General features: G+C 40.6%; 3 protein-coding genes across 6 annotated transcripts; all 3 read right to left on the reverse strand.

Annotated features, from left to right (window-relative positions):
• Positions 1–965: 965 nt before the first annotated feature.
• lrrc24 (leucine rich repeat containing 24) lies at positions 966–17,437 on the reverse strand. 2 transcript variants are annotated; one of them, XM_087831775.1, is made up of 5 exons: positions 17,056–17,437; positions 7,279–7,473; positions 5,476–5,754; positions 4,158–4,326; positions 966–3,057 (listed from the first exon to the last, which is right to left on the reverse strand). In XM_087831775.1, the coding sequence occupies exons 2-5, from the start codon at positions 7,438–7,440 to the stop codon at positions 1,811–1,813; spliced, it is 1,857 nt and encodes a 618-aa protein (XP_087687901.1). In that variant the 5' UTR covers positions 7,441–7,473; positions 17,056–17,437; the 3' UTR covers positions 966–1,810. The 2 variants fall into 2 exon arrangements, with proteins under 2 accessions (XP_087687901.1, XP_006802800.2); XM_006802737.2 differs by lacking the exon at positions 17,056–17,437 and having other exon boundaries at positions 7,279–12,322.
• Positions 17,438–34,929: 17,492 nt separating this feature from the next.
• On the reverse strand, positions 34,930–111,166 carry slc6a9 (solute carrier family 6 member 9). 3 transcript variants are annotated; one of them, XM_087831265.1, is made up of 14 exons: positions 111,040–111,166; positions 97,050–97,351; positions 57,227–57,383; positions 51,886–52,017; positions 51,454–51,730; positions 49,221–49,353; positions 48,976–49,110; positions 48,753–48,856; positions 47,296–47,533; positions 43,553–43,687; positions 43,339–43,438; positions 42,244–42,344; positions 41,540–41,710; positions 34,930–40,185 (listed from the first exon to the last, which is right to left on the reverse strand). In XM_087831265.1, the coding sequence occupies exons 2-14, from the start codon at positions 97,077–97,079 to the stop codon at positions 39,919–39,921; spliced, it is 1,980 nt and encodes a 659-aa protein (XP_087687391.1). In that variant the 5' UTR covers positions 97,080–97,351; positions 111,040–111,166; the 3' UTR covers positions 34,930–39,918. The 3 variants fall into 3 exon arrangements, with proteins under 3 accessions (XP_087687391.1, XP_087687390.1, XP_087687392.1); XM_087831264.1 differs by lacking the exons at positions 97,050–97,351; positions 111,040–111,166 and adding an exon at positions 80,498–80,667; XM_087831266.1 differs by lacking the exons at positions 97,050–97,351; positions 111,040–111,166 and adding an exon at positions 68,515–68,662.
• Positions 111,167–126,759: 15,593 nt separating this feature from the next.
• On the reverse strand, positions 126,760–129,251 carry klf17 (Kruppel like factor 17). The gene is made up of 3 exons (XM_006802740.3): positions 129,103–129,251; positions 127,824–128,949; positions 126,760–127,710 (listed from the first exon to the last, which is right to left on the reverse strand). Exons 1-3 carry the CDS (start codon positions 129,166–129,168, stop codon positions 127,535–127,537), a joined length of 1,368 nt encoding a protein of 455 aa, XP_006802803.2. The 5' UTR covers positions 129,169–129,251; the 3' UTR covers positions 126,760–127,534.
• Positions 129,252–144,179: the final 14,928 nt, after the last annotated feature.

Consider the following 144,179-nt stretch of genomic DNA (forward strand, 5'->3'; position numbering starts at 1 on the left):
CTTGCCTAAGGACACAACAACCAAGACTGTCCAAGCTGGGGCTCGAACCGGCAACCTTCCGGTTACAAGGCGAACTCCCAACTCTTGAGCCACGATGCCACCCCATAATAATCATAAATATGGCACTGCATGTCCGTGTTTTATGCACTAAAAGTTAGTTAGTATGTTGATACCTGAAGCCTGTGCCATCTTCTCTATTTTCAACCCAAAACAGAGCTGCTTGTTTGTTTTTTGTTTCAAAAATGGCTCTTGTCTAGAAAGTTCATGAAACCAAAATTATTTTGAAGCAATTTTGCTTGTTTTATCATATAGCTATATAGAAACCACCTTCAGCAAACACATACTGCAACAAAAATTTACTACATGCACAGGATGGTTCACTTGTGCATATACCAGTTCTGGACTATGAGAGCATTCTCAGACTATACAATACTTTTGTTTATTTGGCTCCGTGGCATTGTGCTGATACTTTCAGTGTTAGTGGCAGACAGAAGCTTTACATTTTTAAAACATGTCCTTTGGTTGTAATCCTTATTAAGCTGCATAGCATAACCATGACATTTAATACTCAGTAATAAACAGCTTTAAAATACCTACAGAGAGGCCAGTTTAAAAAGAATATTGACATGTTTTTGAACAAGAATCAATACAGCTCTGGGTCTTGGTGTAAAGCAGCAGAGATTATTTGGGTTTTCAACACATTTTCAGTTGCAACCATCTATCTTAGTCCACAAGTAGCTGTGAAAGGACACTTGATATCTGCAGTGTTTAGCGGCAAAGGGAAAGAATAAATGGTTTATGAACCATTGACCTCTCACAGACTGGCCTCTACACTGTGACTCAGATCTACAGTCTCTCTATAAAGCCCTTTTCACATCTCATAGAATGAAGGGAAGACCACAGGGAAAAAGTACACACTTCAAATATGGACTATAGAGTCAGAAAAAGAGGGAAAAGGGAAAAACTTTCTCTTTTAAAATACATTTTATTATGTAGAAACCAAAGACAAAATGTACATTATTAACATCATAATGGTAATTACAGACTGACGTTAATGAAGCTTGAGTTCTTTCAGAGAGTCGACTTCACACATTAGAAATGCTAATATCTTGTTCTAGTGTTGCAGTCAGCAGGTATAAAACAACACAACATGTTAACATCAAGAAAAACAATGCTATGATACAAACATAAAAAAGACTAGATTTCTGCATTCAGAATGAACCTCTATAAACAAATCCATCTACCCACACCCACTCGCACATATGGGTAATGTTAATGTAGTTTCAGTAAGAGGATTGCTTTAGGCCTAATTCTAATGGGATGTGTAGCAGGATTCACAAAACAACTGTACTTCACTCTGAGAATTAACTTTGTAATATATTACACAAAACATAGACGAAACACGAAAAGTAAAGCGTAACGAACGAAATTGGAATAAAGTAGACACTGTGTGCTGCATCGTTTCAGCCTCTTTTTAGTGTAACTAAACATTTCTGACGAGGTTAGCCACCTAGAGTTATCCTTAAAGGGTTGATTTTGAGACAGAAAGCTGTGGTTCATGTGTTATTTCCCTTTCAATCGTCAGTCTTCTTAACCCATCACGAGTGTCATACAATCAATCAAGAAGCTCTCTCAGAGGCCACTTGTGAACCAGGTTCCCCCAGAAATTACTGACTGACAATCTCCCCTCTTTAAAAGGCCAGATAATAATCTGATGCTTCAAATCACTGCACCAAGGTGATTTCCATTATTGTCTTTAATTAAAAGTCCATCAACATATTGTTTCATGCCAGAGCATAATAATGACTCCTTAACAATGGATCTCATAGGCAACCTGTGATCCGAACAGGAGACTCTGACTGAGGAAGAGCTCTTCTGGGTCTGTTGTTAGGGGCCCCTCTCCCCCGTCCGCTGGGTTTCTGCGTAGTCCCAATCCCCCCGATCGTGTCAGAGTCTGAACCATTTCGTGATCGAGGAGAGCCTCCTTCATGCCCTTCTGTTGGACAAACCCGCTCATCATGGGACATGCAGACGAAGTGGAACCCAGGACCGGCTTGGCTCGGTTGAGTACGTACATCTCGTGGCCATGGTCATCGCGGTACTCCTCCAGCTGCGCAAAGGTGGTGGGTCCGTCAGAGTAGTCGTTCACATAGAGGATGCTCTCTTCCTTGCTCGTGCAATAGGAGCCAGTGTCATCTTTCTGATACTGCTGGTGACGAGTGTAGATCATAATCAAGAGGAGAACAGCAGTGAGTGCCAGCAAGGAGATGCCAACAGCAATAGCAGTCTGTGTGGCAGGGCCCAGGGCATTAAAGTCCATGCTGTCTTGCTCATACAGAGGCTCCTGGCTAACATCCACAACCTCAGGCTGGTAAAAGGAGTTGGACGAAGATGAAACATAGGAGTGAGTGTTCAAACGAGGCCAAAACTGAGATGAATAGGAGGAAGAAGACATGTTGACTGCTAGGTGGAAAGTAACCCTAGCCACACCACCAGGGTTCCAGGCCTCGCATTCGTAGCGCCCAGCATGTGCTACGGTGACATTGCTGAGAAACAGCATGCCGCTGCCCATGTCTGGATCGAAGCTGTCCCTCTCGCCACCTTCCTCAGTTCCACGTACAGGCCCGTGGATTGCTCCAACACCTCCCACCTTGATCCCTCCACTGCTTGGTAAGGCTGTCACCGCTCCACCTGTCCCAGGCCTAAACAGCTCCCCATTGGGTCCCAGCTCTTGAACCAGGCCTCGAGGTGACAACTGTGGTTTACCATGGGAGGCTTTTTTCCAAGTCACTTGAGGCTGAGGGTATCCTGAGGCCTGGCAGGAGACTCGAAGACTCTCTCCTAGGCGAACGGTCAGGTGGCTTGGCTCGAGCTGCACTACTGGAGGGATGCAGACCAGACTGTTTGGAGGTACCTCCACCAGGCTGAGGTGGGAGAGGCGAGGAGGTTCGGAGCACATTAGCCGACGCTGCTCTGCAGAACTCAAGAGACGCTGTCCGTCTTCGCTTATCCAGGTTCTCAGCCAGCCAAGAGCACAATCACAGCGCCATGGGTTCTCTATAAGGGAATGAAAGAAAGCAGTTAAGGAAACAGACATAAACGGAAAGCAGTTTTCAAGGTCAAAATGAATCTAGCATAAATCTGATAGCATGGTGGAAAGTAACCCTGGCCACCTGCATCATCTACTGAAGTGGATTTGTTAAATATATTTTTTTGTTCATGTAATATCAACTTTCTAATTCAATTCAATTAATCTATCCATCAATTCTCTTCCGCTTATCCAATCAGGGTCAAGGGGGGCTGAAACCCATCCCAGCTGCTGTAGAGTGAGAGGCGGAGTACACCCTGGACGGGTTGCCAGCCTGTCGCAGGGCTACCACAGAGAGACAGATAACCATTTGCACTCACATTTACACCTATGGGCAATTTAGATTTACCAAGATTTCAAACCCAGGACATAAGAAACGTCCAGCAGAACCAGGCTCTGCCGTGACCCGTTGAGGATAATGAGAGTGAGACAGGACGAAAAACATATTGTGGTGCTGTGGAGTTCTTTTGAGCCCACCGCAAGACCATGGGCCTTAGTAATCAAGACTAAATCATTGTTCATGTTTATAGTCACAGAGACATCATAGAGCTGTTTAAACAGTAACAAAAACAGACTGTGTACATTTTTTACACTCTTGGGGACATATAGACAGTGACAAAAATGTCAAACTTGGAGAGAAGTTCACTCTTTGAATCCATTAACGCCTCTGTCATTAAATGTAACGAGTGTGAAGTTGGGATTGTTGCTTTCTTGGAAGTTACAGTAAGGGTCAGTCCAACTTTAGAAAAGTGTGGGAGGAGGGATTACCAGATTTTATCTGAGTAAACAGGCTCCTCCACATGAGGTCCCATTAATTAGCTGTTTCGTTAATTTAGTTGGCTTTTTCCTCTAGTTTTAATTCTCGGAAGTCTGCCTGCTGTGACCCGCTGTTATAATTTCATTGGTAGAGTGTGAATTTCAGTGGTTGGAAGTACATTATTGCAGGGGTGTGAGTTATTCAGAAGTGTGGAAAGAGAGGAGTTATTCAAGGCACCTTGAATTAAAATCAGTGTTGCATTATTCTATCATATTATCGTAACACTTAATATAATCTAGGAATTCTACCTACCTGTAACACGGAGCACCTGCAGACTGACAAGCGGTTTGAGTGATGAGGCTCCCAGGGTGCGGAGGTGATTCCTGCTGAGGTCCAGCAAGGCCAGAGACGACAATCCAGACAAGGCTTGCTCAGCTAGAAGCTCAATGCTGTTTTCTTGCAAGTGGAGTTCCTGCAGACGCTGCAGACAGCAAAAATGACACAAAGCAGGGGAAGCAGAGGTAATTATAAAATGTGCAAGTTCATAAGGGATAGAATTATCCAGTATAGTGACAGGAGGCTGTCTCAGCTCCACCTGAGTCAGTCTGTACTGTATTACCAAATGCTAGGGATTAAGGAGACATCAGTCACGAATAAGACTTAGGCTACGTTCACACTGCAGGTCTTAATGCTCAATTCTGATTTTTTGATCAAATCCATTTTTTTTGTCTGCTTGTTCACACTACAAATAAAATGTTACAGCAAACGCGTTCTAGTGTGAACACTCAAAGCGGCCTGCATGCACGAAAGAAGACGTCACACACAACGCGCTCTGTTTAGACCCAGAGCAAACAGTATTGTTTGACTGATGGCCCTTAATATAAAGACTTCGGACTTTACGTTTCCCAATTTGGCTTTAAGTTATAAAGTTATTTTGTTATTTACATATGGCCTAATAATTATCCTTATTGCTGTTTTAGAGAGGAGCGGTGCTTCAAAGGATAGTCGGTAATGTCTGTCAGAATCTGCAGATTATACAGTACACAATAAAATGTTCACGTTTCTCCAACGTTGTCTTCCCAACAGTTTCACTGGATGGCCAGCAAGCGTTCGCGATGTCTTCTTGGGCGCTTCTCCGGCGCTTATAATTGGCGTCTGTCTTGTGTCAGTGACGTAAAATACGGATTTAATGCAACATGACCATTCAAACAGCAGTTGCTTTCTAAAACATCAGATATGTATCGTATTCAGTACTACATACTACATACGCACCCAGGTCGGATTTGAAAATATCAGATTTGTGCCGTTCACACTGTCATACCATGATCGGATATGGGTCGCATAGGGTCAAAAAAGTCAGATTTGATGCGCTTTCGCCTGCAGTGTGAACGTAGCTTTAGATTTGAAGACATCATTCTGTAAAATATCATGATATACAATCATATGATTGTTGGGCTTTTCTCTGTATCTATGAAGCGCCTTGAGGCGACATTTGTTGTGATTTGGCGCTATATAAATAAAATTGAATTGAATTGAATTAAAAACATTCTATATTTCTTTCCTAGAACACCTATTTCAAAGTTTGCATTAATTATTTCCAACTAATACATTCAGGCTGACACAACCTAACCTGTAGTCCTCTGAAGGTGTGGTCCTGGACTCGAGTGATCTGGTTGCCGGCGAGATACAGGATCCTTAGGTGCTCCAGACCCCGAAACATATCAGAGGTAACCAGGTGGATGAGGTTACCATTAAGGGCCAGCTCCAGCAGCTGCCCCTGCCCGAGAAAAGCCCCGGGCTCCAGGGCTGAGATGCTGTTGTTCTGCAGGTATAGATAATGGAGGCTGCCAAGGCGAGTCAGGTCTTGAAGACGGATCTGCACTATCGCGTTGTCCTGGAGGAAAATGGTCTTTATGGACGACAGGGTAAATGAAATTAGCAGAGTGATCACACATTGATTACATTAGGGAAACAGAAGATAGGATGTGAGGTTTCATCTGAGGTTTGTTTTGTACAAGAAAATGAGTGTGGCTTATAGCTGTGCTGCACTCAGCGGGTAGAAATTAACCACACAATGGATTAAACCAGAAACAGACCCACCTTGAAACACTGCCTCACTGGGCTGTGCATGTTAAATGTAGTCATGTGTGGTGTTCCATGTACTGCAGAATGAACTAGTTCACAGTTATGATAATCTTACTAATTCTAATGATGTCTGTATGCTCTAAACCTATTGTTCATCTGATCTTTCTCAAATCTGGCATATGTGTTTCTGAGAATCCAAATAACATCCAAAGTATGTAAGCTTCAGATAGGTTTGTCTGAGTGGTTCTCATATCAGCTCACTTGTCTGCGATCCTACTCTCCCAATAGGATCCATCACTAATTTCAAGTCATAATGAATACAACATGATTTTAATTGAGTAAAATGTGTTGACTTAACAAACCGGAACTTTGACCCTGAGAGATCTGCACTCCACTGTGAGGCTGGAACAGCGACAGCCGGAGGGACAGCCCGGAGACGCCTGAGGGTATGCTTTACTATGTTACTGAAAAGTTTCAAGCCTCTGTTTCTGAACCAGATCTGCCCCTTTGCCCTTCGCGTTCAGTTTCAAAACACCGGGTGAAGACATAGACATTCAAAATCAGGCTTCATATTGAGCCTCCACAATGAGTGATGTCACAGTGACTAGGTCCATCTTTTATTTACATCTTTTAGCTGCAGCCAACAATCTGCCTGTTCTGCAGAGCCCCATTTTGAGCCGGCACAGTCACACCCACGCACATTCTGCGAGTGCAACCTTCTTGTTGTCAATATATGATTACCTGCATGTGATGTGGCCATCTGTAAATTGAGAAGGACATGGGTTATATTCTGCCTGAATGAGCACTGTGGTAGTAATGGTAGTTTCATGTGTCTTAGTCAGTGCTTTCTGCGTTGGATCTGGCGTGCACAATTTTGCAGCTTGATTGGTAATATGCATTCATCTGTGACGCTTCCTTGGAGGAAAACACGGGGGCCACGAGGTAAAGTGTGATGGACGAGATAGACCTGCTGACTGAGGTTAATGGAACAATTTATGCAGGGCATGCTTTACATTAATATTCATGAGCTGCAGTGATGTTGGGGGGGTTTGAACCCAAGAGGAAAAAAAACCACGGCATAATGTTAAACATCTTCGCAACAGATGATCAGAGCGCGTGCGAGAGTCGCGCTCTGAGCAAGAATGAATAATTACACAGCCAACAGCGCAGCCCTTCCCTCAGGCTTACATCAAAGAGGGTCACGGTGAATTGATTAACCACAATCATTTCAGGGTAATAAGAATGGATCAGAGAGGAAGTCAACTGAAAACCTCTGGTGTGCATGTGTGTGTGTTTGGATGGGGCGGGGGCACGGGCAACTAGTGCCCTAACATACAGTCCAACTGACCTCGGTGACAGACGGGATGCCCTGTGGGATTTCTTTGACCCCGAGAGATCCGCACTCCACTGTGAGGCTGTAGCAGCGACAGCCGGAGGGACAGCCCAGGGACGGCTGAGGGATGAGGACTAGGATGATCAGGATTAGTCTGGAGAACCACAAGAGGCCCATGACGGCTTTACAGTAGGTCTTCAGAGGCAGAACCTGAAAAGAGAAGATGGGAAAAAAGGGGAAAACATTTCTCTCTTCTTGGTTAATGCACTTTATTCTCAAAGCGGAGACTGACAGCAGCTCCAGATGTGCTGTTAAAGCATATAACTGTGAAATGGCAAGGGAGGATTGACAAGAAAGCAAGCAAAAACAAGCGTATCTCTTCATCCCCAGCTATTATCCATTCAACTGTGTCTATTCTGCGGGACTGCAGCAGCTTCTATTATGGGCTTCAATTAATTAAAGATGTGATAAAAGATGTTCAGGTTGCCTCAAGGACCTCTCTCTTGTCTGCTTAATGCATGCACAAACACACTCTCCCTCATTTTCGGTCTCTTTCTTTGTCTTACAATCACGCACACACACAATTGTGTAGCAAAGAGTCACAGTCTCTGTTTTGAACTCTGTAATCTCAGAAAGCACATTTACCTCCTCAAAGCAACTCTCCAGTGGTAACCAGCTCTAATCATCTGATCAAAACCATCAGCATCGGCTGCTCGCTGCACCTTACAGTAACGTCTTGCTTTGATATAAACCCATCGCAGAGCAACTCATCCATGCACTTCTTTTTTTCCACCCGTTTTCTTTTCTTTTTTCTTTCTTTTTTTTTTTTTGCATCTATACGGTCCAGAAGGGATTTATTGTTCTGCTTGGTTGTTCACATCAAAACTCAATGCTGGCCAACCATATGCAGCCCGGCAGTGTTCAAAATAGTTAATCTGCAGCAGGTCACACGAGGATACCGGAGGGCTGGAGATATAATATGCACTGAAATGTCACACTGAGCCTGTCATTCTGTCCCCGTGACAGCAGGTTGATTTACCGTGCTTTACTGTGCCACCTGCCTCGTCCTGGAGCAGCTTCTTCCAGCAGAGAAGACGATGTCTCATTGATCCAATCTAAAATCTCACATTGTTGTCCCTCTGCGGGGGGATACTCCCACTAGGTTTAAATCTGGGACTCCCCACCATTTGACCTTAGAACTGAAGAAGCTTCTCGGATGAGAGGTGAAACGTCTTCAAGCAACTTAAAGAAGTCCAGACGCTTTTCTTTGCAAGCTCCTTTGACTACAATGACCTGGATGACTGAGAACCTTCACAGACATATTGTTAGAAAACATTCGCTCGTACCCCAAGCTGAGGGTACCCCCCGTACCCTCAGCTTGTCTGACTTGTGAAAAATCCTAGTTTACTTAAAGAGTCTCCCGGACAGATAACTGATAGTATTTGCATCTTGCTCGGAACGATCTGAAGATCGTTTAGTTTATTAATCATCAGAATGCACACAGCTCTCATTAAAGCTAAATGATGAAAGGGTCCTGTGCCTGAAATAAACTGTGACTGATAAATATTTCATTTGCCGGGTGTTTGAACTCTTCTGTCGGACCGATATCAAGCCTGTCCACTCCGTATGCAGCATTATAATCCAGACGAAATGCCTAAGCGTAAAAGTACTGGGATCGCTGTTTCAGTGGCTGAGAAGTAATTCTCAGTGCGGTCACGCTGCAGTATTAAGCAAATACGAAATAAAACCGCATTTTATTTTTTTTTAACATTGTGTGTTTCATTTAGAGCGCATTTGCAAGGGTAGCCAGCTTGATTAATACAATGTGACCTACATAAGCTTTTCAATCGTCTCCTCTCACCAAAAAAACACTTATTAACAAAAGCGTGCCATTTCCTCTCTGGAGCTCGCCAAACAAGCATGCAGAGAAATTAGGTATTTCTATTGTTGGGAAGAGAAAGCACAAAAATTGAATTCTGAAATAGGCCTTGGTCTGTCATTGAGCCTTTGTTACTTCTCACAGCGAGATGACTTCTAAATAGCTTTGACTTAACTTGAAAAGTGTCAGAAGGGGAACCGGAGAGGAAGACGCCTGCCCTCGGCTAAGAATACACTCAGAACAGGGTGCACAGTCTGATATTTGTTGTTAGAACATGAGCCCAACATCAATGCAAACGACCCACTGCCAGAATACAGCTCGTGCATTTCTGTCCTTGCTTCCAAGGCTGCTCAGTTTTTTAAAAACCGCACACATACAGAGTCTGGATGGCCCACACACAAAGGGTACCCATGGAGTCATCAGGTTCCGCAAACTGAAAGGACTCAGTGACAAAAATAACACAACGGGCGGGGGCAGGCTTCTTTAAATAATGCTGCTGACACTTGTTTTGCAGTACAATGTATACTCCACTTTTTCTAGATTCAGCAGAGACTTGACTCTTATCTTTTGTTTTGCTGATGTGGGATTTTGGTGGTAAGAGGTCAATTTGTTCATTTCTGTCTCGGTAATCCCTCGCGGAACATGCGGTAATCTGCACAATCAGATGCTTGTTAGCTAAGCCTCTGTCTGTGCTGTCCACGTTTTTGTGGAGGGAGGCGCTTTGTTCGGCATTAAAAAAAAAACGAGGTCAGCAATATATCTTTATTGACCACGTGGGAAAGTGTACATAAGATGATTAAGGCTTGTTGGTTTGTAGAGCGAGCCAAGAGCCAGGGAGAGTGCGGCCGCAGAGACCTGCCAGGGCAGATGTCAGTCAACAAATGCCAAAGGAAATCTAATAAACCTGGCATCACACAAAGCCCTGCTCAGCATTCACCAGCAGCTCCTAACGTCCGCCCACGCACATCTCTGCAAACATTATTTTGCTCTGGACTTGTTTATTTGGGCATTTCTGAATTACAAATGTCTCTTTTGCTCTTGACACAGTGATCTGTTCCTGCAAACAAAATCATCATCCACTGGTGAACAGTTACATTCTGGCTGACCAAACACTCACAGCACCGACAGCCTGCTCTTGTTTTTGCCAAGAAGGGTAGGTGTTGATATGTCAGAGGTGCAGCAGACTAGCCAGAGTGCTGGAGGCGGGAATCAAAGTTCACATTCCCGCGTTGCCATCGGTGCAGGTCGGCCTCATCCGTTGTTATGGTAACTCTCGCAATCAGGGAAGGTTCTGCTTGCAGGGCCTGAAGGCCAGCCACAGTCCCTGTGAGCTGCTGTTAGGCAAACAACTCTGCAGAAATAGAAGCTGTCATTTCCAGGGGAAAATTGCTCACAGGCACTTGAGCTATGTGATGACCCAGAGCTAAATCGTAAATTCTCTCTCTCGCTCTCTTTTTTTTGGTTCTGAATCTCTTTCTCTTTTTCCAGCTTCAACTTTTCCCTCCCTCTTTCTCTCCTTGTTGCCTTCGCAGTTTCCTTGAAAAGCCGCCATCATTTTCCCTTTCCATAGTCTCTGACCTCTCTCTTTTCTCATCGCCCGTCCTTCAGCTCTGACTGACAGGTGCTAAATCATTTGTCTCCGAGCATCCTTTTGTCCACAAATAAACCGAGGGCCAAGGCTCCGGCAGTGCACTGTGGCACTAACCCAAGAGTAACACACTGACTTTGAGAGATAGTCTTGTTGGTGCGCACCAAAATGCACAAACACACACAGGAGCGCTCATGAACATGCAAAGCACGCCTACAATACAACACTCATATACAAGCACCAGCCACCAACGTTCAGGGACACACACTCTTGACTGGCAGACGCACACACACATAGAGGAAGATGCTCATATGCTTATGCGCTTGCACATCTTGTCTACAACCAGCAGCAGCTATCATCATTCACAGACACAGACAAGTCAAACACTCACATATTTTTCTGTCAGCGGTAAAGGAAGCTCTGCTCAGTTAATAAGTCTGCATTGATTTCTTTATTTTTCCACTATTACTCTGTCCAGTTGGGCTCTGCAACCATTGATTTTCACCGTGAAAGCAGTGGGGAGGGGAGCTGGCATTTGTGAATGTCTGTGTTGAGGAGAAACACAGTAAATGACTGCATGTTGCTTATTGCTGGGTTACTTGTGTGTCTGTGTGTGTGTGTGTGTGTGTGCCTGTCTGTGTGTGTCTAGCTAACTGTCAGGTTGCCTCGAGCCAAATCACCCTCTGAGCAGCAGCAGCACTCCGCCACCACTCCCAGAGGAGCATTTACTCTAAAACCTTCACTCCCTCTCCGTGTACTAAGACAAACTCGATAAATCTTTGCTATTTAAGAGTTCACATGATAAACTGCTGTGACACATCTGTCTGTGACGTGGAGGCTGTTGTTGCTAATGTAAGCTGGCAAGCAGATAGACTCTGAAGATATTGACATAAACTGCACGGAGCCTCGAATAAACCCACAAACTCTGATTTTGTTTTGAGGTTCATGCGACGCTTTATACAGGCTGCTGCTCCGGCTGAAACTGCAACCACGAGCGGAGCAATTTAGAAATATCAGAGTATGGTGTCTCCCACGGGCTCAACAAGTCTGTGTGCTGGAATCCTTGCAAGTCAGTTTGATTTGCGACTGATAATTGAGAACTAAAAGCACAGCGGCGACTGCGGCGCTGCATAATCAATATTCCATTTTCAACATAAGATTTATTTTTATGCCCTCGTGGTCCGGGAAGGGTGGCTGAAACATCACGTCATGATTGCTCACAGCTCAGGAGAAGGTTTTCGACCCGTTTTAGCCTTGCGACTTGTTTTCTGTTGCTCCATGCCTTCTTTTTCGTTTTTTTCTCCCCCAAATCTGGTTAGTATGATGAAATACAAGCAACACTGCAAAAGCAGTGTGTCAGAAAACGTCTGACATAAAAATAAGGCTGCTGCTATATCACATGTATATCTTATTATTTATGAATAGAACAAACTAATGTGGCCAAAAATGTAACAAGTTTAAATTCATAGTTTTTTAAACCTTTTTTCTAGGATGTGCTTTTTCTTCTGTTTTGCTATTTTTGACAATTAAATTGTACTCAGACAACAGGTGTAGAGTGCGACCCCAACTGACAAAGTACACACAGCTAACAATTCAAAGGAAACCAGATAAAGTAATAAATCAGCCATTGTATTTGCACCAGCATGAAGGTGCCGTACACAGTCCACTATATACTGTATACTGGATGGATATCCAGATGGATTTAATGCAAAGCAAAAACATTTCATTTTCACTAACCCAGGACCTTTTATAAAAGAATACAGAGCATGAAACTGCTGCCCACTTACTAACAGACTACATGATTATAATAAGAGGCAAACACACATACATCAGTCTGGGAACCTCACTAACTAGCCTCTGGGAGGAGGGGCCAAATTTCCAGATCTTCTGCTTTAGCCACGATATCAGTATATCCAGGTCTATGCTTGCTATTTGATGGATTGGTGAAGGATTACCTGCTCAAACATGATTGGTTAAGTCAGACTCAGACCACAAATACAATGCAGACAGTTTCAGTTAGCAAAACTTTGGCCCATTGTCTTCAGTTTCTTCAGATTCATGTGGAGACACTTGCTTGTAGACGCTGCACAAACAGTAAACACCATGTTTAAATCTCTTACAAATTTTCTAACAAGCTCCAAAGTTACAGCACTTTGTAATAACCAACATTAGTATATGTGTGTGTAAGCAGACGAATGTTATCTGGACAGCCTTAATACTTGTTTTTAAAAAACCAGGTGGGCTGTCAGTGACAAAAATCACCACACCTGAACGACATGTTTCGTGTTCTTTTTTCACTAACAGCTGAGCTTTGTTTTCACTTTGAGTTGACTAGCTTTTAGGTTAGGAGTCGGCACCTGCTTTGGTTTAAGGTACAATGATTAGACAAGTGCAGCAACTGCATCACAGCCGCCTTTATCATTTATGGCACAGATTCAACATTCCCCAGAGATTTTGGTCCACATTGATGTGATAGCATCACACAGTTGCTGCAGATTTGTCAGCTGCATATCCATTATGCAAATCCCCTGATCCACCACATCTGGGGATTGTAGAGACCATCTGACCTCATTGTCATGTTCAAGAAACCATTCGGTATAAGATGATCTGAGCTTTATGACACGATGTGTTATCCTGCTGGAAGCAGCCATCAGGAGATGAGTACACTGTGGTCAATACTCGGGTAGGTTACGGTGTTTAAATAATGTTCAAAGTGTGCCAAGAAAATATGCTCGACAGTATTACAGCAGCAGCAGCAGCCTGAATCATTAACATAAGGGAGGATCGATCCATGCTTTCACTTTGTTTATGCCCAGTTCTGACCCTACCATCTGGATGAGAAACAGACTCATCAGATCTAGCAACATTTTTCCAATCTTCTGTTATTTACTTTCAGCGGCCCCATGCGAATAGTAGCCTCAGTTTCCTGTTGTCAGCTCACAGGAGTGGCACCTGGAGTGATCCTCTACTGCTCTAGCCCATCTGCTTCAAGTTGTGGCTTCAGAGATGCTCTTCTGCCACCTTAGTTGTTACAGGTGGTTATTTGAGTTGCTGTTGCCTTCCTGTCCGCTCCAAGCAGTCTGGCCATTCTCCTCTGACCTCCGGTATCAACAAGACATTTTGGTCCAGCGAATTGCCACTCGCTGGATATTTTCTCTCTGTTCGACCGTTCTGTGTAAGCCCTAGAGATGGTTGTGCAGGAAAATCTCAGCAGTTTCTACAATACTCAGACCAGCCCCCGTGGCTTTCACAACACCACTATAATGGTCACTTAAATCACCCCTCTTCCCCACTCTGATGCTCGGCTTGAACTTCAGCAGATCGTCTTGATCATGTCTGCATGCCTAAATGTGCTGAGCGGCCAAAACTGAGTGGGTACTTAGAGCGAGCTGTTTCTTGTATCCAGCCTTTATGATAAGCCAAACTAACTTTGGCTCTAACTTCATCTTTACAGCTGCGAGCATGGTGTCAGTCTGCCTGCCTGAAGAAATTATAGTTAAGTGCAAATTTTGAGAGAACAACAAACATAAATGAGCCAATTGTGTGTTTGTGTATGCATGCCTCAATTACTCATTTAGTAAACACGCTGGCAGCAGGCTGTGTCGCCTTTTCCGAACACAACGTCACACATACGCATGTGCTCTCTCACAACTTTTTTTCCATTTTCACAGACATTTTCCTCCAGCCTCTCTCTGTCGCACACTGTCCATTCTAATTGTCAAGCTTGGTGGATGCGATCAGTCCCAGCCGTTTCTCTCACAGTAGCCGCATCTGACAGGCTGCCTAATTTGCCCCAGATTAAAATAAGCAGTTTGACTGATTGATTGATTTTAATATTTATATACATTTTGGTCCGTTTTCATCAGTCAGGCTTCAAACCTCTTGTTTTTCTGCTGTGCCCAGTACGACATGTCACACTGACAAACACCACTCACGTTTGAAGGTTTAAGGATGGATGAGATCAGACAAGTTTGAAGGCGAATGCTGGGAAGACAGATCATCCTGTATGGCAAAGCAGAACAATCCCTTCCATTTTTATATTTCCCTGGATTTGACAGAAGCATTGACTTGAATGGATTTTCTTTTTCTATGCGACTGTTTTCTTTTAAGTGGCTGCATTTCTGCCCCCCCCACCCCCCTCCCCCATTGTTCTGGATGGACGAATCTGAATTGTAAATATTGTTTATAGCAGTCGAGTTGAAAGTGCAGGTATTACTCAAGCAGCAGTGAAACTGTGTGTGAAAGCGTATGTGTCCAGAAATGAAATGAAATGCTCCGATAATGATTGCTTATCATCCGTCTATATTGCACTTCTGTAATACTTGGGTGTGCAGTGGTTGTCTGCGGTAGGAGCCACTGAATCCTCATAAATTATGTTTCTTTGTTGCCATGGAAGTGACAGCATCTGCTGACTCCAAGTAATGGATGTCAGGCGTGTGTCAAATTGCACTCTGACACCTAGCCTATACTGTGGTTATCTGTACAGTCTGGCATACAGGCAGGAATTAATGAAACTTTAACAGAATCTGCTTCTTTTTTTTTTTTCTCATGAATTTCTTATTTCAGCTGATCTTTGCCATCTGCCCGTATCAAGTCAGGCCAGAATTGAGGGTACTATACAATTACAGCCATGAGACATTTCAGTCATCATTGTCTGGCAGACAGTAGCCAATGAAAAATTAAACATCTCTGCAGCCGTAAGAAGTCAACTTGTCCGTACGGATATGTCCACGGAAGACAGATCCCCCTCCCCCGGAGTTAAACAAACGAGGTCCTATCTAGGGTGGGGGGGTTTGCTGTTTGGCTCCACACCACTTCATGTGCAGAATAGCAATTAAGCAGAGGCAAGCACATTACAACTCTTGACATTAGGGAAGGCAGATGTCTAAAATTCCGAATAAGAAAGCAGGGTGGTCTTCCTGTAGGGTTACACTACTGCATGCTAATCATATATCACTCTTGGTCCCTCACTTTAAAGTATCTCCAATAGCAGCAGCAGCTCGTCAGATAATCTGGATATGCTGCAGCTCTGTCTGCAGTGACATTAGTGTAAGTTGTCTGAAAGGTATTCTACAGTCTAAGAGAACTATTTAAGCATCGTAGCGCTGACACATGAGGACACAAAGTTCCAAATCACTGCTGTGACCTGATTGCTAATTAATCACGCCTGGAGTTCTGTGTCAAGACAAACAGCAAGAACCTTTGACAGCTGGTCAAACAGTGATGACCCAGTTTATCCGGCAGACCCCGTGCAGTGAGATACGACCGCTCTGCAGAACCCAGAATATGTGACGCTCATCATTCCTCAAGTTTTTTTCTTTTCTCTTTGACAGGTGTTGATTCTGTTCCATGGCAGCTGCCTTTTGTGCTGCTGTTGAGCTGTATAGGTCATTATTTATTTATGTGCACTCACTGGCCCATTTGTTAGGTACACCTGCAAAGTATAATGCTGTGCAATACAATAACCCTGTTATAGCAGTCATGTATACAAAGGTGAGTTTTGAGTGATGTGTGTCAATACGGACTTGCAGTATTTGTACTCGATATGTGTGTTATATGTGTTGTATACCGGGAGGTATTTACATTTTTTGTCCGTCTCATGTACATTCTAACAAAAAAGACAAACAAACAAAAATCTTTGAACTACACAAGCATACACAGCAATAACAAGTGATTTAGCATACACACAGTTAGACAGACTTTCCATGTGAGGACTTTACACTAGGCAGCTGAATTTGAAGTCTGTAGGGCGTGTTACTAACCCCCCCCCCCCCCCACACACACACACACACAAAAAAAAAATACAAAGACCAGGTTAGATACTGTAGTATTGACACTATACAGAAACGAAAGGGTCTTATTTTTTCCACTTAAAAACTTCAATTAACATATTCTAGGAACGGTTATATGTCACCTATAAGTTCAAGTAACACGTACTCACAGACACGGGGGAAAACAACAACAACAACAACAACTAAAATCCCCAAAAAGGAATAAAAATATTAAAAATGGTGTTCTGCCAGCTTCAACTATGAGATGATAATAATAACATTTCCCAAAACAAGCCACCTCTTCTGTTTTACTCCCTTTCTGGTATCTGTGTGAGTGGAGTGGGCTCCACAGTTTTCTGTTACTTCAACACAGAAAATGAAAAAACAAACAAACAAACAAAATCAACCAATCTGGATTTAAATCAAACGTCAAACGGGGTCGCTAACAACCGACAGTGTGAGATACCTCAGTCTCACTATCCCAGGCGCGCTGTGCCCCGCCGCCGCCGCCAAAAGAAAAAAAAAAGAGAAAGGAAAGCGCATTTACAACCTACCCTTTTCTTTGCCTGCACGGACTTGGTCTCGGCAGCAGCGGTCGGGCGACTTGAAAGAAAAACTATAATAAGAATTTTTAACAATAATAACAATAATTTAAAAACAAAAAGAGGAATTCCACTTGAAATCACAGCAGGGGAAAGCGTCGGAACATTGTTTCCCTCCCTCTGCCCTGCTCGCTCCTGGCTGGGCAGCACTGAGGAGTCCACACAGGCTGAGCTGCTCCGCTGTAATTGGACGCTGCGAGCTGGAGGAAACTGCTCGCGTCTGCCAGGGCTGGACTTCAGTGCTGATGATGCTCCATTAAGACTTAAGACTCTTGTCTCCTTCCTCTCATATTATTATGCGGCTTTGATTCGTATTCGCCCTTTTTCCCCTGACTTTATCGGTTGCTTTCTTCCAATAGTGACCCACTCTTCTAATTATCTCTGCTTGAACGGACTCCCTCCCCCTTCTCTCTCTCTCTCTCTCTCTCTCCTTCTCGCTCTGTGTGCATGAGTGAGAGAGCAATAGAGATGGAGATCCCTCACTCCTTTTACTCTCATTTATTCACTTTCATAACACACTAGGTGATCCTCTTGCCGCCGTCAACCTTTTGTTACAGTTATTTTTAAGTGACAGTTCCACAGCAGAAGGAAGGACGCTAAAGAAAAAGCGCCACGTTGCTGTGAAACAACACATTAGCAGGGAGGGGAGCAGAGTGGTTTCAGCACCACGGACAGCGGCCTCGTCTTTTATTGTGAAAGGTTACGGGCGTGTAAAATGTGATCATCCATGGTCTACTGCTGAGAAAGAGACGCTCATCATATATTTCCGGCTGTGACGACGACAGGAATGAGATTCTGAGTTGAAAAAGTCCTATTTCGATCTGGCCAAGGGCAAGAGAATCCAAGCTGAACCGCCAGCCTCTCAATATCCTGAAAAACCACACTACTCAGTCATACTGCAGCCACAGTTCATTACCGGCTGTGTGGCAGAGGATGATTTTGAGCACAGGTTACATTCTATTTTGCAGCATTTTGCAGTCTGCTGTCTTGTTCTGTGGCACAATGCAAACAACTTTAAAGCTACTGACAGGTAAATAATATAAATCAATTTGTTCTGCTCCTCTGACAGGTGACATCCACTCAACAGCAGCACTCGTTCCCAGCAGGAAAACGTCCCCGCTACGCTGCTATTAATGGCAATTTTCACAAACAGCTATTGTATTAGAACACCAGTAACAGCCCAAGGCCTCCAACATTCCCAGATCCCAGTCTGATCAAGTTTGTATGCGACGTGCAAGAAGAAACCAGATCCATGGAGGTCCCACTCAAAAACCCACAGGATTCAGAAGGTCAGCTGCCAACGCCCTGGTGTCAGAGGTTCTCTGTTCATATCCTGGAATGTTGGGGACCTACACAATATTAGACAGGTGATTTAAATACGGTCTGATCAGTGGACAGTTCTCATGGAATTTGGGATACCTTAAAGTTTTCTTCCCATTGCCTTTCCTTAAGAAAGGCTTATTTACAGCCACCCTGGATTGCCATGGAAACAACACTGGTCCATCCTTTGAGTTAGGTTCCATATTTATTCTTAAACAATCATAGGTCAGTGTTAGGTGACCTAAAAAAAAATTCTTTGAAAACACGAACCAGACTAAAAAATTGGTGAAAACGCAACAAATGTCCAAAGAAAAAAAATTGAAAGACATTCAGAAAGCCTACACAACTATTTCCTTAACCCTTTCACTCATAGTGGTCACTACTGTGAACAGCTATTCAAAGGGTGTTTTCTTGTATTTGTCTGAGTGTTGATGGCATACTTGCACATAAACCACTACATTGGACACTGATGTGTCGCTCCATACCCTGCCACCCACTGGTCGTTTAATGTTACTATAGGTGTTTCACTGTAATTATTGTTATTTAACCCTGTCACGCATGAATTATGACAACCTCAATCAGGATTTTTTTCTTTATTCATCTTTTCATGCCTAAAGAATAAAAATACATAAGAAAAAAAAAATCCTGATTGAGGTTGTCATAATTCATGCACGAAAGGGTTAAGACCACTTTTTAAAAATAACATGAAAGTCTGGCTTCTTGGAAGGAAACTGTAATGAATTGAGGGGTGGTTCAAAACCTTTGCACAGTACCGTATATTGGACATATTGTGTCCTACTCAATGAGCTCCCAGCTCCTGTATCAACCATAGACTGTTTATAAATGATAGACATAGCCACCGTGGAGTTCCCACTTGGTTTGGACTGTAAAGTTAGCATTTGGAAAAGAACCATGACAATATTGTTTTTTAGGAATCAGATGTGACCATATCTAGATGAAAGGTTGACATGCATATTTACCAGATGACAAGCTTCGTTAGCGATCTGACAAATATCTGCTAATGAGTGCTAATAGTCGAACCCTATACTCACCAGCTCTGTTCCATTCTGAGCAAGCCTGAATATTTTTCTTATAACGCCATTAAAAAATACCCAACAGTACAAACACAGTCAACATGTCCAGTCTGATGAGCCAAATTCGCAGGGGTGAGGCCTAACAGACAGCAATCAGCTACAGCGTCCTGTCGATTAAAGCAGCCACACTCTTAGATTTTATGTCTTACCAGTATCAATGATGCATGAGTTATTGAAAACAAATCACCCTCTGTACAGTCGTTAGACATAAACTATCCAAAACAATTAGTTTAACTAGGCTGTAAACATGCTTTATAATGCCATTTAGTTGGCCATCTTACAAAGAGAGTCTATGGGGACTGACTTGCTTCTGGAGCCAGCCTCAAATGAGCATTAGAAGAACTTGGCTTCATTTTCTATCCAAAGATGTTACAGCTTGATATCAACAGCACTCAATTTATCACATTTTAAATAGGTTTAAACAGCCTACACAATTACTGAATACAGAACAAATGTTAATGTTGATGTGCATTATACTCCTTAGATTGACAAAATATGGTCATTTAGACTCTTTATCCTCTGACACTTTAATGTACGTATACTGTGGCTCTTGTGAGAAATTTAATTGAAATAATTACAAAGAATGAAAAAAACATAGTTTGCATGTGTCAGGGGGCACACAAACAGACATGTCTGGAGGTTAATGAAAATCACTAGTATCAGTCAAATTGTAAATTGGGTTCACTTTTATCCATAACTTTCAACTTAACGATATCCACCTCTTCTAGCTAATTTTCTCTTTCATCCATTAAACTTGAACTTGAACAGATAGGATATATAAAATACAGTTAAATGGTTGACTCAGTGTTTTTGTTAATAAATAGCATAATAGCTAATTATGCAAAATGTCAAACAGGATGAAATTAACGATGTGATCACATTTTTTTTCTTCCAATAGGTCAATCGTCTCTTCACTGTAATATCATTATGTCATTATTCAAAGCCATAACTCAGAAACAGGGAGGTTGTAACTATATTTCACCTGGGGGAAGCCATTGAATCAGCTTCATCACTAAAACTGGGTGCCCTCCCTATAGCTTGAACCTGCCAGACTGATATGTGTGAGTCATCCACTAGTTAGAATTTGCAGCATCTTTGAAGCAACAGTCACGTTTCAAGCACCGTCTACACCAGCGGCCTCAGCTTGGTGTTCTGTCTGGCTGGTGGGGGCATTCAGCAGTGAGGTGGTAATTCTTAGTGATGTGCGGATCGATATTGATTGATATTGATACCAGTTATTTATGTTCTAGAATCGATTCTCATATTAAAATATCGATATTTTAGTAATTTGGGGTAAATTTGTGATTTAACATTAACAGGAACACAGTGGAAAGAAACTATACCATTTGGAAGGAACTACTTTCTCTTACAGCTGTATGAACGTGTCGCAGCCCCTTGGCATGTGCACTCACAACAACAGCTGAGCGTAAACGGAGTTGTGTGTAGACGTATATTTCCTCCACAAACAGCCAAGACGTGGTTTGCGATACATGTGGCAAGACAGTGAGGTGTTGTGGCAACACAACTAACCTTGTCAAACACCTCAGAGTAAATCATATCACAGGATATGACGATCTTATGCTGAGGTGAACTGAAGAGGAGGAGAGGAGAGGGACAGGTGCTGCTAGGGTGAGACAGACGTCTCTTGGAGTCCTTTAGTGCTGCAGGCAGGCAGCATGTTCAAATAGCTCACAACTTCAGTTTTTTTTTATTTCTATATGATGAGATGAGATGAGATGAGATAGCCTTTATTTGTCAGTTGCAGGTCTTTTGCCCACAACCGAGATGACAGACCTTGCCGACCGTACATACAATACACAAACATCACATTGGGGAGACAGGTCAGGCTAGGTAGCGAGGAAAAAAAACATCGAAATGTGTAACACAAAAGGATAATACAGGAATGCACAGATATCAACACACCATAGCACAATAAACACAGACAAGCAACATGGGAAAGAGTTCCAGTGTGTACATCTGATCTGGGACTGCTGCAATCTTTCGACTGCGCCTCCAACTGACCCGATGTCCACATCAGAGGGGAGGTAAGTGTTGGAGGTGGCGTTGGATCCGGGGTAGGGAGGGTGATGCGTCGGTGAGTGCTTATCAGTATCAGTATATGTATGTGTGTGCGTGTCGATAGTTCAGCTGAGACAGTGTCCTTCGCCCTGCCAGGCTAAGTAAACAGTCTTCCAGCCAACCCAGGTGGCCTTGCATGGAATGGGAAGGAACAGACTCAACACAGTCGTTATCAGGGTGTTTTGTTCAGCTCCGGCCTTGTAGCTGGCGCCGAGAGGGTATCCGCATGAAGTGATGTTAATTTTTTACTTTAGTGCGAACAGCTCATATGAATTTCAAAGCAGTTCTACAGTCCAACACTGGTCCCGTTGGAGAGCCGCGAGCTTCGCCATACTTGCGTTCTGTGATGTTGTCATTTCTTGTGCTCAAGGAGCCGATTTCTGAGAACTCACGGCAGTGTGCCTCCCCGAGATGTCATCCAATTTTGCGCCCAGAGATGTTATTCCGGGCTAGCCCTTCCGAGATGTATCCAGTCTGCAGTCAGAGATCTTATTCTGAGTATTCACAGCAGCCGTAGCCTCTCCAAGATCTTATCCGTGCTGCACTCAATGAGCCCATTTTGAGAAACTCACGCCTCTCCCATCGTTCCAATCCCAGCGGGCAGCCTTGTGGGGGTTTGAACAGCCGGTTCCGCTTTCTTAATTCTTCGATAAGTCAGGGCCAAGCCAGCTCCGATCCGCCAGAACCCTGTTACCATGGTTCCGAATAGTTAGATATCTTCAGCACTCAGGCTCACCCAAGCCCAAACTTCTCGTTGAGAAAGGGGTGTCGATTGCATTTAGGGACCAGTTGATCCAATCCATAATTCCTCTTTTAAGTTTTAGAGAACAGACTGTGAGAGAATGTTCCAGGGAAAATACAAAAAAAAAACCCACGAGACTAGACAAGGACATAAGCAGGGAAGATAAGGGAGAGGAGAAAAAGTGCATCCGCCTCCTCCGAGAGCCAAAGAAGACTATATGATAATGATAACTATATGATAATTCTGCATTATTAAACAATAGGAACAAGTAGTCTGATGTCCTGTAATCATAATGAAGCTATAATTTGAAATACAATAAAACATTAAGTTTTTGCACAAAGTATCGGATCCGTATCGTCGATACCACCCTGAATTTTACTTGGTATCAGATCGGAAAGGAAATCAGTGGTATCGTACATCACTGGTAATTCTAGTTATTCCAACTGTTTAATGGTTAAAAGCTAGATAAACCTGCTTTTAGCTGTTTTAGCTCAACATATTACCTACTAATTTAAGCTAGCAGTTTTAGTCATGCTAACTGTTTTAGCTATTTTTTTTTTATTACTTTTAAGTAAACTATCTTTGACACTCCGTTGTTATTGTAATTCTCTTAGTTAGTCTTTGTACATTTTTTTTCCAAAATCTTTTTATATAATTTTAAGCTAGCAGTTATATAGCAGTTAGCTAACAGTTTACATCGCTCTCTTTACTTGCTAGCCAGTTTCATACTCTTAGTTACAACAGGTGGCATGCCTTTAGGTGTTAGGGCGTGTATTTTTTTTTTTAAGTACTTATGCTGTACTGAAATGTTACCATAAAACCCACTGCCACTGCTCAAGTCCACCTGGTGTAAGCTGTAGTTTCCAAACCTGGTTGTGAATCAAAGACACACATGCATGCTCCTGTGTCTTTGATGTTGACTTGATCGCACGCTAATCACACAGTAGTTAAATCCGTGCTGACCCATATTTAGCGTTGCTTGATTGACAGCTTGTGCGTGCGTGTTCGAGCACACACGCATACGCACATACTTAAATATGCACTGATGCATAGCCATATGTGAAAAGGTTCCCATGCCTAAGCAGGTATATTAGCTGGTGCCTAATTGCGTGTCTTTGTGATGCTGAGCGCGCCGTACTGTGTGTTTGGGCTTGGATTTTAATGATCTCCTCTTTCCCCCTCTGGGCCAGGATGAGCCTATTTCGACCCACATCTGGATAATTAACATCACACTCAAATGTCTGTACGAGCACAGAGATCCTTTCACCATCTTCCTTGCTGCTCTTAACTCATCTCTCTTTTTTTTTGGCTCACAGGAGAAGCAACAAATGCTAAATTACAACCCGCTGGCTATTTGTATGCATGCAAAGTCCCATACACATTTTATTTGCACATTAATTGCTCCATAAACTTCCCCAACAAGTTGTGTTTTCCAGCCATAAAAACCAAAAGCGCCTTATTAAACAGCTTAATGTGAGACAATCTGGCTTATGTCATAGTTGCCAGCATGAATCCCCAGATCTGCAGGGAAATCACTCCACTACACCCACTCACTACATTGCTCAACTGTCTAAGTGCACTTGAACTAGTCACACTTCCATTAGTGCTGCTCTCAGTCCAGCCTTAGAAGACTGAGGTTCTCTGGACTGTCTCCAGGTATGTGGGCATGTCTGTGTGTGTGTGTGCTTGAATAAAAACCCTTCATCCCTTTGCAGCTACTCCCACAGGGATTGACTGTAATTAGGAATGTTCTCTTTTCTCAACTTGCCTTGTAAATGAAAACACCTCTATATCAAAGGAGCACGTAGGATACAACCCTGCTACAGAGGTTTTCCCACCTCTGATCTTGCAATGACGGGCCTTTGTAGCTTTTCGCTTCCTCTGTAGTCGAGAAAATTCAAGTAGAAAAATGAAAAATTGTTTTTCCCTTTCCCTCACAGCATGCGGAGGAGGCTTAAATTAAGACATGCAAACTGGCACAGAAAAAGACACAAGCTCTTTGTCACTGCAAGAAAGATAATTGTGACCGAATCATTCATCTTTTTCTTACTAAAATTGACAGGTTTGAGCAATTTTCAAAATGGCTGGCAAAGATAAAGTCTGACGAATCGACTCACAGTCCGACAGGCAGATGGAGATGGAGCGATACAGACGAAACCAAATTACCAGTGGGGCAGTATAATTTCCATTTACATATTTTACGGAGCATTATAAATGAGCGCAATTTCCATATAAATGCGGGGAAGAAAATATCCAGGTGAGGAAATCGCCTTTTTGTTTGTGGTGTGGTCTACAAAGGTTAGAATCAATAACATGCACAGAACAGATGCCGGGATAACAGCGATTTGAGGCAGACCTGCGCGCGCGCGCACACACACACACACACTCTGCTGTGTAATGAGATGATCTCCCAATGAAAAACATGCAAGACACAAGCGCTTTACAAATGGCCGGCAAAACAACAGCTGTAATACGACAGGCAGATATTTGTTCCACTAATCACTTAGGGGATTGTCGAATGCGACCGAATGGAGGCCAAGAGAGTCTTATGATATTAGGCTCTGCAGTCGGAACACCACAACACAAACATACATGCATATTGTGGACGAGTGTGCAGTCCATCATCCCATGCCTTGGCCCTCACACCTTGACAGCTGTCAGTGATTTTGACACGTGACATTACAGAATAAGGGGATTACACTGACCGGTGGAGAAAAGGAGTGCTTCAAGCAGATACATCAGAGAGCATGGGCTACACATCAAGTAAACAGTGGTGGATTGTACAAGCTTGCAGATTAAAGACTTAAACCTATTTAAATAAAATAAAAAAATAGTTATAGGGCAACAAAATCGAGTTTTCAACATCGTCAAAGGACACATTTCATATGCTATAACTTGTTTTGACCAACCCCCTAACCCATATGGCGATATGAGCCTTGAGCGTTTGTCCAGTGTGCAATTTTTATAGCTTTTTTCCAGTAAATTAGCAGAAACATTCATTACTCTATGACACGGGCATTGAATCGGTGCAGTTTCATTCCTGAAACTATGATACTGATCCTCAAAGTTGATCCTAGAAAAAATCTGTGCTGAACAAAAAACTAGAAAGCAGTTTTAGATTGTAAGACTTTAAACAAATGTCATCATCAGAGGCTGTAAATAAGACTTTGTAGTTATGGACCCCCTGACCTCCAAGTTTTTGTTAGACTCCAAGGGCTAGTAGTGCAATAAGAAGAACTTCTCCTTTTCGGTGTCCACTAAGGAGTGTCTTCTTGCCTTGAAAGCTAGGCCATCTAAAGTGCATCAGTGCATGGTTAAGTTTAAGAAGCTAAAACACACTTGGCTAAGATTTTGGTAAAGGTCAGTGTTGCAATGAGCACATTGCAACATGAGGCAATGCATGAGGTTTTGGGGTACTCAACCTCAGCTTTCTCACCATTTGGTTATATTAATAAACTTATTACAGAGCACATGTCTACCACTGACTCTGGATTAGGTTCCAAATTTTCCATTTTCCATTTGTGAATTAGAAACCATGAGTCTGGAGCTCTAAGGAGCTTTATTCAATTCAAGGCGAGCTAGAAGTGAGCACCTAATGACCGAAATATTTGCTCACGGGCCAATGGCCAAAAACAGAAAAAAATCAACAAATGATTATTGCACTAACAGAAGTCTGACTCCAACTGAAGGCTAAAGGAAACCTATTGAGTTTAAGAAGGTGATTATCTTGTCAGCACTACAAGATAGGGTTTGCTTCCAGTCTGGTAGATTTAGATTTTTCATGTTATAGAGAACTGATCCCTTAATAGGTTTATCTATGTGAGCACATTATTAGACAAAATGGTGCTGCCTGGCACGCACACATCCAAACAGATAACAAGGTGCTAACAATCATGGGAGCAGTGTCTCCCATCTTCCTCGATATCCCCTGATGCCTTTTCATTTGTGATTTCAGGAAGTTCATTACTATTGCAGACGGGTCGTGCTTCTGCACCACAATCAATACTCTTCCATTAAGGTGATGAACGGTCCGTTTCTCCAACCTTCTGCAGTCCAGAATAATTCGCAGGACCCACTGATCCGAATCAGTCAATGTGGGCATGACAGCCCAACACCTCGGCAAAGGGAAAGAGAATGACTGACCTGGGAAGTCTAAGCAAGTTCTCAGTTTCCACATGTGGCCTATGCAACCCACCCCCTCCCCCATCAACCTAAACCAGGGGTCTGCAACCTTTAACACCCAAAGAGCCATTTGGACCCGGTTTCCACGCAAAAGACAACACTGGGAGCCACAAATACTTTTTGAAATCTAAAATGAAGATAACACTGCATATATTGTTTTTTTTACCTTTATGCTTTGTGTGAACAACTAAAGTAAGTAAGTAAAGTTTATTTATTAAGCGCTTTTCACAGACAGGCAGTCACAAAGCGCTGTACACAAATATTAAAATAAACAATACAATCAATAGACATTATACACAATGTAAAAGATCAAATGTAAATAATGTAAAGAATATAAAATATGTAGATCAACAAAAGGCTTGTTTGAACAGAAAAGCTTTTAACTGCTTTTTAAAAGAATCCACAGAGCAACTAAGGTGTGTTGCTTATGAAATCCATGAAGTGCTACAGAGAAAATTACATTTTATTTATGTAATTAACACATTTTGAACTCTTAAAGAAATATAACAAAAGGAAAGACACCCAGCTGAACTAAAATGATCCAGCAAACAAAAACTGTTGTGAGCCACCACCCTTATATCACCTTTGGGCTTTTGGAGCCTTGACCTGACTTTTAAAAAGTAATTGGAAAAAAGCACTATGCTGCTAAAAAAGGAAAAATAGATATTTGCAAAATTCCGCCTAAATATGTATTTTACCTGGTTAATGTGTGGCGGGGCGTGGTCTGCAGCACCGCTGCAGTGGAGGCGGACGCACCTGAGCGGCACCCACAATCACGCCTCTCCACCTTAAAGTCTGCGCTCTCTCTGCTGTTGTGTTGTCGGGCTGTGAGCTGAAAAACTACAGCCGGCTGTATGCGTACAGCAACCGTGTGGAAAATGGTCAGTAAAGAGATGCTGAAAAGCGTGTTCATGCAAACATCGTCGGGTCTGTCGTGATATGTTTACAATAAGACTTATGGTCCCGAACCTCTGCGCACAGCATCTGCAAATCGGGGCTTTCATCTTTACGCAGGACTTTAAGCTGTCGTCTGTGAGGCGTGAGCGGTGTTTGTTTTAACATAGTTCATGGTGGAGAACAGCTGCTGACATAATGTGGATCCGAAGATCCAGAACTGGCCTACCTGGGGTCGAAAGTCTCGATAAATGCACGGCGTTTCGGCGGGTATACCGGCTTCCGCGAGTGTGACGCTTATTTTGAGCGGTGAAAAAATAATGTAATATAATTTTATTTTTATATTTCAAAATCACAATAATCTTCCAATTTAGAACTACAAGTTAAAAAAAGAACTAAACACAAATAAAATACACTTCAATACTTCTAATTTATTTTCCCAAACCACCTGGAGCTGCAGTATAAGGACAAAAGAGCCGCATGCGGCTGCCGACCCCTGACCTAAACCTTAATGCAGTTGACGTAAGCACTGTCAAGGCTTTCTCAAACTTCGGCCTGGCAAATAAGTTAATTACCTTACTAGTGGGTGTTTACCCCCCAAAAGTTGGGAGGTAACATCCACCAGACCATTGCAGTGCAGGGTTTTTGTACAACATGAATACTTTTACCCACAAACAACAATATTCAGAAGATATCAAGATGTTAAGTGGTTTAAATGTTCTTTTTGTATAAAATAATAGGTCATATCTGCAAGAAAGAAAACCCCTAGGAAGAATAATTTTCGCTCTATTCTGGCATCAGAGGTTTGGTATTATAACAGACTTGGCACATGTGGGATTTAAACACTAATGCAGTGCCAAGAAAACACATTTCCCCACATGCTCTATAAATATTTGCATCAGCACCGACAAAAACACTTGCTGTTCTTTAATTCATAAGAGATATGCTGAGTCACCCTTCAGGAAACAGGAATTAACTTTTCCTGAGATGGACATATTGTGAAAACCTTGGCAAAGACAACACTATGTTAATTCAATAAGGTCTGTGTTGTTAGCTTACTACAGAGACTGTTTTCCTTCAATTTAACAGCTGACACGTTCTACTATCTTTTGGTAATCCGAAAAGAAATACAGAGTGGCAAAGCAATTACTGGGAGACTGACAGGTTTGCGGCTGAACATTCAGCTCAGCCAACATAATGCTCACACAGTGTTCAAATCTGTCAGCAACACAGACAGATTGAAGAAGGCTACACTACATAACTGAATGAATCAGACAGAGTAAGTGCTACGTCAATTAAATCAGTAGTTTTTACCAATTATAAATACAAATCAGCTAATTAAAAAGAGGCAAACATAATGATCAAGTGCAGTCATCAGGTTGACATGTTTACTAGCCACAACTACCAAGATTATGAAAATGGACGTGTGGACATTTGTAAAAAATAACAAGAGAACAACAAAGTTTCTGAGATCGAAATATTCAGAGCCAAAGCCGGAGTGTCTTAAACTTGTATTCTTTTAACAACCATCAGGGGGCGACTCCTCTGGTTGTTAAGAAGATTTCTGATTGTATACAACAAGTCCCTGCCGTAAGAGTGCGGAGTGTCCTCGGTTTCCCAGATCTACCCCCTTACTTCTCACATGTGGTTTCAAAACACCAAGATGGAGGTAGCCAGAAAGTCAATATTGGGGATTCAAATATGGATTTCACAAGGTTGATGTCATAGTAGCCAGTACATGTTATTTTTTTTCTAATATTTTATTTATTCTAAAACTAGATTTATCTGAGGGTAGGTTTATTTTCATTTTAGCTTGTGAGAGTTCAAAAAGTTCAAGGCTTTAAATATAATGTAATTAATTTAGGAAAGATATTGCCATGTAACAAATTATGACTTAAAATCAAATGACAGATCAGCTATTTAACACGGACTTGTGAACAGCTCAATGAAAGTAACATTCTTGTATTCATAAATATAATTATGTATTAGAATCACCATCTACAGTGTTTATCCTTGAGCCACAAATCACTGATGTCATAGTCACTGATTTCTGTGTAGGTCCACAGTAATTTAGGTCATAATATTCTTAAGGGCTTGAAATGAAGGCAGCTGGACTTCTTTTTGGTCCAAAATATAATAAATGGGCCTGTCAACATTAGTAATAGGTGTAACAGGTATAGGTGTAAATAATTAAAAACTTTTCCATCTGTTAAATCTCTGAACTTGAATGGTTATTTGATACTTTCGCATCACATTTTCATTGCAGTAACAACTTGTTTTTGTTGCAGTTGTCTGTAAGACTTACTCACTTTTACTACAGGAGAATATATAGAATCCCTTACATCAGTAATGTCTTCTTGTCCACCACTTTCTCCACAGCAGGATCTTCTCAGCATATTCTGATCTCTGGTAACATGTTGTCATAGACAACATCACAGAACTACAGCAAATTTGTCTTTTTCAATAAATTATTAAGTGAATAAATGAGCAAACATTGTGCATTCCCATACTAGGTAACACAGTGATGCAGCAGTTAGCACTCTTTCCTCACAACAACAGACTCTTACCTCACAACAACAGACAATCTAGCTGTGTGGAGTTTGCATGTTCTCTAGGTTTCTCTCCCAGTCCAGAGACGTACATGTTTCACGATAGCTAGGCTTAAGCCCAGCAGGGATAAATGGCATTTCCATACTCATTTCCACCTGGCTTTTTGTCAAAGCCACTTTTTTGTACATAAAGAGTCGTGTCCCACTCTGGAACGCTCGATTCTAGACCCCTGAACTTTTGTAACCAACAAAAAGTTACAAAATTGGGCCAAAATGTGGTGTGAGCTTCATGCTAACTTCAATCTAGCATTCAATACTTCAGCACTCAGTGCTTTTTAAGTTCCTACATCAAGCTGTAAAACATCAGCTAAACTAGTATAAATAAGCTTTCTATGTTCCTCCCATATGCCCTATTTGTGGAACTTATTCTGAGGTCAGCAACTGTATATATAACTATGCTAATTAGCCAAGGTTAGCCAAGGTTTTTGAAATAAAAAAGGCTCATAAAAGATTTCTCTTTTAAAAAAGAAGAAAAAAGTTGCATGCTTTTATTTGACAAATGATTTAAAGAATGGATCCATTATACAAAATATAGTGTAGGTTAACACTTAAGGCTGAACTTACTCATGTGGCCCGTAGTATTATAAAGGTGTCACAGCAGTGGGTATGTCATATATTACTCCTGACAAAGGTGAAGGACCAATAGCTTGCTTGCCTGTGACCCTGGATGAAGGCTGTTTTTCTTTTCTCCTAAGATGGATTCCCAGAACTAAAGTCACCTTTCAAACAACAAGCAACAATAGACCCACAAGCAGCAAAATTACTTTCTGTCAAAAATGAAAACCTCAGTCTGGGAAATGTCCTTCAGCCACCCCTCAACACAAAGGCTGCAACACTCCACTGCTGTTCTCAGTAGAATATGGTAAGTATTCGTGGATAACAATCAGCAGTTACGCCTCCACAGTTGTCCTCTGTCTGTTACTGTCCAGAAAGGTACTTAGAATTCAGCAGCTATGAGGCACTTCATTGCATCATGTAGTTTCCGAACAAAACTGCTGTAACTGATGGGATTCTGAAACTTATAAGTAGACCTGATAGTTCACCAGCAAAGAGAATAACAAGCCTTGTGTGTGTGTGTGTGTGTGTGTGTGTGTGTGTGTGTGTGTGTGTGTGTGTGTGTGTGTGTGTTAGTGGCTAACAAGCCACTGACATCTAGCTGTGTTCATTATGTAGCTTAATCCTGTAGTCTGGTGGTACCCATGATGGATGTTATGACCCAGTGATAAAATAGCTTGGCTGCAGTTGCTGTGCCTGTAAAAGAGTCTGTTGGGTCTTACAGTCACACTCTCACTGCCCTTTTCTGATTACACTTGATGAAGGACCTCACTGAACATTTTAAGGATGATGAATCTGATGTGTCCATTCATCTATCCTACGTGACATTTCAGCCACTTTAGCCCAAATTGCTGCGGGGTCCGGCAGTCATCAGTCTCAGTCGATGATTCCTTTGGATTTTGGTCTCTTAGCACAGTCGGGTTAATGCTTTTGGTCTGCGACAAGATGCCTCACAAATGAAGAGAATGTGCTGTAGAGGTTACATACTGCACCTATGGTGACTACTGGGCTACTTATCTCAGAATCTTGTCTGATGGGTACAAAAAAGATTTGATATTTATGATATCTTGATGTGTTACAAAGGTCTTGGAAAGGTTAAGGCTGTTATCTATCAATCATCACTTAACTTGAGAGGACAGAAGCGGCGGATGTATCTGATATAATGCAATGAATATCAGCATAAATATAAAAAACATTTTGGAAGAATTCACACTACAAGCCTTCATTTGGATGAAAAGGCACAAACTTTAGCAAAAATGCTGAAACAGAATCTAGAAATATTACAACTGAGCTATTAACTGAGGGTTTTTTTTTTAAAGGTTTTTACTGATGACTATAATGTAATTAATTTAATACTGAAGAAATCTTTATATCCTCAGGCTAATTCTGAAACCTTACAATCCCTGGACCATTAATCAGTTACGCACTGTACTGCGTTTATGAGTTTCCTTAGATCAATGATGAGATATTTTTATGCCAGTGAAACAAATGGACGAATGAGAACTTAGTGATACAGGTTATATATCAAGATGGTTTTTGGAGCTGTTGTACCAGTGAAGATAAATAAAACGGAAGGCTCTAAAGACGGCATCTCTTTTGTATCTTAGGTGTCGATGAACATTACACCACCACGCATGGCTTCATTTTAGGACTCAACTAAGATATTAAAATATTCATATCCAAATAAAAGAGAAGTGAAAGCTACAATCTTTCCCCCCACATGAATAAAAATGTGTCTTTTTGTTGCTCATCTTTTGCTTGTACTCTTCACATCAGTGCTGACTAAGAAGGGTGAAGCTTTGCCTACATGTTGATGATTTTCTTTTATATTTACAGCCATACTGCCCTCTTCTGACTCCACATGGGTAGTGTGATCATTACATCCAGCATCCAGGACATACAGTGGAGTAAGTGATCACCCGTGCAGCTTCATTGGCATGGGTGCATATATGTTGAATCACTGTACATGCACTATTTAAAAAGCGTGAAGAAGAAAATGGATCTAAGCTTAGCTGTGTTGAAGAATTAAATGTTAAGAGGTTAGCAAGACTGAAAATTTTGCTTAACAGTGGAAATTACAGTTTAATACCCTTTCCCTTTAAAGTCCCTTTATTTCCCAAGACTTTCTTAAGTCACCATGTTTAATTCTAGGCATTGTATTGTAAACCTTGACCCTTTGACCCATAGAGTGAGGAGCAGATTGGTTTGATCCCACCCAAAATAATTACAGAGCATTCCTGAAACAAGTCCTCTGTTCTCGCATGAGGGCGTACTTAAAATTGTAACATTGTTTTGCAGTTTTGCCTCAGTACACCTCCAAAGTGGATTTTAAATCAAACAGTAAGTGCAGACTTTCAGCTTAAATTAAATGAGTTTTTTTGCAGCAATTCTTTTACATGTTAAGAGGCTGCAAGTTAAAATTTAGGGACAAGTAGTTTCATGACCAGGTTAGGTCTGTGACCTTTTACTATTTCATGAAAAAATAAAGCAAACATGATATCTCAAGTTGATTGAAAGTGTTGATTTAGTAGCTGTACACTGTCATTTTAAACACGAAGGCTCTATTCAATTCAATTTTACATATATAGCACTAAATCTAATTTCCTTCGGGATTAATAAAGTATTCTGATTCTGATTCTGATCACAACAGTTGCCTCAAAGCGCTTTATATTGTAAGGTAAGACCCTACAATAATTCAGCAATCAAATGACCTCTATGAGCAATCACTTGGTGACAGTGGGGGTGAAAAACATTTTAACAGGAAGAAACCTCTAGCAGAACCAGGCTCAGGGAAAGCTAGCCATATACTGCGAGAAGTTCAAGGGTAATGGAAGGAAGATTTAAGTTTCGCTGTTGTGTTCAGAGACTTAAAGAAAAGTTGGTTGGCCATCTGTACATCTTCAAAATATGATGCAACAGGATGAGCAGAAACAGTGTGTCCAAACGAATTGTCAGCTGTACAGAAAGATGTAAAACTAACATTAGTCCTAATACAGGTAATACTGTATCAAACTGAGTAAAGGTGCATTTTACACTGCATGCTATCAACTTTAACTTTAGTCCATATTGCACAAAAGGATGAGACTGCGATGGATTAAGTGGAGACTGCTCCAGGCCAAAAAAATCTAGATTAAATTGTTAACATAACTTCGGCTCTTCACAAGCATCTGTACAGACAGCATGCTAACGCTAAGCTAGCCAAGAACATCCATCTGGCCAAGCCAGAGTGATGTTAAAGCTGAGTGATTGGTAAACCCAAGCCCAGCACAGTTATAAAGTGAGCCTTCATTTGCAGTGAAGCGGATGAGCAGTAAGGCTGCAGCGTGTTTCTACCTGTTCATGTTTCTGCAGTAGAATTACTGTGACGATCGCTTTAAAGTTTGTGTTGTCGGCTTTGTGTTCATACCTAAATACTAAGGGAAAGATCACACGGTTAATTGGTAATTATGAGACAGTGTGTTTAAGATAATTTTACAGAGTAACATGAAAGTAACGAAATAAGTAGTACAACGAATGTCTTTCTCCTGAGTGTAATTAAATAACGTACTGCGTTACTTTTAAGAAGAGCGTTCTGTATCAGAATCAGAATCAGAATCGTGTTTATTGGCCAAGTATATGTGCAGACACATACAAGGAATTTGGTTCCGGTAGATGGAGGGTCTCAAGCACAGCAATGTAAATCTCACACACACACACACACACACACACACACACACGTCTATATATACACATTACACATGCATACACACAGCTGTGTAAACCAACTATAAATAACTAATCTAAACTTATATACATAAAATACAGAAATGAATGAGGTGCAATGAATACTACAGAATGTACATAAGGTGCAGTTGCAGTCTGGCAGTGGGAGCAGTGTGACAGGTCAACTGTTAAGAAGGGAGATGGCGAGGGGAAAGAAACTGTTCCTATGTCGGGTGGTCCTGGTCTGCAGGCTATAACATGTGTAGTAACTGTTTTGAGTAATAACCCCAACACTGATTACAACAAAGAGGGGAAATACCTCCAACATACTCAAACATTTGACATTGCATGTAATTAATTTGTATGAATGCCTTTGATATGCTGGTGACTCTCAAAGTGGAGCCAATGAGAACTGATAAGGGAATTGATAAGGTCTTGAATCTTTAAGCGATATCAATAATAGAATCTGAATCGCTAAATTCTTAGCAATTCCCATCCCAACTTGCAAAGATGTGAATATTTCAATCTTGTAGCCTCTGTACTGTGATTTGTGTGTGTGTGTGTGTGGGTACGTGCATATAAAGTACGTGCATTATTTTAATGCACGTGCATTAAAATCAACAAAAGTTTAAAAGACAACACCGAGCAGTGATCTTTAAAATAGATTTTATTTATCATTTTGTAATTCAACAGTTTACGATACACAGCTGACAGGACTAAGACATTTCAATGAATTTTGGCCCTAAAGGTTGAAGAACACGAAGAACAGACATGGTTAGATACACAGACAGATATGATAGAAGGTACCAGAAGAACTGTGCTCTCTTTTCTTTTCATTTTTTCTTTTTTACTTGTGCTTTTTCCCCCTCCACTCCACCCATGAAACAATTCACATTGGCATAGCAACAACAAAGCAATGTCCTTCAGCCAGAACATTGAACAGACATGATTTACTTTTCTTGTTTTGTTTAATTTTTAAAAAAATGGAAGTTTGAGTTATTATTGTAATTATATATTTATACATTGTGTTGCTTATATAAACACTCATGATCTCTTTAAAGTGCTGTGACATGACATTATGCTTTTATGACCAGTAGTATGAAATACAAGAGGTAATGTTTTGTAATTCACAGAGAAAGCAATGCAAAATGCAAAAAATGTTTTGTTTTTTCACTACAGTGGAGCAGTTGTCCTGCAAACCTTTGCCTAGCTAATGTTCTTCATCAACACCAGTGACGTTCTGCACAGCAGCCAGCAGTGGAAAGCAATGGTAAGTAGTCAAGTTTTATCTTTCTATTCATGCAGTTATCAAGAAATCATAGTTAATCAAAACCAAACAATAGATGGACCCATTTCTGAAACATATGCCATGTAATTTGCCTACATTTCCACACAAAACAACATTACACGCAAGAATAAAAACTGTGTATTCCTGATGCCGATTCCATCGTGGTTGCTGAGTAATTTTGGTGTTTTGATTTCATTAATTTTTTTTGTTTTTAAGGACTACACAGGAAAAAAAAGGCAAACTGTTCACGCTGAGGGCCACAGGATATTAAAAGTAAACAGTGATGTATGACTGTTGGCACTGCACAGATGAAAGTCAATGTAATACTGTTAAACACACACACATACAAAAAACAAAAAAAAAAGCATTGTCATGTAGTGGCTGCCACTGTCTACACCAGAGCACACAGTAAAAACTAACCACTCTTTTGTAGTTCAAGTTTCAATACAAAGCTTTTTGTTTGGCAATGCTTTTGTTAATACCAGCTGGCTTCGTCGGAATTTCTCTGTGGATACAGTGTCAAAAACCAACAAAAAGTTGCGTCACTGAACGTGGATAAACGACGGTTAAAATCAGAGGAAATAATATGTACTTGTCCTTCTTTTAGTACAAAAGAAAGACTGTATATGATTAGCAGAGTAGGACTAGATTAGAGGTACATGGACATCAATACTGACACTACGCCTGCTCTACATGCAGGCTCAGCAGTTAGAGCTAATCCACTACACACAATACACAGTACACTCGACATTTTCTACATTACACTACAAATCAGGGGGAAAAAACCCAAATAAAAACTGAAAACAACAACAACAACAAACACAACAACAAAAAACCTCAGTCAATATCTGCCCCTCAAGACCCAACCCCCCAAAAAGAAAGAAAAAAAAAAATGAACACCCACCCCAGAAATAAAAGCAAAGTAAAACACGCACAGTCTGATTATATACGTTTTTCTTTACATTACTGTACAATGTGAGGAGGAGATGCGGGGGCCAGCAGAGGTGGCCAGGGTTGAAATATATAGAGATAGCATTGCAGCAGGCTGGCTAATCTTCACTTATTACAACATGAACACAACGAGGCAGGCAATCACAGACAGGACGTGGTCTGAGCTACAAGCTGTCCCGACATACACTGAGAATAATCAAGTTCTTCATCATCTTTTTCAGCAAGCACGACCTTACCTATAAAGCAGACTTCCTAACCTATCCAACGTGGTAGGTTAAGCTAGGTTAGCAGGTGGTGATAATGTATCGTTTCACAGAGCACCTGGTTTTGGAGTAATTTAATTAGAAATAAACACTAATCGCCCCCCTGCCAAAAACCCCCAAAACAAAACAAAAAAAAAATCCACCACATGTAGCCTGATAGTTTAGGAGTAAATCAGAACCAGAGGGTCCAAACAGTCGGCTAACCAACTAAAGTTCATCTACAAGAACAGCTTCCTATCAGCTTTCCTTTCCTGTGCAAAAGCTCCTTAAATACGATCAGTAGAATTGTGCTCATCTTAGAATGCTCACTGTGCTCTTAATGTTTCTTTCAGGATATTTAGCCTCTTCAGCCAACTTTTCCACCCCCCAATCTTGTGCTCCATCTTGTGGATTACCGGAGCAACTGCGCTGATATACTAAAAAACACTTTCTGCTTCTGAAGAAACAACTGTGGGGACCTGAACTTGTTTCTTGACATTTTATTGGTCACAGATGCAATTAATGACGGCTCAGTTCCATTAAGAGTAGAAGTAAACTGTGAAAGTGCTCTGGCACGGTCAAAAGAAGGCCCTCCAATAAAGCAGTATGTAGCTATCAATGCTACCCCTGCGCTTTTCCTAGAGTCACAAGAATATGTGCCAGTTCACGGTGACATTGTGCTTAAATACATCAGATATAGGTATGTACTGAATCATTTACCATTTTTGGGAGTGTGCTTACTCTACGTTCTTACTAAAAGTTAAAGACTGAATACACTACAGCTTGTGTTAGCTAAGCTTACAGCGTTAGCTTAGGCAACTGTGACTGTGTAGAAAAATTCACATCCTGCTCTTCAAATGGCCACTAATTAAAAATGAATTTGCTATATTTCTTCTTTATATTACTTTTTTTTTTAAACCGAAAATGAAATAAGTTGCCTGTTAATGACTGAGACACCAGCCAAGACACAGCGCTGGGCTAGCTGTAGTCCAGTTGTTATGCTAATGTAAGCCAACTATAGCTATGAGATTGACATCGATATTCTACTCCAACTCTGAGCGAAAAAGTGAATATGGTTTCTACAAATAAATATGGGGAATATAATAGACAGTTTGGTTTATTATACTAACATGTTCACTGCCTGCACATCACAGCACTCATTTAACCAGTCTGGATAATCTGACAAACTGTAAGAACCTGGACCTGAAGAGACAACTTTGCCTTTCAAGCTAAAAGCATCTCACAACATCTAAGGAGGAGTGAATAGAAAACCCTTGCCTTGTTCTTCCTTCACACCACCATATAAATCTCTGACACCACACTTCTACAGCAGTCTGCCAGAGGCCTTCCGATCTCCGGGGAAGCCCCACCCTGCATGCTAAAGAGTCCACTCCCTACTGCGTGTCACCCTCCGACATAACCACAATAAGTCAAGTAACAGATGAGGAATGGTAAACACGGTTAAAGGTGATTCCGTAGTGTCACTTTTTTTGTACAAAATAAACATATGCGGTCGTTACTATTTACTAAGTTTACAAGAATTAGAGGTAATAAAGAGACGTCTAGCGAGACAGTACTATGCAGCTATATGTAAAACTACATCAATGAAAAGGTTTTTCTTCTGGAAAGAAGCAGCGTCTTCTCTGCTTTCCGTCTCTGCCAGTTACAGCACAGCTTGGCTCAGAGCTTTTAAAAACAAATGTCTGTAAATACATTAAAGGTTTACACTGACTGTAAGTGACTGACGTTTCAGTCTCTGAGAAACATGTGTTACCAAAAACATGTGTAGGACTCAGGTAACTTAGGAAATGTTTTTGGTAACATGCCTGAATGGGGCAGATTGCTACGACCCATAGGACACACAGACTACGGCACACTTTTTAATACTTCCTAGCCTGGATTCTCCTTCACAGATCAAATCTCATGATGAGTTTCACTCAAACAGAATTTCTGGAAGACTTAATAAGAGATGGCACTTCTATATATATATATTTATATACTTGTATATACGGAGTTGCATTGACCTGGTTTGCGTGTATGCGTATGCGTTTTTGGACAGCAAGGAAAGTCCCTAAAATCTAGAACAGGCCAACTCAGTCGAAGCAAGGTTTCCACTAGCGAGGAACCACAAAGTTCACTTTCGCTTCGATCCAGAGAATTGGGCACTGGGACCTCTTCTGTTAAAAACAATGATTGCATGTGTGTTTATGTGTGCACATGTATGCGAATGCAGAGTTACAGTACAGCTCACTGATGTTTCTCTGCTTAAGGTTTAAGCAGCTTTAGTAGGAGGAAAAAAAGTTACCAGTGGAGGAAATTTCCAGAGAAAATAAGCCCTAAGTGTCAGTTGTCATCTTGGGTGTTTGTTAAATATTTGTGCTCTTTCGATTTTTTTTCCTTTATAAGAAGAAGCAGCATAAAAAAAACAACAGGCTTAGTCTTAAACTGAGATCAACTACGGTTGAGGTCACTGTGTGCTGTAAAATATACAGATTGTATGAGTGTGAATGAGAGTATTCGCCTCTTTTTTTTGTCTGGCTAAACAACAGAGCCTTTTACCATCTTTGTCAGACTGTAAATGGCCCGTACAGGCACATTTTACCCTTCTCCTCCATGTTACAGCACCACAACAAGTCTCCAGCTGCCGCTACAAAGTCGCCCATCCCAAACAGAACCAGCTAACGGTATAAAGGAGAACAGTGTGTGTCTCTATGCTGCTGCATGCACAAAAACATAACCATGCAGCATCACAATCTACTGTACCTCTAATGGCATATGAAGATGACGTATACAAGTTTCACAAAAAAAAAAAATGAAAGGAAAAACCCCCCCAAATATTATTAAATTATGTAGAACAAATTAAAAACTCACTCACGCACATGATGCCATACGCACAAATCTTTTGGGTGATGAGCCAATTTTTCTTTTTTTTCTTCCTTTCATTTTGTTTTTCTGCACTTATGTAGAGACAACACACAGATAGATAGAAGAGGTTAGGATAGATATAATAAGCCCTTACAATATGTAAAGGTCTCCAGTGAATGGGATCTCCCCCACAGAGGACTGTGGGAAAGTGGGGTTGAGGATGAAGGAGAAGGGAGGAAAAGGGAAAGGTGTGAGGCTTTTGCCCCCTGATGCCGATAGAGCGGAGAGCCGTCTATGCGCTGGGGTTGGGGTTGTTGTGTATGTTGGTGGAGCCGTTGCTTCCCTGGATGGTGAGGCTAATCTCATCCTTCCTCTCCTTCTCCTTTCCCTCCTCCTTCTCTTTCTCCTTCTCCTTTTGTTCTTCCTTCAGCTCATCCCTCTCCTTTAAGGGACGGGCCTCCACAGTGTCTTCGGAGGCCATAGGGGCGTAGCGGCCTGTCCGGTGCTCCTGGAGGGCAGGACCCCACTTTGGATGCGCTCGGCACGCAGCCTTCAACCTCTGAGAGAGAAAGACAGACGCGCCTTTTAGAGCAGAAACATCAAGACTTATGAAGTCAAATTAGGTTTTCATTAAGTGACGCTTTCCTTTCTTCAGCAGCTCCCACACATAACCACTGTGACTAAACTCCACTTAACTTTCATTTTCCCTCCATGCTTTTTAGTTCATCTGATAATTTAGCAGCTGCCATTGCACATTCACATCTCTTAAACAAGATTTATGGCCTGTCTAATTGTCAGAAATTGCAGCATTCCAACAGCGGGGCAGCTTTGTGCTGACACACATTATACTTTCTATACTTTCTCCCATTTGTTATTAACAGTTCTGCAGCACTTGTGGTCTTTATAGCACCAAACATGTGGCATCAGTGTGGTTACAATGTCCTCCAGAGATTGCATAAAAAAAGTGCACTGTTATAGCCTGCTCATTTTCATGTGTGTGGGTTTTTGTTATTCTTGTTCCTTTTTAAAAAAATATGTCACTTCCCTTGTGTTTCTTAATTCAGTGTTATTTACATAGCACAAGTTCACAATAATAATAATTTCCCAGCATTTTATATTGTAAGGTAAGGGTGGTGCAGTATTACATCAGTAGACCAAAAATTCCCCTGTGAGAAAATGCTTGACGATAGTGGGGAGGAAGAACTTCCTTTTAACAGGAAGTGAGCCAGACTCAGACATGCAGAGAGAGAAGGAGAAAGAACGAGAAGGAAGCTAGCCATGTATTCACTGTGAGGTCATATCTTTCTGTTTATATCTCGTCATATCTTCTTCATTGTTGCCTGTCTGTTTGCTGCAATGTCTGCATTTAGGCCCTCTACCCCAAACGAAGACCCAACACATATGGTGCCTTCCTCTGTTTTCCCAGTCTCTATGACAACCAGCTTTTCCCTCCTAGTGTAGCTGTCGGCGATACGGATCATAAAATTTCAACCGACAGTTCAAGTGACCTCAGCACTAACTGACACCAGCAACACATTTTTTCCTCCTCAAACTAATTTGCCAAAAGCAGAGATGCTTGGATTGATATTTAAACATCGTTTATGGTGTAAACTAATAGTTCGTCTGCTTTTAGAGCTTACATAATGCAAACGGGCAATTGAATTATGGAAAGAGCTCTCTCCATTATTCGGCAAACATACTTTAGCTGATATGCAGTTGAGAGCTTTTCAGTTGCTCAGATGATGTTAAAACTTGTGCTTTAATTTGTAGTGCAGCTCTTGCATGCAAAAATGTTTTAACACGTTGACCTTTTTGAAAATTTGTGCTTCAGAGGGAAATTTAGCCTTTTGTATTGAACTATAGAGCGGTTTATGTCAGCTGAACGGAGAGGAGACTTTCGGGGGAAGCTGTACCTCTCTAAAGGTAGCTCCTGGTGACTTTGAGATCTTGTAGAGGGCGTAGATGGGTATGCAGACCACCGAGGACAGAGCCATGGCAAAGCCAATAGCCAAGGACCAGCCGGGATACACGTAGTCATTGTAAGTAATGGGTTTGTACTGGATCACTGTGAAGATCAGGATGAACTGCAGGGACAAAGAGAGAATAGAAAGAGCCTGAATGTGTGCAAAATGCATGTATAACACAGTAATAAAGACATATGTCACACAGGTGGGTAAAAGCATGAAAATTAAGCCAGTGCAGGTGAAATCACCGTTGACAGCGTTATTTAAAAGTTGCAGATGATTAGGGCAGCACTCTGTGCAAAAGAAATGAAAGAGAGAGAAAAATGACCAGTAATCCACAACAATGAATTTCTTGGTTAGCCCAGCAGCTTAGTGGACTAATACGCCTGCTTGGGAAATACCATTGATATCAGCTGCATGTGTCCATTTCCCAGTCAGAAAGCTTTGCTTTTGGAGGTTTTAACCGGAAACAAAGCCAAAAAGATTAGCACTGATGGCAGCTCAAATGTAGGTCGGGTCCATAACAATGCGTCAGCAATACAGGGAAGTTGAGAACCTTCCACTCAACATCCTGCAGACTATGCAAAATATTGACAAGCTATTTCGTCACGATGTCTATGCTTAGATCAGTGTGCTTGTGTGTGTTCACTTACAGAGATAATCACAGGCGAGATGAATCTCCAGCAGACTTTGAAGAAGAGAGGAGGAGGGAAGCCCAGCATCATCTCTACATCTTTGAAGTAGTTCCTGTGGCCTGCAAAGGAACAAAAACCCAGCATTCGTCATCATCATCAGCTTTGATTACTTGTACCGGATTATGTGACTAATATTATGACTTGCTGTGGTAAGTGGTATTCTAGTTTTTATTAGGTCTGTTAACTCAGCGCTTCAAACTATGGAGTCCAAAACCACTGGGTGACATCACAGTGACCACGTCTGTCATTGATACTGTCTATAAATGGTGAGTCATTGGGATAGAGGTCAGGTAACTGTTGAATTAGTTGTTTAAGGAGTTCTTTCAAAGCCCTTTGGTGTATTTGGGCTCATAATGAACCATGACCCCTTCTACACAAAGATGGAGAACAAAGCCATCTATAAAGGATGGAGTTATACTTGGATGGAGTGACCCGTGGCCAGTGTTGTTGAATCAGGGCGACCATGGTTAAGGGGTTTGGGAAGCTCATCTTGTAACCGGAAGGTCGCCGGTTCGATCCCCTGCTCTGTCTGTCTTGGTCGTTGTGTCCTTGGGCAAGACACTTCACCTGCTGCCTACTGGTGTTGGCCAGAGGGGCCGATGGCGCGATATGGCAGCCTCGCTTCTGTCAGTCTGCCCCAGGGCAGCTGTAGCTACAACTGTAGCTTGCCTCCACAAGTGTGTGAATGTGAGAGTGAATGAATAGTGGAATTGTAAAGTGCTATATAAATGCAATCCATTATTATTATTATTAATCAGTGCAGGTGTCCAATTCCTGAGTAGACAAAATGCACGACACCTACTACCAGGTATCACTATCTCTCCTGTTCATATTCTGAATGACACCCCACTGTTCCTGCTACTCGTCTATAACTTGGATCCATAAGTAAATTAGACCTTTTTCCATCATCCACTGAGTGTTGGTCACATATCTGAGATCAGCTTGAACACTTATTTCGGTGTGTTTCAGTTTGTACTTGTGTGATTACATATTTGTAAAATTGAACTACCACACTTAGAAAGTGCACCATGTTCACTCTTATTCCCTCCTTACCGTAAATATACATGATGCAGATGCACATGATGCATGAGATGATGACCAAAGAGAAACTGGCAGCATAGTTGTCCATCAGTAAAAGCCAATAGATTCCTGCCTGCACACACACACACACACACACACACACACACACACACAAAGAATGAGTTAAAAACGTCAGTCCAGTGAGAGAGTGATTGTGTTTAAGGATGTGCTCTCCACATGTTTGTACCTGTGTCGTTAGCGGCACTCCCAGTAGAAAACCAACTACGGCCACTGACAGCGTGACTACGGTCTTGTTCTTGATGATCCAGTCTGTACCAATTTCATCGACGATGGCCGTCACTAAGGTCTCCAGCAGACAGAACTACATGAACAGGGAAAAAAAAATTGACAGGAGATGAATTCTTGATCAAACTTCTGCTTACATGACGACAGACCAAAAGGAATCTTGACCAAAGGGATTATCCATTGTTGAGTAATTGTGAGAATATAAATTCCTCAATTTCATTGTCCTGTCTATTTAAATGTATTTTTAATGAAATACAATTGGTTTATTACAGCATTCCTTAAGACCAGCCACATATATATCCACTGTACTGTGAATTTGATCTGTAAATATTCACTATATGGAAGTAAAAATCCACCTCTGAAGCATAATGTCTATATTTTACCAAAAATACGCAGAAAGTCTAATAAATATCTGAGAAAAAATTCATACTGGCTAAAAGGTTAGAATAGTACTACAACCCTGATTCTGAAAAAGTCAAGTACACACAAGCAATTTCTACAACCAAATGTTTTCCCGTTCTACACTCAGTGGCCACATTATTAGGCAGACCTTTAATCTGGTAAGTATCAGGTTTGACCCCCTTTTCCCTTCACAACCAACTAAATTTTTCATGGCACAGATTCAACAAGGAAATTGACTATGTGCACGTTAGCATATGCTACTTCCCGTGCGGAAACTCCTGTGGGGAGCTTTGTTTCCGGTGTCCTATTCACGCCCTGTTTACGGTCCAAAACAAGTTAAGGAAATGAATGAATCAAGCGGCGATTTACATTTCTATAGATGTCTTGGGCATTTACCCAATATATCTGTAAATGATGTTCATCGACTTGTCAATATTTTTCCCAGCGCCTCAGGGCAAAAGAGAAAAGTGATTCAAATGTTATATTTCTCAGCTGTCCCTCATTTATCGCGGGTGTTATGTTCTAAAAATAACCAGCGATAGGTGAAATCAAGTAGCCAATTTTATTTTTTGACGGTGCAAAACGTTTCGTGGACATTGTGGACATCATCGACATACAGTACTGCACTTCAGAGTTACACTGCTAGCGATCAATGCAGCGATTCTGTGCTGTACAGGAGAGACGTCACGGAGGGGATCGTCTGCAGCGATCAGGACGCAGGACACAATGTGATGTAAAAAATAAGCCTGCAAACTTGCACTAAAAAAGCTGCGAAACAGCGAGGTGAAAGGTGAACCGCGTTATAGCGAGGGACCGCTGTAATTTTGAAGGTAAGTCACAACATACCCTTCATAAATACTAATGTATAGAAACCCTTACCAGCAATCATTCATTTTTTGTGTGGCTTTTTTTTTTTTTCACGGTTTGTTAACATGCTGTGTGGGTGTGTACTTGACTAGCTGATATCGACATAAGGGGAAACATCTGGTTTGACTATTGTTCACCTGTAGTTTGAATGCTGAACATTTACCTGTTTAAATCATAAGATCAGTCACTATACAGAGACGTGCTTCTGAATGTGGACGATGTGTCTTCTGCTGCAGTGATGCAGTTCTGCTTGTGTTGAGTGATGTAAACAACTGATTGATCTAAACTCTTTAAACGTCAAAGTTGATCATTAGATTTTTATGACACAACAGTGGTGAGTGTTCCCACCTTCTCCTCTTTGTAACTTAACGTGATCTTTCCGTTTTTGAGTTTTGGACATGATTTTGGAGTATATCTTCGCAGTAGCGATTGACCCCAAAGTAAAGCTACCGGAAATGCACAACCCCACATCCGGTCTCAAACCAGGAAGTTAGCATTTTCTCGTGCACAGGGTCAATACTCAGTGGAGGTGAAGTGGACTTAATTTCATGTTTAAGAAACTAACTGGAAGCTGACTATAGCCACATTGATGGACCACTGTGGCTATAAAGGGATGGACATTGTTAGCAACGATACTACTGTAGGCTGTTGCATTTAAACAATGCTCAGTTGGTACCAAATGTCCAAAGTGTGTGTAGAAGATATCCCCCGTACCATTACTGCACCACCAGCAGCCTGAAACACTGGCAGGATGGATCCGTGCCTTCATCTTGTTTATACCAAATTGTGACACTACCGACTGAATGAGACTCAGACTATTTTTCCAGTTCTGTGTTGGCCAATCTGCTGGAGCTCATCTGCTTCAATGTGTTGGCCATTTAGAGACACTCTTCTGCATACCATGATTGTTATGAGTAGTTATTTTAGTTACTGTTGCCTGTCCATCAGCTTGAATCTGCCCAATCTCCTCTGACATCAAACAAGGGATTTTTGCCCAGAAAGCTGCTGCTTACTGGATATTTTCTTTTTTATGGACCATCCTTTGCAGAGATGCTTGTGCTGGAAAATCCTAGCAGATCTCCAGTTTCTGAAATCCTCAAACCAGCCTATCTGGCTATCAGCTATGCCACATTTAAAGTAATTTAAATGGCCTTTCTTTTCTATTCGAATGCTTGGTTTGAATGTCAGTAAGATGTCTCGACCATGTGCTCGTGCCTAAATGCTGCCATGTGATTGGCTGATTAAACAATTGCGTTAACAAGCAGTTGGTGCACCTAACAAAGTGGCTGTTGAGTGTATTGCTTAATATAAGATTTTAGCAGCTTAACAGTTCAGAGCTGCACTGTAATATGTGCTGTGCATGTTATCTTGATGAAATAAACAAGCCCATCCCTGCCACAGATGTCCCCTGGACAGCAGCATATGTTGCTCCAAACTTGAATATATCCTTTAGCATTAATAGCACTGATGCCATGGTCACTGATTAACTTTACATTGAGAAATGTTAAGGAGGGTGAACGCCCATCTTTACTTCTGAAACACTCCATTTCAGTTTCTTTCCACTCGATAGTTTTGTTTTGCTGGCATCAAATACATCTTTCCAGATACAAATTTCCCAGTTTCACCTAAATATATAATTAAGTAAGATGCAAATGGTTAGCAGCAGAAGACCACAGAGCGTGCCACTCCTTTATTTTAAATATTTAGCAGTTTAGCAAGTCCAAACTTGGAATCAGGGTTATGAGAGGTTACGTCTATTAAATTCAAACACTATTATTTAGTGGGACATAATGTTCATCATCTCATTTTAGCAGGAATATAATTTTGTAGCTATGGGTCCACAATCACTTCAAAAATATAGCATCTAAGTTATACCTACAAACAGCACCTATAGTCTCCCTGAGTCAGCAATGAAAAACGTGGCACACAGGCAGACTTACTGTTGACTGTAAATGACTTGTAAGCTTTTTAGCATTACACATCAGCAGATCCAGATCAGATCTAATCCTGATTTCCCCACGCAAACAATTCCAGTCAGTTCTCATTCCAGTGAGTTTATTTGGTCTATTTAGAGTATCAGCATGGAGGTTCACTCAGCATGCGACAAATATGGATTAAAGACAGCATTTTCACGTTGTTTTGTTGTTTGAAGGTAAACTGGAATTTGGTAGACTGCTCCAGCTGAAAACATGAAAAACAATCTATACTAATGACTGCACATATACAGTCACCTATCTATACGTCTGTCTCCATACACATTTAGTGTAATGTTTAATTAATTATATCCACAAGGTCAATGCATATTAATTACTTATACTGATTACTAAGCTTAATTAAGAAATTAATTATATGATTTCACACAGTTCATAATGAAATCTTTGAGCGGTGCGTGACGCTGCAGTTTCTTGCTCTCACCTGAGTTCCCAGTCCCAGAAGGATGAGCATGAAGAAGAAAAGCAGCGACCACAGCGGCGAGATTGGAAGCAGAGTGAGGGCTTCTGGGTAGGCCACAAAGGCCAGCCCCGGGCCGTGATCAGCCACCTCTGACACGGGGACGTTGAGGTGGTGTGCCATGAAGCCCAGGATGGAGAAAATGACAAAGCCAGCATAAACGCTGGTGGCACAGTTGGTTATACTGATGATGATGCTGTCTCTGTATGTTGAAAGGAACAAAGAACCAAGCCAATTATATGAATACATACCGAACACATTTTAAATGGTTAAAAGAAAACAAATGGGATCAGCTGATCTCGATCTGTCTGCTGAAATATCAATGTTTAATAAAACCCTGAATTAATATAGAAGATGGCTTCATTAGTCTTAATAGGCACGATGTATGAGTCACGATAGTGTTCCTAAGCTCATTTACTCTGTTTACACTAATACACTAGTGCTGTTTTTCTGCTCTTTTTTTGACATCTGACTGTTGCCCGGGAAACACCTTTTCATCTTCTCTTCCTCCGACTCAGACTCGGACTTTGACCGTGTTCAGATCTAAACAAGGGAATACTGTGTTTCCACACTGCTTTCCTTTCTCACATTTCCTGTTTAGGGTTACCGCAGAGGATGTCTTTGATCACTTTGATGCCCACACATACGGATTCTGTTCGGTCCCACTCTATCTGCACTTCTGCATGCGCACCAACTGGTGGTGTTACAGGAGTGCAAAAAGCATCTCCACCAGGGATGGAGCTGCAGAACACAAGCTGATTAAGTTGCCGTGCAGCTGTGTGCACTGATAGCACAACTTCAAGCTTCTGGCAGAGGAACACATTATATCTTTAGCTTCTCTCCTTAGCCCCGTCCCCCGACACCCTCGCTCCATCAGCATGTGTGGACAAGCTCAGGAGAGTAAATGACATCTTTTTCCCTCCTTATCTCCTTCTCTGTCCTTTTCCCTCCATCTTCACCTTCTCTTTGGCTTCTTGCACGCTCCCCTGGTGTTCAAGCGCATGGCAACCAGCCTCCTAACACAAGTTCAAAAGAGCGTTTATCTCTGTGCCCACTTACCTCACCTTCTCTTTTTGCGAATGACTATTTTACCCCACAGCTCATAGTTGCTCCTTAGCTCTTGCTCTGACTCATTAGCTCATCTGATGCATAAACTCAAATAAAGTCAGGCTTTTTTCCAAGAGCGAGTTATACTCAGCACCGCACTCACCACAATAACAAAACCAAACCTATATCGTGGTAATGTGTTTATAGGTGTGCTTTTAAAGTGCCGGCAGTTGGATTTTACTCCCATTAGACAAAGCAAAGTCTTTTCCTCTGAATTTCTTGCTTAGCAACTCATCATCGCCTGGCCCTGAATGTGTATTCTTTTTTTATTTAAAGCATGGCTTATAATGAGTTTACTCATCGTCTTTACCAACCTGAAACAGTTGTTGTGGAACTTGTTATATGAAGCCATGGTAATGAGACCACCCCAGGCACAACCCAAGGAGTAGAAGATCTGTGAGGCGGCATCTCCCCACACCTACACAAACAAACCCACAAACCGTCAGAGGCAGTACAAAGATGGGGGAAAAAACCAGTTCAGAAACATTTCTACATCCAGCGCATCTCATTTATCTACATGCTAATGGAAGTGCATACCTTTGCATCAAGGACTTTCTGCCACTGTGGAGTCAGGTAGTACTTAATGCCGTTAATGGCTCCATCCAGGGTGATGCCACGGATGAAGAGGATAGTCAGAACAACATAAGGGAATGTGGCTGTGAAGTACACCACCTGAACACACAGATGATCACACAAGCTGATAAAATCATCCTATACACAAGCGCCTTAAAATGCCATCAAGCCAGGGTGTGTGTGTGCATGTGTGTGTGCTCTAGGCTCACCTTTCCAGAGGATTTAACGCCCCTGATGAGACAGAGGAAGACAACAGTCCAGGATACAGCCAAGCATCCCAGGATAGGGAGACGGACCTCTCCAAAGTTCCCAATATCATCAGAGATGTTCAACACATAGTGTCTGATAGACAGACAGACAGACAGAGAAGGTTTCAGGTGCTTTAAATACTTTACATTTACACGTCTGACTAAAGTTGTGCAAGAAAAGAAAACTCTGAAAGAGGAAAAAAAGCCCAGCTTTGCACTCTATCAACAGTCTTCAGCACAGAAAACTTTAAGCAGAGCCACAAAAACCTTGAATCTTGTGATCAAACACATCCATCAATCTGAAATGGTATTATATGTGGTATTGTAATTAGTAATGAACAGGTAGTCTGTACCGACAAGCTGAGCAGTCCCACATTACATAATCATATGTACCCTCTGTCATTAAAATGCCAAGAAAAGCATCAGGGAGTGCAGTTACAGGGCTGCTCCTTCTGCAACACATTTGAATAAGAGGCAGCAGATAATGACAACACTCTGACTTCCACTTTGATGGCCTATATTAATGCTACTAATTATGGATGTTAAGTGATGCGAATGCCACAGGAACTGCTTCACTGGCACAAAAATGATGATAAAATTCTAAAGGAGTTGACAGTGAAATGCTACTGAAAGTACCAACGTTTTTAGAGATTTCAGCAAGCACTATTGAGATCCTGTACAATAACAATATGTGGAATGGCAGCGGCAGGTGCAGGACAGGTCTACCTCAGCTTTAGTAATTAAAATCGTGATATTTCTCTTACACTTTTGTAAGAGAAATCAAATCTTAAAAGTACAGACACTATCTCTACTTTTAAGATTAGGCTTAAAACTTTCCTTTTTGCTAAAGCATATAGTTAGGGCTGGACCAGGTGACCCTGAATCCTCCCTTAGTTATGCTGCAATAGACGTAGGCTGCCGGGGGATTCCCATGATGCATTGAGTTTTTCCTTTCCAGCCACCTTTCTCACTCACTATGTATTAATAGACCTCTCTGCATTGAATCATATCTGTTATTAACCTCTGTCTCTCTTCCACAGCATGTCTTTTATCCTGTCTTCCTTCTCTCACCCCAACCGGTCGCAGCAGATGGCCGCCCCTCCCTGAGCCTGGTTCTGCCGGAGGTTTCTTCCTGTTAAAAGGGAGTTTTTCCTTCCCACTGTCGCCAAAGTGCTTGCTCATAGGGGGTCATATGATTGTTGGGTTTTTCTCTGCATCTATGAAGCGCCTTGAGGCGACTTTTGTTGTGATTTGGCGCTATATAAATAAATAAAATTGAATTGAAATTTTGCTCCCTGTGCAACAAACTGTGAGGGCGAAAACTGAAGCCAATGTGGAAGTGCCAAAATCTGTAGTTCCTGGAGTGTCAAGTCAGTCACCATAGGACTAAAAGCACATTTCCAGCCTTCCCCCATCATAACTGTATGCTGTTTGAGTTTATTTTTTTAATTCATCTTTTTGGGTACCGATGGTTACTGTGACTGATAGTTGTTCTTACACAAGCAGCATCTGCCAGTATAATATATATTATATATAGTACGGTACGGCCTTTAACATAGTAAGAGTCAAAATGCTAAAGTTGAGATAAAATGCAATTTCCAGAAGCCAGCTACTAACCTCATGGTTTATGCACACTCTACAATGCAAACCACAAATTTCTAGCATTGTCACATCCCTGATAATTGATGCATATACACCACTCTCACTTTTACATAACATAGCAAAGCCTGCACTTAAACAGTAGATGTACCTGGATATCCGCTTAAAGATCTCCTACTTTATGCAGATTTTTGTGACTGTGCTGCACAACAGAGTGCGCAGGAGTATGGTAAACACCCTGCATGTCGGCTGAGATGATGCAGACCCAACACTGTACAGAAACTTCTGCTAGTCCAGTCAGATCTAGTCCAAATATTTGAATACTTTCTGCAAACATGAGGCCTCTTTGAGTCAAACTTATCTGATAGGTCCGAGTCAATTTCGACCTCTGTTAAGAATGATAGGCCTACACAACCAAGTTCTAAGAGGTTACTGGTATAACTCGGCAAAACAAAGTGCATTACAAAACTCAATCATTGCATGAGCAAGCATTCCTGATTTAGTTTATATATAGTTCTACTTCGCAGAGAAAAACTTTTGGTTTAACTGTATTTTTAGTGTCAGCCTAAGTGCATCATATACTTCCTGTTCTTACTTCCAGTACTCCTCGCTTGGGCTGGTCCTCTTGGTCCGGTTCACTATCTCAGACACCCCAGCTACCAAGCTACTGGTAGCATTTGCCAGGCTAGCGTTGAACTGGTGTCTATTGCTAACGACACCGCTGCAGTCTGGCGTGTTCCACGGGTTGTTGCAGTAAGTCCATGGAAGCAGGTTTGTCATGGACAAGAAAAAGTAGTAGAAGGCAATGCAAATGACCACATTGTAGTATATCCCAATGTAGGTGGACACCACCATCATGCCGTAGCCCACGCCTGAAGGTAGGACAGGATGGAGAGAAAAAGAGAACCAGGTAGAGAACATTAGAAACTAAAATGTGAAGTGGATGCAACTACTGCTGCCTAATCAAATTTTCATATGAACAATAAAATCAATATTCACACAAAGACATACACACGCATATACTTACCTTTAAACATGGGGCTGATCTTCCAAACCCCCAAACAGCCCAAGCTGGCAAACTGACCAAAGGAGAGCTCGAGGAAGAAGAGTGGAATGCCACAGAACACAAGCATGATGAAGTATGGCAGCATGAAGGCACCTGGAGGAGAAAATTAACAAGGAAGTCAATTTCTCTGGTCCAGAAAGACTGGGAAGGATACACGAACACATTGACTTAAAGGGACATGTCATATTTGTTTTCAGCTTTATATTTATATTCATGGATTTTGATAGAGTAGCTTAGTATGAATCCCAATTTAAATGTGAATCATCTACTGCTGGGCCTTGGTGGCCTTATTTCGTCCAATGTCTGGAACAAGCTGTTTTAACCCTGTCAAAGCCAACTGTCTTCTGATTACAGCAGCTGGATGGGCTTTGTGTGCTTACAGTTAGAGCTGTATGCTGACAATAATAGACAATATTATTATATTCCCTCTATATGAAATCCCTCAGAGCCAAAAGTAGAAAAAACAAAAAACAAAACTGAAACTGAGTGTTTAGTGAGTCTACTCAAAAGTCTGAGCTGACCTGATTATTGTAAACTTGGCCTTATTTAATATGAGCATCCAACGTTATTAAGATATATGAGAGAAAATGAAGACAAGCATAACTCGTCCCCTCTGATATAAATGGTGCCCTATTCAGTGTTTTGTTGCCAGCAAACTCTTAAAAAGCTAGATGCATATGCAACAATACTGTGTTGTTGTGAGAACACTTTTTGTGTTAGTCGTGACAAAAATATCCAAACCTACAAGGCAAACAAAAGTCAGCTGCGTCCTATTCTGTTACCTGACAAAGATAATAACTACCATGGAGCCAGATGAGCATAATTACTGCAGAGATGCCAAGTCCACAGACACCAGCAGACAAAAGAAATCAGGCACATTATATAAGCTGGCAGACGTAGTCTATAAGTATTCTACATAGGTAGGCTCTCCAGCTACAAGCCAGAGAGGTACAATGGACCACATGTTGTCATTAAAAACAGGCTGTGCTATTATACGGTTTAAAATACTTACGTGGAAGCAATGACGTGCAATTTAAAACTTAACCAAATCAAGTCTTACATGAATTGGACCCATGCCATACAGACTTATAACTAAACCTGCAATTAATTAATTAAATTTTTTTTAAAAGCAAATGAATTTAATCTGTTATATAACCTCCCTAGAGTGAGCAGAGAGGTCACTAAATGTCCAGAAGAGTCTGTTCAGCAGTGCAGCAACTCTCTGGTGGTTCAGACTGGGCCAAAAACCAGACGGTCAACTATAGGGACAATCTGTGCGTGTGTGCACGCGCTAGTATGCTTTCATAAGATACTCCACATGTGAACTATGTTGGTGCAACCAGCTGATACCGTCCAAACCTTTTCACTGCTGATAAAGTGAACGGTCACTGCTGCAGTATCTGCAGCTGTGTGTTGAGCTAACGCATGGCCCGCATATACAAAGTCCTTGCGCAGGAACTCAAGGCTCCCGCATGCATGACACAAATCCAAATATTTGCACTGTAGGCTTATTATCTGGAGCTGGGGTCATGCCAAGGAAATCAAGCACTGAGTGAGGAGAACTGGACCAACACTGCTGCTTTTCACTACACGTTGGTACAATTCTTGCGCATGTTTTCAAAGGAAGATGCAAGGTATTTAAAACATAATTTAGGCTGTTTAATGTTTAATCCACAGCTTTTAGGATGCATCAGAGTAGGGAGCAAAATACTGACAAAAGAGCTTATTTTGCTGTCACGATGTTCTTACGCACTGAATACGGTAGCTATGTTATGAAAGCAGCATAACAGCAGCAGCACCTGGATCTGTTCTATGTGCTCAGACATATTTTGACAGCAATCACAGCCCAACAAACAATAACTGCAAACCTTTATGCCTAAAATGATGTTTTGCATTGATGTTGAGCACGTAATGTGTGAGCTATTGTGGAAAAAAGACAGCTGCGCCGAGTATAGGTCTATGAAATATGTTTGAAACATCCGGCCTGCACAATGATCTGACTTTATATCTCAAACAAATACACAGAATAAAAGATCTTGCAAATAATGTTAGCACAAATAAGTAATCATATCTGCTAAATTTCCTTTTTTTTTTTTTTTTTTTGAGATTTTAACCCCAGTTTAACTGTTAAAGACCTATTATTCTTTTCCTTTTTACTGGCACATATTCAGTGCCGTGGAAAAGTATTTTCCCCCTTCCAGATTTCTCCTTTTTTGTGCATATATGATATATAAAATAAAATGCAGCTTTTAAATTTTGATTTCATTTATTGAGAGGGAAAAAACTATCCAAACTACCTGGCCCTATGTGAAAAAGTAATTACCTTCCCCCCCTTGTTAATCATGAATTAACTTTCCAAACAAACGTGATTAATCACAGTGAAGTTCAATTTCACGAGCCAAACCAAAGCCTGATAACTGCCAGACCTGCTGAATCAAAAAAATCACTTAAACAGAACCTGTCTGACAAAGTGAAGCAAGGTAAAATATATCAAAAAGCAACACATCATCCGAAAGCTAAGAAATAGAGTCATTGACATCTTTCAGTCTGGAAAGGGTTACAAAGACATTTCTAAAGATGTGGTACTTCAGTGAGCCACAGTGAGAGCCAATATCCACAAATGGAGAAAACTTTGTGGTGGACCTTCCCAGTAGTGGCAGCCCTACCAAAATTACGGTGAAAGTACACAGATGACTCCTCCAGGAGGTCACAAAAGAACCCAGACCAACATCTATAAAACTGCAGGCCTCACTTGCCTCAGGTAAGGCCAGTGTTCATGATTCAAAAGTAAAAATGTCTCAGCAAAAATGGCAACCATGGGAGATGTCCCAAGAGAAAACTACCCACAGATTTACTGTTCCCTAAGACTTGAGAGAAAATATTCTGTGGACTGACGAGACAAAAGTTGAAAACTAACCCAGCATTTCATATAAAGAACATCATACCAACAGTCATATTTGTTTTCAGCTTTATATTTATATTCATGGATTTTGCTAGAGTAGCTTAGTATGAATCCCAGTTTAAATGTAAATCATCTACTGCTGGGCCTTGGTGGCCTTATTTCGTCCAATGTCTGGAACAAGCTGTTTTAACTCTGTCAAAGCCAACTGTCTTCTGATTGGATGCCTCTCATAAACAGAAGGTTTGTACAGCAGCTGGATGGGCTTTGTGTGCTTACTGTTAGAGCTGTATTATATCCCCTCTATATGAAATCACTCGGAGCCAAAAGTAGAAAAAACAAAACTGAAACTGAGTGTTTAGTGAGTCTACTCAAAAGTCTGAGCTGACCTGATTATTGTACCACTCAGTGGTAGTGTGATGGTCTGAAGCTACTTTGCTGCTTCAGGACTTGGATAGCTTGCCATAACTGATGGAACAATGAATTTTTCTCTCTACTGAAAATCCCGAAGACGAATATCCGGCCATCAGCTTGTTCCCTGAAGCTCCTGCACACTTGGGTTATGCAGCAGGACAGTAAACCGAACCACCTCTGAATGGCTAAAAAACCCAAAATGAAATGGAGTGGCCTAGTGAAAGTGCGGACTTAAATCCAATACAGATGCTTTGTCATGACCTTAAACAGGTCAATCATGCTCAAAATCCCTGGGACAAAATTTCTCCACGGCGATGTGAAAGTCATCACCAACGCACAAACACTAGTTCTTAGGTTTGGGGGGTAATTACATTTTCACACAGTACCAGACAGGTTTGGAACGTTTTTTTTCCCTTAATAAATAAAATCATCAATCCAAAACTGCATTTTGTATTTACCCGGATTTACTCTTTGTCTAATATTTAAAAGCGTTTGATCATCTGAAACATGTAAGAGTGGCTAATATGCAAAACAAATTGGAACTCAAAGACTTTTTCTTGGAACTGTATATCTGATTACAGCGTTGCATTATCATTTTAAACAACACTTAAACAACGCTTTGAACAACGATGTAAAAGTAGTTTCCGTGAGTCAGAACAGGCTTTGGACTCCCCTCCAATTAGAAGAAAGTAGGTTTAACCTCCTAAGACCCGAACTTTTTCATGGCATGCGTTTTTATTTTCTCTTTGCTATTTGGGCTGATTAATTCTTAGTATCTTACTACACTGGGGTTACAACCCAAAATACAAGTTTGAAAACACCCACTAGTTGCCATGATAGGAAACATATCTATTGTATCCACCAAGACTAAACCACTGTCTAACATCATCTGATTAAATAACAGTGGTATTGCCTCTGAGCGACTGAATTATTTCTAAGTTGACAAGTATCTGATCATATATACAGTGTAGAGAATATAAGGGCAAAGTACAATCTCAATACAAAAAAAAAAACAGAGAAAAAGAACCCTGAGAAAACCCGAACTTCCTGTTCTCGGCCTATAGACTGTGTCCATCTGCGTGCCTATATTATGCACAGGAACCCCCTTTTAACAGAAAGAAATCTCATTCTACTTTTGAATATCCACAAGTAACTCAGCAGTCGGAGAGCAAACTGCTTCGTTAGGATAACATGGTAATATGGAGGTCTTTAAATATGATATCATTATTCCAGTACTTGTATGTGAGGAGGAGGATTTTAACTTCGAGCCTGTAATAACAGGGAGCCAATGAGGAGCCAATATAGGAGAAATACACTCCCTCTAAAGATATCAACAGCTCATCATAAGTTTATAAAAGTCGATAAACAGAACAATAGTACATAACTGATATGGAAGTATTACACCTGGTAGGAAGGTATGGGAGGGAAGCAAGTCTAAAGGTTCACAAGTCTATTTTCTTTTGTTTTAATTAGAATTCATTCTTAAGTTATATATGATATATACATAGTACGCTTATTTTCAGCTTCACAGTTTCATTCTAGGACTCCAGTGCAGTAATTTGTCATCATTTAAATGTACAAAAATAAATAAATAAATAAATGAATGCAGCCCCTCAGTTTAGCCTGGGAAAGAAAATATTTTCTCTAGACTTCAAACTCACTTTTTTCTGATTGGCAGGCTGTGTGGAAGTCTGCTGAAGAGCAGCAAATGTACAAAGTAATGTCATTACTCTCTTTCTGATGGCTCCATAAAGGCTAGAGACTGAATATTAATATGAGGCTGGAGCAACAAACTGAGCAGGGTATCGATACCACACTGATTGCCACTCGTTTACATATCTGGACCTCATTAATAGAACAATTATAATAAATGCGGCTTCTGATGTTTCATAAAAATCAGTGTCTGTATCATATTATGAACATGGGTACACTGTAGTTTAGTTTGTCAATGCAAAGATAATGGGCTCAGGTCTTCGTTGTAATGCTTACCTCCTCCATTTCTGTAGCAGAGGTATGGAAACCTCCAGACATTGCCCAGGCCCACAGCATAGCCCACACTGGTGAGGACAAACTCAATCTGGTTCCCCCAGTTCCCTCTCCGGGAGTTTTCATCCTTCTTCACTGGCTCTCCTGGAACTGCTCCGTTCTACAACAAAGACACACGGAGAGATAGAGGTGACTTCAGGTGACACGGAAGCAAGTGTGTTCCTGAGATAGTGCTGCTGCAGCAGGTCCGGCAAGTGCACCAGGCAAATGAAAAATCAAAAGGGGAAAAAACCCCATCTCATGTAGAAGCATGAACAGGAAAAGGATGCTATGACAGAAGAATCCTGAGAGCCTCTTTTTTCTACTTTTTTTAACCTTATTTGGCCATCGGATTCAAATGGATTGAAAGGATCGTTAGCAATCATCTTGGAGTGCATATGGAGTTTAATTATTCACTGCTTGCCCTCTCTCATGGAATATATTCTGTAAGCTACTATCTCGTCTACTGCAAAGTTTAACATAAACATAAGGTGGGTGCGCTGGAGCAAACAGGATGAGAAGTGAAATCAGCGCCTTAAGAACAGCCGATAAGCTTTCGGTCATGTCGTCCTGATTTGCAGCTTCTCCTCTTCCTCCACTCCCTCCCTGCATCCCTCCATCTGCTGGCATCAGATGGTCGTTCTCCCCTGACCTCCTCTATAACCTCAGCTGTGTCTGGCTGTGTGTCTGTCTGTGGGTGCACAGCAAGGTACTTGTGCTCTTTCAGTGTAATAAATGCTGCTAATTTAGGATGTACTTTATTTTAGTGAAATTTGAGCACTGCCAGAGATACATTCCTTCACCTGCCTCGCTACGATCTACGGAGTCTTGGGGTTTTACATAGATTTGCCTTCATTCTGGTAATTCAGTTAGACAAAGGCTTGGTCAGTACAACAACACAGCAAAATTGTTTTAATAGTTTTAACTTTTCAAGAGGTAAAATTTCTGTATTTATGTATGGCTCTGCTGGAGGTTTCTTCCTGTTAAAAGGGAGTTTTTCCTTCCCGCTGCTGCCAAGGGCTTGCTCACAGTGAGATCGTTGCGCTCTGTATTATTGTAGGATTTGGTACTGTATATATATGAATACAATTTTTTGAGAGATTTGTATGAGATTCATAATGTGAAATAAGTGGAAAATTTCTTTTTGATATTGGCCTGACAAAGCATGAAAAGATTTGGAATAATAATTATTATTTCAGTTTTTTACCTTTGTGTTAAAAGCAAGATGGTTGGATGGACTATTACATTAGGATTTACTTTGCCAGTTTTTTTTAATGAATTTTCCTTGTTTTAAGATGCTTTTATACAGCAGTCTGGTTCTGGCCAATATAAATATATGTCTTATAAGCTCTTGCAGTCTGCTGTATGAATGACACCATTCATTCATCTGGGCTCCCTGTGTTATCTATGTGCGGCAGAGGCTGCTCTCTGAGACTCGTCGCATAAATACCCTGGTATTTTCAATGCGATTGGCTTTGAATCTGACGAAAATGAGGAATACTGGTCATAAAAACACACCCCCTCAGTGCTGTAGCAAACTGGTAATTCTTCTGCAATGCCATAAAAGTTTAAAAATATATATTATTATTTCTTAGATTTGCATGTTTGGTTTTAACATTACAAAAACACTTCAGGACACGATGTTCTGGAGAGAAAACTGTGCACAGACAAAGAACCACGAGCCTCACACTTCATGCTTCCAGAATATGGCGAGACGTCTTGTTCATAAACAGAAAATTACAAATAGAATTTTTTTAAAGTCAGAAACAAAACAGCAACAAGCGCACAAAACAAACAAACAGCTGTGCTATTTTCCCCAAAGCCCTGTAGTTTGTCTTCGAGTCTAGCTGTGCTTGCATGTTAGAAGAGCAAAACAAAGATCTTTTTTTCCCCCCTAGCATCCTTGACCTTTCGTCGTGCTAGGCTAAAGGCTGCAGGTGGGACACACAGGAAGATCAGCAAACACAAGTGTCGTGGACGAGGAGCTGTTCGCAGTGAAAACCACGGCCACAGCGGCGTGCAAGTGGAAACCATCAGCGGTGGGCCTGCTAGCGCAGCGTGTCGCACATTATGACATCTCCGTCTGGAGTTGACTTTGGAAGGAAAAGAAATATGCGAGACAGCTGCGTGTTCTTGCTGTGCCTCTTGTACGTCTTTCCCTATTAGAAGCCAGGTGTGGGCCTTTAGAAGATACACACAGGCACATGCACACAGGTTGACACACGCTGTGTGTCCGAGACCAGACAAACACGAGCAAGAGACAAAACACTAGGAATAGTGCTGACCCCTAAATCTTAGGTGTCAGCTCTTCAAAAGTTCAACCTGATGTTTTAAGACAGACACACGCACATGCACACACACACACACACACACACACACACACACACACCTCTCACACAGTGAATTTGAAGTTGAAAACAAGCAGTGGACACGAATCTTTTGAAAAACAGACACTGTGTCAGTGCAAAGTTCATACATTTAAAATGCAAAAATCACTATTTACTGTGAAAAACATGATTATTCTTGTAGCAATAAAATACACTGGAATGAATTGGTATCCAATTAGGTCAGACCTTTTCTGGGAAACTTATTTGGTCACAGTCAGATGAGAAACCCGATACTGCTCTAACGTATGCCATATGCAAACGGACAGCCAGCAGTAGCTTAGCTTGGCTAACTTGCTGTAAACAGGAGAGACTGGGTGCATAAAGACAACATGCTGGGGATTAAATTTCAGAGTATTTGCAGCTATCTGAAACATGCAACCAGACCCGACTGGTTGCTTAGTAACACAACAGTATCATCAAGACAAGATTAAAGGTCACACCTAAAATCCCTCTGAAGAAAAAGCAGGCAACTATTTAATCACAGGGAATAGTCCTCATTGATCAGACAGCGGGATAATTATGAGGCACCATCTTTCTTTTGCATCATGAGAAACTATTTTTCATGCAGCAGTCCCCATCCATCCATCCATCCATCCATCCATCCATCCAAGTCCACCAATTCATATAAAAGTTTGGGAGCATTTATAGTTTTAACTGGGCAACTTGAACTTTTATATAGTGTACCTTTATCATTTTGAATATAAACCCCCCCCAAAAGTAACATTAAATGTCAGATGTCACCATCTTAAACTCTCAAAAGCTAAATTAACCATCTGAGAGCACTTAACATGTAGATGTTTAGAGGTTGGGTTTTGATAGCATACATTTTCCAGACTCGTTTGCTCATTTAGACGCAGTAAAGCCTCCTTCATCTGCTTTGTTGGGTCCTGTGGCTTGCTGGATTTGTCCAGAAATGGATGCCCAGCAGCAGTAATTCTTGGATTAACACTATGTGGAAAACACAACATTTGTTTGAAGATGTGGACGAGCAGACTGAGATACGTCACTTTAAAAGTGCTTTATCAGAAAACGTAATGTATAGTGTTTGGAGATCATTGTTGGGCTTACTGAAGCTGACTTTAGGCTCATCTGTAGTAAAAAATAAAAGGTTTAACAACTTTATACACACACACATCTGTTTGCACTGCGCAAAAGCAACACTTTGTGTTTTTCATGACACCCCTTGCTTCCTTGACTGACCCCAATATCTGTATCTTTCCATCCAGGTGTTGTAGCCTGTGGTGTTGGCTCCCAGGTCCCTTCGGTCACTCAGTCAGATGCACAGATTCCGCTCTCTAGTTCCCTCCACCCTTCCATGTCCCCATCATGCGCTTCCCTAGAACCATCTGGGCTTTATATAAGACCCAGGCGTGCCCTCTCCCCGTGGCTCTCCTTCTGTTTAGCTTAAAAATTCTCTCTCTTTCCAGGGTCTCTTTCGAGTGACGGTGACTTCACTGAGACTCATGACTATCATCTCAGTTGCTGCTTCTGTACTCCAGTGCAGTAGTTTGTGACTTTACTTTGGTCGAAAGCAGATTACTGTCGTCGCCCGTGCTGTATGTTGAAGACGCCGACTTGTCTGCAAACATTTGCCATTTACCCTCCGAGCCCTCGCCAAACTTAAAAAAGCGTGATGCAAACCAGAAATTGCCTTCAAAGAGAAGATAGTTGGCAACTTTTACTTTGAAAGTAAATAATTTCCATTTCTGTTTTCCAATGTACATTTTGAAGTTTCACTTGGAAGCTTGCGAGCATCTGCAGACAACTTATCATTTCCCATACAAACCACAGTTAGTAGTCAAACCAGTCACAGGGACGTTTTTGGTGCAACACCTTCTGTGTAACTAATTTCACACTAGAGACTTCAAGTAATCTCCAGCAACCACTTGTCAACCGGTCTGGGAATATGCTTTTTTCTTAGTGACTGCTTGTTTGTCAAGCGCTCACTGACCTGATGTAGGCCTCCCTGAACATGGCTTTCGCAATCGATTTCACAGAAACCAACAGCAAGCATTCACAACTGGTTGGGGAATACACATTTTCTATTGCAACTAGTGGTCAGTTGGTCACCAGCTGGGCTTTAAGCCTGTGTGACTGAGGCCCATTACTATCATTATGTCAAACAAAGAAGACAGGAAGTAGATCTGACTAAGAAACCAAGGGACAGTGAACGCGCATAGGCTAGTTACTTGTCAGCTACAAAGAAAAGCATAGCTGATTTATCCTCCTATTTGACTCTAATGTGGAACCAAAATTTACAACATCAGCATTGTGTTGTATTTATTAAGACATTAAACTAGTGAGGGAACTGCAGAGTCCCATAGATTTCTGTACAACCTCATGTTATGTTTAAACCAGAGGTGTCTAAGACATTCCTATAATAGCTTCATTTTTACAGCCTATGTTGTTAAAAAACAGAGACTACAAGAATAACAAATTATTATTCAGCCTCATTGAGGAAACCGACTCGTGGAGTTCAAAATATCTTAATGGAGTTTTATAGCAATAGTTTAATGAAACATAGACATACAAAAACATGATTTACATTTTAAAAAAAAAGTAATTTACCCTTAAATATAAAAACAACCAAAAAAGATGGCAACCAAACAGAAACTAAAATACAAAAATATATTTAAAAATGACTTTGAACCATTGACGCACTGAACCTGTTGGACACATTCAGTAAAATATCAAATGACATCATTTGTGGCTGCACAACACAAGTTGCAGCACTATCATTTTACTAAATGGTTTACTAAACAAAGTGACAGGAAGTGTGATTAGCTGAATGCTCTGCACCAGCACCAAATAAACAGAACAGATGGAGCTGAGGCAGGTTTGTACTTTTGCTTTCACGTGCTGAAATCAAATATTGATTCAGCTTGTGTCTGATTCATTTCTGATTAGCCAGCGTTTAATTACATTGAGAGCCTGCTGCATATGGGCTCTCAGCAGTAACGATACATCGATACTCGCAATAGCACTAAGGGCCATTAGTTACCTATTCTGCAAAAGTAATCTCACAAGTGGGACTCCAACATTTTGTCAAACTGCAGCTGACAAAATAAGACCATCTAACTCTTCTCTCCCAGAAGCTTAACTTGAAAAGACTGTCAGCTCAGTGCCTGAAATGTAAATGAAACGAGAACTGCTGATCTGCATTGTGCAGGCTTAGAATGGAAAGTGACATAAGGCGGAATCAGTGCGATTTACACAAACATGTGTAACTCTACAAAGGCTTGCAGGTGTTCTGTGAAGAGAACAAATCCTCTCCAGTAGGACGGATGTATAACCCTTCAAAAACTCACTAAGATGTTTTTCACAGCATGTCAAATGTCTGCTGCAGGTAACGTTTTATCAAAAAAACAGAACAAAAAAAACATAGACGTGTAAATAAATGAAAAGCATGTTAGGATGTATCACATTCAACATCAGTGTCAAGTATCACCGCCTGCTCGTTTTGGAAACCTGTCATAAATATTAAATAAATGTAATAGAACTTATTGGTTTGTGTTGTCGCTGCAAAAGTAATTCAGTTTTATCCCGCCGTTGCACCTCTCCCCTCATGTGTTTCCTCTTGAAGTTGCTGTTGCTCATCCTCCCTCCTCTCACAGCCCATAGAGAGCACTTCAGCTTTGTGGACTATACACAATATCACACACACACATGCATTTAAATGCACACACCGGGTCAATTTGACAGACAGCAGCACAAACCTTCAAACCGACATCTCCTGACAGCTGCAGCCATGTTTGTAAGAGATACCGTCCACTGGAGTGTGGCAAGAACAACAAAATTCCTTTCACCTTATGGAAACGCACATGCACGCGCACACGCACACAAAATTTACTTTTGCTTCTACAACCACAAATGTGGTTAGGACACTATGTTCTTAGAGCACAGTGTACTGGCGCTTCTCTTATTTTGAAAATTCCCTGTACTACTTCCATCTCTCTCACACACTTCAATAGTCACAGAGAGCACAGTGCTGGGTTCTGCAAAGACTTGATAATCTCTCCTAACAGAATGTGATTTGTTAATATCGTGCAACTGCTCACTGTGCGTGTCATTTCCTATCTGAAAGAAATGTATTTTTGAGACGTCTCCTGTAGAGCGATGGCATTTTACTGACAGTTCAGCGGTCTCACATGGGAAGCTGGTTCTCCATGCACATCTGCAAGTTCCATCCAGTGAAAGTTTAAATGGCTTCTTTAAGCAAATAGTAATGTAATTAACATCAATGTTAATTTTAGAGACACCATCAGTTGTGTGATATGTATATTCAGGGATAGAAGTGGTTTAGTAAGAAAAACAATTCAACTAAATAGTGTCATATGTGTATGACATGTAACAGCACTGTGGGGCGACTGTACCAAAGGTTTCCACAGTAAATGCAAAGCTCTTTACAGATGCCGTAATGTAGGTGAGTAACAACAGCTGTTAATTTCACACAGGCACTGATTAGTCTGCCTTTTTGCACGTGGGGATGAGTTTACAATGTTTGTCCTGTTGCCTAATAACACTTGTAGTTTTGGGTGTGACCTGAATAAAAAACAGCCACAAATCGAGATTCATCTGTAACATAAAATGTCTTTTAAACGCTCATAGACGCTCCGGTTACTTCCAGATGTTACTATTCGTGGTTGTAGTTGTGCTCTGCAAATCATCCTCCAGCGCTTGAAAACACTACATGGGAGGGGAACGTTATGTTACAGTGTTAGAGCCCTACAGAAAGCACACATTTGTTGTGGTTACGCATGAAAAGCATATTTGAAATGAAGACCTATCCTAGGTGCCATTATTAGCCTTTTTAAAGAAGCACTCATTGAAACAAATTGCCACAACATCAGTCTGACTACTTTTGTCCGTTCAAATCTCAAATAGATCTGAAGCAGTGGTAAAGATGGAGCTTTATTACAGCAGCCAGTGAAAGATGGCCTTTTTACATGTGGGCGTTGCTTTAATCAGACGTACCAGGTAGGAACTGTGATTATTTTACTTACTTTATTTGTTTGGTCACCATTTTTGGTCACCATTTCATTATATACTGTCATATATGTGAGAGAAAACCCACACAGGATCCAATATATAATTAGCATGTGCACACTCATGCTGCTGTATTATGTACGTACATGCTACTTCGTGATATCCAGGTGCTATTATTAAAACAGACCTTGTTGTTTCGTGAAACTTCAGCTATTTTAATTCAAATTGGGTCAGTTAGTTCTTAATACCTCATTTGGGTTTATGAACTTAAAGTGGAACTGGATAAGGGAGAAAAATAAATGTGACAGATAAAGGAAATGGAGACTGGGGATAGGTCTGTCTAAATCAGTGTGCATATGTGGGTTGATTAAAAAAAATGTCAAGGTTTTGTCCTAATCCAGTTAAAACTGTATAGATTAAATTTATCGTTAGTGTTACAGTCACTGACTCACCAATCTGGATTTGACCAGCAGTGCAAAGAGAAATAAAATAGCTGTTATTATAAACATAAATTGTATGTAGTTTTTGCAGGTTTAGTGTAAATAAGAGGCACAGCTAATGTTAAAGTGTCCTTTGACCTGTCATTGTGAGTTCTGTGTTTAAATTCAATCAAGGAGGTAAGCAGCCAGTCTGCAGTACAGCCATGTTGCATCATTATATGATGAAATGGTGAGTAAGAAAAGAATGGCCTGTGATAAATCATAACAGACAGATACAAAGAATAAAGAGGCTTCAAGGTGGATGAACATTCATATAAACAAAATCGCCTTAATCAAGTGTAATCATTTTCAATTTTATAACCGTGGAGGGTTTGAATACAGACTGTAGGCTGGATACTTTCAGGCGACCTGGTGAATATCGTGCACTTAGTTTCATCAGAGTTTAAAACAGCTTTTGTCTGATGAAAAGATTTCTGAAATATACTGTATCATAAGCAGACTGTACATGTGCTGGTCAAGGAAGGAGCCTGTGGCATATAAAATAGTGTAATCTACATAAATATGTACATTACAGTTTTGGGTGGCAGAGATAATATTGTTTGTCTACAGAGTAAATAAAAGAGGTCGAAGAAAAGATCCTTCTGGAACATCTACAAATGCTTTAGCTGTTTGCTTTACCTGAAGAGGGTTTGCTTAGTCGATGATTTTTACTCACTCAGGGAGAAAAACTATATCTTTTATTACACCTCAAAATGCAATGAAAACACATTTTCTTGTTTCTGGAGATAAAAGTGAAATAACTGTCTCACACACTATTGGTCAAATCGCTAGTCAGGTGTATTTTGTGTGCAATCTCACAAGCAGCTCCAAATGTAACACCAGATCTTTAAATCACTAGTCTTGTATTTTAGGCACTATACTAGGCTTTCAGTTAAAAAGGACCTCTAGCACCAGAATAACTTTTTGATGTCGGTACTTCTCTAGCACCAGAATAACTGCAAATAAAGCAAAGGTCAAATGTCATTCAAAGAGGAAAACTAGAGAAAGTATTCAGTATATTCATGACCATATAAATTCTATGAGAAATCAAAGGCTATTAAATGTTAAAAGAATAACTCTTCAAGAAGGATTTCTTATATTCTGTTCATTGTGCTTTTCATTCAATCTTCTTTTACATTTAAATCATTGTACAAATTTTTTGCATAACTATGTTAGTTCAAGAAGATCATGCTCAATCCCAGCAGATCAACAGCCTATATGTAAATGCTGGCCAACACCACCTGGGGCCTCAGCCGATTCCATCTGTGCATCCTATTTTAGTCTAAATAACATGCTGCTTAAGATACTTCAGTATGTATATAGTTCCTGCCCCACTGCAATCCACTTTGCAACCCAACATGTTGCTCACCATTTTACATACAGTCCTGATACTACTAGTGAAATAAAATGTCAACACCAGTTCTAGGTGATCAGGGAAGAAACATTATCATTTTCCCAGACTGTCATCCAGCCAGTAATCAGGGCCCTGGTGTTTGATTGTGGCACATGTAATCTCTCTCAGTCCACCTATGCAGAAGCTTAGTAAACATGTCTGTCTGCAGTGACTCAATCCAATTGGTTATTATGGTACAAAAAGCCTACCGGATCCCCCCGCAAAAACAGTCTGCTCAAAGCTCTCTTTATGAGTGGGCTGTGAGGTGAGAGTAATAGGCCTAAAGACACTGCAGACCGTGGCTTCTCAACCTGCTACCATTGGGGCCACATACCAAAGAATCCCACTGGGCAGGGACTGAATAAAATCCGCTCCATGGCTGATTAATTGAAACCAATGGATGGGGTGTTGGGAGGAGGAGAGAGGAGGATGAGAGAAAACCAAGCACTGTCAGATGAACGGTGGATAGATGGCTGCCCAGAAGCTAGGGTCACCTACAGGTTACGTTGCTGAGTGTCTTTCATAAGGTCAGGCATCTCTATTTCACTTTTAAAAAGTGCTGATGTATTAACATTCAGCTATGCTTCCAGGTGCACATATTTAGGAGTGACACGTTCACAAGTGAATGAAATTAAGCACAGTATAGATTAAGAGGAGTGTATCAAAATATCCCAACAGCTAGTCAAAGAGTATGAGCAATGGCATAGTTAAAGCCTAACCTACTAGAGCCGGTCCAGAAGTTGCTATATAGAAAAATAAAAAGGAAACTTCCTTTCATGATCTACAAAGCAAGTGCTTGGCCGATCAGTATGAAGCTCTAAATGCATGTTACTCTTCCCAAAATACATTAAACATGAGATCTCAGTGATTAAGCTGGTTAGCGATAGATTGATTTGAGGTGTCATTTGGTAGGCATTTCTACAGCCCTGAAAACCCATTAGAAAGTGTCTTGATAATTCTGCTGAACATACCTGGATAAATTTAAAGCATCAGCATGTTTCTTTTCAGTTTCACAACTGTTTCCAAGTTTCCAACAAATAATGTGAGAAAGGAAGAATGTCTGTGGGATTTTTTTTGTAATTCTTTGCAATTCTGACATATGTACAACCAAGTACAACACCATAAATATGTGGTAATGCTGCCCATAAGTATGTGCCATCATCTTCCACTTGCTTTCTCTACCCAGTATATCCAATTTCTGAAGAATCAGGTTGGCAGATTGTCCACAGTATTCCACTCTCACACAGTCCAACATGACACTGACCTGTTTTAGAAATGTCTTTTTTAGCTGCAGCAGACATTTACATTCTCACATGAATCTGTTCAGAGAGGTCTCTTTTTTAGTTTACCTTTCTCAAGTCATTTACACGCCCACCCCCCAAAAAACAAACAAAAAACCCAAAACGGTTTCTCTCTGACGTGAGGTAATGATATTTGGAGATCAATTCTGCTTCAAACATATTACGAAGTATAAGACGGTGTGTGCAGTTGCTCAGTGTGTCAAAGAAAAGACACCGTAAATCCTCAGGTTACTCTGGAAGGCGTTTGTGAAATGGTTTGCTTGCTAAAACAACAACAACCAAGTCAGCCACTTGGTGATTGGTCAGTTGATTGGTAAGATGATATCTAGTGAACTGAGTGAATAGAACCACAAAGTAGAACCATGTGGCTGTTTAAAAAAACAAGACCAGCAAGTACAAATCTGTACTCAGTGGCTGTACTCAAACTAACAAAAAGCAGTGTTTAGTCTATCAAAGTAAAACCTGGATATTACTAAAAATTATCTTTTTGGGAACCTATTTTACCCTTACATTATTTCAACTGTTTACCCTAAAGCTCAAATTGATTAGCAGGTTACTTTTTCTCATGAGTGGAACTAAAATGTCAGCCTTTACATTAGCTTCCAGTGGGCCACTCTTGTATTAAACAACTCACATGCGTAGCTCATTGAAATCTGAAAAGGACCTCCACGTTTAAACATCCGGACTATGTCATTCACCTCCTTACCTTGAGATACGTTTTCATGGTGGGGGAACTTGGAAAAGCAGCATGAGCCCCTCAAATGCTCCCAACGTTCTTGTGAATGGCCAACTTCTCTACCTCTGTGATACTTATAGCACTAAACTTACCATGCTGGAATCCCCAAATGCCTTCCCTAGGGGGAAAAGGAAGGTGAGGGGGGGCTAGATGTGTTGAAATCTTTATAAGTATGGTGGGGGCTGGGTCTAAGAAGGGGCAAGGAAGATGGGTGTGGTCAGCACAAAGGTTAGTGCACTGTTATTATGACTGACTGCACGAGTTTCTAAAAGTGAATGCAAGTGGATCTTTACATTTTCATTTATGTGCCGCACATTAATATTACATATGTATGTAGTCAGTACAGGTGATCAGAGAGTTTTATTTCAGGAAGGAGGACGGAAATAAACACCAACTCTCCAACTGTCTCCACATTTGTTTGTGTATCTCAGCCAGATGCCGATGCATGTAAACACCATGAATATTTTGCGTGACCATTACCATCTCACGCAAAGCCCTGATCTGTTGCGACAGTCTGTTTTACGGTCCATTATTTGTGAATATGGGATGACAGTACCTTGTCAAGACATTGTGAGGATAATCTCCCAACCCAAATCAGAAATAGGCTGTTCTCTAATAAAACAATAGTATTACATGAGCTGAGTGAAGGAGAGAGATGGGAAGAGGCAGACTGAAATAGAGTCGCATAGCGAGAGCTCTCTGAGAGGATAGAATGACAGAAAGGGAAAAGGAAAAGAGGGGTGATAGGCGCAGACAGAAAGGCAAGTCTAGCAGGGGCTGCTGTAGCCATGTGCACCTACCCACTCCTGCCGCTACCCTTCACCCATACCCACACCCCTCCCTTGCTTGTTCACTCATTTGCTTAACAAGTTCATTTGTGCATAGGACTTCATCGGGCATGGCTGTCAAGTGATGCGCGAGACTGGCCTGCGGAACTGTTGGCCCTTGCAAGCTGTTCACCTGCATCCATCTCGCCCCCATACACCCCCACACGCACCCACACACATGTAGGGACACACATCCTTATGCAAGAGCACAGACATGGCATCCAGTGATGCCAGTAGTGTCAGTAAACAGCGTGTTCAAGTCCGAGTGTTTACTACAACTTGGGCTGCAGGGCAGTATTTCAGATTGTTTTTGGCTTGCGTTGCTGATTGTGGAGCTGAAATGATTCCCAAACAGTGAAAATTCACACATGGCTACACTTATCTTATATTTCTTTGATTTAAATTTGAATACCTTTGGATTTTGAGAGTTGATGATGGGCTTATTTCTTTACAGAGTTCACTAAACAACATTTGGTCAGTTGAAAATTCACAGATGATGGTTTGGGGCTTCATAACCCTGTTGAGTCACCTGAAGCAGAGTTATTTGTGACATTGGTGATACCTGCCATACATTTGGTTAGGGTTGTACTGTTTGATATACTGTAGACTACATTTAAAGACAGTTTTTAAACAGCCACAATAGAAGATCCATGTATTGTTCTTCTAGATTAACCTAAAATTCAAATAAAGCAAAGAGATTTTAAAAGTAGAAAGCTAATGGAAAAAAGGGGGTCAGTTATTCCTAGTCAACATTTTATGCCACTTGAATTTCCTGTTAAGCAAATCAAAATTTATTTCTGACATATTCAGTTGATTTTTGGGGACTTATCATTTTGTGGCATCACTGATGGATGCATCGCTGACATTTATCTGCTTTTCTTCCTCCTTTTCAAAAGCAAACGCTCATCAAAATGCCGGGGCCAATCTTGTTTCGTCTCTCTTGTTTGCTCTTGTTTTCAATCATTGCTTTGGCCCTCTTCACTTGAGGCAGAATTAACAAGCATCATCTCAATAGAGTCGCCCTCAATCCTCGAACAGCACAGCAAGTGTGCTGCTTCAACAAGAGTGTGCATGGACAAAATCACACACGCACACACTTATGCAGCCTCAACAAGCATTATCAGCCCCAAACTCTCCTGTGTTTCTTTGCTAACACGGTGAACATGCTGCCTCAACGAGCCCCATCATCAGCTCTTTTCTCCCCTGGTTTTTGCTTCCTACAAATCCATGACAAAGCTGATGAATAAGCCTCATCAGCCTTTTCTCCTCAGCCCATTTCAGAGTTTTGCTTGAAACTTGCTCTTCTTTCTGGAAGTTGCAGTGCAACGTAATGTAAATGTGAAGCATGTAGGTTACAGCAATGCACCTTCCACTGCTGAACAATGTGGGCTTTTGCAGTAAATACATAATTTAGTTCTGATTTCTTTTCTTCTTCTTCTTCTTCTTTTTTTTTGCACATTTTCTCACACTTGCATGCTTCAGATCGTTGAACAAATTTTAATGTTAGACAAATATAACCTGTGTAAATATAAAATACAGGTTTGGCAAACGTGAGATGAGCCTTTGTGTTCTTTTTGGTCAGCATTAGGGTTTGTGTTTTTTTTATCATCTCAGCCATTTTTCCCCCCAATCTCTTTCTTATTATTGAATTATAAACACTGCCAATAACTTGAGTTCTTTAGATGTTGTTCTGGGTTCTTTATGACCTCCTGGATGAGTCAGGAGTCACTTTTACAGTAATTGTGTAGGCCACTCATAAGATTCACCACTGTTCCAGGTTTTCTCCATTTATGGGTAATGGTTTGGTTTAGAAATGGCTTTTTAACCCTTTCCAGACTGATAGATGCTGATGACTGTTTCTTATTTGTTCTCAATTAGATCCTGGCGTGATGTGTTGCCTTTTGTGAATCTTTAGACTACTTCCACTTTGTCAGATGGTTTCTGTTTATGTGATTTGTTGATTCAGCGGGTCTGACAGTATTGTCTCCTGATTATTACTCCTGATTGGGACTTTCTTTAAGTCTATGCACTTCCTTTATTAGTTGTTCCTGATCAACTCTGAGTCAAATACCCAGACAAATCCCCCCTCCCAAAAAACTGTAACAAGTCATTCATTATTCTTTTTCACTTCTCTTTAAGTATGAGTACGAAGTTATGAAATATCATAACCTCCACCTCCCATTTATGTGCTCCCTCATCGGCGTAACTTTGTGCTGAACATTCGGGGGGGTCAAGATCTGTCTTAATGAATAAATAAATCTGGGTAAATTCCCAGCTGATTAAACATGAAACTACTTTGCTGGTAATAACTGAAATGACCCCCCTGGAAATTATGCCCCTGCTCAGTAATCTGAAGCATCGCTTAATCTGATGCTTTATACTTTTACTACTGTCAATATAATAATGAACTTTTTCACTCAGTTTTGTAAAAAGTTGCCAAAAAAATGTATGTGAATATACTGAGAATTTATATATTTAGATGCATTTAGAAAGATACATTTGAAAAAAAATGCCTATAGCAACATTACAGCATAACCATTAACAAAGAAAAAAGCGCCACTACAGTGTGATTTGGAATATAAAGTTGTCACACTGACATTTAACTTTACTAAGGGCGTAATTATACCTACAGAGAAAATTGAAACATTGTTCTTCAGCTGTTATCCAGAAGATATTGTTTTATTGTTTTAGTCTATGGAGGGAAGAGTTGCACCAGCTGAGAATGGAAGCACATGTGGTCTGAATAGGAATTAAATATGCGCTGCAAATCCTGCAGCCACCGACTTGCTGTTTTGTAAGTTATTTTGAAGAAAGAAGAATGACTGTCTGGACAACCCAAATTGATGCAACACAGAAGAGGATAACTAATGTTGGAGTGTTTTTTGTTGGTCACGTTGGTGGAAAGGCTATGATTCTTAATTACTTTAGAAATGACTAATAAATAAGGAGGCATCTGGATGAATTTACAGATAACTGTAATCTTATCTCAAATGAATTATAGAGCTGTTTGACTAATGGCTATGGAATAGTGCAACTTAAGGATGGGTGATTCTGTTGTAATAACCAGCCAATCAGGACTGTGGGAAAGAGATAAAAGCTTATGAGGAATACGTAGGGAGGCACATCCCACAGTGAGACATCAAAACAAATGCTTTTCAAAAGTCCTAGGATGTTGGATTACAGATGTGGCAAATGTTATGTTAAGAAATTGGACGTCCAGTTTAATGTGTCCATATATCAAGTACAAAGATTTTCCTGGACAGAGACGCTGGCAGCAAATGCTAAATAAATACAAACTTCTAACTCTACCATGTTGTCTGTGTGGTATTTTAGAGAGCATTTGTTAATCAGCTGCATGTGAAGCAGTAAAAGCGCTGCATAAGTCTGATTCTCAGCCTGACAGACTGTAAAAGCATCCGTCACTGTGAACTAATTATCACAGCAGTCGAGATCAAAAGGAGCTTCCATCCTAATTTCCCAGAATGACAAAATTAACGGTAGTACCTGATTAGCCTGAGACTGACCTTAACCGAAAAAGGCAGATTTTCCCCACAATGATCCAGTTAATTCCAGTTTGTATTAAAAAACTTCCATGAACCTGAATAAATCAGTGGTCACCACAGTGTTGTACAGTCCAAGGTCAAGGGCTTCTATGGCTTCCTGAAAATGTGACCATGTGGACCAATATAATGTTAATTAATCAAAATCGATGAATTCAAACACAAAAGGCACAAAAAACCCACAAACATCTTTTAGATTCAGTTTCTTTTTTTTTTTTTTTGGCCTAAAATCAAAGGCCAATGATAAATATCACCGCTACCATAGGACAAAAAAAGATTTATGTCAATCCCAATGGCTAAAACCCCCAGGTTGAAAGGTGCTGACCAGTGACATTAAAAGCTTCAGGCTTTTTCACCCTTGCCATGACCCCAACATTCCTGAATAGGGTGTTTTTGGAAGAAGATGGTAACTCTAGCAGGGCTAACTTGAGCACGACCCACCTATACACATATTTTGCTCCCTACCCTTTATTAAAAATGGTCAACAGTGCATTTTCACATTTGAGCCCCTTTCATTTATCCATCAATACCATTTATAACAACTTTAAGGATGATAATAAAAGATCACTTGAACTGACAGTAAGTCTACAACATGGCATGACGTCGACAAGTTTTCACAAAACAGGAGGGAAAAAAACCTGACCACTTTTAGAGATAGAATTAGATAATAAGATAATAACTACAACAAAATTATCTGTGTTTAAGCTACCTCATGGTCCGGCCCCTTTAACCCTAGGTCAAAGCCTGCTTCCACCTTTCCTTTTGCCTCAAGCCCAAACCCTGTCCTTTTAGGTATCTCTGGCATGTGAAACACATTCTAAAAAAAGTCTTCCCAGAGTTTCTTATTTCAGCGGTTTGGCTTCTGTGAGCAAAACTTTGGGTTTTGTAACACACAAATCATTGCAAATACACCTTGTAGTGTTTGAGCCTTGTGCATATTAAGTAAGGTACATAAGAAAGAAATATTATTTTCCCTTTTTTCAACAAATTTTCAAAAAAAGTCCAAAATTGCCATATAATTTGTACCACAGGAGTTTGCATGGAGGGACAAAGTATTTAGCTGTAGAATCAGGGGCGAACAAGCTAGTGTAGCCCCAGAGACAGATGTCCCTAGTGGCGTCAGGAAAGGAATACGGTGTAAAAATCTGTGCTAAATCAAATATAGGGAGGCTTTTCCTGTGGCAGCCCTATGGGAAATGGAAAAAATGCTGTGAGTAATCAGTGAGTGTTAACCTAGGTTCACATGGGAAGTAACATCAGACAACTTGATGTGGAGGGGAAGAATTACAGAGCTGTGACTGTAAAGGACTGACCGGCAGTAGAGGCCAGTCTGATGCTTGGAACTATTAACAGCTGCTGACCAGCTGACCTAAGCATTCAACAGGGTGCAACAATATGTAACATCTCTGACACATACTTAGCATTTATAAGTGAACTAAAGGATATGAAAACTGGGTCCTTAACTGCAGAGGTATCCACTGGAACTATGCCAGAGTTGGTGTAATATGAACATATTTTTCTTTGTACCACTCAGGACCCATAGTAGCAGCAGCATCGTGGACTAACTGTAATTGATACAGTAGTGCTTTACCCACTCCACTGAATAAAGAACTGCAGTAATCCAGTATGGCTGTGATAAAAAGCATGGATCATCCCATCCCAAGATTACCAAAGAAAAAGAAGGATTTGACTTTAGCTATCAAATATCAAATACTGCTTTCCTGCTAAGGAAAGTTATGATCCCCCCAAAATCTGGTCACAAACTTTGAAACTCTGTGTCATTAAACACTAAGGAGAAGCTATTACACTTAATTTTACATTCATGAGTCAAATTGAAGTCAAAGCACAAACGTGTAGTAAATTAAAGAAAAAAAAAAAGCATTTCATTTTTAAGCAAACAAACAAACAAAAAAAAAGAAAAAGAATCTATTGTGTGAATTTATATATCTCAGCATGAAAACTGGACTTGCACGTTAAAACAGCTGAGCAATAACAATTCATCAGTTACACAGCTCTCCTTTTAGCAAGCCAATCGCTTACTATCCATCATTAATTCTTCTATTCTTCTGTTGAACCATGCATGTATCATCAGTTTGCTGTGTGTGATGCAGTACGAGGCTGTGCTTCTGCAAAGCAGCTGTGAGCCCGGAAGCCCAACTTAGTGAAGTCAGAGGGAGACTGAAGGTTAGAGCCACCACAGGGAGATGGACAAGGGGCACACACACACACACACTCACGCACATACAATTTTTAAAATTTGTTTCAGCCTCTCTCTTTTCTCGCTTCCACATGTGCCTGTTCCCTTACTCGCTAAGCCTTGGTGCGGTGATTGAACACGGCTACTTTGCACTTACGCTCCATAAACTGCAACACCTGCCCCCAGATGGGCAGAGTTTCTCTTTCTGTGTGCGTGTGTGTTCGTGTGTGGGCCCCTGCTGGCTTCCTACGCTAGATGTAATGTACTGAACTGTATTAGCAGCAACCATAACATTATATGTGACATCCAAAGATGTTTCACAGTTGATTCCATTCCAATATGGTTCTTAATTCCTGATGATGTTTATTTTTCCAATACTGTGGCCAAAAAAAAAAGAAAAAAAGAAATCCGTTTGTGATGTTTAAGCTAAAAGGGTTGTTTTAGAACATCAACTGGCACTAAAACCGTGACCGCCTGCAGGGCAGACAGGCTAAATATGTCGACGTGCGCCCGTGAAGGCAGACATAAACAGAAAAGGTCGGTGTTGGAGTGCAGCAGCGCTGGATGAATGCCTCCACAGTGGAAGAACTTGTACTTTTCTGCACAACAGCGCTTCTTGTCAAAGCACTGTGTGAAAATCTGCAAAGCAACAATCTGGGTCAGCTGTTGAAGCTATAAATCCACTCTGAGTTATGAAAACCTGAAACAAAAAAGTTAAGAGACTCAAAAGCCTCAAAAAAAACCCATACCTAAAATGTTGCCTTTGAGTAATGTGATTACATGCAACTTTGCTATATAAGTCTAATGTAAAATGGTAAATTTGACAGAATTTATCAGATTAAATTTACTTGATTAGTATGTATGTATATATATATATCTCTATCTCAAATTGATTGCTAAAGTAACGACAGGCTGCATCACTTTCTCAAAACAATATGAAGTCAAAGCTATGACAGAGCACTCAGAGCCATTTTCGGGATATGGAAATAGTTTCTGATCTATCTGATCTCTTCTTTCACTAGGATGTGTGTCAAGACCAATCACGAGCACTCACTTAGCAATTACCAGATCCATCTGAACTTCTTATTATTGCAATTATTAGTCAAGCGTGCCTTGAAATCACACAAGACCTCAGACTATTGTCCCAACACGGCAAGTACGATCTACCGCTATGAGGAAGGACGTGACCCGTGTAATGACAGCGGAAATGAAGGAGCGCAGTTTTGATCGAAGCTGGGCAGCCACGCTACTTTTGAGACAGGATATTGGATGGGTGATTTTAGAAAATGGAGAAGTATTTGAAGACCGCAATAACGATAAGGAAAATGGCTAGGGCTGTGCCAGAACAGAACTCTTTTTTTTCAGTCACGAGTTTGACTAAAAGTCACCTGGACAAGAAAAAAAAAAAAAAGAAAAAAGAAAAAAGGAAAGCAAAATAAAATCAATGGTGCCGTTGGATGAATGTTAGGTTTGAAATCAAATATTCAAATAAAGCTCATGTAACCCATTTTTACTTTACATTAAAAGGAGTATTTTTTTTCCTTTTTAAAACAAAAGCTATAACCTTTAAGTTAACTAAAGTACTTTACCAGCCTATTGTTCCACTTTACTGTTTCTACACATGTAAGAGCAGCTCAGTTCTTCTCATACCGATGCTCTTAAAGGCCACTGAGTAGGGGATTGCAGTTGGTTAAACCATTTACTGTTATGTATGATCTCACTGGTGTCATGCCCACGGTGCATCACTCGTTTCTCTCCTGTGTCAGAAATGCCCTGTTCTGTCTTTACCACATAATTAGTGTTAGAGTGGGTGGATGTCACATCACACGATTCATCGAGTCACTGCCCTTTAACATGACTGACAACAGGTCAGAATAACAAACTATAGCAAAGATGAATATCACCTCTGGGATGCACTACTTACTCTTCTCCTCTTAGATTGGACAGAGGTGAGAGGACGGTTGGATTACATAGTTACCTACGAGTACCTGTTACCTAGTTAACATGCAAACTTCAGTAAATATGTCTGTAACACAATCCACAGATGCCTTTGCCAAATTTAGCAGATGTTATTTGTTTCATATTCTGATCGTGTCACACACACACACACACACACACACACACACACACACACACACACACACACACACACACACACACACACACACACACACACACACTGGTCCTCACAAATTTGAAGGTCTTTTTGAGGCTCAAAATGTGATTTTAGTGTCAGGGTTACAATTAGGTTATGGTTAGGGTTAGGGTAAGGGTCAGGCATTCATTTTTAATGGTTAGGGTTAGGGTAAGGGGCTAGGGAAACCATTATGTCAATGAAGGTCCTCACTAACATAGCTGAACGGGGTTGTGTGTGTGTGTGTGTGTGTGTGTGTGTGTGTCTCTGTCTGTCTGTCTGTCTCATGAACTTTATCAGCTCAGCCAGCACTTGAATCTTTCCACAGTAAGCAGCTCAGACAGTACCGGCACAGAGATTTCCCTCAAACTTCCTGATTATATCCTTCACCTCTAGGAGAAAAAAGCAATGACTAGTAGAAAACTGACACATAATTTATATTAAAAAGCCAACTACTCTCTCTCTCTCTCTCTCTCTCTGTGTGTGTGTCTCTCTCACACACACACACTCACACACACACACTCACAGCTCAAGAAATTAAAAAATGATTTAATCACGCATCAGAACTTCATGAATAAAAATTTCAAATTGAAAATCTTCACTGACATACAAAAGGAGACAGTGTTGAAAACAAATCATCAACCCTTTGAGGGCTGAATTCAAAATCACACCCAAACTGAAAGCAAAACCTGCTCATGGTTCAAACCTTCCTTCAAATTTTTTGAGCACTATATAATTAACACTTATAGCATGACAAGCATTTACAAGCTGGTAACACAACCTCAGGTTGTGCATATTGCAGAAATGATGCGCTTGATTTGTGGAGGTTATATTTTAATAAGCCTCAGGCTATAATAATGATTTAAAAAGTTACATACATGCATATTCTTCACAGAAACTACAAATACCCCACCATTTATGGTGAAATGCGGGAATGTTAGCACTCCAACACCTGCCTTCCCAAATACAGGGTTCAGGTGAGGGAATGGTCACCAAGTCAGTGTGTGAAATAGCTTGTAACATGTGTAGCACCATCTCTGAATGGGTTTTAATGAACATTTTGGTGGATATATCCACAATGACATGGTCACTGTGCGAGCACTGAGCTATCGCTGCCGTTTTGCACATGCAGACAGCTCAAGAAAGCACCACAACTTTGGTGGTGGAGGCTGCCTTTGCAAAAAAAAAAAACGATCTCCTGAACACTGTTAATAAACTACCATTAACAGGCTTTTGTTCGTCTTCGGTGTGCGCTTAAATTTAATCGTCCATTTCAGACGTTACCTTATACAAGATGAAATACTGAACATCACATTCAAATAGGTTTCTTTCATTCGTAGGCTAGGTTAATTACCGATTAAAAAAAAGAATGACAATAACCCAAACACATTTGCTCCGATGAACAGATACCATACTTTTATTTTATTCATTTTTTTGGGCTTCTATGAGGTCATGGTTGTTGTTTTTTTGTTTCATTTTTTTTTCAGTCAACACTCAAACCACGTCTCCTCAGCTGAATTAAAAAAAGATTTAACCACAATGTTCACATCATTTTTGTTGCAGACAAAAAGCAGCATCTGCAAACTCTACATTTCTAATAACACTATTCAAAAAAAAGAAAATGTGACAGTGAGTCTGCCATCAAAACTGAATGAATAATTATAATTCTCTTCAAATGTGAGCAGGCAAATCTGCAAACATGCACAAATAAGAACTCTAAGAGTTCAGTTCGCACTCCACGGGTAATGATGCCAGCATTTAACTTCGACGGGCAATGGAGTGAAATCTGCATTTATATGCACAGACAACCCTACTTTGGAAGTCCTGAAAGATCCAGTAAGTCCTGTCAGTCAAAGCTTTGGGAGAAATGTGGCGATTGTGCTACCAAACCTAAACTGTCCAGAATCAGCGGATTAGCATGTGGACTGCTGTCAGTTGTGAATGCTACTTCAGGGAATTGTTCACAGTAAGAACAAGCAAACACACACATCCACCCAAGTAGCCTCCACCTGCATACACATACACACTGTGAAGGTCCAGATTTCTTCAGAATTCTGATCCAAAACCTTACACTCCAGGATTTTTCCTTTTTCGTGGGTGTGTACGTGAGTAATTTAAGTACCTGTTTGAATGAGAACACATATAACTTGAAACATTTGTGTGCATATGCCCGCAGGTGTGAGTCTGTATGTGTTTTTTCAGCGTGTATATTTGCCTGCACAGCTACAGCAGGCTGAGTCAGCCTTGACAGCAGCAATCGGAAACAGGAGACAAGGACTTGGCGAACAACACAAGCCAGCAGCAAGGTCAAACGCTCACACACATGCACACAAAACAAGAAAAACCCCAAAACAAAACACACATCTTTTTTTTTCCCGTCTTTTTGTCTCTACCTGCTGTAAGAAATAACTGTATATCTTATCTTAAGCGGATCCGAGGATTTAATTGTTTCAAAGCGTTTCAAAGTCAGCCGAGAGTTAATAAAAGGAAGTGGAGCGAAGGATGTATGTGCCAAAGTGTGCAATTAAAGGCGCTTTCGAAGGAGGAAAGGGGGGCTGCTGGGGGCTGGGGGGTATAAATATCGTCCCTTTCTGGACGCTACTGCTTTTCCACTCTGTCACTCTCTTTCACACACACGGCGGACCAGCCCACTTCCTTACCAACCCCATCTCTCACAGCGCTAGCCCGGACTTCCCACTGCAATTACTTATAAAACTTTTCAGGGCCGCCACACGTGGTCAGGTTTTTAAAGAGCTGCGTCCCCCTCCTCACGTGGTGCGGGGGGTATTGAGTCGTCACAGACCCCCTGAATGATCACCGAAAAATAAGGCGGCGCAGACAATAGCTCGTCTTGATGAATTCAATTCTTTCAGGACCCTGTACCGTTGTCCAGGCAGCTCCGGGCAAAACAATCGTTGCTTTGATAGTCCAAGAAACACACACTCACTCGGTTGCTCTTAGAAACTCCCTCTAACTACTTCTGAATTAGGATCTAAAGATAATATACATCTGACCTGAACCTGTGATTTCTTTTTTGGGGGGTGGGGTGGAGGGGGGATTCAGCTTTTGTATTCCTAGCGGTCTCCTTCCGCTTAAGCGTCAGGTGCACCTGATAGAGAAGAAACATCTGCGTGCCCGCTTCTTTTGCAAAATTTTTAAAAAAGAAGAAAAAAAAAAGAAGAAATTAAAAAAACAAACAATAGAAAAAGAAAAAACAACGATAACTTGAACTGACCTGGTCCGCAGTGGAAGCAGCAATGGTGTTCGACTCGGACATGATTTGATGCTGTGACCCAGTGGTGCTTCTCTGCTGGCCACTGTGGGCTCCTTCATTCACACCTTGGCTTTCAGTTCCGCAGCGAAAGGGGGGGAGAAAACACAGTATACCCTCCCTTTTGCCCTGGCTTGATTAATGCCTGAATTACTTTCACCTCATTTCATCTGATGGAGCTCCGCTTCCTCTCCGCCTCTCTTGCTCATTCGGCATGGTAGCCCACTCTCTCTCCCTTCTCCCTCCCTCCCACTGTGATTCCAGCTCTGCCTCCCCTCCATCCACCCCGCTCTCCCTTCCTCCCTCGTTTTGCGCTCTTACTTTAATTCACCCCTCCCTTTCTTTCTCCTCTAACTCTTTTACTTTCTCTCACTCCCCGCCTCCTCCTTTTTCTGTCGTACTTCACCATTTCAGGAATATGCCCCCTCCCACCTTGTCCTCCGCCATCCGCTGCCCCCCCCCCCCCGTTCATCTCCCACCATCACCTCCCCAGAAAAAAAAAAAAAAAAAAAAAAAAAAAAAAAAACACACAGGAGAGATCCACAGTCTTTTCCCTCTACCTCCACAATGAATGGCTCGTTGTCACTCCAGCACCTAGGCTGAATACAGAGCAAGTAAGTGGGAGAGAGGAGGACCCATGGTGGTGGTGATGGTGGAAAGGACAGGGGGGTGTCGAACTTCTAGTTTAGCTGGCCGGAGTAAAGTTGGAAAGGGGGGGGGGGGGGGGGGGGACCCCGTGGAGGTCCCATTGGCTTTGGCCAAGCGCTCCCTCTCTCTTTCTCCGAACAGATTAAAGCAAGGAAACAAAAAAAGGAAAGAAAAAAAAGTGAGGAGCCCACAAGTGAAGAGCCCACACGGCTTCCACCGGACCCCCACCCCCCACCACCCACACCCTGCCAACCCTTTCTCTCTGTCTCCCTTATTTCTTCCGTTTGTTTTCAGAGGCAGCTGCTGCAACTCTGCAGACCACCAACAACTTCCCTTTCAGCAGTACTTGACTCTTCCAAATCCTCGTCCGTCTCTACACCCTGACACTGCCAATGCCCACCCAGCCTCCAGCCCCCCCAAACCCACCAGGTCACACCGAGAGGCTGGCCAAGCCAAAGCCCTCCTCCTCCTCTTCTTCCGCAACATGTTCACAGAGTAACACCCTTTCAATTTTAAGCGCTTCCCTCCTAAGCCTCTGTTTTGATGCGCGCATTGTTGCACCATATGGCTAATGGCTACCCACAACAAAAAGAGGAAGCAGAAATGGGGAGGGGAGGGGGGGTAAAAGTGCATCCAAAATGGGGGCGTGATTGAGAGGTCGAAGAACACATCACTCATGCGGGAGAATGAGACGGTGTCACTCAGCATCAGTTCAACGTCCGGATGTGGTTTAACATCAAAATGTGAAGTTATGTCAACAGCTGACAGGCAACTGGCCCCCAGCCTAATGGGTGTTTGATAGCCGTGGACAATAGTAGGCCAACACCACTTGAGTGGAAGCCCTAGAGTTATGTTTAACACATGACAAGCACTGCAGACAGGATGCTGTTCATTCATCTATCAGTTCACAGCATTTGAATCTCCCTTGGAATAAAAAGAACAAAGGCGATAAAAGAGTCATTAGCATAAACCCGCCCTACTCAGTGTGCTGAGAGGAAGTATTAGCAATAGTAGTAGTAGAAATTGACTCTGTAGTTTTCACATTTTTCATTGTTATTTTATAACTGACTTTATTTAGAGAATATGGTGGAATGCTATGTTCTCAGCTTGTGCTAGCATACTTGTTTTGCAACTTACATCGGTAAATTGTAACAATGTAGCGCACAGAGACCGATACCTGGTAATATGTGACAGTAAAAGACAAAGAAAATTCCAGGACTTCACTCGGACTTCTTGAATCAATTCTACTACACAATAAATCTTTGCTACACTCTCATAAATTCTATTAAAATGCTCTGAAATGTTTGAAACTAGCTAGCTTGCTAGCATCTAGCCGTGGTTGTTATTTTCATGTTTCAGCCCAGAGGTTGCTCCTAGTTTGCCATTTACGGCACTTTTTAGCACCTTGTAGAGCAACTTGCTACTTTTGTAACCACTTCCATGGCTAATGAGTGTGCACAGTAGCTACCCCAACACAAGATAGAAATTTATAAAACGCATTAAGTCTTTGTACAGGTCAGTCCTTAAGTTGTAAGAGACATATTAGATAACATCACTATCTGTGATTATTCACAGGGCGAAGACAGCACCAGCTCAGGAAGCCTGCTCAGTGCAATCTCCACATTCTCGAAATGCAAAAAAAGCCAATTATTTCTCATGTTAATGAATACAAAGGCTCCGGCTTTCTTTGGAGCAGCTATCCAGACGAGCTGGGAAACATATAATTAAAGCACAATACAGCCTGTCAGTGCGACCCACTCCTTTGCTGCTGGGGTGGTGCGACCACTGGGGAAAAATCTGATATATAATCGCAGTTCTGCATCTGAGGCACCTACAGTGGGACTGCTCTACAGTGTGGTATCAGTTTGGCTTTGTGCAACATGTAGAATGCACTTCTAGTTGTAAGAGTCACATTTGCATAGATAATGCCTCACTGCTTTTATGTAAAGAGGTTTTTTTATGACGGCAAATACTAGTGGAGCAGGCAATGGTGGCTGGTTTTTCCAAGGCAAAAGTTTCAGTGTGTGTGTGTGTGTGTGTGTGGGTGCGTGTGTGTGCGTATTTTGGTGTTGAAGCTAGTGCTTTGTGTCAATGTATGTCAGAGACCATTTTTGTGAAAGCAAATTTTTTGAAATTGTGAAATATGAGATTACTGGAGTGAATCTTAGTATCTTTTATGGGGCCATTTAAGGGATATAACAACCTATTGTAACAATATGGATGTGTGCATGTGCATATGAGCGTACTGGGTATCCAAGCACGCATTTGAGGCCAAAACTACGGCCAATCATTAGTTCCTCCACAGGGATCCAGCCACTTCTTACTAGCTTTGCCTCCAGAGAGTCTGTTGGCCTCAGATTAAGTCAAAGAAAATGAAAAGCTTCACAAGTGCACCCACCCACCCACACGCATACTGACACTTAACTACACATAAATCATGCAGGCAGTAAGTGTCGGGGTAATCAGTGAAAACCCAGTATGAATCTGGTGAGTCAAACAGATCTCAAAACATTTGTTTGTTGTGGCTGCAGCTGCAGTTTGTGGAGGGGGGGGTCCTTGTTTCATTAACTAATTGCCCCATTATGTTAGGTCATTTAACTCTAATTGGAGAAGCACAGATGCTGCATCTGAAAATAATGCCAACTTGTTAAACTGCACATTTAATGTCTCTGTTTGCTTGCTTCGATTGCAACAAGTCCAAAGAGAGGATATCTTTCTCTGCACAGACAGATATCTCAGTGCAGATCATAGAGAATGAACCCTGTAATGCCAGCAGAGGGAGGAGAAGCAGAAACATCATACTTTAACTCCAGATGGAAGCAGCTGCCAAAAAAACTAAATGAAAATAACTGCCCTGCCTGAGACCTAGTAGATTAATTCATTCAAACTTAAGAGAAGTCTGACTGGAAACCACTGGCATGAATTCTAGTAGTTTACAAATATAAGCAAGGAAACATCAACGGCCGAAAGCTGAAAGTCAAATAATGAAGAGGGCAGGCAGCAGAACACTGATAAGGTCAGAATGGATCTTTTTCCTCAAGGCTGTCTATTTAGCTTCCAAACACATGCCAGCTTCTATTACAGGTAAGTCTAATGCTTTAACACAGACACTGATCCTAGACTCTGCCATTAAATGCTTAAAGCAAACAATGGAAATAGAGGAATTACTTTAAAGCTCCAGCTCGGCCAAACACGGCTTCACACCAAATCTCAATTAAACAATATGCAGTAATTTGAAGATTAATGTACTCTGGGTCTTATGTTTCTTTAGGAGGCTTACTAAGCAGACTTTGTAAAGCAGGTACTAAAATGTGCTTGCTGTGTTATTTTAAGCACATCCAACTCTAATAAGAAAGCAGGTTGACTTTGGGCCACACAAAGAGAAGTGGGGGAACATTTTATAAATGAATCATTAATTTAATGCATTATTTGATTCATTTTAGGTTAAAAGAAAGAAGAATGTGGGCTTGAGATGGCATGCGTGTGTGGTGTGTGGCTTATCAGCATTGGTTGTTTACACATTGTTCTTAATAGTTGGCAGCTGGCAATGACATAAGACAGTACTGTAGAATATACTATAAGAGGATGCTATAGAAGATGTAAAGTGTTGTACATGGATTTGGGTTCATGACCACGCCCTCAAGCATTCAGCTGTTTTTATCTGTCCACATGTTATAATCATATGGTAAAAAGTATTAATGCTATTATCTTAAGGTCTGCCCATTGGCAGAATCTGCTACCCTTCATCTACCAGCTCACTGTGCTCATACTATTTCCCACTATTAGGGTTTGCTCAAAATATCCATATAGCAAGACATATGTTAATGTTTTGAAAGAAATATCAGTTAGCTATTAAATGGATCCCATTTCCAGTTAGACTTAATAGAAGATTAGTAATAGAAGTCATTTTATGTCCTGCAGCTGTAGCATCCAACTGGGTTGGGAGATGAAAGCTTTTAAATTGGAACAACAGGAGAACTTTGGTTTACATTGGCCATTTGTTAAATTAATCACATATCAGGAAAAAACTACTTAGCTAGTACAATGCCTCTGGTATTACACACCCTATACTTGGGATTATGTTCAAATAAGCAGTTCCACTTAATCACAATCAGGCTTGATGCTCCAATCAAACCTTTCCTTTTCTTGTAGCTGTGAAACTCTAAACACTGATGGGCGTTATTTGGGGATTGCACCCACATGCTATTTTGCCCTGTTCAGCAAGTCTGGCCATATATTTATTCCTAATATTAATCAACAACACCAATTCATAGCTTGAAAAGTTTACCTAATTTTTATGTAATATTATTTCTTATGGAATGTTTTTATTTTTTTTTATTTCAGAAGATCAAATTTGACAAAGGCCATTTAGTGTAGTCTAACAGTTATGGCTACTGTGGTAATGTTGTGTACGATAAACATTGACTTTTGTAATGACAGAGTTCTGATAATCTCCCAGGTATAAAGGAGAAAGTTGCTTTGACAGTGGAGGGCACGTGATGGAGGAAAGTGAGAAAAATGCACCACTTGGACATGAAAACACTAGTGTGAAGACAGAAATAATCGCTTTCCATTTCATCTCGGCCGTCATGCTCGTCTCTCCTTTTTGAAAGCCCCCTTATCTGCACTGACAAATAAACTCAAATATCACTGCATAATCACGACAGATAACTCATGCCTTTCTTTTGTTGGTTGAAAAAAAAAAAAAGAAGCTTTGTAATCCTAAAGGCCAGTCAACACAATTAACATTCAGCTAAAAGTTACTAAACTGCACAGTCACACAAAATGTTCTTTCACTCAGGTGAGTTGACACGAGTTTCCTCTAAAGGTGATGCCGATAGGTGTAATGGCACTGTCACTATATCTATGCAGGCGGCTGCTTTTTCCTTGACCTCCATCCAGCGCTAACAGGATGGATAAGTGTCTGTCTTTCATACAATATTTATATTTATAATGCAATCAAGAAACGTCTTCTGGTATTTTAAAAATATACAATCTTCTCTCCATAATTTCTGATATCAAGTTGTTGTTTTTTTTCTAAAAATTTCCTGGTTCAACTACACCGTCAACTCAAACAAATGCTTGACTTGTGCAACGTATCTAGTTTGAACTGAGTTGACTCAACCAAAACTAAAGGGATGAAAAGAACAAGAGAAAAAGAGCAAACTCCAAATGCAAGGTCAAGCAAACACAGTTGGTGATCAGTGGCTAAACTCATACAGTGGTACAATCTTAATACTAAACTAGTGAGTTTGAGAACAAACACACACACACAACAGTGCACCCTGATGAAGGCAAACATTCAATAAATAAAGCACTATTCTAACCATATTGGACATTGTAGCTATATAGCTCGTGTAATTTATATCTGCACATGCAACTCATACCCAGCATCCCTCCATCCTCTCTGTAATGAATATATAATATATAGAGAGCATAATGGCACTTGCACTTACTTGTGATGACGATAAACATCACTTTGACTTTGAACAGTCATCATCTGTCAGCTGGAGCATACTAGCCCAGCCTGACACGGTGCCATTTTTATATTAAAACATGCATTCGAGTAAGTTTTAATCTGCAGCCACAAAGTGTAGCTTCACTATTTGCACTGTATTGGTCAGCTACTGTGCCTACTAAAGCCAGTGCTTTGGAGTCTACCAGACAGACCAGAGCACGCTTTGGAAGGGTCTCTCCAGTCCATGTAGTCTAAGTATAGGTCTATTTATGACTTGCACTGCTTCGAGCAGCACACAGGAGATGAGAAGAGCAGGAAGTTACACAAAGAAACAGCACAGACCATCAAGTGAATTTTTAAGGAAAAAAAAGGGCTCTGTGCTGACTAAAAGATCCACTTCCGAAGCCTTCGCTATGTCGTTTGAAGCCACGTGAACGAGGAAACAAAACCACACTGGAGACTTTTGGTCGCAAACCCACATCCAGTGTACCCTGGAGCTAAGTACTGTTTGCAATCCTAATATATAGGTAATCTTTCCATTATATCCATTAACCTCCTAGGACTTGGCGTCCACATTTGTGGACATCACATTTTGGGTTATTTAGACCAAAATACTCAATTTTGCTCTACATGGGCCTGATATCCAGTTTCGAGGGCATTATACTGCTACTGTTCTATCAAAATTTTAAAAGAATATCCTCATATGTGGCTCTTATTTTTCTTAAAAGTAAAAATAAGGTAAAAAAAAAAATCTGGTAATTCTTTGTTTTTACATTTATCGGGCCCCAATATGCCCAAATATCAAAGAGAAATTAAAAATGCATGCCGTGGAAGAGCTCGGGTCTTAGGAGGTTAATAAACAAAAAAAAAAACCCTCAGTGTAACTATGTCCTTCTGGCGATTTGGGCTTTAGCTAACTAAATAAATACCTTTTTCACTGCCTGACAGCATGTCTCCTTGCCCTTTAGCATTCACGGATCAACATGCACTCGCACTGAACCGCTAATCTCACAGGGAGCCAACATCATGTCAAGACTTATTACATCCTCCACAATCTATATATCTGTCCCTTACAGCAATTAGGTTAATATCTCTTCACCTCTCATTAGCTCAGCACGCCTGTGATGGGACGTCTGACTGTGATAGAGACCTCCAGCTGAAGCATCGATAAGCCCAGACTTTCTCTTGCCTCCTGAGCGAATCACGTGACAAGTATCTGACACAGCGTTTAGGCCCAAGCGGTTGTGAGAGAAGACGGGATGACATAAGTGCACGGAAGAGCAGTGAGGAGAGAACTTCACAGGGTTGAGGTTCACAATAGGACAAGCGCCGCAGGAGCCACAGAGCAGGGAAAAAAGAAGGAAAACACAAAAAGATCAGTTTTGCAACAGCACTTTGGCTTTGTCTCGCGCCACAAAGGACAAAATGTGTTGAAGCGCAGTCGGAGGGAAAATCAACCTTTTTTATTCAGTCCAAAACAGCTAGCTCTTTAATTGGAAGGAGGGGGGGGGGGGGGGGGCAAAAACATCAGCTGTGGAGAAAAAGAAAAAAACAAAAGTCAAACAGGGAGATAAAGATGGGAAATGGAATAGGGTATTAGTGAGTGATGTTTGTCCAGCCGTCCAGCTGACCTGAACACAAACTGGCCTAGACAGCACCTGAGAACCCAGGAGAGAAACACAAATGAAGGAAAGGAAGAGAGAGTTAAAAAAAAAAGAAGAAGAAAAAACGAAAAAGAAAGAGGGAACAGAGAGACATTTCCAACGGTTGGTTTAACCTGAAGTTTCCATGATAAATTCTCCACCCATCCCCCTGACCCCTCATCTCTCTGCTTTGGCTGGGAGGGCCCCAGCTGTTCGGTCTGTATAAATAGCGTGAGGCTTTAGCTCGGACCCCGGGGGAGCGCGGGGCTCATTGGAGAGAAGGCACGGGAACAAATCGGGCCGGAAAAAGCACACAACATACACATTTTGACAAACATATGGGACCATTGCTGGGGATGAAAGTGCGGAACATGTGAGTGAAGTTGGCCTCACGTGGCAAAAGTCACTGTCGCGCTTAAAATGTGGCGAGAGAGGAAGAGCGGCAAACGGCCAGGAAGAGACGTGACATCTTCGCTCGCTAAAAAAACGTCTTCGAAGACAGCCACTCGAACAAAAAGGCAAACATGTTTCTTTATGGCAAAAGCGTATGCACTAGGGGTGGGGGAAAAAATATTATTTGCTAATAATGTATCGATACAGGGGCAGCAGGAATCGATATTTTGTTACAAAAAAGTTTTTGTGGAATGGAACATGCTCTGACTTCAGAGCATGTTGATCCTTTTTCTGAGCAAGAATCCTGACATTCCTTCACTGTCCAAATGTGTTTAACTTTTTTTTTGGCAGCAATAAACATGACAGTTTACTTATTTTAATTTAAGACATGTTTTATTTTAATTAAGTTTAAAACTTTTATTTAATGTAAAATTATATTTTGTTTTAATTTACCTTCAAATTCTTCAGTTGCTGAATGGGCTGCATAGTTTTCACAAATTGCATAGTTCAGAATAGCTATAATTGTACCAGATGGTTGCGTTCAGTTAAGTTGGACTAGACTGTAATACAAACCGTTCAGTTTGTCAACAATAAAACTGACTGAAATGAGACAAAGACTGAGTGTGAGACTTTGATATTAGATAAAATGAATATTGATAAAGTTTACCTTTATGTACAGAATCTGAATATTGCAAAATATTTTAAAAAATTGCAATAATATCGTATCGTGCGTTAAGTATTGTGATAATATCGTATCGTGGGATGTATGGTGATTCCCACCTCTAGTATGCACACTGTACACCAACTACATATTCTACTCTGAGTCTATAAGCAACACAAATCTTTCAGAAATGACTTGAAGATTAGAGCATTAGAGATTAAAGCTACCTCGACTACCCTTCTATGAGCACCTGTGGTTTGAGGGACAACAATAGCCTCCTGTTATTCATTATGCTTTAAAATAAGCTTTGGCCTTGTTGTAATGTATTGTTCATTTGCTTTTTGTTCTGTTTCATTGCTCTATTTAATATTGCAAAATATTAGAGAGAGAACCCTATTGATTTGACAGTGCCCTATGAGCAAGCGCTTAACGACAACGGGAACGAAGAACCCCCTTTTAACAGGAAGAAACCTCCAGCACAAGCAGGTTCAGACAGGATTCGTCTGCTGTTTAATAACATGTAGTAGTGGAAGATGAACATATTGGGAGGAAAAAGAGGGGAGTGCAGGAGAAGAAAATGTTCCCTCAGAGCCTATTGCAGCATAACTTCGAGATGATTTAGGGTCAAGTGATCAAGCTTCAACTAAAAAGCCTTACCAAAAAGGACCGATTGAGCCTAATCTTAAAAGCAAAGATGGTGTCTGACTCCTAAAGCTAAACTGGGAGCTGTTCATTCAGGACTTTGTATGCAAGGAGAAGGATTTTAAAGTCAATTCTTGATTTAACGGGGAGCCAATAAGAGAGGCAAGTATGGGAGAAAAAGGACCTGTCTCTCTCCCTCTCTCTAGTCCTCATTAGTACTCTCTGTGCAGCATTTTGTATCCATTTAAGACTTTTCAGGGAGCCATTAGGACAACCCGATACAGATACTAAGCAAGAAGCACTCCGAGAGCGCAATCTTCTCGGAGTGCTTCAGTATTTACTTTTAAGGGAACAGTATTGTATTTTGTGCAGTAAAAAACAAAAAAACAAAAAAACGGATAACAGCAGCACGGCAGATGATAATTACACAAACATTATGTATGAACAGATAATGAATAATAGGTATTGATTTGTAAATAACTGCATATGAGTAAATTGAGCTTTTATTTATTATTTATTTATTATTATACTACAGGATATCAGACTGACTAGACTAGACTCTTTCTCTTAACAATACTTTCTTTATTGATGTAACAGATTTTGGGGTCAGATGTGACATGATATTTGGATTCAAACTATAACGGGATATTCAGAATACCTCCTATACATTATCATTTCGTTAATGTTGCCAATCCAAACAAAAGGCATTAGAATTTCAAACATAGTTTTTAAGGTAAAAGACATTTTATGAAGGTTTGACCTTATTTGACCTTGAAGAGGTCAGAGGGCTGACGTGACGGGATATTTAGCGTCCCCGTATATCATTCGCTGTATGAATATATGTTGTCAATAGAAACAAAAGAAGAAAGAAACATAGTTTTAAAAAGCTCTACATGGCATTATTATCACTTTGACCTTCAAATCATTCTGTTGACCTTCAGGTAGAGGTCACAGGTCAAATGGGACATTTTATGTCTTTGTACTGATATATGTTAAAATATGTGATATTTTAAATCTTTATACGGTACTTTCTATATGTTGACAATTAGGGCTGCCACAAAAGATTATTTTGATAATCGACTAGTCACCGATTGTTTTTGCGATTAGTTGACTAATCAGATCATCATCCATTGGACGTGAAACGTACAGCTTATTGCACTAGCAGCATCTGCTCTTATATAACTATCATCAGCTTACAGCTTTAAGTGTTTAAGCTATGTGGTAACTAAAAATAAACAAAAGATGAGAGTTTATTAAATTTTAATGAAGTTTGCAGATTGTTTCGGTGAAGTTTAATAAACTCCTTGCTATCTAAAATATAACAGGACACCGGAGTATATTCTCCAGCATCTCACACTTCTGATAATCAGCTGTCTGCTTGACGTTTATTCAGCTGTGCAAAAACTATAAATTTGATCTCAGCCAAACCGATTTACTCAGGAACAAATAAAATATTAAAAAAAAAGCCAAACAATAACATTTTGAAGTTATCTAAGTGACTTATATATCATGTTTAACCTGAGTAGTAAAAGACGGCGGTGGGTTTGAAAACGATCTGCCGGGAGTCCGGTGTTCTCACGGCTCTAGTGAGCCTCGCTCCCGGCTAGCTATCGAGCTAGTGGGTAACAGACGTCTCCGAAAACGTCGGAGTGTTTTTGAAAATATGTGGTGTCTTGATAAACTGAGCAGATATTTGAGGTTTACACAGCTACATTCTCGCCTGAAAATATGTTAAACGTTTATTTTGTGACCCAGAAAGAATAATAAGAGTAATATTAAAACTAACTAGCTGCCGTCATTGTTGGAAACTGAGCAGGGCCGCGCTATGAATTGTGGGACACAGCTTCTTCTTCGGGGTTTAACGGCAGCTGACATCCTTGTACATGCAGTGCTGCCATCTTCTGTTTCAGTCCGTTATTACACTCTTAAATCCTACTACTTATTCCTGCGTCTTTTGTGATCTTACAAAGCTTCAAACGACGCGTCGACTATTAAATCAGTCGTCGACAATTTTGATAGTTGACGTAATCGTGACTAGTCAACTAATCGTGGCAGCCCTATTGACAATACAAACCATCCATCCCACTGTTGACATCATGGCTAACACAGATGGCAGTGATGAAATGCACCCAATGATACTATAGATTCCATCCCATGAAAAGGGGTAAAGAGAGGGGGAAACAAAGAAATGAAGAAAAGTGCAGAGGGGTGGAACCACGCATTAGAGGGCCATCCAGAAAAGACCCCCCTCCTCCCTCAGAGATCAGGTTGGGTTCAAGCGCAACAAATTACCTAAATATGGTTGTGAAAAGGCCTTGGAAAAAAAGGTTTTGATGAAAACTGCAGAAAATGACAATAACGCTCAAAGAAAAGGGGAGCGATTTAGGGCCTCTGCTGTGCAGACACAATGTCACAAACCTGTCCATAATTTCACTGACTACAGAGGATAAAAATGGAAAAAAGTGTTAAGTCCCTGCTTTTTAACTTGCTCGTCCCTTTTGTGCAGTGGGAGGGAGCGGGATCTATTGAAGGAGCAGGAAGAAAAAGTGGAAGAAGTGGAGAGGAAGAAAATCAGAATACGAAATTTTCAGCCTGAGTGGTTTTTTCCAAATGAAATCTAAAAAGCTCTGAAACACAATGGAGTCCCCTTTTCCCCCCTCTTTGCTATGTGTGTGTGAACATACATAGGAGGTTGGTTGGTGGTTGGTTACCTTTTCAAGAGTGCCCAGCAGTGGACGTGTTTGGCATTTGCGGCCCTTGTTGCTCAATTGTACGTTCGCCACAGCAGCTGAATCTGGGCGCCGCCTGTGACCCGTGCGGATGCTTGTATTTCTTTTTTTTCCTCCCCCTCCTCATTCAGCCGATCAGTTGGAGGGTGGAGTGAAATCAAAAACAGAAATTATGTCTGACTTCTCCTCCACCCCGACCTGCCTTCAGAGATCAGTCTCTCTTAGTTCACATCTGTTTGTTGGCCCTTCGCCCCAAAGGCAGTCAACACGGTTGCTGAGCACTGCTGTTAACTAAACCGGCTGACTGGCAACTCAATATGTTTCTTACATAAGTGGAGAAAAAGAAGGAGAGAGGCTGTTTCACCTGTAATAAGTGTATGAGGGGTATGCGGCGCACATGGTCAACATTGTACTCACAAAAAGCAGCTCCATGGGGCGGAAACTACAAGAAAAAACAACATTTAGCAACATTCACAGGCTCAGGCACATGAAGCAGGGCTATTAACAAAGTGATGTGGCAGGAAAAAAAAAGAAACACTTCTTTAAAAGGCTCAGCACATCCCTGCTAAGTCCCAAATATATCCTCTGGGCTTGCATTTATTACTTTCAGACCAAAAGTCACAGCCTGGTCGGCCTTTACTCCACACACAGAGGAGAGCCATAAAAACTGGATGTGTGAGTTTTGTTCTGCGTGTGTGTGTTGTTTGTGGGTGTGCATCTGTATTTATCCAGGTGGTGGTAACAAGTTTCATATCTGAGCGCTTGCTCACATATCTAAATTATGTTTATGTGGTATTCTAAACTGTGTCAGTGCCTCGTGTGTGCGTGGAGGCATGCGTGTGTGTTTGTGTGTATCCTGACCTCAGGGAGGTTGTGGCTGTGGGTCCTACTATTTCTTTCCATTTAGTTTCCACTTCACAGCCTATAGCACACATTAGCCTCACAACCCCTGGGAAATGGTGCGCGCACAAACATAGTGAGAAACAGACTCTCTCACACACACACACACACACACAGGTTCACCACTCAGGGGGCACAGAGAAAAACACATTCCTGTATAATAAAGTGACATAACTTTTGTTGCATGACTGATTAAATGAGTAACTGTACAGGCCAAATGTATGTATGCGTATATAACTGTGTAGGCCAACTTTTTACATTACTGGCAGTATAAATCCGTGTAAAGAATGCAGCGGATCAGGAAATAACTTGTTCCAAGGACCTTCTGTGCTACTGTCCACATCCCACACTAATAGGAATTACAGTCTATAAAATGTTGCAAATTGGCAGCATTCAAACACATTAGTTACATATACAAAGAAATATGTCTTGTATGATTCGGGGTAGCATTGCATCTAATTTCATGCAGTTTTTCATTGCCTTATTTTTCTGTTTTTTAAGTTTTGTCAGAAGGTAAAACCCTTTGTTTGTACCTGTGCATGTGCATCCTTAAATGCACAAACGTGGAGAGCATTGTTGTAACCTGGAAATCACTCCTTTATGTTTTGTAGTTTTTGGTTACTTCGTAACTTAAACTAAACATGGATGAAAAATAGCTTCTTTTTTTTTTAAATCTCTTGACAATTGCATTTGTAGCAATTGTAGCTTCAAGAATCTGCTGCAACAAACAATTTGACATTAAGGACTTAACATCATCTTATCACAGAGTGCCAGAAAGTTTCAGTTTTGAGGGAAACACAAATTGTATCACGTAAGAATGTCAGGGTTTGAGAAACTGAACTTAGAATCGCTGACAATCCCTCCCAAGTCCACATTTCTCAGCAATTATGGACGAAAAGTAACAAGCAAACTCTTAAAGGCTTGCCAACATTAAACTCTGATCAGTAGCCAGTCCTCGCTGACCTTTTCCTCCTCCTTTGGCCTTGATGGTGATGGAGGGCCGGCTCTGGCCCAGTGCGGCCAGACATATCAATACAGCGCCCAGCAGAAAATATAATCAAAACCTCAGTCCAACTCCTCCTCCTTCCCCTCCCTACTCTCACATCCACATACATACATCTTCACAGCAGACGCTTTAAGGAGTAAAGACAAAGAGACAGCTATCCATGCGGTAAAACCTTGTGCCAGGGCACCATCTGCTCATCCGCTCAGTGGAAGTGGTAACTTCCAGGGCAGTCAAAGACAACGCAGGAAGATTGAGGAGACGGGGCTCCCTTTTGACCGCTGTGAAAGAGCAAGGGAGTAAAGTTTGAAACAGAAAGAGTCCCGGCAGAAGGCTACCAGCCGAGCCAAGCAGTAGCAGGAAGCGAGCGCCTTGTGTGCCCTGAGATTTATGGTGACTGGTCCATCCACCAACCACCTGGACCTGCATAAATAAATTTAACCAGACAATTCAAAAACGGGTATTGCTGAGTGGACTCAAACAATGAGGGAGGAAAGACCATTTCCGCCCTCTGAATAGAGGCAAAGATGAATAGACTGAGTCACATGATAAATAACTACATAAATTCAAAATCATCTTCTGGATGAGAACATGGTCTAACACGGAGAGACAGAAAAAAAAAGAGCTCAAGGAGAGGGAGGGAGGGAAAAAACACAAGTGACAGTTGGCGATGGGAGAACAAGATACACTCACACACTCACACACACTCTTTTATCTGTTGTTGCCATCTCTAAGACACAATTGGCACCACTGTCCACAAATGCTGAAGACAACAATCCCAGCCATGAGAAACTATGTGTGTGTGTGTGTGTTAGCTGCTGTCTGCCATCACTGCTGCAGGTGGCAACGATCTACCTGCAGCTCTGTGCCCACATTACGCTTTTCAATGTGTTAAATCGTCATAAAGAAGCAGTTTAAGTAAAGCGCTCACTGAGCAGTACAGCAGAATGGCTTCAAACGCTTTGAGTCGACAAAATTCAGTTTAAAGATTACAAATGATAGAATTTTAACTTCTCTCAGGTGAGATGAATAGCTAAAGCCTGCACTGAAACAGTACAATATCCTGAATTGATCCATTCACTTTACTTTATTATTATTAGCCTTCAAACCGCTGCTGGCTGCGAGGAGTAACTACAGAAACACTTGATTGATACTTCAGTTGTTTCCTCTATGCTTGCCCGCTGTGTGCGTGAGGTCTGGAACTTCCTAGTGGCCACAGAGTGCCACTTACATCTCAGTTAAATGCAGGCACATGTAGCCAAGAGTATTCACATCTACCTCTTGACACAATCATTTAAAAATCTCCTGTTGAGCTACAGCCAAACACACAGAACTTTTTAGTTTTCTCCCCCCCCCAAAATACCCGGCAGTGCCAAAGCAATCAAACAACTGACTGGCTATCTGTCACTGAGCTGTAAACTCTCCAACACAAACAAACACAATTTTTGCAAGCCAAAAAAAATACAAAATTATATCTCCATCCTCCAAGCACCTTCAAATGTTTGTGCGGGAGAGACGCTGATAACGGCGCCCTCTTAACTTCAGACGGTGTGTTTGCATTTTAGCGGGGATATACATCTTAAAAGGATGCGGCAGTGAGAGAGACAGAGAGAGAAAAAAAATGTCAGCGGGGAGGAAAGCGAGGCTTCAAACAGGCAAGAATGTCAGATGAGAGTTGGAGCTCAGTTATCGCCGTCTCAAGACGGACTAAAGGGAGAAAGCCAGAGAGAGAGAGAGACGGAAGGAGAGGTGACCGGACTGCCAATGACGCCAAACCTCTATTTAAAGCTTCCACAACAGTGTAGGCCTGACACTGACACATTTACCTCATGTTTTATCAGCAGCCACCTCCTCTCCAAAAAAAAAACAAAACAAAAAAAAAGTGAATCCACTTTTACTGTTTTCAGCTCTTGCAGAGATCAGATAGCTGGTGAGAGTGTGCTGAGAGGAGAGCTTCTATGCCTGCAAATGAACTTTGGGGGCTTTTGGGACCGTGTTTAGTTGCTAATGTGTAGTTAAGCAGTGCCATTGTGAACAGCAGGGGGTGACAGCTCCGTCTCCTGCACATAAACAGGATAATCACCCTGGTGGGGAAACTGCGGCCGTTTTTGTTTTTTTTTTTTACTCAGTGAAAAACCTGTGAATCCTCATCCCAGGTTCAGAATTTCAACATAAAAACGGGAGAAAAAGTAGGAAAGTATGAGCACAACAGCCTACTTTTGAACACATAACAGGTTAGAGTCCTGTGAATGGTCCCCTAGTGAAATGAAGCCAAACCACCTGGCCTCCAAAGGGGAGCCAGAGGGTGACTCAACTGGTGGTCCAGCAGCTGCATCCCACCAGCGGCCTACAGCTGAGATGTGTTTGCATCCGCATGTTACTGCTTTTAAAAAACACGAGTGTGCGCACACGTGTTTGCTGAACAAAAGTGAAACTTACCAGGATCCCAGCAAACTGCTTCTCTTCCATCCTTCAGGACCTCGTCGGCAAAGATCCCCTGCCTCTCTCGCTCGCGCGCGCGCTCTCTCTCTCTCTCTCTGTGTCTGGGATGGACTCGTCTGCCTCTCGCCCAGCAAAGTTTGGAGTTTTCTGAGGTGGTCGAGGTTCGCTGGAGCGTCTTCACCCCCGTCGCGTCGCTCTCTCCGTCTCTGTCCCCCCTTCTTCTGTGCTGCTTGCAAGTGTAGCTGAAGTGGCGTCGCTGCTTTGTGCTAATTCTGCCCTAATCCAGAAACTTTTCTATGCTGTGAAAAGAACACGTGACAGGCAGAGAGGGGTGGAGGGAGAACAGGAGTTGGGGGGGGGAGAAAGGGGTAGGGTAAGTGGGGAATAGGGGGGAAGGCAAAGCAACACTTTTTTTTAGTTTCTTGTCCCCTTTGGCCATGTTCAAAACAGCTTGTCAGTCTTAGTACATGACCTGCTCTGAGGTCAAAATTTTTAAAACCACACATCAACTGTTTATGGTGAGAGTTGAAGAAAAGGTGGGAATGTAACTGGTAAAGCGTCAGTTAGTGAGGATGCAGGCAAACAATTCAGAAAACATGTAGTGACAGATTTGCATTTTTTTTTTTTTTAGCAAAGCAGCTGCCATAACAAAGTGCCCTTTTGTGTAAAGAGATTAACTGTTAGGGAAACGTTTAGACTGCCCACTGACTACTGCTGTGTGGAAGCCAGACTGGGAAAAGAACACTCAGCCTGGATCTGGAAGAAAAGTGGCCGAAAATACTTTGGATTGAAAAGTTTCTGAAATGTGCATCTGGGCACTTACCCACTGCATCCCTGCACGCGTGTTCAGAGCAAACAACATCAACAGTAGTTTATAATAGATATACACCTGTAAATACTACAGCTACAGATTCATCTGCAGCTGTTTCTGCTCATGAATGAATTACTGATTTGGTCTACCAAACCTGAAAAAGCCAGTCTTCCCAGCAGCTTATATTTCTCCAACAGTCCAAAACACAAACAGATATAAACTAGACATCCCTCAAATCTGAAGTATGCCTCCCTTTATTTGGCTCTGGGAATAAAAATGTTCAAACCCCCCCCCCCCCCAAAAAAAAAAAAAAAAACTTCAGTATACTAGACGCGCTCGTGAAAAGTGGCCAAATATAGCCACTATTTACTGTTACGGGCAAAAAAAAAAAAAAATCCCCCACACATGTACACGTCACATACACGGGAGCCTACAGGGACTGGAAAAAATGCCTCCCCCTGGGGTCAACCATCATACACATCATGATGCACACTGATAAAAAGATGGGAAGACACTAGATTAAAAACTGATCCTTACCATCCACAATATGATGTCTGAACAGAGAAAAACCACACAACCAAAACACAACCTTGTACGTCAGGAAAAGGGCTAGCAGCTCGGCCGTGAGAAACTCACTGACACAAAGGCTGAAGTCTTTGATCAAATCACCGTGCTCTGGCCCCTTCTCTCTGGCTGGGTAATGTATGTACATAAGGTAAGAGTTGAGCCAAGCCTATTGGGCAATCCAGGGAGGCGTGTCAGCAAGAGGTTACGTCCAACTTACTCTGAAACCTGACGTGTCTGTTGGCCCTTGTGAGGTAAGTAGCTTCCAAGCACAGACTGCATAATGTCCCACGGTACCACCTTGTCACTAACATGAAGTAATCTTATCAATAAAAAATGCCCAAAACTGTCTGATTATTGTAAATGGGACAACTTTTCTTTTTTTTTTTTTAAATGAAGTGTTTTCTGGTTTTGAACTTTATATTCCTTTCCACAGAGGAGCGGATTAATGGATTAACTGAGAATGAGAATTATGTTATTCCCTGCCCCATTCACCACTAAGTTGCTTGTGAGGAAAAAAAAAAAGCAGAAATATCCATAACCAATGAGCTTGGCAAGAGGGGCTCAAGAGGTGAATCTTGAAGATAAAAAAAACAAAACGTTTTTGGTTTGGATGACGTTGGCTCTTCAGAGAATTTAAACATTTCCTTTAGTAAAAAGACAGGCTGCAGACTGAACACTAATGCATGCCCCGACTACACCACAAAAAGCCAAGGATGATGCAAAGTAGGTTCAGAGCCGACTGCTTACACAGCATTAATGATAAACCCGGTAAGAATGAGCTCCTCAGCCTCTGGTTACCTCTCATTTCTTCCACCCTTCTATGTATAATTACTTGGACATCTACAAAATTTAAGGAATATTAAAAAAAAAAAAATCAGTTATAATGATGAATATGAGCTTATTGTGCAGACTGACATTTTTAATTTGAGGTTATTCACGACCAAATTAGAGGGAGGGTTTAGGAATTACAGCACTCTAAAAGTAATTGGAAAGGTGACTGAAAAGCCATTTCGTGAGCAGGTGAGTGCTATTGTTTAGTTATTTCTTCGTAAATTAAACGGATCAGGAGTTGTTTGCAGGATGCATCACAACATCGAGTCCAAATAAAGAACACTCTCTAAGAGTTCGACATATCACAATCCGAGTCTACCGTACTGAGATGTTGTATGAAGAAATGCATAGGAAGTTACTATAAAGAGCAAAAGAATCAAAAGCCTGCAGAACAAAAAGGGGTAAACTTTATAAAACATAAAAAGAGATCATTTCTGGCACAAAATCCTCTGTAAAAGCTGTTTCAGTACCATTCAAACTGATCGGTATGCATGGCCATACAGATCAACAGCTCTTAGTTTGTCTGTCATTTTCCAGTACATGGTTCCTGGTTGATTTCTCTAGGTTTACATTCTCAGGTTTTCCTAGTTTTGCAATTGAGTTTTGTTCCAAGTTATAGTTTTGTTTATACTTAATTTCTTAAATCATTTTATATTTTGCATTTTGGCCTCTATCAAATAAACGGTTTCCCTTTTGTAGAAACCAGCCTGCATTTTGGGTCCTCAACTTCACATAGACTTCAGGACCTACAGACAGCGACAGCATGGTCTGACCAGGCACAGCCCCAGCAGACACAACCTGTTTACATTAGAGGAGTTCTTTTGTTAGGTAGTCAGGCTCCATGGATAATGGTTTTCTGCATTCACCACCCAAAAGAAACAAGATGTTCAGATCCAGACTAACTGGGTAGTTTGTGCTACTCCAGATTACGTGGATAATCCAGAGTCTGTGCAGGATGCCTCCGAGACTGTGCCTCAGCTGGTGACCTTCATTTGTCCCGAGCCCCTGGTGTATCCGAAGCCTGAGCAGGATACACCTGCCAGATCCCGAGCCAGTGCAGACTGCGTGCCCTGCACAATCCCAGCCAGAGGAGACTGTGTTCACTGTGTAGCCCCAGTTTCCAGAATCTGAGCCCAAGGGACTTGTGTTGTTTGACCCCGAGTCTGAACAGCCTAAGATTGAGCCAGGATGACTCTTTTGTGAGTGGCTTCCAGCTCATCCACCTGACAGTCTCCTTTGTTGCGAGTCATCTGAAGGTCTCTGACTCCACTGCTGATCATCTGTTTGGCCTCCAGAAGGTCTCTTTGACCACTACTGGACTTCAGATGGTCCCTGCCTCTGTTGTTGGTATCCTGCCATGAGAGGTTCACCCTCATTCGTAAATGTCAGCCTCTAGAGGGTCTTCGTCTCCATCACTGGCCACCTGGCCGGAAGTGGTGATATAGCCCCCAGAACACCTCAGTCACCACTTCTGGCCACCTCTGGAGAGGTCCCTCTGATGCCGCTGCCAACCTGCGGGCCAGCCTCTTGAACTGCTCAGTCTTCAACGCTGGGCCCCAAACAGACCCTCAGAAGCATCCTCCTGCTCAGCTCTGCATTTGGGTCAAACTCCTGAGCGAGTACTTACAAAATTAAAAGTCTTATTCGATTTTTCACAAGGCTACTTTTCAGTTCTAATAGAGTTTTTTTTTGTGTTCATATTCTTGCGTGAGTAGATTGTAATGGGGATAATTAAGAAACTATGAATAAAGCAGACTTCTTCTGATTGATTCTTTAATCAATGAAAACATGAGTAAATTAATAAGTAGTTAATAGAGGTAGAAGCTGAGGATGGACACTTTTCAGCGACTGCAACTACAAGACCCTGGTGAGTAGCAGTGTCAGCCCGTCTCTTCAGTCCAGAATAAAATACCTCAGCATTGGTGCTGTCAGAATCAGAATCAGAATACTTTATTGATCCCTGGGGGAAATTATTTTTTTGTTACAGTGCTCCATTATAAACCAAGATTAACAGAGGATGAAGTCCAATGTTTCTTTTTTTGCAAAGATTAGAGAAAAATCAAAGATTTTCACACTTGTGTCCAAGAAAAAGAATCTGCATTTCATTGTGAATCCCCAAATGTAAAAGAGTAGGAGGCTGCCTGAAAATGTGCAATATAAAGTTTGCCTTAAAGTGTTGGGTTGGGACAAAATCCTTCTCAAACAAAACCCGACACTTCGGGCCTCTCCTTGCCTTGATTTATGACCTCTTGACTTTCCATATCTTTAAATTTAAATAAGTTCATAAAAGTGACAGACGACTTACAACAGAGGTCATGGCAAAATAACAAGTGAATAATAATAAAGAGGGTTCAAAAGTCAAGGCTCAAGGTTTTCTCTTTGCTTTCAAGTTAATTCCATCAAACTCACAAAGCAAAAGAAAAGGTAGTTAACAAATTTCAAAGTTAATCCACTTATCCTAAATGCTGCATTAGAATTATGCTATTTATCAAGGTGGGGGAAAAAGCCATGATGGCCCTGGATAGTTACACATTAAACACTATGCATAGGCAGTTTTTTTTTCTTTTTTTGTTGGGGCCCCATTGATCTGGGGATAAAACGGCCTGCTGAGTCAAAGAATTGGAAGGAACGAGGTTCACAAATGACAGATAGTTTGTTGTAATTACATTTTTGCTGAGCCATCGCTTCAGCAAATAAAAGAGCTAAGGTGGATCCACGCAAGAAGAGCTCATGAATTACTTTCCTTTATTTACCAGACAGATGCACCACCAGCCTCCTACACAACCTGTCCTTGATTTGTACACATCTACACTGTAGCACTGTGAGACATGACGTACAACGCAGTGGATTTAAGACAAAACAGCACCCATTATTATTGTTTAGAATGCATCATATTTTTTGCAAATCGGCCATGTTTACTTTCAATAAAGTCAATATGCAGCAGAATGATTGGAGCTTCACAAGCTCCATTTTGTCATAGCAGGCAGTCTGCTCCTCACAACTAAGACATTGTGCGGGTACTCAAAACAGCGGTAACTATGCTTGGGCCTTTGTTCAGCATCCAGTAAATTGAGCCAGCAAACTATGCATTACTTGTGGACTGCAGGAAAAAAATAGGGATTCTCACAATAAGGCAATGGCATTGGGAATGAGAAGATATGGGATTTTGGGATTTGTGAAGCACACAAACGTGATTTATTATTTCTGTATTGTGGCATTTAAATTATATCGTTTGCTGTTGTACACTAGTTTGAGTGGAAGGAGACTGCTGCAAAAACAGAAACATATCATCAATAGGAGCAAATCTCCTGCCAAGACAACAGGTAAAATTAGTGCTAAATATAGAAATGCAGATAGCAGAGAAAACCTTTTCTGACGACAATCAGTGACAAGCAACCGGTACAATAAAAACACACACAGGCATATACATACCTGAAGAGGGCCTGACCTCTCTTATCTTAATGGAATGGAGACTTTGGCCCAGAGATCACGATTTAAAGAACCACAAATACACATCGCTTTACAGACATATGCCACAAAAGAAAATGCTCACATGCTCTCATGTCATATGAGAAAGGTTGTATCAGTGGGTAATTAAATATCACTCTAATTACTGTGATCTATTAAGTGTCTTTAAGGTACACTTATTCCAGTACAGTAAAGTATCAATTTTACGCCATCTCTCTAATTCCCTTGATTGTGAGGACTTTAAAATATCTCATCATTAGCATACATGTCTGCATCAAAAGATTTGGGTAATCTGGAGAAATCTTGGTGTGCAAGAGATAATGCCAAAAATCAGTATTGAATGTTCATGATCTCTGCACCCTCAGGTGGCACTGCATTTAATAAACAAACAAACATGATGACTGAAATCACTGCATGGGCTTAGGAACACTTTGGCTTCATTGTTTGTGAACATAGTTCACAGTGCCACCCACAAACACAGGTTAAAGCTCTACCATGCAAAGAAGATGCCATATGTGAACATGATCCTGAGACACTGCTATCTTCGCTGGGTCAAAGGTCATCTAAAACGGACTGAGGCAAAACCTGAAAACTGTTCTGTGGTCAGATGATTTAAAATTTGAAACAGAGGGTTAGGGTCCATGACAATGTTGTCGGACAGAAACCGGTCCACGGTGCAAAAAAGGTTAAGACCGCTGCATTAGAGCCTGTAGAATAGGCAGCCTGCACATCTGGATAGCCACTATTAATGCTGAAAGTTATATGCAGGTGTTAGAGCAACACGTTCTCATCCAAATTACTTTTTTTTTTTAAGCGAAGGCTTTGGATACTTCAGCAAAACAATGCTAAACCCCATACAGCACCCATTAAAACAGCATGGCTTCAGAGTCGGAGAGTCTGGGTGCTGAACTGGCCTGCCAGAAGTCTAGGCCTTTCACAACTAAAAATATTTGGATTATAATGGAACAATAAATATAACAAAGACGCAGAACCATTGAGCACCTAGAATCTTTTATCAGACAAGAATAGGAAAACATTGCCCTCCCAAAGCTCCAGCAAGCGGTGTCCTCAGTTCCCAGACGTTTATGGAATGCTGTGTGTGCTGGGAGGTGGAAAATGGTGGAGCGGCCACAGCGTTTAAGGATTGGAGGGATGGCTGTTACTTTGATTATTATTATACTATTTTTTTTATTAGTCCTTTATTTATCCGGGTAAAAAAAAAAATCTCACTGAGATTAAAAATCTCATTTCCAAGAGAGACCTGGCATCATACTAAAAGATAAGAACGCAATGCTGAAATGGAAACTGCGTCAAGGACAGAAACAACTGCATTATACTGCTGATACAACTTGAACTTCTGCCTCTGAGTTGTAATTTTCAGTTTGTATCTCTTCTTGCGTCATCTGTGTGTTTATTGGTGTAGAGATACTTGTAGCAACTGTAGCCATCCTTACTTACTCAGTCAACTGTGTTTTGTCATACAGTAACTATATGTTGGGACCCCTTGTGATTGTACATCTCAAGCAGTTTATGACAATAAATAAACTCAGTCTCTACTACTTCCCAGCGTAAAAAGTGCTTTAGTCTAACTCCTTAATGAATGAAGGTAAATATTTTACATTTTGATTGTAGGAGATGCACTGAGGCCAGGTGAATAAACAACTTACTTGGAAACATGCATTAATGAACAGGAACACAGCACAGTATAAAGGTGAAAGCCCTGTTGAATTAATTAGTGATAAGCCTTGAAACATCTCTCTATTTGTTATATTTCTTCTACAAGCTGCACTGAATTTAGATGAATGAGAAGGTTTTTTATTTGTATTTTTTTTTTTTTTAGGCGAAAGGTTTTACATTATCAGGAATGTTGCGAACATGAGTGCGAAAGCAGTGTTATCCTTAAATGAAAGTGTAATAAAAAAAAAAACAACTGTAAAATAATCGTGATCTCTATATTGATCAAAAATAATCATTTTGGTCATAATCGTAAAGCCCTACCTACTGACCATCAGGTTCTCTGAAAATAGCATCACCATTTCTGGAAAACCCCTCAAACATTAGTGCACAAACAGTAAGTCTTTGTCGATCCCTCATGAGTGGATGAAATATACAGGGTGGGCCATTTATATGGATACACCGTAATAACATGGGAATGGTTGGTGATATTAAAGTCCTGTTTGTGGCACATTAGTATATGTGAGGGGGCAAACTCCTCAAGATGGGTGGTGACCATGGTGGCCATTTAGAAGTCGGCCATCTTGGATACAACTTCTGTTTTGTCAATAGGAAGAGGGCCATGTGACACATCAAACTTATTGGTAATGTCACAAGAAAAACAATGGTGTGCTTGGTTTCAATGTAACTTTATTCTTTCATAAGTTATTTACAAGTTTCTCTTTGTGCACAGCCAAACAGGTTAACACGTGAGGAGCGGATCGAAATTGTGTTGATAGCTGGTGAACGCAGTAACTGGGTCATTGCAGCAGATTTCAATGCAAGACACCCTACGAGACCACCCATTTCCCATGCTACAGTTAGCAAACTGCTTGCTAAGTTTCGTGAAACTGGTTCAGTGTTGGATTTGCCAAAATGTGGACGTAAGAAAACTGTCACTAATGAAGAAGCATCAGTGGCTGTCCTAGCTTCATTCAGCAAGAGCCCACAGCGTAGCACTCGCCGCATGTCACTGGAGAGTGGCATTAGTCGAACATCCCTTCGGCGGATATTAGCTACTCACAAATGGCACCCTTACAAACTCCAGCTACTGCAGCATCTCAACGAGGATGATGCAGATCGGCGCACAGAATTTGCAGAATGGGCAAAACAAAAATTGGAACAGGACCCTCAGTTCACGCAGAAGATTTTGTTCAGTGATGAGGCAAACTTTTATGTGAATGGTGAAGTTAACAAACAAAACCACCGCTATTGGTCTGACACTAACCCACATTGGATGGATCCCTCCAAGACTGTTGGAACAACAAAAGTGATGGTTTGGTGTGGTATATGGGCTACAACGATAGTGGGTCACTGGATATTTGAAATTGCTACATGAAGATGTGTTTCCCTCTTTATGCACTGAAGCTGGCACGTTCCCTGAATTTTTCCAGCAAGATGGTCACCACCACATTATGGGTTCCAGGTACGAGCATTCCTAGATGAACAGTTTCCTGGAAAGTGGATTGGCCGTCATGGGCCAGTTGAATGGCCCCCAAGGTCTCCCGATCTGACCCCCTTAGACTTTTATCTTTGGGGTCATCTGAAGGCAATTGTCTATGGTGTGAAGATACGAGATATGCAGCACCTGAAACTACGGATACTGGATGCCTGTGCTGGCATTTCTCCTGCCGTGTTGCTATCAGTGTGTAAAGAGTGGGAGAAGAGGGTTGCATTGACAATCCAACACAATGGGCAGCACACTGAACACATTTTATAAGTGGTCAGAAACTTGGAAATAACTCATGAAAGAATAAAGTTACGTTGAAACCAAGCACACCATTGTTTTTCTTGTGACATTACCAATAAGTTTGATGTGTCACATGGCCCTCTTCCTATTGAAAAAACAAAGGCTGTATCCAAGATGGCCGACTTCTAAATGGTCACCACCCATCTTGAGGAGTTTGCCCCCTCACATATACTAATGTGCCACAAACAGGACTTTAATATCACCACCCATTCCCATTTTATTACAGTGTATCCATATAAATGGCCCACCCTGTATATCTTTTGATGAAACTTTATTGCTTGATTTGATGTCTTATCAGCTGCAAAAATTTGTATTGTTACATCAGCATTTTTGAGTAAGAGTTTGGGGGTTCTGTGCAGTATCTTAGTTCTTCTTAACACAGAGACTTTTGATGTTGTGTCTCGAATGAAGCTTTGGAGGTTACAGCTCCGAACACTCCTATTACCATTGTGACCACCTTGGACTTCCAATAGTAGCTGAATAGCATAGTGGCATTACCCTTTTTGGAACAATAAGTCAGCGTTTAAATTCCAGCCAGGGCAGGGGTCCACAGACTAAGATCCTTCATGCTAGTTGTGCCTCCCTCTGCTCATGAGTAAGAGATAAAAAAACTAAAGCCATTGTGACTCAGATATCACCGAGCTTAACAGAGTTTAGGTCAGATGTCAGTGAACCAAGACATAACAGGCCCAGTTATAATCTGGACACAAGTTCAAATGAGATTTTTTGGCATATACAAGCCATTTGTGCCCAAAAGCTGTCGAACATGGACAAATTCTGCAAAGAAGAGTGGAAAAAATCCAAAACAGTGTAAATTTACAGTTGCTGTCATTTCAGAAGGAGTCTTTTTCTTTAAAATGAAAAGTCAGTCAAATTCTTCTGGAAGTTGAATAAAATATGCAGGTTTTTGCTGTGGATTTTGTGAAAATATGTCAGTCCAGCAAAACATGCAGGACATAAGCAGGGTTGCCATAATTAGTAATTTCCCCCCACTTTGAGCTGCCTTTGATTATTTCCTTGTAGATTATTTTTGCACCAGATCCACTTGGGCTGTGTACAAAACAAAAAAAAAAAAAAAACACCTGATGTTTTTCATGACTGGATCTTTGAGAACAAATACCACAAAGCAAGAGGAAAGAGGAACTTCGGTGCCCCCTAGTGGTGGTAACATATATTGTGGCTAGAATCTATCCACCCTTTTAAACCAGTCCAGTGTCATCTCCTCCACTTTAGGGTGGAGTTTAACAGAACGCTTTTATGCATTACTTAACGGTACCGTCAATTACTCATTTTGATCCTACTTCAAAGCAGCTGCAATCACAGCTATTAATTACAGAGATCTGTGACACCACAGCTAACCCGCTGATGTTGTGTTGCTACTTCTCTGCATACCTTTGCTCAGTTTTCTTTTGTTTTTGTCTTGATGTCTTTCAGTGCGTAAAGCTCATCTTCTGCTCTAGTTGTCTGGGCATTCCAGACATCTGGACATGTCCGACCCAACGCTTCACAAAAATATCTGAGAGCATTCTGGGAAAACTGTCTGATGCAAGCCATGGGAAAATTCCACAGTTACAGGTATTCAAAGCTATAGACAAATGTGTTGCAAGATACCTTAAAGCACATGAAACCCTTCTGTGACACATGACTGACATCTGGACTGATAATCAGTGCCATAGGATACAGTTTTTCTATAACTTGATGATTAAGTAACAAGGTGAAACATAAAGGATGATTGAGTAAACATAGATGAATGGACCACAGACTTCTCAAGCTGTCACACAGTTTGTCAGATAACATCCAAAAAGGCACCAACATCACCACGGCAACTAACCAGTTTTTGGAGCCAGCCCTGCTCAGTTTTTATAACCTACTACAATGCAGTTCTTCTGCAACACTTTTAACCCCAGAGTTACCATTTAGTTAAAGATTAAGTGAGCAACAACATGTTTTTAAACAGAGCATTGACATATTATCACAACCTTTTTTATGGCATACGTGTTAAGACTTAACTACTTCCACATCCAGCTGACAGTTCATTTAATTCATGTTGTCTATTTCATTATATTGTGCCAAATCACAACAACAGTTACCTCAAGTAGAGAAAACCTAAACAATCAGACGACCCACTATGAGCAAGCAATTGGTGACAGCGGGAAGGAAAAACTCCCTTTCAACAGGAAGAAACATCTGGCAGAACCAGGCTCAAGGAGGGGCAGCCCTCTGCCATGACCAGCTGGAGATGAGGGGCAGGAGACAGAAGAAAACACATACTGTGGAAGAGAAATTCATAATAACTAATGATTAAATGCCGAGTGGTGTTTAAACACATGAAGAGTGGTAAGAGGTGAGTGAAGAAAAAAAACACTCATCATGGAAAGCCCCCAGCAACCTAGGCCTAATGCATTTAACTTTGAAACTGTTCTTTGGATGTTGGCATTCCAATTCCAGACAGGTAGGATTTCATATTTATATATGAAAACATAAGGAACCAATGTGACAACTTACAGGTAGGGTTTAACTTTACAGAACCGGTAATGGGGAACAAATTTTATCACCTATAAGCAAAATTTTATGAACTATTTAATAAAGTAGGAAAAATGAAGGCTCGTGTTAACTACTGGTAGCAAGTTTACCACTTGGCAAATGTCAGAGCTTCCTCCTACACTACCACTTCCCCTTCAATGTTCAACAAGAAACATGCAGGTAAGCCACTGAATAATAGCTTAAGTACACAAAGCTATTCATTTTAATGTTTAAATGTCCTTAATTAAGCTATCAAAACAGGTTTGTCAGCCCTGTCTAGACCCCTTCTCCACTTTGTATAACCTGGATTGTTCAGATGCACGCGTGTTTTGTAGAAAACCTGAACTCTTTAACAGAATGAGACTCTGTGTGTCAGGAAGTGCATTATGAAACCATGTGAGCAAGAGCAACTCTCTGACGTAACACACCTGATGTTTTTCATGTAAATGGTTAGATTTGACAGTTCAGGAGTCACTACCTATAAACGTTCTGCTATTTAGCTATGAGGATGTGTTGGAGACATAACAAAGTTGGAAAAGCTTAATTTTCATTTTCTAGCATTAAATTACCACATTCTATTGTTGAAATAACACTCTTATTGGTAATTTACTTTTCACTAGCTTTTAAAACACTCAAAGGAGGGCTGGACTTGTGATCACGGTAAAGGAACCCATGTGGCCTAGAGAGCAGAGCCTCGGGAAAACAAATAGAAAATGTTTTTAAAAAAAAGTACTCTTTTGTGGGAGTAAAGATTCAATGGAAAGGGTGGCATGTCTATTTATAGTGGGCTGGACTGCTGTTAATGCATGCATAGTCTCTGTTTTTTTTGTTGTTGTTTTTTTCCTTTTTTGTGTCCCGTTTGGATCTTTAGCCATCAGAATTGTTGTCTTAAAGCCAAGAAAGATGCCAAGCGGATTTATTTTACCAAGTGGATCATCATGGCCTTGCCATATTGGTCCATTTGATTGACCTTTATTATAATTATGTATTTATTTTATTTTCGGATGCTACAAACGGCACAGTCTCTGTTGACATACTACACATTTATCATTCAGCCCAACAAACAATTTGAATAAGTTGTGACGATGCACTTGAAGCATACAGAACACATTAATTCTTTACTGATGAGTGGGAAGCTTAGACTGCATTGAAAAACTAGAGAATCACCATTGATGATTAATGATTAATGATTCATGATTCATTTTATCATCAATGAAACAGCAACTCTTTATTTGATGTTTATCTTTGTTTATGTAAAACTGAAAGTTGTCTCAATTAACATCATCAGGGATTTGATACTTTTAATTTTTTGTATAGAAATTCTCTGTAAATACTACTACTGCTACCACTAATAATAATAATAATAATAATAATAATAGTTGACTTGCTGTAATATTACAAGAAATGCATCATTTTGTGATTTTCAGGCCATTACAGCATTTATCATCAGTAATAACACTAGAAGTTCAATAACCATTACTTGAATTAAATAAATGTAACATTGGCATCTTACATAATATGGTACATAATTTGTTATTCACTTTTAGGTACATAACAAATCATGTAACTAAAAGTGAAGTTTTCAAAGAAGTTCACTATGAGCACAAGCAATTTTCAGATATGTAATGGTAGACAACATCAAAGTAAGCAAGGAAGAATAGCAGCAACAGAGCTGTCAGGAATGATCAAGACGGTGCCAAGAAATGAGTCTAACCGCTGCGCTTGATTCCCACCCACTTTGACAAAGGCCACAACCATGTCACCGCAATGTCATTGCATGAGAACAAAAAAAATGTGTTTGATCGAGTTGGACAATTGCTGATTGAGGCCAACTTTAAACCTATCTAGCATGTTAGATCGCTACAACCAAGTTTCTGTAGTTCAAACGTGGGCTTGTTTGATTTCATTCAACAGTGTCTCTGTTAGTGATACAAGCCTTTCACCCTTGAGACAAAGTATCAGAGAGGAAGTAAGAACATTCTACCGCGGAAATCCCCCCCTCCTCCCCCTTCAATTTCTTTATCCCGCCCCCAAACACCACCACCACATCATCTCCAAGCATCCCCCCCAAATGCTCCCTTTCCCCCTTCTAGTAGTAACAAGCAGTGCCACGTGTTTCCTGCTGCCGTTAAAATAACAGCTCCTTAACATCACTTAGTTAGCAGAGCAATCATCACCCTTACATCAAACCGAGACCGCCGGCTGTACGCTTTGTCTCCCTTTAACATCAGCCGCTCGACGCGCAACGAGGTAAAAGACAAAGTTGCTCCTTAATGACTCCACGTTAAAAGACCACTGAGGTGAAAAACTGAAACACAACCTACTTTGTCTTTTGTCGGTCGTTAGGAGATCTGGTCGTGTAGAGGTGATCCTGCCACCTGGTCGCACTCTGCACTGTGTACAAGTTTTTCCGCCAGTTTTGGCTTATTGGAAGTTGCATCACCTTGGTTTTCTCGTCCACACCCCGGCGTCTGTCACCGCCTGGCCAACAGCAGCTCCTCCTTTTTTTCTTTCTTTCGCTTTACTCCAAAATCGGCGACCATGTGGGGCACACTGACTGAAACGACCTGTCAGAGGCTCTTATTGATGCGGGTTACTGCGTCAGTTTGGCGGTTCTACCCTGTATCTGCTCACTGTAGTGCGTGGTCAGCTTCAGACACCCACCAATTACGCGTTTAAGTATCGATCCCGAACAGCACGTGCCTTTTCTATATATGAATAAAAGCCCTTATATGGTGACTAGAAGCCAAACTTGGGTGCCATGGAAACATTGTAGATTACTACTGGAGCATTTAAACTGCTGTGACACGACGTAGGTGCCTGTCACCCCCTCCCCCTCGACATAATGCATAATTAGTGAAGCTACACGTGTTCAGCGGTGTGCTGAACGCTTTCTCTTTTGTTACACTGCAGCGGTTCCTCTCGCAGATCAGTGTGATTGTGACTCACCGCATGTGCGTGTTTTCTGACATTTTGTATGTAGTGTGTTCTGATGAAGAAGCGAATTGAGCCCAATAAAGGCAGAGGTAATGAGTCCATGCGATGCCCCAGACAGGTGCGGTAGCCTATAGGCTGTGTAGTGCAGTAAGCCACTGCTGATAGAATGAAGCCTCTGGGCGTCCACAGAAAACATGATGGGTGTGTGGCGGATGATAAGACGCAGCTGAAGAATGAATGATAATACTCCGGAGGGTTTTTTTTGAATGGCATGCAGATATGGGCTTTACCTTCTACCTTGCTTCTGGAGAGATCAGATTGGAGGCTCGTTAGGTTTAACGCCGAGGAGAAAGCAGGCACGCCGGCATGTGCTGGTCAGAGGCTGGAGTGAGAGGAGGGAGGTGAGGGTTTTCCTACAGTTGGGGTGGTAAACCACATTTTGGTGAAGGTGTTCATGTTGAACGCCGTATAATAATGTCTATCTATAATGCCAATAAAGGTATGAAAGCAAATGGATCCACAAATAGATGCTTACATTTTTCTTAGAGGCAATTTCAATCAACACTATATAATCTAGAAATTAATAATATGGCAATTATGGGGATTCGGAAGTTTTTCTTTTAATATATAACAAAATAGGATTGTGGAATAATCTCTGTGGGGCTTCGACAACCTCTAAGCAACTCAGTTGCCTCAGCTGACTCTTGGGTAAATTTAAAGCCAAGTTTGAAGTTGACAATTTCATTTATCTTTATATTTCTTCCAGAAAATCAAATTGCTGAATGAGCACTATGGACATAAACCTTAAACCTATGGAAATAAACAATACACATATATACCCATAAGAATATATAAAAATATAAACATCTATTGCAAATCAACAATGTACTGATAATATTACTAAAAATATTCTTTTCAGTCTTACAACATCAAGAAAAAGTAAAGTACTGGACTACCACTCATTTCTTTATAATTTGCTTCCAAGGAAGCACATTTTCTTATGTATTTTTTTCCAAGTACTTTTGAACAGTAGTTCTTCAGTCTTTCGAAGGTCTTTCGAGAATTTTTCTTTCAATGTTGACTGCTTTGTACCTAGCCAGTTTCAGAGGAAGCCACCTAGCACTGACCTGTGAATTATTCACAGGAGCCTGAAAAACTATTCCTGAAGACCACTTAAAGAAATTATAAGAAAACTAGCCAAAGAGACTTCAGGCTTTGTTAAAGAATAAAGGTGGTCATACAAAATCTAGTCTTTCAGCCGTGCTAGAATTATACAAACTGTTTCTACCGTATACACTGTATTTCCATGTATCTTGTAACAAGTTTTGAAAAATTGCTGTACTTATTTCTCATTGTCCTTGCAAAATATTTTTTAAATGGCAGTTAGTGCAAGACTTTCGCACATTACTGTACATGAAGTTATTGATTTTCTCCATTTGTAAATTGTGATCTGATACATTTGCAGATTTGGTCTGCTCTGCTCTGGTGGTCTGTTCTGCTAAACATTCAGTTGTGTGTTTTGAGTCTATATTACATATTCTATGCATTTCTATCTTTGAGACTTTTCAGCTCTATGATCATAAGCCTTGTAAAATTTATTTTTGGAAGATATGGTTCAATCAGCAGGCATCTCTTGTGAATTAGACTTGAGGCTTGCTAACTCCTGACTTCAATTAGCCTTCATGTCATGTAAATATTTTCAAATCTATACTATGTAGATCTGTATGTAATGTGGACATGGATAGGATTTTGTCACTCACTTAATATCACCAACCTCTAAAGCCCATTTGAATAATACTGGACACTTTGTATTTAAGTACAAACAATTTTGGACTCGTTACTCAAGACGTACTTTAAACATGCATTAGAAAATATGTTTTGTCTATCAACTAAAAAGGTTCTTAGAAATAAATCTAGTAACCTGTCGATGCAAACTCATGTGAAATCACTCAAACCGAAAGAGGAGGAAAGAGAGACTTCTTGCTTTGTGCTTCTTTTTTTGGGGCAGCGTACTTTACAATAAGAGGCTATAATTCTGCAACAGGAACTTACTTAAAACTCTACAAGATGTTACAAGAGGAAAATTTTCTGTTCCATTTCTTGTCTATCACAGTTCCTCAAATTTCTTTGGTCTAATGTGCTTTTGAAGTTACTTTTGTGCTGTAAAGAAACACGCCTTCCGTAGAAATGGTTGTTACATAGCTTAAAATAAAACCGGTTACATATGTTAAGAATGAAAAAAAGTTTTGTCAGGACATTTAAAGCATTTCTATTGTCTGTTACTTTTAAAAAAGAAACTGGAATCGTGCCGAGTGCCATTTTATATATATATATATATATATATAATATATATGTATGAAGCGTTTAGAAAGTGTCGATGAGTGACAATATTTATCTGGATATTTCATGAACTGCACTAATGGGTTCATTTAATGTTGATTTTATTTATCAAATATCTAGTTATGTGATTTTGTGAATTTGCTACTGTAAACATACTGCCTAGTGCGGTTTTAACACCTCAGCGCAGCCACTAAATATTCATTGATTTCTACAGTGCAGTTTTCCCAGCTGACTGCACAAAATAGATTTAGACATTTTTTTTGTGAGTCACTTTGAAAAGTAAGTAAGTAAAACTAAGCTGTTTTTCAACTAGTTAAAACTGAAAATTATTTCAACTGAATGGTGCAGAAGGATGAGTCTTCTCATAACCTTTGACCCCAAACGATAGCATCTAAGTGTTTAAGGAATGGCATGTCTGAAAGGAAACCCTGTCAAAAAGGATGTTTTCAGAAAATACAAAAATAAGTGACTTACAACTTTTTCACTGCTTCCATAATTTCAGGCAAAGTGTAACTAAAGGTGACATAAGAGTAAGTAGTCAAAAAAAAATTGAATTCATTACCATTGTCAACCATTTCCTGCCTAGCATTTGTAGATGGGTAGTGACTTCTGACCTAGTGACAGTTGACAAGGCCCAGAATCCCTTGGGTTAGATAAACAAAGCCAGAGGTGTATACATAGTTCAACCTCCTTGACAACACTCACACAGTATGCAAATATTCCACTAAAGTGAACTAGCAAGGAGTTGTGTTACAGAGTGGCTCAATGTTGACTCATGTTTGAAAACTAACCTATAATTAGTGAGATTGACTTTAAATACATGATCGTTTATTTCAAAACACGAGGACTTGCGACACCGTACATTGCTCCTTTTGAGCATATCTTTCTTTATTAGATTTATACAGTTATAGGAGCACCCTCGCGAGAAAGTGTATCATTAAGTAAATGGTCCTTTTTTTGCTGTAGGTTATGGGACTCTGTTTATAATTAAATTCATTCATCAGCTCATTAACTTTCTTCCACTTATACAATGTTGGATCATGGCCGACAGCAGGCCGAAGAAGGTTACCCACCAATCCCTCTCACGATGAATATTTTCAGCACTTTCTGTGGGTGTTCTGTGAGTTTACCAGTCAATCTCTATCGAGTTAGACATGCCCCCAAAAAACAATGATGGAAGTCTTTCATCTGGGATCTGCAACAGATGCCCACAGCTACTTTGAGCTCCTTCTGGGTGTCTGAGCTTCTCACACTGTTTCTGTATGGGGTACATTGCAAAGTCACTATTTTGGCCACTACCAAAGCTTATGATCCAACGGTAAAGTAGCTTCTAACCTTAGTGTAGCTCAAACTTTGGTCTCACTAATGGGCATGGCAAAGTTTGGAGATTCACCTGCATGCTTATTAGGGGTGGACCGATCTGATGTAGAGTATCTGTCCGATCCTGACCTAAATTACTGGATCGGATATTGGGGATATTGCTTTCACACTGAAAGCACCTGGAGCCTCGCTACGTGCTGCCAAACCAGCGTTACATCTCCATGCAAGCTATCCCAGAGAAGTAAAGCAAGTGTTTAAGTTCATCTCTGAATGTTTTTAAAGCATTCTGATGTTAAGCTTAACAACCGATTTATGGAGCTCGGAGGTCTGTGTGTTGTTGTTGCTAAGTTTGACCATACAATGGATAGACTCAAGTTATACTTTGAAAAAAAAATGTGTTGCAGGCCAAACAGTTTTGTGGTTCAGGAAAAAAAATATGAAAAACACTTTTTTTTCATACTTGTGTTAAGTTTTGTATAGAAATTACACAAAATTCAGTCTCAGGTTAAATGTGATAGAAACAGCTTACACTGACATCCATCTTGATAAAAGATGAGTGTCATGAAGCTGCACTGCTTTCCACTCTGGATGTCTATTTATGTTAAGCTTTAAGTATAAAAGGGTCCATTCTACAACTTGTTTTTTTGAACTTGTTGAATATAAACATTTTGTGCTGATATTGCACTTCTTTTTTCAGAACCAAAGAGTTTTTGAAATCAGTATAAAATTGCATTTTAAATTACTTTTTAAATACTAAGATTTAAAGTCCTGCTAAAAGTTTAAATAAAAAGATCAGCATTGCTGCAAAATATTTTGGGTGCAGTGCATTTTTGCATACATGCGTAATAGCATAGCTTTAGTGTTTTGTCTTTTTAAATTTGAGAATACAAAATGCAGCGAGATATTTAAAAAAAACCCAAACACATTTATTGGTTATAAAATAGACTATATCGGATTCATATCGGTATTGGTAGATATCCAATTTCATGATATCGGTATCGGATATTTGTATCGGATATACAAATATCAGTATCGGACATAAAAAAAAAAGTTGTATTGTGCCATTTCTAATTCTTATTTGTGCAAATTAGCCTCTATGTCATAAATTCCTCTTATGTTTACATCCTAAGACAGAGGGATGTTTTATAGCCCATTTCTCATATCTCAACCTAGTGTGGCAGCAGAATTTTTTTTGTCTTTCCGTTATTGTGTGATGTTTCTTCAGCCTTACACTAAACTCCACTAGCATATGCCTTAGCTCCATCTCCTTATCCAATACATTCAGTCAAGCCAATAAGTGGTTTAACAGCCTTTTCGGTTAGTTTCATCCCCCTTCGAAGTTTGATTTCCAGGTACTGCTTTAGCTTGCTTAGTGCATTGTTAGCAATAGCCAGATTTTTCCAGAAGATGATGCACTTGAGCTGAGTACTCCTTACTGGTAGCAGGGCGCTGTAATAATTCCCACGATTCACCAACCTCTCCAGTGGACCTCTGGAGACTCTGATTTGGATAAGCAGTTAACAAACAAATTTAGATAAATAGACAGTATAAAAAGAAAGGATCTTATGTATGATAACCACCTTAATTCTTCAACACAGTCTGAGCTGTTTTAGGCACCTTTCTTGTAAATTCTTTAAACAAATAATCTGCATGCTGACTTAATGCAGAGCGACAAACATACAAAAAAATGTGTGGTCAAAATATTAGGACTTTTGGACACACTACAGATAAAAATTATTTAAGTATTCATGTTTATACATGCATAAATACATTAAAGCAAAGCGTCACAGTAAGTCTTTAGGTACTTTAACCAATCCAGTGATTGACTCCCCAAAACAAACAAAATTCATTATTTTATTTAATTACAAGAAAGTGGAAACAAAATCAATAAAGGACTGTAGGATCTAAAATGCATGAACATAACTATTATGCATAATGAGTTATAAGAGGTTTAAACAAGCAGCTAATCTGATTTTTAAATAGAGTACTGTACCTTGTAGTGGTCGGCTACTTGTGATCTGTAAACAAGAAGGACAATTAGTGAGGAACCTCAGGATTTACAAAGAGCTTCACAATGCAACACGAGCACTGGAGCACTGGAGTTGGACGAAGGGTATAAGACTACAGTTCTCTGCGTCTTATGTCTCGTTCAGCCTTCGATACAAGTCAGCCTGCTATACAAATCTAATGATTAGCAGTTATCTGTTGACTTTTCGCTCTCACCAGATTAGTGTACATGTGATGAGCTGCAAGTTGTGGCTTTTTGGATAATTGCACACAAGCATTAGTTGAATCCCAGCATGCCTTTTCTCTGTATAACTAGTCTTCTTGGTAACATGGGAAAAGCAACAACAAAAGTAAAGTAAACACTTCAAGTAAAAACTTGAAGTGAAGTAGCTAACAGTATGGTTGATATACACTGCCCCCAACTGGCAGTAGCCTAAAACAACACAAGCACGATGCCCAGACGTTTGTACTGGGGTTACTTTCAGTATTCTCCCTGCATACAAACACACATTACATGGCTGTGCAGAGATAAGAGTTAAGCCTTGAAACTGAACTACAGTTTGGATCAAATTCATTTTTATTTTTTAAAAACAAACGATATTAGTAACATGGATTTCTGGTGATATATTTTAGGTATTTGTGAGCTGCTGGAAATCCAGAAAACAACCTCATAGTACATAAAATTTCTCTGCTTTGTTATGCACCCATTATTATGGTAATGTCCAGGTGGATGAATCTTAAGAGAAGTTCAACTCAACACATGACAAAGTCATTTAGACTTGGTCATTTATGATCTGAGGAAAAAGATCCAATAATACACAACTGTGAGAGGCTGCAGTGTATGAGCCTTTGTTTTCAGAGTGACTGCAGTAATAGGTTCAGCTTAACACTAATTTAACAGGAATTTTAGCCTATTCCTCTGTACAGAAGAGCTTTAATTTTGGGATACCAGTGAGTTTTATCACATGTGCTATTTATTTCAAGTACACAACATTCCATTGGAAGATGGTTCATGCATATATTACTTCGAGGCTGGACTATTTTAATTTATTATTTTCATGTTCTATTAGAAACTTCGTGAAAAAACTTCAGTTGTTCCAAAATGTGACAGTACTGTCAGGGATTAGAATGAGACAGCATATTTCTCCCATATTGGCTTTTGTTCATTGCTAGCTGTTAAATCCAAAATCTAATTTAAAATCCTTCTCCTCTCATACAAAGCTCTCTATCAGAGTGCTGGTTTACTTGTTGTTCCTAGAGTAGTTAAAAGTAGAATGGGAGGCAGAGCCTTCAGCTTTCAGGCCCCTCTTCTGTGGAACCAGCTCCCAGTTTCGATTCAAGAGACAGAAACCCACTCTACTTTTAGGATTAAGCCTAAAACCTTCCTCTTTGATAAAGCTTCAAGTGACCCTGAATCATCCCTTAGTTACACTGCAATAGGCCAAGTCTGCTGCATTTTTCTTCTTCACTCACTTTTTTTGATGATGATGATGAAGATAATCTTTTATTTTGGACATATACAATAAACAAACCAATATATACATATATATAGATAGCTGCATATGTATACACACAAACACAGATATATGCTCAAACAAAATAAACCAAATCTCAATGACATAAAATAACTCAATCATGAAGTCTGAAATGGTTTTGTTCTGATGGGTGAGTACTGTGTGTGTTAAGGACCGAAACATTGTTACCTCCTAAATATGATGTCAGGTCCTCTAACAAAGGTGGTGGGATTACTGACTGTTCGGCTGCACTGTCTAGCCACACTGCTAGAAGGTGTTAACCTCTTACAAACTACTACTACTATTACTACTGTTTGTAAGAGAAGAAAATCACAGTTTATGAAGAACTAGCAGGAGAGCTGGGATCTTGTAAAATTTATTCTAACATGCCAGGTGAAGGGAATGACGTTTTCCATTCAGGTTTGTAAGAGGTTAACACCTTCTAGCAGTGTGGCTAGACAGTGCAGCCGAACAGTCAGTAATCCGAAAGCAATTATAGATGAGAAGGATTGTGATTTAAATGACTGTACTTATAAAGTGTCTGCAGAAAATGGTAGAAAGATGAGTAAAACAGGAGTGTAGCAATCAGTTTTGTCAGTCTGAATCTCTCATCCTGAAGCTCCTGGTCTATGATATTCCCTCCAGTGACATTCTTTTATGTTTTGATTTTTCTGTTTCTGTGTTTGACTTCAAAAACAGTTCCCCAGTTGACAGGGAAAATCTTACCCCTATTGTTCCATGAAGATTCCTCGTACACCTAAAACTGGAGTTATCAAATCTGACACTGAGTCTGCTATGTTGAAATGAAGCCATTCTTCCCAGTATTTTTGCAAAGTCGTTTCACTTAGTGTGTCTGCATGCTGACGCCCTCAGCATCATTACATCAGTGTAATGCCCTGGTGGCAAGGGTTATTTGTCAGGTAGAATAATGTGTAACACTCTGTGTAATTAATGTTACAGTCATGGATTTAAAGAGAACTAAAGAAGGAACTAAAGACAGAGAGAAACAAGCAATTTAAAAGTACAACAGGAAGCTAAGGAGCTTTAACATGTTTTAAAACCAAAAAGAAGTCACGAATCCACAATAGGCAAAATGAATCTAATGATCTTCATAAGTTTGGCTCAGAACTAAAGGTAGAGAAACAAAGTGGCAAAGGGGCTTGTACCAGGGATCAGGAAAGCAATCGTGCATATGAAGTTTGGATTGACAGATTTTCCAAGTATCCTCATGTTGTATTTAATGATAAATCATTCTGTGTGAATAAACCTTAACATTAGTTAACAACTCTACATTCCTATTTCATTATATATCTCATTAGGTTAGATGGGGCAGTTACACAAAGCTAACAAAGCTGGACTTGCAGCAGTGATATGGCTCGCTGGGAAACAGATCACGTGTCAAGAACTCATTTCAGGCACTCCTAAACTGGCAAATGTTTACAATGCTGACATGTGAGAATCACCCTTCAACACTTTCCTTAAAGATGTAAAGCACAGGTGCTTGTGGGGAGAATTTACATATGCATACCTGTACAGTGTAAAACAGGTTTTACTACATGGGGCCTGAAACAGAAGGAGAACCTAATTCTAAGATGTTTCCAACAACATGAAATGTACTAACAGAGCTAAACACTAGTACTTTTTGTTCTTTTTAAAACCTTTAACGACTGTTACTTTCGTGGTAAATTGTAAAAACAGTTTAAATGCACGTTGCAGTCAAGTCTTATGACAGTTGAAATTGGCAGCAATTGCAATGTATAAACTTGTGACTCTTGTTTGACTGGTTTATTTATACCTAGACACTTTCTCTGATCCATAATGACTAAAATGATTTTTTGTGCAACATTTGCTTTAATTATACTTTCTGCTGAGTGTTTCTTGCTACACTTGGTGTTGGCTCTCACTGTAGTATTGTAACTTAATCCATGTAAGTTGTTTTAATTATAAATTTTTAGATAGTGACTTATTTCGTAGTGTAATCATCACGTTTTATCCAAAACAAAATTTCTGCTGAATCACCAGAAAGTTATATTCATAGTATTCATTTAATGTGTCTTTAGGGATTTGTTAGCTTAGCCTAGCTATTAGCTTAGCTCTTAGCTAATTGACTAGCAGCATAGCGTCTTTATTGGGCACCATTTGTAAAGTGAAACATGCTGAAATTAATGGCAACATTTTTCCACATTTAGCTCAAAACCTTACAAAAACATGTTTTTTGAGTAATTTTTTACAACATTTAGTAAAATATTTGTAAAAAGGTGCAAAAGTGTGCCAGTAGTGGTCAGATTATGTCTGCTCTCCCCCTCACTTCTCCCCGCCATGAACTGCTTCACTTCTTGCCTACGAGCACGATTTTGCTGGACATGTGCTGCAGCGATTGTGAAGTGGAGACTGCAGCTGCTGAGAGTGCACTACTGCTGAACCTTTGGATGGCCGACAAAACGGATCTTCCGATTTTTTCAGCTAAATCGCTGGACGTGCTTTCAAAGTTATAAATATTTTACTAAATGTTGTAAAAAAGGACTCTTTTTGAGCTAAATGTGGAAAAATGTTGCCGTTAATTTCAGCATGTTTCACTTTACAAATGGCGTCCCATATGTCTTCACCCTTCCCTTCCACACTTTTCTGCTCAGTGTGTCAAATGTTTAGCTACTCCTCCACCAGTAATATTCATTCTTGTAGCCTGCCTGTAACCTTAGAGACCAGTCTCAGCCTTGAAAATCCTGTAGCTTGATATGGCCCTGTAGTAGGTACAGTGGCTTTACCAAAATTAACGCCCCCTCCAGCAGATTGTCCCAACCAGCCAGGAAATCATGCCGGCTGTGTGACTGTGTGGAGGAAGCATAGCATTCAGTAGAGCAGTACTAAAATCCATTCAGTTTTTAGTTATTTTTCCCAACTCGACGACAACTTTGGTAACTGGTGACTTTTTTGAGAAATATGAAGCTAGAGACACCAGCAACTACCGTTCATTGTGTCTTTTGACCTGTTCTCCCTCCCCTCACCTTCAGTCAGTCACAAGAGATGGCTGTGCCTGGTTCTTTTGGAGTATTTCCTTCCTACTATTTCCAATCCAGCTTTTTTTTTTTTTAACGTACTAAAATACGCTAAGTAAAATCCAAAAAGGTACAGAGTTGAGCTTTAAAACACATTTTGACTTCCCATCTGTGTGTATCATCATGTGTACCTTAAGATGGGAGTTCTTGCTGTCGATTTTTGCACAGCTGGAAAACTCATAGTTGTGTTTATAGGCTAAGACTTTTCTTAGCCTTTCTTGTGCTTCATGCACCCAGCATCATTCTGTGAGTAAAACTCCAGGGCAGCTGGAGAGGGAGAAGATGGAGAAGTGAGCGCTGTTCTGTGCACTGTAGTGGAAGCTGCTACTGGTGAATGTAGACGACACAGCTTACTCACAAATGGTGCAAACATGTTCAATCACGCCGGGGTTAGTGCCACACAAGCACTGCTTTTGGTGTATTAAATGTAAAATAATTTTTTTTAAATGTATGGTGTTTCGAATTAACCAGTATGAACATTTGCACAACCACCACCACACGAACAAGATCACGCACACCAAACTAACTTTTCTAACTGTGCCTGGAGGTCAGTTGTTACATCTTTTGCCTTCTGCAATGACTGTCATCATCACTCATTAAAAAATAAACCTGTAAACATATTGATATCATCTTCACAACTCTGGTTTCTTTTCAGGAGAAATGTTTTCCATGATAAAGCTTCTGGGAGCAACACAAAACCTGGCAAAAGCTCTGAACTGCAGGTCTGTGTAAACCATATATTCCATAATATACGCTTCTGTGGGGAAAACAATTGCGCACGGGTGCCTTCCAATGCAATAAATTGATTTCGGGAAATTTTTGAAATTTGTGTGTGCTTAAAGATTTTTGAAATCTTCTGAAACTACAAATGTGCAAAAAACCTAACTGGGTACCCAGAAATCTGGTGAATAATATTTCTGGCAGTGTAAGCACAAATACCTTGGTGAGAAGCTGTTCATTAGAACAAATGGTTAATCTGATAAAACTAATCTGACAAAAGGATGCACTACAGGGGTCTTTAAAAAATTACTTATGCTTTGGCTAATTTACTCATATGAACAAATGGATGTTTTTCATTGCACTGTCTCAAGCGCAAGGATGAGGCTTTTCAAAGATGCCTTAAAAAAGGAGAGCTCAAACCCCAGCCTGTGTAGACCATTAACTAAAAAAGACACAGAGATGAACAGCAGGAAACAACACTGGAGCTGCACCTACCAGACATCTGAGGGGAGCCTATGGATGAGCTTAAAATTAAGAAAACCCTTCTCTGTGAGAAATTAAATGAAAAGGAGGCTGAATGGGAAACCTTGCTTCAGGTTAACTGATTGTGTCACTCATTTTTGGTCTTAACATCTTTTTTAAGACTGAGTTTAGCAAAATAATTTGTAGTCTTTCTACCCAGGAGCTTGCACCCAATGCCAAACATCAGGAACAAACCCTAGAAACAAATTCTCATGAGGAAAAACTGGAAAATCAGAGAGGCAGAAGAGGAGGAAATGAACAAAGAAAGAAAGGACAATAGAAAGCAGAAAGGAAAAGGATGGAAAACGAAAGTGAAGAAAACTTTGAGAGTGAGAGAAAGATGTGATGAGAACATAGAAGATCAAAATAACAGCTGAGAAGAAACAAGAAAAGGTGGCCGACGCAAAGCAGTAAGAAAGAAGAAAAGAGATTAGCTCGAGCAGAGGATCTAAACCTTTCTCCTCCTTCCAGTCTTACCTGCGCTCTTGCTTTCCTTACTACTATTTACCCTTGTTTTGCAAACATGTAAAGTGCACCAATTTTGGATGAAATTTATTGAACTATCATGTATTCATTTTAAAATAAACAGCGGTGCTGCAGTTTTAGTCTTTGCCTACATCATTTTTCATCTATAACAAAAGGAGGAGGGAGCTCCAAAAGAACAAAAGCAGGTTACATAATGTTTCCCCAGCCCCCCTTTGGCTCTGTCTTTTTGTCTGTGTAGTATCACCTTCGAGATAGGCAAGTTACTAGTTGTGTATATTCTTAAACAATTTGGAAATACAAATCGTTAGTGCAGAGATTTCATTACGTTTTTCCTCTGGAGTGAGGGCAGAATTCACTTTAATCTTTCAGTTTGTTGGCTTAAAAGTGCTCAACAAATACCAATCATTTATACGTTTTGTTTTTGTTTTTCATTGTCCTGCAGATATATTGAGCTCTTAGCTTTCAGAAGAAAAGTGTAGCACATAGAATATTTATACAAATTTCTTTATTTTTTTATTCTAAATTATATTTTAAATGAGTAAAAAGACAATTTGTCAGAAACAAGAAATCCATTTCACACCGTGCCTCCTTACTGGGATCCTGAAAATAATTGTTAGCAACATTATTTCTTTGTCTTGAACAACAAAACATTTGCCAAACCAGAAATAATCCACTAAGTAATCTGCAGGCAAAGAATACAAATTTATATAATGCATGATAAGAGTATCAGCGATATGAGAAATAAACTTTACGAAAATTCCTTAGCTTATTATCCAGGTAAAACATTTATTTCAAGTCAGTGACTTATTTTAAAGAGTGTGAGGAAATGTCTTAAGTGCAACCAAAGTACTGGTGCACATAGATTGTATTTGAGTTATTAAATTTTGTATTTTCTAGTGAGCTTTTATTCATATTTCATTTTGACTTTTTAATCTGGTTTATTTTCCATAGTTGATTTTCTTGTTTCACTTTGTTTTTTATGGACGTGTTTACTTTCACTTTAATTCCTCTTAGTTTCAGTGTTAGTTTTAGTCTTTTATACACATCAGGAGCATGAAATGAAAGCAGTTGGCTCACAGTCAACACAGTAAGCATGTTTATTGAGACTTGTAGAGTCGATAACAGATACTAAAACACTTTATTTTATTTTATTTTATTTTAGTTAGTTTTCAATTTGTATATTTTATTATTCTAAAGTCTAGTTTTTATTTTTAATGCGATTAACTTATGTTACGTTTTTCCCCACATCTAGTCTTAGTTTAGTTTGAATGAACTATAATAACCTCGATATCATATGTGTAAAATCCCTCAATTTAGCTAGTATGATTCAAAACGACAAAGGAGAACAATTAATAAACATTTACAACAGAAAATGAATTGTGTTTAATTAAGAAGCCCAAAAATCAGCTAGTGAGGGCTCGGTGGCATAACTGGCTCTTTGCTAACATTTTTACTGAAAGGTTATTAAAACAGGGGAGGAGTGAGACAGTCAACGGGCGCTGTCGTTCTAACTGCCTGATGTGGGAAAACTAACAGCTAAAACGACTTTTGTTTCATCGTTGGCTCCTTTATCTTCGCCGACAACCTTTCACGGTTTAAGTACCATTTCCCATTCACAACCAACATTTAAATATTTGTAGTAAATAGCAGTTCGTCGCATTTCGCCCACAAACAGGTGGGGATTATCACATACATTAACAATAGAGGGCAGTGTTGCTTAAGCAGACATGAAAAGCTCGTGAAATGTCCGGGTGTGGTGACAGTGCGCCGGCGCCTGGGATTCATTTTTATTGTAGACGGTTGGTTTTATTACCAGGAAATCGCTTCACAATAAATCCCCAGTTCATACATGTCCAGGTCCGCCTTCCTGTGTAGGAGGACCTGTGAGCTGTAAAGCCCCGGTGTTTGTGCGGAATTAGCATATGGATACCTGCACAGTGCAAAACAGGTTTCTCTACGTGTTCCAGGGCAGAAAGAAGCAGGACCCCAGTCCCCAGTGTTTTCACACGGTTAATTGATCAATGAAACTGAGGTGGAACAACAAAGCAGTCCTCTTTGACCGTTTGGTCCTTTATTGCTCCCACGCTAATTAGTGGTCCGTTTGAATGTTGGTTGTAAATTGAACACGTTGAGCATACTGTTGTATATCAAGTTTCTTCTTGGCACACGCACAGTGCTGTGACTGTCCTGGCTGAATTTCTGTCTCATGATTTACTCTGGGTTCTCTTCATATCTTTTCAACTGACTCTAAAGTCGTTTCTAAACATAATTTTCCTCTGGGATTAAAATATTCTGATTCTTAAGTATAACAGTGATCACAAAGGAAAGAGAAGTCATTGTATCACAAAGCAGTGTGGAACATATTCCTGATTCCAGATTTCACCATCTCTAAATAAATATTAGTTGAACTCTACATACATGCAAGAGGATAGTTTAAGACATTGAACGCCCTGTTAAAGATAATGTTATTATATGAAATGACATTAGATGGCAGTCTTTCATAAGTAGTGATCCAAAGCTGTTTGAGTCATTAATCCTCTATGAAAAGTGGCTTTATTGTAGTTAGAAATTTTGTGATTTCAGGTCTCAGTACAGAGCATGTCAGGATATCTAAGCATATAAAATAAATGAAAGCATTTCAGTTTTTTCAACTTGAAAAATATGGAGAAAAAAAAAAAACGTAATTTTCTTTGGTAGCAACATCCTTGTTGAATAACATGGATGTGTTCTGTTATTAGAGGAACACCTGGCCATTAAGGGTAAACCATGGTTTTAAACTGTGGGGTTTGAAGCCAGGAGACAGGAAGTGAAGCAGAGTTAAATGAGTACAATTTGTGTAGGTAAAGTAAAGCAACAAGAGCTTACTGATGCTTCTACATCCAACAATTTCAGTGAAATTTCACTTTGAGTCTTATTTTTTTGTTAATGATGTTTGATGGGATGTTAGGCACACACTTTGTCCCCTACATTTCCAACCATGGACTAGAGTAACACATGCACCCACTAATCTTTTGCCTGTTCTTGGGATTGTGGGAACACACGAGCCAGAAGGAAGGATAAAACACCATGACCAGAAAACCTGCTTCTGGAGAGATTACATACGAGTGAGAAATACACAATAACAAACTTGGTGCATTTGTAAACAAACTTTTATTTTGGAGCCCTTGAGCGCAATTTAAAACAACTGCGTGCTAGGAGAATGACACTTCTCAAGTTCACCAAATCGACCATTGGTTGCAGTGGATTCTTTCTCACAGCAAACATTAAAACAGAACAAAAAAAAAAAACAAAACCACAGGGACAACTTTGCCAAAAACTCTCATTAAAAAATAATGCATTTCACACTGCACCAGTTTCTTGGGATCCTATAAAAAATCTTTAGTACCTGAATCTTTGCTGAACCAGACTATAAAGATCCACAGTAGTCTACAATGCTTAGCAAATGTTTACAATCTACGATAAGAAAACAGAATACAAAAAAAGTAAAAAGTAATTACCACCCTGATTGATTATAGTATCAAAGATACAAGATGTAAACATTACAAAAATACAAAAACTGCTCAGGATGAGCAGATAGGCCTCTGTGATTCTGGTAAGGCACTCACGTCAATAACTTATTTTAGAGACAGTGTGAGGAAGTGTCTTAAATACTACTGAACTAGAATTTAGGCAGTGTTATACATGTATGCACAGATTCTGTATGTACAGTAACCACCAGAGGCACTTAATTTAGCAGTATATTATACAAGTGGTAATAAAAAAATAAGAGTGGAGTGGAAGAGGACAACTGCAACTGTCTGTCTGGGGGAAACAGTTCATGCTACACTGATTTTGGACAGTCCAGCAGGGAGAAACCAAGTCGGTCCTCTTCTGAGGGGTGGATTCTTATGGATGCAAGAGTCCAGAAGAACTGTGGCCTACATGTGCCTCTTCATGTGGAGAGCCAGGTGGTCTGAGCGGGAGAAGGCACGTTCGCAGAGGTGGCACTGGAAGGGTCTGTGTCCAGTGTGCTTTCTGAAGTGGCGGGTCAATTCGTCTGATCTGGCGAACTTCCAGCCGCATCCTTCCCAGTTACAGTGGTAGGGCTTCTCACCTGAAAGATGCAAACAGAATCATATTAACATATATTATATGACATGCTCACAAAACAAACAAACAAACAAAAGCAGAAGAAAACAAAAAGGATATTAGATTTTAGATTCTCACCTGTGTGTGTTCTCATGTGCGCTTTAAGATGGGAGCTCTTTGTGTAGGTCTTTCCACAGCCGGGGAACTCGCAGTTGTGCGTGGCAGCGCGTTTTCTAGCCCACGACCTGCGGGCTCGTTTCTGCTTCATGCACCCGGTCTCATCCTGCGAGTAAAACTCGAGCAGAACCGAAGAAGGAGAAGAGGGAGGAGTGAGCACCATCCCCTGCATCGACAGTGGATGCTGCTGCTGTTGCTGCTGGTGAACGTGGACCTGCTCCCTCTGCGCGTTGTAGTGTCCCTGAAACGATTGCACACCCTGGTGTGCGTAAATCGAGTGATATGGCGCGTTCATATATTGACCCTGGAGATGGCTTTGATTACTGGGATGGTGAGAGCTCATTTGCGCGTTTAAGTGGTAGTGTGCCATATGTCCGTGGGATGCAGCGTGCTGCATGGGATGCGCGCCGTGAGCCTGCAACCCACCATGAAATGCAGCCTGGTGGTGCGTAAAGGTTACTGGTTGCATTAGGTTTTTCCCGTGAACGTGTTCCATAAAGTTCTTACCGCTGGCGGCCATCATGCAAGATGAACCTCCAGACTCGGTTTTGATTGTATATCCAAGCGGGATCGGTGTGGTGGCAGCTGGGCGGTGAAGGGGAGCCGATGGAATTGAGGCTGAATTCAAAGCTCGCAGTTCGGTGAATTCTCGGTCATCTCTCTCCTTGCCTGCGCAGTCCGGTGAAGCATCAGCCGGGTAACCTATCTCAGGCCTGAGAAGCTCCACCATAAGACTATGAGCTGGGCTTGACTTTGCGACGTTTGCAGTCCCGTGGCAGCCCAGGTGAGAGGGAGGATGATCGCTGCACTCTGTCACAGAACCACCGCTGCAGCTTTCCGGCGAATCCGGGAGAGAATACATGCAGTTCTGCTGCTGCTGCGTTGGTGGGATGTTCCCATTGCCGTCGCTGTCGCTTAGAGCATCGCGGCCGATGGTGTTGGACAAAATAAAATCGAGATCCAAAAACTTTCCCAGTTCGTCGTCATCTTTGGAGGGTAAAGCAGGAGAACGCACCATGTTGAACTCCACTTCCCACGGCGGGTTATTTGCGTCACTTGTTGCGCTGTTCTGCACACCCCCATCCACCTTTTAAATATGTAAAGGAGCGCAAAATTGAAAAAAAGTTAGAAGAAAGCCAAGCTGCATCGTCGGTCAACAGTGAGAAATAGATCTACAAACATATTATGATAACACACTAGAGTTACGACAATGTTCCATACTTAAATGTTCTCTACTTACATTATCCAGTCCTTTGAGACTCGGAAACGAGATTAAGGCAGGCATCACTGCTTCAGCCACAGCCATGTTGACCGTTTTTTAAAAAAACAGTTCAAAACGCCGAAATCCTGCAGATGCTGTCCTCCGCGTCCGTGTGCTCTCTGAGTGAAACCAGGATTCAGGATATGAGTAACAGCCCGACTGATGGACTTTTTATAGGGGTCTACGGCCGAGCATACGGAAGTGTGGGTTAACCCCTCCTCTTGCGCGCACACGCGTACACACCTCCCCCATCACCTGCACATTCAGACAGCAAATAGTGCAAACAGGTTAAACCAAGCACGGGTTCGTATCAGGTAACCGCTGCTATAAATGTAAAACAGAAAGAGGAAAACAAATAAGATGAATAAAAACCTAAATAAAATAATTATTTTGATTGAATTGACTGGATTTTATAAATTTTGATTTAATGTGGTGAATATGTTGGTTTGTTTTCACTCATCACAAATATGCTGGTAAATAATGACGAGGCTTAATAACAATAAAACTAACCTTTCTCACTGTGCTTGTAGGTTATTTATTTATTTATTCTTCAGCTTTCTGCGATGACTTTCATGCCTGAACATAACATAAACGCGTGGAAAAGCATCGAGTTCACCTCTACAGCAGTAAATCTAGTGTATCTCCCAGGGAAGCCGAACATTTCCCGTGAGGAAGCTACAGAGGGCAGCTTATGGAATTTTAACTCTGTGTATCAAATATTCCAAGATATATTTGTCATATATGCTTTGCTGAGGTGCCCTTCAGTACAATGAAGTGATTAAAGTAATGTGTTTGTGTGTTATATAACTGATATTGTTGAAATTGAGAACAAAACATTGAGTGCCTTTAAACTCTGCAAATCTGGCATCTTACCAGTTTCTTTCCAATCTCTGACATACTTATTTGTCCTACTTTGATCTCTGCGTGTGAAGCTGCTCATTGCCGAGGCCAGTCCGAACAATCTGATGGTAAACAAAGGGCTACATGTTTCGAAACGGTCTTTTTCCCCCGCAAAAGGGCACGGTGCGGCACCCTGCAGTCATTCTTATGATAATGCACACGTTGACTGGGTTTCGTGGTGGGAAAAGCAAAAAACAAAAAACTGAAAACAGATCCATGAATAATGACCCCCCCTCCAACCACCATTTGTCTTTGTCTTTTTGCATGCCTGTTATCACCCCATTAGAGTAACATTCCATGGCAAACTAATTGCGTACTTTCTAAAATAATGTTGAGATACAGATTACAAACGATATACACACATTATATCCCTTTCCCTCTGGAGTGGGAGGATGAATTCACTTTTCAAACCTTTAGTTTGCTCTGCAGATATATAGAAAAGGAGTTCTTGTCTACGGAAAAATGTTTAAAAAATTAAAAAAAAAATGTTTAAAAAATGTTTTTACATTTTTGTATTCAGTTTTGTTGTCACTGAGCAGAGAACTGATACAAAGCCAATGAAATTTACTCAGTATTTAAAGAAGAAACGCACAGAAAGAAGAAGGTACAGCAGTATGTTCAGTGGCTGCATGCGTCCGTTACAGTATGTCAGTATGTGTGGAGACACTTATAAATACAGACTGTATGCATAGATTACATTACATGATTTGATGTTAAGATAACAGTAGTCTAATATTCTTACAGATAACTGATATCGCAGCACAACATTTCACTTGCCCGTATCGCAGATATTGGGTTTAGTTTCTGTAAATTCGTAAATTGCAGCTAAGCCACACAAAGCAGCGTTACTTTTGTTCCACCTCTCCCCGCTCCTGCACAGGCGGCGTCCTGCAGCACTCTGCTTTTATACTCTTTTATTTTTGACCTGCTGAGCTTACGCAAAACAAATTCCGGTTCTGTCTGTGAGCCAAGTGGAAATGGACTCTGTTTCCTGAGGAAAAACTTCACACTTGCTTCCCTTGCTTTCACTCTCAGTCACCTTCAGATGCTTGAAAGCATACAGACGTGTTGAGGTGCTCTGGGCCTGTTGCATTTTAAACCACTTACTATGTTCCTATGCTGGAAAAGAAAAGTATGTCTGCTTTACTTTGTGTTTTGTGGGATTATGATATATGTTTAGAGGTTTATAGCTGATTAATATAACTGAATTTGCCCATAACACTAACACACTGAATTCTGCTGAATTTTGCTTAGGAAAAACAATAATAAAAAAAACCCACACGATGTGCAAAAATCAGCGATTTACCTTGGGTCGTCAAAGACCTTATTACAGTCACGTCATGAAAAATACAAGTAACAGAGACTAGAAAGACAGATAGAGATAAAGAACTGCCCTGGGCTCAGGTTTCTCTTTTGTCACGGTTTTTAAAAGGGAGGAAGTCTTTCAGTTTGAGTGCTTTCTAAACACAATTACTTAAGATTACAGTTGAGCAGACAGACAGATCTTAACCTGGATGCACAAACATGAAAACACAAAAAGCTGTTTCACTGTCAGCTGTTTGCGTTTCTAATTAAGTCCAAAGCTGTCCTTTTTTCCTTCTTGGTTTGTGTCTGGTTTGTCATGTTACTTGATTTAAAAACGTTGCTAAAAGATGGATATCTCATTTTGTTTGTTGTCATTTAGAAAAGTGTTTTATTTTGTTGTGGTGTGGTGCTGTGGGTGTGCATCCTTTAAATACACATAACAGACTATTTTAATTTAGTTTTGTTCATTTAGTGCCAATTCACATCAACAGTCGCCTCAAGGTGCTCAATATTGTAAGATAGATATTGTCAAAATAGAAAATTAGAGGGAAAACCTCAACATCATATAAATCGCTGTGAGAAAGCACATGGTCAAAGTGGGAAGGAAAAACTCCCTTTTATCAGGATGAAATTCCAGCAGAACCATGACGGGGGGTTGGGGGATGACACATTATGGAAGACAGCCAGAGTTGGATAATTAGTAATGATTAATGCAGTAGTGGTGTAAAAAAGCATGGGAATGATAATGGGTTAAGTGCTCAGTGCATCATAAAGCCACCCAGCAGCCTAAACCTATTGCAGCTAGTTCAGACTCACTTGTTCCAGTCCTGACTATAAGCTAGATCTTTTAAAATTAGTTAGCAAGTAAGGAACAGCATTAAAACAGACAAACATAGCAACTGTTGGCTCTCAGTTTGGGTAAAAATGTAGATCGAGTTGATAACAAATTATGCTAACTGCTAACAAGCAAAAATGTAGATAGTCCAGTAAAGAAACCACAGTTCTCGCTAGGAGTAGTTTCACTAAATTGACAGTGGAAGTAACTCACTGAAAGTAGCTCCATGGTTAATGAAGTGATTGGCTCCATTGTTAATGATCTGCAATAACTAAAGGAACTGTGTTTGAGCTAAATTGTCACAGTTAGTTAAAATGTCAGTCGATACAGTTGTCTTGAATAAACTGATGCATCCATGGTTGCAATAACTCTGAACAGCTGTTTAATGCCACAAGTAAAATATTTAACAACAAGAACAACAACAACAACAAGTTGATAGCTGCAAAGGATAAAGTTTCAACAGTAAGTAAAAGACCAATGTAGATGTGTTTTAAAAAAAGAACTATTATTGTTAATTTTGTGTGAAATAAAATCCAAGAATTCGGAGAATGACATGTGCCAAAAGAATACTGAAGTTCATCTTTGATCGACAGGCTATGGGGGATATGTTACACATAGATTTTCAAGATCATATCGAAACCTGATCCTCTGAAAACATTTCTTCTATGCTAATGAGTGCAGTCAGGCTTGAGACAAAATATGTTTCACAATCACTGTCATTTTCTCATTTAGAGGCGCACACATGACCATAAACACACACTGTTTTTCTGTTCCTGTCCAAACAGTAGCTGTGTTCAGAGCAGCCAGGAACAATTTACTTATGTAGTCTGTGGGGACACACAGACACACACACACAAACACAAACACACAAGAGGGAGAAAGAGAGAGAGAGAGAGAGAGAGAGAGAGAGAGACAAACACACACACTAACAGCAATTATCCTCCATCACCCACAAACTGAGGGGAAACCCGGCTGTTATCTTGGATAAATACGCTGCCATGCATGGCATGAATAAGCAACAAAGTGGTTAGAGAGAAAAAAGAAAGCATAACGATAGCACAGAGACTGGCTAGTTACATTCTAAAAAGATATCTAAAGGAGTCGGGGAGGAGAGGAAATAAGAACAAACGCAAACCAACAAGGAGAATCATGGGAAAGAGGTATGGCAACAACATTGCCCCGAGACCCTCTAATCTTTAATTCTGCTCTTCCTGAGGCCAGACACTGACGCCTGTTGGCTTAAACAGTCTGATTACAAGGGCAGAAGACTCTTTACCTCTGACCTGGCTAGACTGGGACTTTTTAAAGTACCGTAGCACTGAATCCTTACACAGCAACTCTAAGATGACACAAACCCAAACTGAAAGAGTTTTTACATTTTGTTACAAATCTGGAAATGCCCGAATCGCATGTTCGGCCCAGCATCACCCCACTTGCTATTTAAGGCACTCCTTATGTTAAACAAAAGATTACATCCCTGCTGTATTAGAGTATTTAGCTACCAGCAGTGCTAAAAGGTTTACTCACACTCATTTTAGCTAAATGGTTTAGTAGCATTCAGGACTAATGAAGTCATTCACATCAAGGTGACAGCCTAATGAGATAAGGGTGCTCCACATTTGACTGTTCTTGAGTAGATTATTGGCTGATTACATATCTTTTGTGTGTATTCAGGATCAGATGTAATGAGAAACTTGAGTAGTAATGATGATCCGCTGATCCGTGATATCACAGTTGACGTTTTTTTTCATTAATCATGGTTTAATTATCAGTCCCCTGATATCGTGGAGAAAATGGATCCAGCTCAGTAGTAACTGAAAGCTTCTGATTTCTGTGGAACTTTTGTGGTGTTTGAAAATCTTGGACACAATAAAAGGAAAAAAGTTAAAATTCTGAGAAAGAAAGTTTTATCTACTTTCTGAAAAATGCGAAAATGTTCAAACGATTTATGAAAGAAACTAATTGTATGGAGAGATTTCACAGTGAGTCTGATTAAAGGGGATAGGTTTTGATTGAGTAACTAAATTGCTGACTTAAAGGCTGGCAGGTTTTATTTAACGTCATCTATAATCCTCGCATTTTTATTCATGTGGGATGGGAAGAACCGGTTTCACTTCTTTTTGTCTTAGTTTCAGGCTGATGTCTCTCAGCCTGTAACAGCAGCTGAGTGTCAGCTACCAATTCACTCAGTGCCTCGAGGGCAATTCACCCGTTCCACCTGTCGAGATTACTTTTGTGTAAAGTCATGCCAATCAGAATCAGTAGACTGTGTGACATGTGTTAAAAAAATACAGAGTTTGTGGTATTTGATAAATTATTGTTTCTACGAATATATTATATGATTATTTCCTTTTAAATCTATTGCGGTGGCGTTCTGAGCCAAAATTATATATATTTTAAAAAAACCCAAAACAATTTAACTGTACCAAAAGCCAACACTGTGAAGTAATTCAGCAAAGGTGTAAATAGGGAATGATTCAGGAAAAGTCAGTGGCAGTAAAACTAAAATAGTTTCTTTTTTAGAATAAGCTTTCCTCTGTGTTTTTAACTTCTGATACTTGTATCTACCTCAAGCATCTTCCTGGTATGTGAGACAGGAAGGCAGCCAGGTTCTCATGCTGTCCTCCAAGTTGTCTGCTGGCTTTGATACAGCTAACATATCAAAACCCAGATCAGAAACCACAGAGAACGTTACTGAAACTCATCATTTATATATACATTTCACCCAGTAGTTACGAAGTTCAACTTTTTTAAACTGTGAGACTTACTTTCCCTTTGTATCCTAAATGTCTTAGCTGGCTTTTGTAGTGTGCTCCTTTACTAATCCAAGAAAATGATGGTTTTATTATTGGTTTTATTATCATTTAACCAATATTTTTATATTACCATAGCTCCTGTGAACTACATTTTAAAACATTCTGGTCTCTAAATGTTCATGTCTATTTTTTTTTAGGTTTATTTCCTTTTATGCTAAGATTAGAATATTCCTACAAGTCCTATAAGGATACTTAATTCATAAACATAATAATAATAAATGATAACTTGTTTACTTATTGACTTTTGTGGATCTTAAACCAAAAAAACTTTTGTTCTCTTGCCAAAATATCACTGTGTTTGGATTGGTGTTCAATTCACTTTCAATTTAGTTTTAGTTATACAGCACCAAATCACAACAACAGTCGCCTTAAAGCGCTTTATAGTATAAGGTAGACCCTACAATAATACATACAGAGAAAAACCCAACAATCATATAATCACCTATAAGCAAGCACTTTGGCAACAGTGGGAAGGAAAAACTCCCTTTAAACAGGAAGAAACCTCCCGCAGAACCAGGCTCAGGGAGGGGCGGGGCCATTGCAGCAACCGGTTGGAGAGAAAGTATCTTTTTGTTATGCAGTGTTAAAAACTAGAGGCAACCTTGCAGTCGAATCACACCGTTACATCGTCTCCCACACCTTTCAACTTTTTTTATTTGATGATCAAAAATAAAAATTAAACTCCATGAACCCATCCATCCATACTCTTAATCACTCATCTAATTCTGTGTGTCAGGCAGGATGGAGCCCATCCCAGCTGTCACAGCGTGAGGGTAAACTGAGCATCTTAAAACTGTTCACACGTGTTGCTAATGATGTGATGAAACGGATATAGGCCAGTTCAGAGTGCTCAACCATTCAGGGTGAATGTCATGGTCTGTGAGTTTTGTTTTGAGTCTTTAGTTGAGATTTTTCAGTCCGACCTCCTGATTAGAGCTTTTTGTGTTTTTTGAAGACTTTTACTTTGGCTTTATTACGCTTCCTAATTTTATGATTTATGACTGGTTGATTTTGATGTCATTTCCACGATTATTTGAACACGATGAGTGTTGTTAGTACACTGAGCTATTCATATTTATTAATATTCCAGAGTGATTTGATGTATTGTGCTAACCTCCCTAGTATCTTTTTGTGATGCCCTTTTCTCTTTGTTCAGTGTTTACCTGTTGAGTTACTTCCTGTTTTATTTTGTTAGTTCCCTGTGTTAATTTGATCAGTTTCATCAATGTCTCATTATCATCATGTGTCTACTTCTTTTGATTACATCATGTGTGAGTGTTTAAGCCCTGTCTTTCACTTTAGTATTTGTCTGAGTGTCTGCTCCTCTCCTTTGTGTGTTTCCTGCCTGTGGTGGAGTCCTTTGGCTCTTATCTGTGGGTGAACTTTTGCTTTTCTCCCAATTTTGCGTCAGCCACAAATTAAAGGATTATTTTGTTTTCTTTCAGTCTGCAACATTATGAACCTCTGATCAGTAGTTTGTGCCTGTGTTGGTTATTTTGTTCATTAAGCATTGTTTTGTTCAGGAAACAACCTGAGAGGCAGGGGGAGAAGTATGAGCAAGAGCAGGAACTTCAGTTTAAATCTGAGCAACGGTGACATAGAAGCATGTTTTCCTTCTATTTCAGCTTTTCCTTCAGCTTTTTTTTTCAGTTTTGTCAAACCACAGCGCTGCAGTGCTCATTAGCATTCATTATTTTAATTGCACGGTCTGACAACATGATGTGGTTTTGAGCACAGGCAAAGTAGTTGAATGCAGTTTGAAATCTTTCAGATTTAAAGTTTTTAAAATAGAATGGAAGGTTTCACGAAATGTACTGGGAAAGAACATTATTTTGGCCTCCACAGCATGCCGGTGTAGTTATGTCTGCAGCTTGTAACACTGCGGTGTTAACAAAGACAGTGCACACAGGTGTACAAACACCTGTCAGGTCCACTTTTCAGCATAATGACAGACACTCACCAGGTGAAAATAACAACAACTACGCTACAGCTACATTGTTGCTGTTGGTAAAATAATAAATTGCATTTGGTAAAATAATGCAATTAAAGAAGTTATATGAAAAAATGAAAAAGTGCAAAACGAGAAGATGGTGTAGTGTTGCTGTTGATGCATATGTGATATGTTTAGGTGCAATCACTGTGCTCTTGGGCAATAAGCGATAGTTCATCCAGTTTGCCTGTCCCACTTAGCTCGTCTTTCTGTAGCTAAGCTGTGTTACCTTCCTGTCCAGCAATGATACTCTAGCCGGAGACATGACAAAAGGGACAAAATTACACCCATTGTTATGTTCTTGAAAGAGGCATAAGAAAAACATATGATGCTTAAAATTCCTGGTTATTATTTGACACATCATGGTGTTGATTTCGTTTGAGAGAGTATTAGATTACAAGATGCTGATCCACTGGTTGTGTAACAGTTTCATATTCACACCAGCACTTTTTCTGCTCTGACATGAGGCATCAGAAACCAAATTTGTGGGTTTGTGTTTTCACCAGAAATGATTCATTCAACCTGATCAGCTTCAGTGTGATGGATGTCAAGTGATGTAGTGAGAACTGAAAAAATTCAGGTCTTTGCCTTCTGTCACGGGCAGTGGAGAAGCTAAATAAAGCTGGTGCTCCACAAGGGCGAGTGAGAGGCCAAAGGGTGATGCATTGTGTGTAACTTTGTGTATTCAGTGTCAGTATAGTGTCTCATGGTAACGTGCTGATTTTGTTTCCCAGTGGGGCCACCCATGCAGACCATAAATCTGTGAGAAAAGAATTTTGTCACTGCAAGACTCTGGTTGGTACATTATAGAGTTTTGACAAAAAGCAAACAGTGCTGTGCTTGTTTTTAGCTATGCTAGCAGTTATCAGGCCACTTCCTTGGTGCTTACTAAAATGATGGCAAAAGAATTGGGACTCTTAATCCTGGAATTCAGTTTTCAGTCCCATTGCCACAGGTGTTTAAAATCAAGGACCTAGTACAGTAATGGGATTCCTCTGTTATAAGAAGTCAGTCTGTGAATTTCTTTCTTTTCTAGATATTCAGCAATCAGCTCTAAGTAGTACTAAGAAGTGTTTAGGAACTATAGAAACTCAGTCATGAAGATCACATAATGTTACAGTGGAGTCTTTAATCATACTGAGGCACAGAGCCGAAAGGTTACAGAGGTTCTGCTGACTCAGTAAAGAAATTATGCTATCTGAGCTACATGGCATGGGTTTCCATGGCTGAATAGCTCCTGTAGTTGTAATGTGTTGGCTGCCCAGTACTTGCGTCCTTATTCTATATCAGTTCTGTTGGCTTTATGATTGTTCAAGATGTTCACAGTCCTGAGAGGAGAAAAGTTTTTAATTGTTAAATTATGCTTAAAATATGATTATTGTGGCATTATAAGGCTGACTGGGCAACCATGTTCAGTTCAGTTCAATTTCATTTATATATCAATCAATTCATACCAACCGTTGCCTCAAGGTGATTTAAATTGCAAGGTAAAGACCCTACAATGAAAACCCAACAATCAGATGACCCCCTGTGAGCAAGCAGGAAGAACCAGGCTCAGGGAGGGGCAGTCGTTCTCAGTGGCTGGTTGGGGGTGAGGGGAAAGAGAAGAGAGAGCTAATGACTTTGGTGATCCCCTGACTTCTTGTAGCATAACCAGGATTACATTTAAACACTGACCATATAGACATTCATTTTTGTTCCAACATTCAAGATTTCCTGAGAATGTACCCAAATGACGGTGATGAGTTTTGGAGAGGTTTTTCCTCTGGCATCTCCACAAGAATGGTAATGGATATTTTAGCTGAAATGTCTTCACATCTGTGGATGGTTTGCAATGAGTAACAAACACACACGGCCCATGTTAAAGTAAAGAGGGTGAACACTGAGCATTTTAACTGTTAAAGAGTCACTGACATATATGTAAGAAACTATAAACAAACCCAAACCCCAGTGATTGTTCGTGCGTTTACACAGTAACTCTAAAACTACAGCATCTCAGAGAGATGCAGTAACGCTACTAAATACATTTATTGCTTCTGAGTGGAACTACTGTAATTCATTGTTATCGGTTTGATATAAAAGTTTCATAAAAAGGTTTCAGTTGATCCTGAATGTTTGAAAAAGAGAGCATATTTCTCCCATACTGGCTTCTCTTCACTGGCTACCTGTTAGATCCACAAAATGAATAAAAATTATTCTCCTCACATACAAGGCTCCCTCTTATCTTCACTTTATAGTACCATAACTCCAATACAGGAGTTCAGTCTCAAGCTGCTTGTTTACTTGTGGTTCCTAGAGTTTCTCCAAGTAGAATGGGAGGCAGAGCCTTCAGCTTTCATCTCCCTCTTCTGTGGAACCAGCTCCCAGTGTGGATTTGGGAGACAAATGCCATCTCTTTTTTCAAGATGAGGCTTACAATCTTAAAAGCAGAATATAGCGCTTATAGTTGGGGCTGGATCAGATGACCCAGAACCTTCCAATAGTTATGCTGCTGTAGGTTTAGGCTGCTGTGGGACTTCCTGTGATCAACTCTGATGCAATGTGATGCATCGCTCTGCTTTGTCTTTCTCTCTTTCCCCTCACCCGCAGCCGATCACGGCAGATGGCTGCCGCTCCCTGAGGCTGGATCTGCTGGAGATTTCTTCCTGTTAACACCAGCTTTACTAACCTGCGCAAATTTGCGTAACTTCCCTAAACCCAACACCTACTAGAATTACTGGGTTTTTTATTTTCTGGTGCAAGTCCCGAGGTGTTAATCACCCTTGCTGAGATTTTCACAGGTCGTCAGCTCGTTTCTCCTCCAGCTTTTGTTGTGCAAACCACCCATTATCCTTGAGGCCTGGCACATTTGCAGATCCAAGTCAGGCCAAACCTCTGTGTTACAACTTTCAGAAATGCCTGCCGTACCTATACAAAATATCCCACACATTGACTGACCTGCAAATATAACCTGTCAACCTATAATATGACCTGTTAGACCTGGGAATGCTGCAGACCATCAGAGAGTGCACGGTACATCAAGCCCGCAGAACAGAGCCGGACTGGAATTTGTCAGTTCATGAACTGATGGCATTCATTTCAATCCTGTTTGTAAGAGCAATCATGTGTCCCGTTGGTGCCATTGTGGATTGCTGGTCAGAAGGATGTCTGGTGCCAGTAATCAAAGAGACAATGCCCCGAGATAGATTCATTTCAATTATGCAACACCTTCGATTTGATGACAGGGACACGTGGGCAGAACGAGTGAAAACAGACAAATTTGCGGCGATCTCCGACATCTGGACACGCTTCAACGAGAACTGTGCTAAGAGTTTCACTCCAGGAGAACACATGACCATAGATGAACAGCTGTTCCCTACCAAGGTTCGTTGTCCATTCACACAGTATATTGCAACCAAGCCAGACAAATTTGGGATCAAGTTCTGGATTGTTGGGGTTTCTCTCTAACATGGCAGGGTCTTTGTTACATATAAAGCGCCTTGAGGTTTTTAGGCAAGAGTTGTTGGATTGAGAAACAGAGCAAGGTCTCTAAAGATCAGCAGCTCTTTGGTGATATATCTTTATCTTTACAGATGTCTTCAGTGGACTGTGACCATCACTGAGATGATTTCAAATGCATATTTTTATTGAAACCAAAGACCCTGAAAACAAATAGTCAGTGAAGTTGATGTTTTTACTTGCAAACAGAAATAGTCAACCTACACCTTTGATGAATGTGTTTGCAAATAAGATGGATGGGAAATATTTGAAGTATTTGCATACAAGTAATTGGGCAATCCAGTTTTTATGACGAACTTAATGTTTGAAGTTACTAAAATGTTATGGTTACTTAGTCTCAGGGACAATAGACACATACATGACATAGCAGAGAAGCTATTGAGCAACAGCTAGTGAGCGTGACACGCTTTGATTGTGGGTTAGGAAAGGAAGAAGTTTAGTGACTGGAACCATCTACGTTTCCTCACCTGATCTATATCAGTCAGCTGTAATAAGTTATTAAAATCTGATGTTTGAGCGAGTGGAATCATGTTTGTCTGATAATCTGGTAATATTACTGCAAAACCCAGTAAAAATGAATCCAACAAACTTGCCACTGTCTCTGTTTTCCCTCAGAGCCGGCAGCTGAGCGCTCTGAAAGCCAGAAGACAGACACAAGAGCAAATAATTACCTTTCCCAGGTAGCTGCACTGATTGTCGGGGGCTAGTGGATGAGTGAAGAGGTCCCTCAATGTATGTGTGTGTGTGTCTGAACATGGCATGTCCTTTTGACCTTGCAGCACTGCAGACACACACAGAGAGACGGTTTTGTGTCCCCAGACAAGAGGCCTGCTTTCACCTGAGCAGGCTCAGCCAATTACCCCCACCCCGCACCCCCGCGCCACCAACGGAGACAAAGGGGAGCCGAGTAGGATGAGTGACCTGGACCAGGCTGGGAGGCTCTTCATTAGCGGAGGAGGGGTCAGGTGTGTACATCTGTGAGTACAGAGAGGGAGGAATTTCTGAAAGGGGCTGAAACTTTAAAGAACTTAAAAGAACATACTTGTTGTTTTTTTTGTTTCATTTAATTAAAAGTAATAAAAGCACCCAAGCATTTAATGACATTCCTCTATACCTTGAGGTGCGTGAACATGTTCGAGCACGGCCTCAAGCACTTGCACTGAACGGCTTTACTCACAGATTTGGCATTGTTGCAGGTGTCAGCTGGCTTCAGATCACATTGTGCGATTTCATACAAAAATCGGGCAGAGAATCCAGATCCCTCCTCAGTGGCGTGTGTGCCTGTGATTGTGAAATCATGTGAATACTCTAACACCTAACCCCGAAACTGGTATTAAATCTGCTTGTTTTTAATCTCACGCAAGCATTTATGTGGACGACGCACACTTTACCTCGTAGGCAGAAACAAAAATGTATATTTTGATGAAAAATCTAGTGCAGTAACTTTTCATCTTTTACCTGATGTCAGTTCTTACTCTCGTGATTCTCGAAAGCTCGAAAGCTTGACGCAAGCAATCGTTCAGTCCATGCCAGCATTGCTGTGACTTCTATCCAAGAAAAACATTGCGAAAGACTTTCGCATCATCAGTTAAGGAGTGCAGCATTTCTTTGTGCAAGCCTGCCAATGAAATGTCATATTAAAGATCAATTTAAAAAACAAACAAACAGTGACTGAGTCAATTTAAAAGTGATAGGGAACACTGTTTGGAGTACTGTCTACGCTGTTACTCCCAAATCAATTAATTTCATTTCTGCTCTGATCTCGAGACAAAAGATTACATCTGACGGCACTGCTGAGGCGCAGCGGTGTTTTCATGCTGGCATACAGCGTGTGAGTCCCCGTGGAAAGAGGGATTTACCTTGTATCCACCTAAAAATAGCAACGGACAAATATGACTTTGATCTCAGCATCTTTTTGCTCCCTGACTTGAGCCTTTAAGGCAGCGTCTGAAACATTATCTAAAGGATGAACTTTAGGAACTTTGCTGTCATTGCACAACATCCTGACATTGTGGTTTTAACAGCACTATGTATATTTAACAGCTGTGGTTTTTGGGTTGGTGGGGTTTTTTTTCTACACGCGACAAAAAATTCAGTTGAACAGATGAAACACTAAAGTAGAATATCCTTTACGTAGATGCCAGACCATTGAGAAGCATTATTGATTCTGTTCTGTGTTTTGAGTGGGAGAAATGTTTCCTCGCTCATCCAAGTGACGAAACGTTTTTCCCACACAATCAGCTTTTTCAGCTGATATTTGAGCATGCATCAAGCCACTGTAGTAAAATAGTAATACTGAGGTAAAATTTAGGTGCTCACATCTCTAAATCGTTGTTATTATGTTTTACTTTCAGAATTTCAGAAACAACAGGCCAAACCTTCATCAAAACACTTTTTATGACACAAAGTGGCAAACTGCCAATCAGTTTTTGTGCCTGTCTTTTTTTTTTTTTTTTTTCTTTCCTAGGGTGAAGTGTTTCGTTACATATCCTCTTGTGTTTTGTGTTGTCAGTATACATTGTGATGCACAGTACATTAAACCTGCCGGGCCTTTGAAATCGCTGTCACAAAGATATGGTTGCAGTTATTGAAGCCATTATAAGATTAAAAGACCGAACAGCCGCAGGGCCCCCGATCAAAGAGAGCAAGTCCTACCTTCTTGCAAGGAGGGATCCTGACACGCACCCAGTCTATCTCGCTCACACACACATGCAAATAAAGATACCCTAAATGCAGAGTAATGCATAAAGGCATGCATCTCTGTGTTTGTGTATGGATGCACACATATACCATGGAAGGAAAGGGCCTAAAGAAAAGGTAAAATCAAGTCAAACCTCAAGTTGGTAATCAAAAAGTAAGAATTTTTAAATTGTATTAAAAAAAATAAAAGAATATTATTGTATAGAACAAGAACCTCAGTCACCTGAGTTAAAGTCCTGCATGTGTCTCGGCTCATATGCTTTGTATTTTAAAGTATGCTGCTAAAATAAGAATGCACATTTTAAAAAAATAGCCATTATAAAGAGCCTGACACCGGTTTTGGTCCACCACAAAATTCCGGATCCTTTTGTTTAAAGGTTCTGGACTCCGCTATTCCCGCAAAATGTTCCTCACCCTTTGGTGTTTTGGTGACGGTTGATCTTTATTAACCTTTATTAAATTTTTTTTCCCTCTCATTTGTAACCTGCCTGCACTTGCATCTTTGTATTGTATGTGGGGGAGGAGGAGGAGGAGGCTGTGAGCAGAAGAACAGGACCAGCTGCTGGCTGAAAGCCTCGGTATTTGTCGTGCAGCCATCTCTGAGGAATTTTTGAAACTGCACATCACCACCCTTTTCACTGTCCCCTCCACTGTCCCCCCTGTAGTGTCACTCTTGTCTGATGACTTATCCAACACCTACTGTGGTGCAATTATGCACATATGAAATGCTAGGAAAGCATGTGTATGAATAAAATATTATTAGATTCAATCTCAACCAGTGGAAAGGATGTTTCACATTCTGGTAGACAGTCGGCATGTACCTCACGTGACGTGTACATACATCTTTATAGCATGGCACAGAGCCACGGCTGCTGGAGTTTTTGCTCCCTCCAAGTCTAGACTGTTTTATGGGGAAATTTTTTTCAGTTTTCATCGTTGTGTTTGCCATGAGGAAATTGAAATTTCAGACTTTTATGTGCACTGTCATTGAGAGAAAGCATGTACCCACTTC

This window comes from Neolamprologus brichardi, chromosome 18 (assembly GCF_056152115.1).
Source record: "Neolamprologus brichardi isolate AB-2024 chromosome 18, ASM5615211v1, whole genome shotgun sequence".
Lineage (NCBI taxonomy): Eukaryota > Metazoa > Chordata > Actinopteri > Cichliformes > Cichlidae > Neolamprologus > Neolamprologus brichardi.

What these genes read in the sequence shown, in the direction of transcription:
- slc6a9 (XM_087831264.1), bottom strand. Translation starts at nt 80,539, where the DNA reads ATGTCCGAGTCGAACACCATTGCTGCTTCCACTGCGGACCAG. An exon ending in GAGTGCCGCTAACGACACAG is followed by an intron (nt 43,439 to 43,552) that starts GTACAAACATGT and finishes GTGTGTGTGCAG; the next exon opens with GCAGGAATCTATTGGCTTTT. An exon ending in CAGGAGCTACCTTTAGAGAG is followed by an intron (nt 40,186 to 41,539) that starts GTACAGCTTCCC and finishes TTTCTCTCTCAG; the next exon opens with AGGTTGAAGGCTGCGTGCCG.
- klf17 (XM_006802740.3), bottom strand. Translation starts at nt 129,168, where the DNA reads ATGGCTGTGGCTGAAGCAGTGATGCCTGCCTTAATCTCGTTTCCGAGT. An exon ending in GTCTCAAAGGACTGGATAAT is followed by an intron (nt 128,950 to 129,102) that starts GTAAGTAGAGAA and finishes CATATTTAAAAG; the next exon opens with GTGGATGGGGGTGTGCAGAA. An exon ending in GCACATGAGAACACACACAG is followed by an intron (nt 127,711 to 127,823) that starts GTGAGAATCTAA and finishes TGCATCTTTCAG; the next exon opens with GTGAGAAGCCCTACCACTGT.
- lrrc24 (XM_006802737.2), bottom strand. Translation starts at nt 7,647, where the DNA reads ATGAAGAGATACGCTTGTTTTTGCTTGCTTTCTTGTCAATCCTCCCTT. An exon ending in ACACCTTCAGAGGACTACAG is followed by an intron (nt 4,327 to 5,475) that starts GTTAGGTTGTGT and finishes TGCTGTCTGCAG; the next exon opens with CGTCTGCAGGAACTCCACTT. An exon ending in GCAGGTGCTCCGTGTTACAG is followed by an intron (nt 3,058 to 4,157) that starts GTAGGTAGAATT and finishes ATTCCCTTATAG; the next exon opens with AGAACCCATGGCGCTGTGAT.